Source organism: Anarhichas minor, unplaced genomic scaffold (genome assembly GCF_050575085.1).
Source record: "Anarhichas minor isolate MPS153535 unplaced genomic scaffold, ASM5057508v1 ptg000010l, whole genome shotgun sequence".
NCBI lineage: Eukaryota > Metazoa > Chordata > Actinopteri > Perciformes > Anarhichadidae > Anarhichas > Anarhichas minor.
The window spans coordinates 13,696,633-13,840,811 of NW_027466456.1; the positions used below are offsets into that span (position 1 = coordinate 13,696,633).

The window sequence follows — 144,179 nt, forward strand, 5'->3', positions numbered from 1 at the left end:
GTAAAAAAAACAAAAAAAAAACGAATGCAAAACTTTAGACACCTAAAACCGAACTTTTAACAATGCTACTTTCTGTGTAATTTTCAGTTTCATCTACTTACCCCCTTCGCAGACAAGACAACCCAGAGCCAGGAGGAAAACTGCAAATGTAAATGTGTACATAGTCCAAAGACTTTTGTCGGCTCTCGTTTTTCTTTCCTTCTCGCTCCTTTACGCCGCAGTGGTGTCGCTGTGAGGCCAACAGTCTGAATGCCAACCTGCTCATTGGAGCACCTTATATGCCTGGAGAAGGGTGACGTCATTTAGTCGGCGCATCCGTCCGTTTTTTTAATGAACAGACGCGGCTATGAATACATCGACCACATACTAGAGGAATATTTTTTCTTTCACAATCTCAACTCAAACTATGTTTCTAACTATGGTGTTTTGTGTGTTTTGGCACCAAGCTAACTTTATCGGAAACGCTTTGGCAACAAATATTGAAAGTGTCAGCTTTCATTTGTAATTTGTATTTCTTCCCATACAAACGACAAGTTGTAGAGTTTTTGATTTGCGAATGCAGCCACTTTTTAAATATTAAAGATACATTTCCCCTGAATATCTTAATTATTCAGACTACATTTCCACCAGAGGACGACTGTAATTCAAGATGATAATAAGTAATTCAAGATGATAACATGCAACAAAGGAAATATCTGACAAATGGAAATAAAGAGATTCTCTCTGAGTTGAGGTAATGTAATTAAAATGATTAAATGTACAGTATGAAACCTCAAGAGCCACGGGTCCCTGTTGGCATCAATGCCATGAGCTTTCGCCCTTATTCATTGTCTAAAATAATTATTACTTAAAATAACCGTGCTTCTTGAGAACATTTGATGACAATACTGCATGAACAAATAGACACTTTATTGAATTATAATTGTGTCAAACCCAAAGGGTCTTCTAATCAATGTGTGTCTTAAAACAAAGGTTGGAAATGACCAGCACAGTGATACAAATGGGAATATGTTACTAATATGCTTATTTTAAGCGTCACCCCTCTGTCATGTTCTCAGCAATTCACACAAAAAAAAGTGTATTCTGTCAACACAGTCAGTCTTTACGCGCCCTCACGTGGACATCATTGCGCACTGTTGCGCATTTGCAGAGGTGGAGAACTCTGGAGCCGACTGCTGAGTCAAAATCGGACACTTGAAGTTTTCCGTAACTCATTCCTGTTTGTCATGTTTTTAAAATAAACATTTCAAACTGAGAGTTATTGTTAGTCTTCTGCGTGTAGTTCGATTTTGTTAACTTGTAGTCTGGTGCTGACTGCCGTGCGCTGTTCATGTATTGAGAAGCGCCTCCTCCTTCTTCAGTCCTGCAGTGTTGGATATTCTCGAGCATGACACAATTTTCTGTATTTGCTCTACAGTTAAGGTACGTTTAAAGTTGTTGTTTTTCATTTACAGTGGATTTTTTTGTGCTGATAGGACAGCAAGTTTGGAGAGGAAGGTCAATGCCAGTAACAGTTGCGGTTTAACCAGTGTCTTTGTGAGCCTTTCACTTTACGCAGCTCAGAGGATAAGGAAACGCGCTATTGCCAACACTTACGGAGCAATACTACTTTATTAATTCGATTGGCAACAGCTTTTATTTCGCACTTAATATGGCAGACTAGAGTGAAGCGAACATCTCCATATTCATAAATATTTCTTTTTTTTGTGTTCACAACATTGCAGATTGATAGCTTACGCTATCATCCCTATTGTCTTACATTATCTGAGGCAATGCTTTCATTGCAGGTTGCAAACTCACCATCCAGCGTCTTCAGATCTGACCTTATTCTGCCTAGAATCAGGAAAAACCTGTTAATGTGGCCTCATTTTTTGGTTTTGGCGAGAGATACCTTGTCATAACTTTGCAGTGTTATATTTCTTTTGAAAAAAGCAAAGTGATTCATAAAAGTGAGTTTTTTTTTTTCTTTACTTCAACTTTTACCTTCTACATCTCACGACTACTTGTACAGTTGGATACATTACTGTATGTCTTTAACCATAATCCAAACCCAGAGGTATACTTTTTGACTCACAAGAGCTATATTCTATCACTTTTTCAACACTTTGTCAATCAATCGGTTCCTAATGACATCATTGTTTTCTGTTTCTCTTTTAATTAGTGTTTTTGTAAATACCAATGTATTGGGGTCCTGGGAGCCCCTAGTCAAAACCACCCTGTTCTGCCTATGCAATTTGCCATTGTGTACTAATTTAAAGTATCACATACGGCAGGTCAGTGGTTTTGAAGGAGACAGACAAAGATGGAGCACACACGGATTTCCTCATGTGCACTGTCTATTTTCATTTTACACAATATGCAAATGAACTGTAACATTCCTAAAAAATAATTATCTGTGCTTCTTCTTCAGATGACATTAATCAAATAACTTATAATGTTGTGAGAAGAAACAAGTTCATATTTTTGCTATGATGGTTGTTTCTTACAGTAGTTTTTGGGGTCCCGAGTCAAAAGTAAAGAACGTAACATTACGTTCAATATGTTGGTAGGATAATTTACTGTAGCTGTTTTGCATCATGGCCAATCTCTTACACTTTTTGCGTCCACATATGAAAATCTACTGTAGTGCTGTGGAAGCCTCTGGGTTAGGTTGGCACATACAGCACTCAGCAGACTGCATGCTCTCATTGTACACCGCAGAACAAGGGCAGAGTGAACTGGCACTTGCAAAAGTTGGACCACTGATGCGAACTACGTGACCAGAGCACGTAGTCTGTGTGTGAACACACAGACTACGTGACCAGAGCACGTAGTCTGTGTGTGAACACACAGACTACGTGCTCTCAGTCCCCACAGTAATGATACGCTTTGGTGAACAGCTGAGAAAAGGCTTGCTGACCTTGATATGCTATCACCAGCACCGACACTCACACATACACACCCTGTATGCAAATTTATTTTCAACATATGTATGTCTAACAATTGTAAAGAGAAATCCTCAATGTTGCTAAAACTAATAATCTCACCACTTCTTCTGTAGATGCACACCTGCCTACACATACACAGATTGTACTGTATGTTATACACACACCATCTTTGTTGATTTATATCTGTCACCTTTGGCATTAAAGTTGCATTCCTATTTACTTCCGTCTTTTTCTTTCTCTCTCTTTACATATGTATGTGGTGTACTTACAGTCACACATACATAAATAGTCGCTATTGGCCATACCTCCTATCAGGGGTTTGTGGTTCAGCACACTTCCTCTTGCCCCTGTCAAGATATTTCTGAAGCAGCTTTGGCTGTTTTAAGAGAGTATGCTCCGTCAAGAAGTTTCAGTAACATGCCTGATTGTTGATGGCGATGCAATGTTGTTGAAATCCAGTGAAACAATTTTAATGGTAATCTTGTCTGTCTGCTAAAGCTGTTCTCCTGCATTTGCACTGATAATAAACATTTTTGTTTCACCTTCCAGGTTCCAAATGCTCCAGTTCTTGTCTGAGATGTTCTCCTGAGTTAAAGTTCACATCTTGACGAAGGTTTTCCTGAGAATTACTCACCTGACAACACACAATGGCTTCCAATATAAGCGTGAGTATTGCCATGTACAGCAAAACCAAACAGAGATTCCAGTGGTTTCAATCATGGCCCAAATCACTCCATAGCAGGGCTTACCTTATTGTTTTTTTAATAGTACAGTAGAATAATTTCACTCGTATTGCTCCAAAGCAAAATCTCAACAGCAAGGCCTTTTCATGATCACAGCAGCAGGCGGCATGTGGGCTGTTTTAAGCAGCAAAGATTAGCATAAAATAATCTGTGTGATAGCTGCATTCTCAGCCCTGAATGACAATTTCACATCTGTTAAAAGTCCCACTACACTTTCTGCTTTAAAGACTTGTAAATGGGGTTGAAATCAAATAATCCCTCCTACATAAGGGTATGCAACAGTCAATCACACACAATCATCCACTTGTGTCCCTCATGAATAGTCACTCCAGTGAATACCAGATGTTAAGATTTCTTTAGAATACAGGAGAATTCTCAAAAAAAACACGTCACAAAAATCCAAAACAACTTGTTCATCCAACATGTGGGTTCACTGTGAAGGAAGGACAAAGTAACATTGTTTAGACATTAATGACCTCCAAAAGATGTCTGTATTTTAACTGAAGTATCTCTTATTTTTCAACATTTAAGATTGGCGGCATTTGCACAAACTTCGAGGTGACCTTTAAACTTTGTTTGGGAACACTTTTTAATACAGCCCACAATTTACAGTGTAATTTTATTCTATAAATCAGACACCAATAACATACTTATTTAGGTACCTACTGGTACTTAAATGGAGGTACAGTGGAGGAAAACAAGTCTATGGAGAACAACAACAATTTGGCATTTTAGAGGAAAGTACTAGTTGCCTTCCAGTTACAATGATCGGGTATAAACCTGCAGTTTGTGAAAAATATTATTGTATTTTGGAAATTATTAACTTATGTCACAATTACGATATGCTACCAAACTACGGGAGGGTGACATGAACGGGGGCTGTGGCAAAATCCCTTGGTTGCTGAAAAATATATAAAGTAAATCGATTATGTTCACAAAGTAACGACAGGTGTCAAAAAAATGGTGCTGGCGTACAGAAATGTAGTTTTGGATTAGGAAACTCTGAGAGAACGGGTACAAATCTTAATTTACTAATGAGTGACGTCCCAATTATTTACGGAGTACAGCAATATATTTGATGTACAGTTTATGTTCTTGGATTGACTACAGTGCAGGTGCTGTTCCTCATAATAAGAGATGAAATATACAACATACTTTTGCCATTTCTTCAAAGCAGTTACCAGTTAAAGCTTTATCAGGCAGCAATTCCAAAAATAGCCCTTCAGCATAATGCCATTAAAGTGAGAGAGAAAGCAGCTCCTCTTGGCTCTGTTTTTAGGCTTCAGAAAATCTAGCTCATGCCTGGAGACTTTGGCCAATCACAGGTCATCTCAGAGAGGGGGCGTTCCTATTGGCTGTTCTACAAATGCAGATGTGCGTGCACGTCCCTTCAGATTGTCAAAACCGGATTCATTACAGAAAGTCCTGCAGAAAAGTTGTTATTCCAGCATTGGCAACAACTGCCTACGCTGCAAAGCAACCCACAAAAAGGAAGATTGCAATTTCATCGCCTCAAGTTAGACCCCAAGCTTGTTGCTGCTTATGCATATGCCGTGCTCGTGTGGTCGGAGGGGCTTAGGACAGAGAAGAGAGGAGAATTGCAGGAAGAGAGCTGCATTTTTAATTCCTGGAGTTTTTTATTTTTCCTTTTACTGATAACTGCCTACCCCAGCTTAAACATTTCACAACCAGGAAATGTTGCTTTCACCTGCCAAAAACTGCCAGAACAAAGTTAATCAACTTGTTCCCTTGTATTCTCCTTAAGTACAAGAAGGCACTGGTAAGTATTTTATTGTTACCTGAACTCTATAAATCCCAAGCTTAATATTGTGAACACAGCTGGGAAGTTAACTCTGAACAGCAGATGTGATAGTCAGCCTGCCAAAACCCTAGATGTTCTCACTGATTGACACCATGAATCCTGCATCACATTTCATCACTAGATTTCGTTAATGCAGTACGGTTTATGCACCTACTGACCTGTGTGGAGGGATTCTCCCACATGAGACAGTTATCTGAACTGAATGAATGTTGCATTGCAGGTGGATCAGCAGTTTTCTCACAAATTCACAGTGACGGTGGTTCGAGCCGAGAACGTCACCAAGGGAGCGCTGGGTGACCTGTGTGAGTTTTGATACATTGCTGCCCCCATGCCTCCCCCATTTGCTTGACATTTTTTCAGAACATGTTGCATGCATGCAGTAGCTATTTTCACTGGAATTGTTTCTATGTGGTTGTGAACTTTTCACAAAAAACTATTACAAATGTACACATGATTGGGATTCTGCTATTCAGTAATACTGCTGAATTTGTGTGCAGTGGACACCCCAGATCCATATGTGGAGCTGTTCATCCCAACGGCCCCAGAGAGCAGAAAGAAGACCAAGCACATAGACAACAACATCAACCCAAAATGGAACGAGACCTTTAACTTCATATTAGATCCCAAACTGCAGAACGTCCTGAAGGTTAAGACCTGAATTTATTGTCTGCATTGCACATACTATAACCGTACGGGAGGACAAGCAGGGATGTAGTGGAGAGTTAAATGTTATCATCATAGAAATTAGTATCAGAATGACTCTTCTTGGTAGTCATTAAGGTAATCTAAGAAAAAACGAATAAATTAAGTATTTTTTTGAAAGTCTACATTGATCTTTGTGTAACTTCTTGACCAAACTGAACCGGACTTTGACACATACCAGCATGATAACTAACTATTTAACTGACAATGTTTACCCCAATCAGTTAACATTAATGGACGCCAACTATGTGATGGATGAGACGCTTGGGACTGCGACCTATGACATCACCAAGCTCAGCGTAGGCCAGACAAAGATGGAGCCTTTCCTCATCGGCAAAGTAAGAAATTCAACGGCAGCAGAGTGCTTTGGCTGTTTCATTATTATGAACTCATGTTGTGCAGGCGAGCGTTGGTAAAACTTGCAGGAGCGTCATTTAGATTCTAGTTAGGATTCCACGTTTTCCAAAGAAATGAAATATGTGAAGATGGATTACAAGGAAATGAAATGTTACATGCAATATGATGTGGCAGCAGAATAACTCTTGAGTTTTTGGGTGTTTGATTTGAACAGATTAATTAAATGATACAATTCTACACAATTATAAAGCGATTTATGACATTTCTATTTAAATAATGCAATCATTTGGTAAATGATGATTTGCAGAAAGTTAACCATTCCCGTCCCGTTCCTTTTTATTTTCTTTTTCACGTCATAGATTTTGTTTGCAGAATTACCTATTTTGCTGCTTCTTTACTGGACGATAACCACATTTTTTTGTTTTGACAGGTAACCAAAGTTTACTTAGAGATGTCACTAGAGATCTGGTATGTATTCCCTTTCGAAATCTAAAAAAATGTCTCAGTATATTAGATTAAGTTTTACAGCTATAATTGTTTTTCACAGTTCACTGATAAATCTAAAGGCACTTGTGTGAAATGGCGATACTGGTTGGATGTGAGTAAAGGCTTGTGAACAAATCCGTCACAGGTGCAAGAATACACAGGTATTCAAAAATGCAGCGGCGCAGTGTAGAAACTAAAATTAGAACTTAAAGCAGTGTGACTCAGTAACAAGAGGATACTTGTGCAAGATGATATAGGGTTAAAATGCATCATAATTCCTGTGGCATCACTACACAGGCGTAAGTGGGAGGATTTGGAACTGCCATACATATTTGAAGGGTTTATAATTATGAGCAACAGTAAAGGGTGTTGTTTATCAGTAGATGCGTGTTTCACACCAGACCATCCCAGTGGCAGATCTTATCTGACCTAAAGACCAGTTTCAACATCATCAGTAGTATCACATACACACAGAGAGAGAGATCATATCTTCTATCTGCCTCTCAGCAGGAAATGTAAAACACAGGTTATTGTTTGAATTCCCACAATCAGATTGTATTAAACCTTATTTCCGTTGTTTGTTGCTGCAGTACCAATCTGGACTTGCGGTTCAGCCTGGCCCTGTGTGACAAAGAGAAGCAGTTCAGACAGACCCGCAGAGAGAGAGTGATGCTGGGCATCAAGAAGCTGCTCGACATGGAGAAGCCTCGTTTCCTCCCCAGCGCTCCAGAGGAGGTGGGAACAGAGCAACAGTCAAGTATTAACACAGATTTAACATGGCAACTCTTTGTATTTGAAACTTAAACAGTTTTCAGTCATTTGTGTAAATCTGTGAGGTGACAGCTTAATTTATTCAAGCACTCAATTTCGACATCAGTTTGAACTTCACTACATATAATGCCTGATTATCAAAATTAATGTTTTACATGCGCCATGAAAAATAAGAGGCCGCTGTGTGCTGACATGAAGGCAGTCAATGTCCTACTGTGTTTCTTACAATTAAATTATTTTGAAGTTTTAGCAAGCACGTTTATGCTAGTTTATGCTAATTGTTTCCTGACTGTAGCTTCATATTTAGCGTACAGAGTGGCATCTCTTCTAAAGTGTATTTCCCAAAGTTTTAAACTATTCCTTTAACAAAGTCGCGATAATGAAGTGAGTCCTGTGAGCTCCAGCCCACAGCTACACTCACATTTTGTACCATTTCTGTACCATGTTGTATCTAAAATACGTTTTTCATTATGTTGTCTCTGCTGGCCTGCCGCTCACCTGAACGCTATGCTGTGAGTTGCTGCTGCTATTTTTAATCATTTTAAAAGCCCCACCTCCAAAAAATGTAGGCTCTGAATCTACTTTCCCCAAAGGGAACATTAACATCTTCACTCCCTGCTGTCTTGTGAGTCAGAGCCTATAGATGCTAAATACCTACGCTGCGCATATTTTACACTCACCGTCATAATTCATTTCACATGAGCTATGAGCTAGAACTGCTGTAGTCTCTTAACATTATACATTTATATTTAAAAAAAATGATGGGTGTGATATGCTCTCATTGAACAGATTCACTGTTATGCACTTTCTAGTTAAGATAACAAAATGTAAAAAAAGGAACAATCATGCAAATCTTTAATTAAGGTCTGCTGTTCTTAGGTAATGTAATCAGACTTGCTAAATTCAAAACTGTGATGCACTTTTTCACAAAGTGTTTTCTCAGCTTATGATAACACTACGACATTCCTCCCACTGGGAAGCAAACCATAGAGTGAGCCTCACAAAACTGCAAGTTCTGCACTCCTGCTCTGAGCTAAGCTCAGTTTCATTTTCTCGTTGGTGTGGTTTTGGCTAGATGCCCTTGGGGCTGGCTGTAATCTTCCAGCCAGGCCTGCTCATGTCCTCAACATGTGCCGGAAGCTCCATAGGAATGAGATAACCAGCTACTCTCATCCACCATGCTACAACACTTCTCCACTACCTATCCAGGATGACTCCTGTGGAAATATTCAGAACTGACCACGACATAAACACAGACTGCAGAAAGGAAGCAATGTTGCACAATTAGATTTATGAAATAGTTCAAAATCTAAAGGCACGAGTGAAAAAATGTTGCAAAGGCGTGACGCAACTGGCTCCCTCACAGTTCAGAGGAAGTTACTCAACGTGAAAGAATGAGAATGAATGTCAGACTAATGCTCTAAACGGTGTCGTATGTAATTATGCGATTAAGCATGCTTTTGTCTTCTTCTTCCTCACATTATGACTGTCTCCTTGTGTATGTGTGTGTGTGTGTGTGTGTGTGTGTGTGTCTGTGTGTGTGTGTGTGTGTGTGTGTGTGTGTGTGTGTGTGTGTGTGTGTGTGTGTGTGTGTGTGTGTGTGTGTGTGTGTTGCAGGTGCCGGTGATAGCCATAGCAGGCTCAGGAGGCGGTTTCCGTGCCATGGTTGGCTTCTCAGGTGTGATGAAAGCTCTGTTTGAGTCTGGGGTCTTAGATTGTGCAACATATGTTGCCGGACTCTCCGGATCTACATGGTCAGTTTTTATTTCTCCTCTCTTTTTTACACCTTCTCTTTCCTTGATCCCTTTAATTTCTAAAGACACGTTTTCTCTTTCTCTTTGTCATTACAGCTATGTTTCTTTTGTCCTTTTCTTCTGTCTGACTCTACTCTGTGTTCCCTCCTCCTTTCACTGACAAACTTGCCTTCCTCTGCTGGTACGAAGCTGTCACATTAAGCAAGCACCTCTGGCTTGTTTCAGTCTCCACCTATATGTTTGTAGTGACCTACTGAATTTAATTTCCTTACAAGGGAAGAACCTCATAAACCTTGTAAAAAGCAGTGATTTTTGTTAAGCATCTATTTACTGTTTTTTTATCCCTTTAGGTACATGTCCGCTCTCTACTCTCATCCAGACTTTCCAAACATAGGCCCAAAGGACATCAATGCAGAGCTGATGAAGCGAGTTAGCAGTAACCCACTGAAGCTGTTGCTGCCTCAACACATCACCAACTACATCCAGGCCCTCTGGACCAAAAAGGCTTCAGGGCAGCCCGTTACCTTTACTGATATCTTTGGTATGCTCATAGGAGAGACCCTTGTACCTGCGGTAAGAACCACCTTACAGCTGTTGTTTGTCTTAATTTTGATGGAATTACTTATTTATCCATCTCCTTATAACTTCATGTTAAATTTCCTCTTTTCTTTGAACTGACATCCCACTAATGCCTTATTTAAGCTTATTTTTTATATTTTGTACTCTGTTTCTTCCCCTCCATTTTTTCCCTTTTTTATTTGACTTCCACTTAACCGGGACAAAGACAACTCCAACTACCTGAGAGTGTTAGTGTTTATGACTCAAAGACTGTGTTCTCTCCCACTAGAGGATGGACACCAAACTGAGTGGAATCCAGGAGAAGATAAACCAGGCCCAGAGTCCTCTTCCTCTCTTCACATGTCTGCATGTCAAGCCAGATGTTTCAGAGCTCATGTTTGCAGGTAAATGTCTGTCCTTTTTGTAAATCTGCATGTGCCTTTATGTTTGTGTTGCATGCACACCACGTCCCTCAGAGAACAATTTTGCCTATATTTGTACCTTTAGATGATCAGATGGGTTTGGCCACATGCCAAACACCAAGCTCCACTAAGAGTCATGGCACCACAATGTATCATGACGAGGTAGGCTGTCAACTAATGACGGCTCTGTGGTGCTATATAGCAACTGTGCTGTATCAAGGAACTGAATAGGCCATGATCGACTCTGGGTTAGTCCCTTGTTGTACTTCCTCATTCTAAATGCAGCCTGAGCAGCAACTGTACACTACGCTCCAATTGAACAAACATCAAACATGTAATCTGAGTTTCTCTCTGTGCTATGTCTACATTGTCCATCCGGCCATGCGTCCATGTTAGTGCAGGTGAGACCCAGTTACCGCCGATAATGCCGTACAGACCCACGGCGTCATTGCGTAAGCATAACGTCCACCCTCCGTTTCCCCCTTAGGTAAACACTGTTAGCTCTGTCAGCACCTGATGTCGTTGTTTGCACTGTTCGCTAGCCAGGTTTACTGCGAGCTGCCGGCTCAGCCGTCGCCATGATGAGAGCAGTGTGAGGTAACCCCTCAATCCTATGCTCTGAAATTGGAATTGTCGTTTTTTTATGTTTAAATGCTGCTGCTACAGTATCAACGTTTCCTAATTTCATGTTCAAATAAGGACAAAGAAATGTGTTTTAAACTGTGTCTGTTTGAAACACAAAGAAAAACTCCTGAAGCAAAATAAACTGTGATAACAACACTTACAGATTAGCTAACAATGTAATTATGTCGCTGTGCTGACCAGAACAGCTGATATCAAGACTGACTGAACAATGACAGCGAGGAAATTATGAGTGAGTGAAGTGAATGGCAGAATAATGAGAAATAAACTACAGCCCTAGGCATGCAAAAGTCTTCCTGACTGAACTCACGCTGGAGCTTCATTTGGCGTAGAGAGAAATGTAGCCGGTGACTGAATAACCCCGCTTTGATCTTATTGACCTTTCTCTCTGTGATTATATTGTGCATGAATCCTGTTGTGCTTGAATCCCCGTCCGGTACGGTGCACACTGCAGACAACACAGAGCTTAGCTCATATTGACTATGACTTCTACAGACACTCTGACTATTATTGAACTATAATTACAAATTAGTTTTCACTAATTCAAATACAAATGATGTTTCTCTAATTTCCATTCAGTTGTCTTTATTCAGATTTATTCAACCTACCAGAAATGAACTGTACCGGTACATGCATTGTAATTCTAGTGTAAAAATGCACATGGACCAACGTGTTAGTCAGTGACAGGTACGTTTCTTTTACATTAACGCTGAGGCTTCAACCTGCAGACTGGGTGGAGTTCAGCCCATATGAAATTGGGATGGCAAAGTACGGCACCTTCATGACCCCCGACTTGTTTGGAAGCAAGTTCTTCTTGGGAACCGTTGTCAAGAAATACGAGGAGAACCCTCTTCATTTTCTGATGGGTGAGAAAAAAGTTTGCATTTAAAACAGTCAGAGCAGTTAACGAGAATACACCTACTAACAGTGTGTTTTCACTGTGTCAGGTGTGTGGGGCAGCGCCTTCTCCATTCTGTTCAACAGAGTGCTGGGAGTCAAAAACACAGCTGGTGGCAGCACCATGGAGGAGGAGTTAGGTAATCTTTATGTTTCTCTTTCTACGTATGCTTTGTTCTGAACTGCACTATTTTGGTGAAGTGCAAATATCTCAATGAATTATATTTATTGTTGTTCTCTACGTGACATTACATTTTGAAATTGTGGATCTTGAAACATGCCTTGAACATATTCTGAAATATGTGTTTAGTCATGGGTACTTGGTACGTGTGTAAGTGGGTATAGGTGTTTTTTTTTTCCCAGATAATGCTTGTATGGTGCACCCGTCCACTGAAACTGACATTCAGTCGTGCCTGAGATCCTATTGTTGTCTGTATTTTCTTTCTTTTCATGGCTTTGTTTTCACACACCTGTAGGTATCCTCACACCTTTAAAAATAGCCAACCTAAAAGGATCTCCCCAGATAACACCAGTGTGTTATTGTGACGTTACCACAACAGTGGGAAGGAAGCTTTCCTGTGAAAATTCCAACAGCCAACCCCATGTTTGTTGTGTTTGAATTCATTTGTTTGGGGTGACCTTTAAACTAGTTGTACAACCACCCAGTTTAAGAATGCTTTGTCGGGTGTATTGAATTTCTCTGAGGACTTATTTGACAGAGATAGACAATAGACAGGGAATTTGATAATGCCACTTAACAGAACAACAGCATTCTGTCAGGTACAGTGCTGATATATGGTATAAATAAATAAATCGTTGAGTTAAACCTGATGAGTGAAGCTGTCTTGTGTCTTACAGAGCAGATCAAACCACAGCACATTGTCGGAGAAGACAGCCTGGACAGTGAAGACGAGACACGTAAAGGTGATGTGCGCGGTTCCTACGAGGACCTCACGAACACAGACATTGTGCAGTATGATTACGTTTGTTACAGTGCAATTGATATGTCTGACTTTGAATGGTGTCAGTTACTATTTTGACACATGGGTTCGAGGGAAAGCCGACGCCTTAACACATTTTCTTAAATGTAATGCAACCACGGTTAGCGTGACTCAGCTATATCTGGAAATCTACTGTGGTTTCGGTCAGGCCAAGAAAAAATGCAGTTACATAGAAACATTATCAGTCATTTAGAGTCGTGCTTCTGACTGTATGATGAATGGAAGTCCAACATTCATTCAGTTCTGTTTTTGGTCTACTGATGGAAATTCCTGGCTCTTCATTAGCTAAATGCTAGTCAGTAGCTGTCAGTAGCAATTCTGGTGAAGTAGATTCAATTTCATTCTGGAAGGTCGACGGGTAATTTCTCTTTTTTTGTAAACTATATCTTATTTACTTGTATTACAGGTAATGCTTCATTTTCAGAGCCACATTTCAATTCTTTGCCACGACATATGATTTGACAGTATTTTCTCTGTCATTATTTTTGGTGCTCAGGTGGGACAGAGAACCAGTACGCAGAAGAGGAGTACAGTCGCACTGCTCAGGCTAGCTGGGTTCAACGAATGTTCACGTCACTCTTCAGTGACTCATCTTTATTCAACACAAGAGAGGGCCGGGCCGGGAAGGTAACTCAATATGTTCATTCCCCATGAAACCATGAAATTATGCACTTCATACAAAACACTGCATGTGCTCCAGCTGCATTCTCGTTTCACTTTTCCTGTATTCAAATTCACAATAACCTTTTTTTTCTTGAATCTCACCCGTTGCCAGGTGCATAATTTCATGCTGGGTTTGAACCTGAACACCAGCTTCCCGTTCTCTCCAGGCAATGAGATCATGTGCAACGCCACCACACCTGAAGACGAGGTGGACGCCGTCACAGGTAAGAAAGATGGTCACAAATAACTGCTTTTTCAAGGAAATGAAAAACAGGACAGGACATGATAATTTTACATGTTCTGGTTTTTATTCTTCAGTTTATTGTTAATCCTCTCTACCAATTTTTAGGAACTGTATTCAGTTGCAAAAGGAATCATATTAAAATATTTGGAAATGGATAAGAACAATGGCATAGTATCTTATTTCTTAATTTGCAAGTAGATGCATGCGAGTAATGCTTTGTTCACACTACAGCAACATTGTTCCAGTCATATTTAATGGAAGCCGTTGACATAAAGCTACAAAATTACGCCCGACACTAGTCGCTGCGTGATAGGCCTGACGCGATACCAGTTAAAGTTGACTTGGCCTGAACATTTGTCAGCGCTCCAATAACGCAGTGAAGCATCAACCAATCATTTGTTTTTGTTTCACCCCGTTCCATTCCATCTAAAGAAATGCCGTTGGCCTGTTCTCAGTGCTATTTAACAACATGAATACATCAATAAGCGCTTGAGCAACACTTCAACTGCGACTATTTACACATTTTCACAGCCTATTTACACATCTGTCTCACATAACAGATGTATAGCAGCAACATAATCATTCATTTAAAGTTGTGTCCTTTTAGCGCTGGTTTGGTCTCCACCAATTCCTGAAGGAAACATCTGGATCTTCAGCTCTTAAATGCTCCACTATGTTCATCGGCTAGTTGCTAAACTTGTCTGTCTGATGGTTGGTGCTGGGCAAGTAGCTTACAGTGGCCTTTTAGAACTTTTTTGCTGCAAATAGCTGTCTGCGATGAGAGTGACGAGAGTCAACCAAAACAGTAAGGTTGGGGGCAGAAAACTGAAACAATGACGCGAAAGATGCCTAAATGCTCCTTAGAGCTGAGGGGAACTGCAGAGTTGGGTGTTTGTTTATAACTACAAGCTACTTCTTTCACATTACATGAAGTCATTTTAGGCCATTGTTAATATAAAACATTATTTAGCAGCGTAAGGTAGCTTTGCTATTGGTACTGAAGCGCAGATGTGGTTTAAAAATGACTTCCATTGAAAATGACTTCCATTGAAAATGACGTAGATGAGTCATTACACAGTTATTTCGGTTTGATCAGTCATGTGGAATAAAATTGTCTGATTTCCAAATCATGTTTCTGCATCATTTATTTGATTTAGTATGATTTTCTCAGACCCAGATGAGTTCAATCGTATCTACGAGCCTCTAGATGTGAAGAGCAAGAAGATTCACATAGTGGACAGCGGCCTGACCTACAACCTTCCCTACCCTCTCATTCTGCGGCCGCAGCGCGGCGTCAACCTCATTATCTCCTTTGACTTTTCTGCACGACCCAGCGACACCAGCCCCCCATTTAAGGTCCGACTCAACTCTTTTTACACTCACAAATTGCTAAAAACAATCTGTCCTGACAGGGAATCATGAACATGTTTTTGTCATTTGTAAATGTATCCTACAGGAGCTCCTATTAGCAGAAAAGTGGGCTCGAATGAACAAGCTTCCATTCCCCAAAATCGACCCCAAAGTCTTTGACCGTGAGGGCCTGAAGGAATGCTACGTCTTCAAACCAGAAAGAGGCGAAAAGAACTGCCCGACTATCATCCACTTTGTCCTGGTCAACATCAACTTCAGGACATTCAAGGCACCTGGTAAGTATGTGCATAGGTGGCGGTTTCCACAGCATGTGTGAGGAGGAAAATATGCCTTTGTATTGTAATATTGCTGCTGTTTCAGCGTCATGGCACATGAGGCATCTCTTCCTCGAAATTGCACACTGTAATTTAACCATATTCAGTCTGCAGCAGACAGTTTTTTATGTTCAGCCAAAAGTTGGGCCCCTCATTTGAATGACCTTGCTCAGCGTCTGTGTGGTCTTGCGATGGAAATGGTGCGTCTGCCTTTAAGCATACGAGCAGTTTACTGAGTGTGTGTGTGTGTGTGTGTGTGTGTGTGTGTGTGTGTGTGTGTGTGTGTGTGTGTGTGTGTGTGCGCACACGCAGATGTGGACTACAGTGAGCTGCTCATTTGATTTATGGTTCCATAAGTAGCCAGGTGCTGGTAGGGAATCTCTCGCTCCAGTGGGAGTGCTCTGTGTAAACAGAACATATAACATGAGTCCTGCAAAGACATACTATCTGCACTGATGCGTCTTTACATTCAGTAAGTCATCAGCCCACATACTTCCGCTGTCCGTTTATGGACGTAACAGGCTTTTTGCACTCAAACCCAAAAGTCATCAGAAGGAAATATGCCATAAATGGACTTTCCATTTGTGGAAGTTATACAGGCCATTATGAAGTCGGTTCACTATGGAATGCATGCATTTTTTTGAATCAATTGAGAGGAATATTATGTTATATAGTTGACAAAACTAGCTCATCTCGTGGTCTAGTATTAGCATTTTTTGAGCTTTCAATTACTTCTTCTATCTTGTGAGCTTCATCCGCAGATGGGGTTTGCACAGATTTCCATTTTTCTTACCACTTAAAGGACTTTTGAATTCTTGTTGACTTAAAAGTTTCTGTTTGTTCTTTGCCTCATCGATTAAGGAGAGGTCCACAAAGTAGGAGGAAAAATTGTACGTCTGCAACTCCCCGAAAAACAGGCAAACTCCATCTGCTGATAAATATATGAAATTAGCTTCAGAAAGGCTTATCAATAGACCTTGAAGTGACCAAAAGATTAAAAAAATGTTGACAATTCAACATTTGTCCCTAATATCAGGTCTGCCAATGGGTCAGTGGACCAGATTTTGTGGATTAATTTCCTTCCTTTCTTACTTGTACTTACAGGTGTTCCCAGAGTGACAGAGCTGGAGAAGGAATTTGCTGATTTTGACATCTTTGACGATCCCGAGTCACCATTCTCCACTTTTAACTTCCAGTACTCCAACGAGGCCTTCACCCGACTCCATGACCTCATGGAGTTCAACACTCTCAACAACCTGGAGGTCAGTTTTGTCCTCATAGTTTGCAAAGGTTTTTCACATGAAACATTAGTAATGTCTGCAGCTTGGAAGACTCACGGTCATCTTTGTTAATCCACAATCATTCAGTGTTGTCATTAGGGAAGTTTTACATTTTTGTTTTGTCACTATACAAATATCTGTTTGTTGTGCAACATCAAAACTTCAAAAGTTCCAAAGGCCTTCAAGACCGGATACTACAAGTTTGGTCTAGTTCATAGTAGGTGTGTTGCCGTGAGAGGTCAGAATGACTTTCACTCACTGTACCTGAGTCACTTCCATGTGATGCAATGTACGTATTTCTTGATTTCACTGGAAGGTCAGCTCATTCAGACAGACTAATACTTACTGTCAACAGAGATGTCTCAACCCTATGAATTCTAGCACAGTTAGGCAGCAGCACTCATTACAGCTTGATATTACGTCGATCCAAATTTATGTATGAGTGAGAATAACCAGCAACACCAAAGTTTGGTTATTCTTGCAGCATTAATTAAGATGGCCACGGCACTTCAAACAAATGTGTGCATACTGATCTTTGTACGTTAGAAGCTGTGTCAATCGACATTTTTAGCCATGCTGGTGGACGGCTCCAGGGATGGTAATGTCAGTTGGTCTGCTACCTTGGTCCAGATTGGAATATCGTTGGATGACCTAAAGACCTCTTCTTACAACAAACGATATTTAATGAAACCGCCCAACTTTTGATGTATGGCTTTAAGGCAGGGTTGGTTATCTTGAGAAACTGTAGTGGTCACTAGATTTTAAATATTATCCAACAGAAAAAAACCCGCCCAGTGTTCCCAACTCTTTCCCAGTGAAAGCAGGTAGCAGCACTCTTTCCAAAAGTCGTTAAATCTAGCAAGAAAGTCGTCGAAAGATTACCAATCCTAATTCAATGGATTCGAGATAGCATATATATTTTTCATTGATGATACAATATTGATTGATACAGTTTGGCATTTTGTATTTAATCCCTGTATTTGTCCCCCGCAGGTGATTAAAGAAGCCATCAAGGATTGCGTCCTGTCCCGAAAGGAGAATCCCTTAGGCCTCTCCATTCCCTTTTCCCTCAGTGCGATCCCGAACAAGAGGTTTCTCAAAAGAGATTCTCGGGGCAAAACCGTAGAACCTTATGTGAAATGAGAACCAGTAGCCGGATCTAAGACTAGGGTATAGTGAACTTTCAGTCTTAAAGAAAAGCGTTTTCTTTTTGGAAAATGCTATCATGGTGATCTCTTTCCTGTACACTTTGAATCAAACTTTTAACTTTGTAAAGAACCATAGTGTGTACTGATTAAAGCCTTATGATTGCATTCATATACAACAACACAGTGAGAATTTTCATCTGGCTTCATTTGCACGAATGTGACTTCTGGGGAAACTGTTTGTTTGTTGAACACAAACAGCTGAATTTTTTCTGCTGGCAGTGAGAGAGACTGGATGTTGAGAATTAAACACTGCAGTGTGAATGGATTATTACAGCCAACATCTGGCTCCATCACAAACAGGAGATTGTTAATATTTACTGAAAATCCTGAACTATGTTGTCTTTTAGTTCTTTACAAGTGAAAGAAATGTCCACTTCAGATCTATGTGTTCATTCACTTCAATGCAATTTTCTATTCCAGTTGCAACATTCCCAATTCATATGGATGCCTCTTGGTTTTCATGCTGCCTAGAGCAAAGCTGCATTTGCATCTGTACTATGACTCAGCCATATCTAAATCTAGCTTGGAGCTGTGTGAATGCACTGTAGAAAGCATCATCTGGACCTGTAGCTGTTTGTCAGTTGAACTATTTCCATATTGACTGCAGAACATGCAAATCCCCATATTTTGTTTTTTTTTGTTCACTGGATGGCTCGTCTAAACATGTAATACTTTTTGAAAACATGGAAGAGGAGCTCGTAACCATTGGTTTTGTTTGATGGCAACTCCTAAACACGCCACGTGCACCCCCCCCGGATACCTCAAACATCTAAATGATGCTTACCCACCTACCGGGAAGGACCACTCCCTGCTTCCCTCTAGGGAGTGTCTCATATTAAAGCCACCATTTTGTTATAAACAAAACTTGATGCCATAGAAACGGCCCCGCTCTTTATCTACCCCTCTCTTTCTTTGCTATCTCTAGGTGTGTTTATTTTCCTGATCATGTTGTTTCAGGCTGCGTTTTAGACACAGGTTTTGTTTTTGCGGGCCATTTCCTCACCCATCAAACACAACTCGCTGCAGGACGCCTCCAACAGCCCCGTACGGTGAAGAGGAGCTCACGTCAGGCTGGGTGGAGGTGGTGAGCGCGATCACGAGACACGCTCGCAGCTGAAAACGGTGTCTCTCGCCGGCACCCAGTGGAATTTTACACACTACACCTACACCTGCAGCAGTGGAAAACAGGAATATGACACGCTACACTTATACCTGCAGGGGCCCAAAGGCTGCACACAGAGCAGGGGAATTTTACACTGAAGCACCTCCAACCCCTATGCTCATGTTTCAGCCCCGCTGGTTTGGAAGAAACTGTTCTGCAGTCCCTCTGTAGGAGTTCATGACCCAACAAACCTATGGAAAGTGCCTTTCTCCTGATATCTTTTTTCATTTGTTTTCTGCAGTCAGCTGCATTGTCTTAGGTTTTCTTTCAAGAAATAGTTTTGGGAATACATGTATTCACTTTCGTTTATTTGACACCATTTGTCTGTTACATACGAGTCAAAGTCATGACGTCACGTCTGATCTGGCTTCTGTTCTACAAGCTTCTGTTACGTTTCTAGACCCTAATTGCTAGTGGTGAGGCCGGTGTATTTTCGAGAGACCCATAAACAACATGGCTGCAGGGAAAAACTTTTAAAAAAAGAAAGAAGAACAAAGGGGGAAGGCAGCATATCTGGCCTAAGTCTCTCATCAAGGTGAAGTGATTGCACCTGAGGGGGGCGGTTCCTTTCCTTTGCTTTCTTCTCTGCCTCAGGTGTGATCATGTAATCTGATGGTATATGTTGTTTCCTTGTTTTCAATCTTTAAGCTAAATTTACCACCTGCTGGCTGTAGCCTTATATATTAAAGACAAATGAGAGTAGTACTGATCTTTACATCAATTAAGCACATTCTCACAAATGTTTAAATACTACTTTAAACTAAACTAAAGTTGTACTCAAAGCAAAAACAAAACAAGCATTAATCTTTTTGATTGACATTTTGTCAAACTCTGTGAACTATCACTTTTATTTTAGGCGTGGTCATTTTAAAAGCCCACACAACCTGTAGTAGTTTTATAATTTTCCTAATATTTGTCATATTAAATTTGTATGATTTCTGACAATGTTTACAAATGTTTAAGTTGCTAAACGATCAGTCATGTGATCATTTACTGGCAAAGCACGACATACTGTTTATGCGCATCGTAAAAAAAAGAAGGATAATAAAAGAGAATTTATCTTGTGTGCAATGTTTTCTGTTGAAATAATACCTTACAACAAAGCTCGTAAAGGGTTGTTTTATTGGAGGAAAGAAATATTCTCTCACCTGTTCCTTTGTAAGATCGTCCTGTCTTAAAGCTACAACAGATGTTTTAACTTAACTTAATGTTTTAAATTATTTTAACTCTGAAGCACATTTCAAATTAAACTGCATTACGTCATATCACACGACCCAGTACTACCCAGCATTTGAAAACGGTTGTTTAATGTCTTCTGTTGCAGAGGCAAACCCAGACGTTGTAAACTTCTCTTAACTTCTTTCACTCTCTCAGCTTCACTCATGTATTCCTGGAAAAAAAACTTCTTTATGTTCATAGTCCATAAACTAGTTATCTAGCTCATTAGCTCACTAAGGTGACAGGATTGAATGAAACAAAAACAAAAAAACACATGACAGTGTTGGCAGACCTAGATATGGTGAAATATAAGAAATCACACTGATAAGGTCTTCAAGGTTATCTTGGTTTGGGCTCGAAGACGACAATTTTACAACAAAAAGCGTGTGTTGCAAAAAGGGGTTGGATGAAGATTTAAAGATGCGGTTGTTTACCAGACAGGGTCTAACAAAAAGATGCATTTGGTTGCATTATGGGAAGTTTGTAATTTGTTTGTAACTATAAAGACTATTTTATAAATGATATTCTATTGTCAATGATTGTGTTCAAAATCTGTTCTAGCTGCCTCAAAGTCAGTCGGGAGCCTTATGATGACAGGTAATAATATTGAGTGAGTGTAGGGTACACATAAACGAAGAACACGTCTACAGATGCTGAATCAAAAAGCAAACTACTGAAGGCAAAAATCTGGCACAATGAAAGATCTACACACTGATAGTTCCCAGTTATTTTAGTTAGTGTAATAGATTTTCTTTAGGTCAAATCACCATTACAAAGCAGAGCAAGCAAACACTCATCACTCAGGTGGTTGTGATCTGCTTAATTGAGAGTCAATCTACTCTCAGACTGGACCTGTCAGGACAGAGCAGGACAACACTGTCTGATACTCGTGCACAGGGGACAAAGCAAGCCTCTATAGAATGGCCAAAAACTGATGAAAACATGAAGATAAATATTATACAGGCAAATATTAAATCCAACAACAAATCGAATGTATTGCATGAATCATATTAATCATCCACAAGAAACGATTATCATAGAAACTAGGCTATCATATAGAAGAATAGGAGGCAGTCATATTAAATTGCCTAAAATAATTCAAACAACAAAAGCAATCTGGCAGTTGGCCAGGATTTGTATTAATACCTACAACAGGAAAACTCTTGAGTGTTACGATGAAAACGTATTCATTAAGATGTCGGTAAAAGTCGAGTAGATCATATGTTTGCAAATCTTATGGTCAAAACTTACTTTGAAAACAATTTATACTTTATAAAAAGTTAGATTACTCAACATGCTCTAACTGTGTAAATTTAAAGGGTTGGTTCATCAAATTACAAAAAAATAACACATTTGTGTTACCTCGGGTGGTATCTCTCTCCATTAAAATAGTATTGGTTTTATTTAAGTTTTGAGTGTCCGTTTTAAAAAACAAAATATTGTCCCTGCTGTGAGCAATTCCATTTACCTCCACTGTATTGGGGAGGTTGCAGAAATCTCAGACACAAAATAAAACCAAAACTATCTGCATGGGTTAAAACTTGTAAAGTTAAGAGCCACGGTTTATGTGTTTTTTGTACTTTGGATTCACTGAACCTTAAAATGCACATTGAATTGTGCATTTTATGTGCTGTAAAGAATTAAATCCTAAAATTGGATATCTCCAAACGACACCAAAACTATCTGCATGGATACGTAGTACTACTGTGGTGTAGAAAGAACATTTTCTTTGTATTTTCTTTGTCAGTGATTGTGTCCAAAGTCCTTACTAGCTTCATTACATTACATTACAGTCATTTAGCAGACGCTTTTATCCAAAGTGACTTACAATAAGTGTATTCAACATCGGTATTCAAGAGAACAGCTAGTCACCAGAAGTCATAAGTGCATCTCCTTTCTTAAACAAGCATCTAAGAGCATAAACCAGAGCCAACGTACAGTGCAGAAACAAACTAATACGAATACAATAAGTGAAACAAACTAATATGAATACAATAAGTGCTCAGGGTAGTACTTCTTGAAGAGGTGAGTTTTCAGCCTGCGCCGAAAGATGGGCAGCGACTCTGCTGTCCTGACGTCAGTGGGGAGTTCATTCCACCGCTGTGGGGCCAGGACAGAGAACAGCCGTGACCGGGTCGATCGGCCGCAGGGACCTCTGAGCGACGGGGCAACCAATCGCTTCCCTCATATCTAGTCAGAAGTCGGCTGATAATGTGTTATTTAACAAATCTGAAAGCATCAGCATCACTGTTATAATGCTGCAAACATGTCCTAAGTAGCTTAATGTGATGTTACAAAACAACACACCAGAACCACCTTCGCCTCCAGAAAGCAAGAAGCCACCCACAGTCCCTCCCAGGCTGAAGACCTGCTCCAACGCAGCACCACTAATTAATTACATTCCCCAATTAAATCATCATCAAAGAGCAATATTCCCCTCATATGAAAGTACTTATTAAGTGCTTAGGATGCTTTGCAATGCTGTTAGTAATTTTCTCTGGCATGGAAGCACCTGGCCCGGCGCCCAACGGATTTGACATTGAAATCTGGGAGACCAGACAGTTTCTCGGAGGCTTTTTTAAAGTTCATCCCCTCTGCAATGCCTGTCTGTCTCAGTGCCCGCTGTACGGCAGGAAGGGCTTGTTAATTTGCACATTCACGTGAAGGTCATGTATGTGCCTGTATCCTCGCCTTTTGATGTGCTGAGTCATTCACATAGCGCAGACGGGTTGGGGCACCCCACAAAGCCCACAATGAGGACACTCATGACCAATGCACGCAAGGAAGTGTGTGTGTGTGTGTGTGTGTGTGTGCGCGCGTGCGGGAGAGAGGGAGTGGAAGGTCGATGGATAGAGAGAAGGAAAATAAATGTGTACGTTTTCATGCAGGGTATCTATTGACTGTCTACAGGAGAGCAGTGGTGGGAGGTTAAATGAGACTCCTCCGTTTCCCAATCATAATATCCTGCTTTTTCTAGTTTTACATCCACAGAGACATGTCTGGTGCAGTGAGCAACACTTTCTTACTGCCCTGGAACAGATCAGTTCCTGAGTCAGATAAGTCAGATATGGTGTGTGTGTGTGCACGTGTGTGTTGGAGGGAATGGAAGGTCCAGAATGCGTAATACATTAAGTGATGATGATGGGCGCCTGGTTATGTTGTAAAATTGGGGAGCAAGCTTTGAAAGTTACATAAATGGCGGGAGGTCTGGCGTCATTTCAATCAAATATCCTGCATTTCTACACCACCTAACCTTTTGGATTAACCCTCCACTATATCCCAAATAACAATATCGACAGGGCTAATGCAAAGTATTAATAGCCACATTCCAATTAAAAGAGACAACTCCACAAACCAAGCCAGAAATCTGGGTGTAGTTATGGAATCAGACCGCAACCTGAACAGCCTCATCAAGACAATTACAAAATCAGCCTCCTATCACCTGAAGAATATATCAAGGATTAGAGGACTTGTGTCTCAACAGGATTTGGAAAAACTTGTCCATGCATTTATCTTCAGCAGACTGGACTACTGTAACGGTGTGTTTACAGGTCTCTGTAAAAGGTCAATCAGGAAGCTGCAGCTCGAGTCCTCACTAAGACCAGGAGGGTGGATCACATCACTCCAGTTCTGAGGTCTTTGCACTGGCTTCCTGTCCAACAAATAATTGACTTTAAAATCCTGCTGTTGGTTTATAAAGCACTGACTGGTTTAGGGCCAAAATACATCTCTGATCTGCTGCTACCTTATGAACCATCCCGACCCCTTAGGTCGTCTGGGACCGGTCTACTTTCTGTTCCCAGAGTCAGAACTAAACACGGAGAAGCAGCGTTCAGTTTTTCTGCTCCACATATCTGGAACAAAGTCCCAGAAAGCTGCAGGTCTGCTGAGACCCTCAGCTCCTTTAAATCAAGATTCAAGACTTTTCCGTTTGCTGCTGCCTTTAATTCAACCAGATTCAAGGATATTAATCAATTTCCTGCATTTCTGCATTTTACTACTGTATTTTATTTCTTACACTGCTTTGTAGTGTTTTAATGACTGTTTTTAATGTTTCAATGAATGTTCTTAATTGTTTTTAAATCTCCTTTTCTTTTGCCTTACGTTTTGATGCTTCTAATGGTTTTATGTGAAGCACTTTGAATTGCCTTGTTGTTGAAATGTGCTATACAAATAAACTTGCCTTGTCTTGTCTTTTGATTTGGAACTGAAAAATCAGTTCGGCATTATGGAGACAGCTACAATCATATTTTTTAGCTGATTTGAAGTTTGGCTGGAGTCAGTGGGCCACACAGGTTAAAGTCTTTTCTTATGTTCTATTTTTAAATGGTAATATCGAAGAATTCAATTTAAATAAATCACAGAAGGAGGTGACACAATGGTGTTTGAGCCTATAATGGCCCACTGATGAAAGTACTGCAATATTTATATATTTGCAGTATCATCAAATGGGTGTCAATGCCGACATTCCCGAAAAAAAATGCTGTATTTCTCAATAGTATGGACCTACACAAAAAGACAAAACTATGCAAATAATTATGAAAACTGGAAGCGAAAGTATCAACAAAAAGCTAAACTCTAAGAACAATTCCAATGCTTTCACTCAGAAATTAATTCTTTATCAACCAGGACTGAAATCTGAAGGATTGCCACCTTAAATGTTTCTTACCTTTTTCTTACCGTCAGGCTCCTGTGTGGATTGACAGACTGTGATTGACGCCCAAAGCAACGGCTTCGACTGAACCAACTCAAAGGTCGGTCCAAAAATGTGTGATTTTTTTTATTACTTGTTTTTGTGATTTGCTGAAAATAGTAAAATGATCATTGATATAAGCTACTTAAATATAATTACCTGATTGCAAGGATTGTTTGATGTAAGTTTGTTTTTTTTAAAGACAAAAAGTTGGGAAGCAAAACATTTGCTCCCCCTATTTGAATGATGGGAATGCATTTTGCAGTACTTGCTTCATTGCTTATGCTTTTGACCCCTTGAGGCAAATGCCCAGCAGTCTAGACAGGTCAGATAAGGAAATTAAAAATTCCATTTCCAACAAAAAAAATGTATCAATAAAACGTAGGCGTATCCCACTTTCCATACTTCCCAGAAGCGGCCTGTGTGTGTCATAAACTAGTTTGTCTTGGTCAGGATCCACACATACTACTGTGTGCCTGTTACCCTTGGAAACATCACAGGACCGCCATCCAGAAGTTAACATGAGTTCATATGAGTTCGAGGATGAGAAGGTTGGAAGGCGTCACAACTTTCACCCATTTTTCTGGCAGTTTGACAAGTGGATATATCTGTTTGTGTTTACTCCAAATCGTCTCTCTGATTCAAATTAAGATGAGTGTGTGCATTAACAACATGGAAAGTGTGTCTTACTTCCTGCAAAGACAAAAATGCACTTTCACGTGACGCAGGAAAACCCTGACATCACGGAGCCGAGGCGGTGGTCTACATTAGTGGCCAACTTAAATAAATACTTGCGCCACTGACCTAGTCAGTGGGTGCAGTGACTCAGTAAACACACGCACATGCACACGCACACACACATACGTACACACACGTGCTGTTTGTGAAGATCATCTGTTTGGATTCCATCAGATAAAGCAGACTAAATCCTCATCATCATAGGGAGGAATCACACATTTACGGCACCACCGTGTGTGTGTGTGTGTGTGTGTGTGTGTGTGTGTGTGTGTGTGTGTATATGTGAGCAATATTCTTGTACACATGTTTTTCTGGAAAGGGATATCTTTATCTCAGTGAAACTAATTGTTAAAATGACTGTGCAACCAACAATATGAAAATATTGTAACATGGCTGTAACATTTGCTGCTAAAAAAATGTATATTATGTAAATGGTGAAATAGTTTCACCGACTCTGTAGATTATTAAAATTGTTAATGGTCAAACTTTTTAGTATTCTTTTGCTGAAGGCAAAACCATTTGGTGCTAAAAGTTTTATGTGAGTTTATTTTTCTTTTTTCTTTATCCACCTCCTTATGATCCAGCATCTTAAAATATTTTGGCACCCAACTTTTACAGCAATTTATTGTATACTAATAAAACGTTAAACTATCTTGGAATATATGACTATTGTTAATTGTATGCAAGTAAAATGACAATAAAGTTGAATGTAAATTAGTATATGGCCATGTTACTGTTCTTTTTGTATTCGTGTATGGGTTTGTTTGTTTTTTCCAAGGAATTTTTCATACCTGCCCACTGCCATTAGACTATAATATATCACCTCTGGCCAAATCAAACACAAGACTATAACACTGCTACACTGTTGTTGATGCTGTTGGTGATCTTGTGCACTACTGTTTTGTTAATTTTTTCCTACTTAGTTAATTTAATACGATTCTATTTAGTGTATATACTGTGCATTTTTATTACTTTATTTTCTTAAATTTATTAGGTCCTGCTCTGTTATTTTATTATATTGTATATATTGTGCATTTTCCATACTTAATATTTTTATTTTATTGTGTAACCCTGTTTGCTGCTGCCACAGACAAATTTCCCCTTGGGGATGAATAAAGTATATTTCTATTCTATTCTAAAGAAGACTCTGGAACAACACTTACTTAATTACTTCATTTACAAAAAAATTCCACAGCTAAATAAATAGAAAAATGGAAACCTTGTGGTTTTATTTTTTATATGTATTAACGTTTCTGGTGCTTTGTCAAAACAGCGGTTGGCTCATGACTTTGACTTGCAGTAAATAGATTATGTTGCCAGTGAGCTGTTTTCACCAGCGGTTATATTTCTTGTGTCTTGTCGCCCTCTATCGACCAAATATAAGAACTACAGACGATGACCTGCAGTTTCACATTTTGCCCACTAGGGGCGATGTCATATACGCGGAAGCAAAAAACAACACCCAGTGGAAAAGGGAGGAAGTCAGGAAGCTGCTCGCTTGTGACAGCCCCGTATCAAAGAAAAGCACAGTAGAGAAAAAAAAAAGGCCGGACTTGAGCTTGTACCCTTGTCCTAAAAACTCTACCGACATGTCGAAGAACACCGTGGCCGCCCGCTTCAGGCGAGTGGACGTGGACGAGTACGACGAGAACAAATTTGTGGACGAGGAGGAAGGAGGGGAGAACCAGCTGGGTCCCGACGAGGCAGAGGTGGACTCCCTCATCAGACAATATCCTTACATGATTAGCTAGCCGGTCTGTTAGCATGCGTAGGAAAACCAGACACAGCCAACAAAGTCTGCGTCTTTGGGGCTGCGATTTATCCGCATATTCCGTCTTTATGTGTCGCTTCTTGTTTGAATGGGCGTTTTAGTAAGCAGGCCAGTGTCCAGACTTGCCTGGCTGTCACATTCCAGGGATTTCTGCTCCAAGACGGAACAGGCTTCTTTTTAAAATGTATGTACATCCAAGCTAGTATGGATTTGCACAACTAACGTTAGAAGTTCACCATTTAACCTCTTAACGCTTTAATTAACCGCCGTGTTCTTTGAGTACTCGTGCGACGTCGTTGTGGTTTTGCATGTTAGCTTCGTAAGAACAAGTGTTGCAGAAACAGAAGTTTGGCTCACGTGCTAAACAAATGTATTTTCTCTTTGGTACAGCAGTCTTTGTTAGGGTACGCTTGTCTACGGAAAGGCTCGGAGGTGTTTCTGTGAAGTCTGCAGTTTCAGTCATGTAGGCCTTATAAGGCATGAAAGTGCAGCACTTCCTCATTGCAGAAGACCGTTTCCTCCCACCACATGTTACAGTACAGAAGAATGAATGTCTCACAATAACTATACTCTATATAGGAACATGAAAACCGAACTGACTGGCCTTTATTTACACTCAAGTTGATCTAAAGAGGGATATCTTCACAGCTGGTATGGAGAGGAGGAGTTATACAGTAAGTCAAAGCAATAACTCAACTTTCAATGCACGCATGAACATGTGAGTATTGTTTCAAGACAGACTTGAAAAAAAATGACATTTTCATTTGTATGCTTGTATAGAAGACAATGTTATTAAGTGTGTTTTACATTAAAATACATGTGCAAAGACCCCAAGGAACCCACAGCTATCCTAAAAACATACATCACACAGACACACACACTGATCACTGATCGTAAACCTTTGCATTTGGAAGTGGACACTGTTGTGACAGGTCTCAGGTCATCAGGCAGGATCAGGATCTGATTCTAAGTACAGTTATAAAAACACTAGTAATGGCTCATGTATCATATTTGGGCTCGTAGCTCAACATTGTGATTAGGAGGCTGTGTTGCATCCTTAACCCTCCCCGCACAGGAAATCTCATGCAGGCTTTACAAGCCGTCTTGAAGAACCCGCCAATCAACACCAAGAACCAGAACGTCAAGGTGGGTTCGGTCAATAATGGTTCTTGTTCTTCTAATGATTAACTTTGTCGGCTTTGTCTTGGTAGTGTAGCTGATGTTGCGTAGGTGTGTGTGGCCATTTAAACGTGGCGATGTCTGCTGATGGACCATTTTGAAATGCAGCTATATACGTTTTTTTCCTGAACTTTTACTGATCTGCCCTTTTTTTCTTTTCAGGATCGTGCCGAGGGTTTGGTGCTGAAGGTGCTCAGCGCCTTTAAGAGCAGCGACATTGAGAAAGGGGTGCAGTCCCTCGACAAGAACGGCGTGGACCTGCTGATGAAATACATCTACAAAGGCTTCGAGAGGCCGTCAGAAAACAGCAGCGCGGTCCTACTGCAGTGGCACGAAAAGGTAAATGTTTGCACTCCTTGGTGGGGCTCTAAAGGCCAGTTTGAGATGGATTAAACAAGATGCCACAACTCTGCATACAGGATGAGCAACCAGAAACTCAGTTTCAGATGTATAAAAATAACCTGACCATATTGTTTTTTGTCCTGTGCCTTCAGGCTCTGGCAGCTGGAGGAGTGGGCAGCATCGTCAGGGTACTAACGGCGAGGAAGACGGTCTAAAAGAGGAGCGGAGGATCTCTGACGCATACAGGAGACCATGTAATCATAACAGATGTCAGAGGGACGAAAAGGAAAAACTCATTTAACCCAATGTGATCCTGCTGCGTTCAAAGTCAAATCTGGGTCACATTAGGTTTTAAAACTTGTGTTTTTCTTCTTTCTTCCCATTCATGATCACGGCCGACTAAATCATGTTCCTCACGGGGTGCTACAGAGAGCGTCACATGTGCTGCTTCCTTCATCTAATTACAGAATCCCCCCCCCGTTCTCCCCATGTCAGTCCTACACACTGCATGCTCGGTCCACACACCAGAGTTTCCCAAACTAGAGATAAATCTTAGAAAACACAATTGAACGCAGAAAACATATTCCTGCTCCACAAAATGTCTTTATTTTTTCTCTTAGCAATGATTCCTCCATTGACTTCCACACAAACACAACAGAGGGTTCCGGGTTTGCTTCTCTCAGGAAAAAAACAACATCACAGTACTTGTTTCCCATCCTGATGGAATAAAAGCCCGAATGAGTCAGTAAATCCTCTCATTGCCTCCAACTGTTAACACTTAAGCAGTGGGAGGCTCTTAAAAAGCACAGTCACAGATGGAGTGGTGGGGGATTTGCTCACGGGGGGGGGGGGTCACCATTTACCCTGTGGAGCGTGATGAGTGTGGGGGTTGGTGTCATCCATCCTCTAACGCTGCCCCAGTTAAGGATTATTACCCACGATGCATCTCCACCACCACTCTTCTTAATCCCATTTTACTGTTCTTCACATCCCTCCCATGTGCGAGTCTCTCATGTGCAGGGAAGTATGTGGCTTTGCTTCTGTCCTTTCAGGAATGACGCGTCACCCTGAGAATCCTTTCTCAGCATTTATTTAGGTATTTAAAACAGAAAAATAATCTGGATTAAATATTTTCCTCTTGGTCTTTCTATTGTTTTATTTGCCTCAGGGCCAAATCCCAACCTGATCCAAATTAAAACCATTGCTTAAAAGGTTTGTGTGCTTGATTTGCAGGGGAACCTAAGATGAGATAATTGATATTTTGTCTCTCTTAGGCGATTTAAAAAAAAAAAAATATATATATATATATATATATATATATATATATATTGTTTGCATGATCACACTTTTGAGTATTATGTCAAGCATTTCATACTTGTCTTTTGTACATGTTGCATGTCTCTTCTGGAAACATTAAGTGATTTTTGTATTGAATCTGGGTTTAAATTAATGCTTGTTCATTTACACAGATCCTCCACACACGGTGTCGTCTAGCAGTAGGAAGTCGTATTATATTTCCATACATTTTATAATATGAGGAAAACTGGAAATGTAAAGTTTTATCTGCCTTACCCGGTAGATTACGTCTGTTGCCAAATGATTTATTCTGCTTTCATGCTTACATTGATGATTTTGTGGCCCCTGTGTATTAGAGAAGAATGTTTAAGGCAAAGCGGTGGAGTGACGGCTATAAACAGTATAAATGGACATACAAGCAAAGTGTGTTATGGTTAAAAAAAATATGCTGTTTTGAAAATATTGTGTAAACGCAGCGATCAGAGGAATTCAGTTCCAGCATAATGTTTTGTTCGTGCTCATTTCCAATCAAACACAGGATGGATGTTGCTTTTTCTAAAACACATCACAGCTGTTCTACTCAAGCTGATATTTAGACATGGGGTGTTCATGTTTGAATACTGTCATCAGTGATGATTCATCCAGATATTCGATTCCTTTTCTAATGCAGTAAAGTTTTACATGAAAACAAAAAGAACGGCCCCCAGTTCTTCTTCTGCTTCATGTATTTCTAGTCGGAGATGCTCGCCTATAGTCGAGGGAGCGTCCCTAACTGATGTACAAACTGCCTTACTCAATATCCCTTTTTTATGTTTGTGCTTTTTTGACAAAACTAATAAAGGTGTGACTGCTGATAACAACTGTTGTGACTTATCTTAAACAAAGTATGCTGAATACAAAGACAATCGGGGTTTATATGTCACTGTGAACAGTGACGTATTTTTAAAGCTACAATTAGAAAGTTTTGAGACACCCTTGTAATGTTGCAGCTTTATGTTAAATATAATTTCTTACATTTAATAATTATGGAGGCCACTGTGATCTCACCCAGATCTGTGTCCCGACACAAGCTGGTCTCAGAGCTCTGCAGGCGGTTTCTTCAACCTCGTGTCCAATCAATTGAATTGACCGCAGGTGGATCCAATCAAGGTGCAGAAACATCTCACAGATGATCAAGAGAAATGGAAGCCACCTGAGCTAAAGGTCTAAATACATGTCAATGTGATGTTTCAGGTTTCTTTCTGTTTAATAAAAGTATTGAGTGACACTGATGAGGGGGGAAATATAACAAATTGGGAAAAAAAGTAATGGTGTCTGAATACTTTCAGAAATCTGTGTAAGTTAAAGATATAAGTAAAAATCCTTCACCTTTACTTCTAAATTTAAGAATGATCTGTTCCTAAATGGCTGCTGTACAAACAACTTCTTAGATGTGTTTCAGAGTAGACTGTACTAAACGTCATTGGTCATCATGAACGATTCGTTAACTGAAGCAAAATGATAATTCAGAACAGGGTCGTTTTAGCCCATTATTTTTTGCATTTAACTTAAAGATTTGACAGGATATTACACCTTTTTTCTTTCATTTATCAGGAGTGAAAACATCAAGAATAATGTTTATATTATCTTTTTTTGCAATCACTTACACAGCTTCATATATTGAATTGTTGTACTAAATTATCCTCAAGATGTCTTTGATTTACATTGTCTACCTGCTTTTTGCTTCAATTCCAGCTAATATTAGCATTATCTCATCCGTATTGATACATTATAAATATATAACATTCTTGGAGAGATATTAGAAATTCAAACAAATAAAATTGAATCTTAAAAGTTACAAGTAGAATTTTGTTATGGCCGACAAAAGATAAATCCTCGTCTGTGATTCTCTATTGCAGAGAATACATAAATAAATGATGTGATCACTGGAGAGTTACACTGGAAGTAGTTTGATCAATTCAGACTTTTTAAAGTATGAACTGCTTAATAAGGATCAGGGCTGTTTTATGAAGTAGCGCTGCAGACATACATTATGCTTGATTTCAGTGAATATTCATTTATTTCATTTTTTATTACAAAATTGATACAATACGTACAGTATGGCAATACATTATGAGAAAAAAACATATGTACAAGTCATAAAAATAAAATACATCTCGGTATCAACTATTGGATGGAGCAGTATATGGCACATTGATGATGTAATCAGTGTAACAATTAGATAGGGTTTGTTTTTGATGCACGTGTGTGTGTATATTAGGCCGCTACCTGAGGATGTACAATATGTGACAGTCAAGTTTTCTATAGCCAAAATAAGCAACGTATCTGAACAGTCACTGCTCCACTTTGGTGACTGATGACGCAAGGGCTAAACAAAAACTGCCCATTTTTCTCGTTCAAGCACTTCCCAATAAGTTAATAATAGGTAGATGTAAATAAGAGGCTAGCTACGATTTCTTGAGTAGGAATGAAGCCTACTTTTTGAGCCTGCAGTGGACGCTTTGGCTTTGAGGAGCAAAATCTTATTGATCTTATAAATAAATCTGAAGGGGAAGGGGAAAATAACAAAATATCAATTGTTTCACTGAAAACGTCCTGACATATTGACGTGAGGAATCCAGGGATTAGAGCCAATGAATAGCCAGTTTCAACCAAGCCTCCTGTTGACCTCCAGTGGCCTGTATTGTATCCACTTTAAATCTACTTCCTTGTGTCTTCAGGGCTGTATGCACTCACTGGCCTCTCTCACACTGAACACAAAGTCTTTTCAGTTTGTTTACTGATGTGGCTGCTTTTCCAAAAACCACACCCACTCACTCATTTAGGACGCAATTCATCTCCGCACGGTTGTCTCGTGTCATTTAAAGTGCTCTCAGTAGGGGTAGGCAGAGACGGAGATATAGACGATAAAGGTAGTCTGGTACTCAATGCCTCCGTCTGCGCTGTAGGAGAGGGAACGGACCTTCATGCGGTACGTGTGGGGCTCTCGTAGCGCCCGCGTGGTGAACAGCACTCCCTTTAGGTTCTCGTCTCGCAGGGCAAACGGTAACGCGACGTCCTCGTCCACCACTAGGAACGTGGTCCTGGGGTGCATCACTCCGTCCTGTGTGTAGGCCACCAGTCTGATGAGGTCCTGGTTGGCTGCAATGCCAAAGGGAAGAGACAGCAGCTTGTACTCCAGGGCGTAAGGGCTCAGTGCACATTCCAGGTCATTTGGTGGGCAATTCTTCAGGCAAAACCTAGACGCAACATAGAGAGTTGAGTATAATGTGGGAAAAGCAGAGAAATAACTAATATTGTCTAGGATAGACAGCAAGAATCTTTACTAACCCCAAAGTCTGAGCACTAATTGTCTAAAAACCTTTGCAGATAAAACCCAAACTATCAGCATATCGCACCACAATGGATGGCTTTGTGAAGAAATTGTTGTTTTTTGGATGAACAGTGTATAGGAGTTAGTGGCAGAAATGGAATATAATATTCATAATTATGTTTTCATTCATGCTTAATCACGTGAAACTGAGAACCAGAACATCATCAGCATACAGAGTTATTTTATGACATACCTCTCCAACCCGTAAACCTAAAATAGAGAATGTCACTTTGAGGGCCAGAATGGCAAGAATTTCTGAGTATGAGAAGTGAGCTCTCTGCACATGGATGAACATGGCTCTCTACTTTAATGTGAACAGTCTGCTAGTAGATCATACTTAATTGTTTATTTAGTAGGCAGTAGGACGTACATATTGCAAGGCATTGGAACAGTCAATGCCTTTGAAGAATCCTTCCTTGACTTTAAGAAACACCCACGGAGTGGGTTCTCTTCCACGGAGTCCGCCATGTTGGACTGCCGTGTTTCTACAGTAGCCCAGAACGGACATTCAGTTGCAATCTGCAACCTCGCCGCTAGATGCCACTAAATCCTACACACGGGTCCTTTAAAGTTTGAAAATAACCGAAATATACAAACTGCTCCATAATTGCAAACCCCTTAAATTGAACAAACAATGAGTGGCTATGTTTCATCACTTTAATGGATTAATCCTAATTGTATAAGCTAATTGAGTGTATTTCTGTGAAGGTTTACCCTGTAGCTGGATCCCTCTGGTAGTTCGGTGGACAGGGTGTATCAATACATTGGTAACTTCCTCTCATGTTAAAGCACATCTGGTTTACTCCACACTGGATGTTTTGCTCCAGGCACTCGTCTACATCTGTAAATACAGCAAACAGCTTATCGTCATTACTGTACACGCTATAATAGCATTAAATGATGGTGATGGAAGGAAAGGGGAGTAGCTGGTGGTTCTCACCTTGACAGGTCTTGCCATTGGTCATGAGGCGGTAACCAGCAGGACAGAGACACCTGTGGCTTCCTGGTGTGTTCATACACTCATGCTGACAGGCATCCCTCACCTCACACTCATTGATGTCTGTTGGAGTTACACACGCAAAACACACAAACAACCATAGAATGATGAGAGGGAAAATCGTACAACATAAATTACATATTAAGACACTTTTTAAAGCTTTCAGTTCTATATTCAAGTCAAACCCACAAGCAGCAAAGCAAAGAGACAGTTCCTCTATGAACAACTTTCATCCTCTCCCTCATCTCAACCCTGCCTGTCCTCCATTGTTACCTAAGCAGGAGCCACCCCTGGACTCAAACCCCTGCTGACAAGCGAGGAAGCCCTGCTGTGAGGAATGTATGGGAGTCTCTCTGCGGCTCCGGCTCCTGTTGCGCCCCCTTGCGGTGGCCGCGTGGGAGTGGTAGCTCTGAGAGGCCAAGTTGTGGTACAGCCGCTGGTAGGAGTTGCGCTCAGGAGAGGATAGTGATGTTCGGTAGCCAAATGAGTAACTTTCATAGCTGGGCAGACGCTCCAGACCAGCACAGGATTTGCCATCCCCCAGCAGCTGGCGTCCCGGCGGGCAGGTGCACTTGAAGCTGCCAGGTGTGTTGATGCACTGGTGGGCACAGGGCTGTGGAAGCCGCTCACACTCATTTATGTCTGCCCTCAGCATAAAGAAAGACCAGCAGCAGGAATAGACAGAAAAGAAGGAGAAAAAGGTGCAAAAAGAGTACAGAAGTAACAGGAAATGTGGGTTTAGAGGGATGAAAAGAACAAACGAGGTGGTGTGGGCCATGAAAAAAGAGGAGGGAGATGAAAATGAGGGGGAAAAAGGGTATATGTCAATTACCCCACTGTACAACAATACATTTCCATGTCCCTAAGACAGAAATGTATTGAGGCTATAAATACATTTGTCTAATTTGAATGAGAGACTTATCTCTTCTCATATCAAATAAAAGTAATGCTTTGAAGATAATAACTTCAAATTCCATTTTAAATCTAGTTGACCTTTTATCTGAGTAAATAATATCAAATATAATTCACATTTGATATCAGGTACAAAATCCAATTCATGCCAGATGAATATTTCACAAAGACAGACATCAGCGTACAATGTTAATGATGTCACAGGGGGAACAGCGAATGTATGCCATTACAAAGCAACTCCAGGAAATAGCCAGATCCAACACATAAAGGTAACAGTTTAAAAGTCAGGATTGGAAGAGAGTGAAATGGACAGAGTGACCGACAGAGATGTGAAGTCATGGTGCTGGTCTTTTTATGGTTGATGTGTTGCAGAAGGACACATTTATTTTCAGTTCCCTTCCTCTGCAATCCTTCCTGACCCTTTCTCCTACTCCTATCTGACAGTGTAGGTAAGTAGACGTAGCATCAATGTAGAGCTTTAGAGGACCTGATACCATGCATTAAAGCTTTGCAGGGTCTTTAAAGTTATCATTTAGTCAGCGGTTTTAACTACAGCATTCTAGAGATGTAAGCAAGCCCTGGCAGGATATAATGAGCTATGTTGCAGATGTCAGCGGAGTTATTTTAGTTTTTCAACAGGAGTGAGTCTCTGACACAAAGAGAGAAGTATGCTGGTAGAAGCGGACAAGCTGACAGGAAGTGCAGTGCACAAATGTTTGACACGTTCATTGCGTAACATGCTGTATGCTTTGGCAAATATCCTCAGCTAAACAGAATACAAGAAAGTGGAAGTACCACCTGCCTCAATACTGAAAATGAGGAATACAATATTGGATTTATGTTTTCTAATTTTCATAAGAGACATAAAAGGATGCACGTACCGATACAGGGCCGTCCCACTCCCTGAGATCTGTAGCCACGTGGACAGGTGCAGTGGTAGCTGCCTCTGGTATTCTCACAGATCTGATTGTATCGGCACTGATGAGTGCCATCTCTGCACTCATCAATGTCTACAGCACAAAGGATACAGAAGTTAATCCTGCTGCAGAACTAAAGTCTTTCCCAGTCTGTACTTTATTAAATATTGTACTTCAGAGAAAGTTGAATTATGAATACTCACCTACACATTTGGTCCCATTGGCACCTTTAGTCATACCATTGGGGCACAGGTCAATACAGGTGTAACCACCCCGTGTGTTTTTACACTGCTGATCTGATCGACAAACCCTCTGCCTGCACTCGTTTATATCTGGGTTGATCAGAGAGAGAAGTAGAGAAGTGTTTTGTTTCAAAGAATGCAATTATATAAAAATGAATAAAAAATAGTATCCCTATGTTATGATAGTATAGATAAAGCACTATAAGGAGAGGTGAAGCTGTCTCACCTATACAGCGTCTGTTCCTGATTTGAAAGCCTGGCTCGCAGGCGCATCGGTAGCTGCCAATCGTGTTCAGACAGTGTTGATTGCACAGATTGGACTCCTTGCACTCATTCACATCTAAGCAACAAAGAGGACAGTTATAAAAAAAAAAAAGGTTCACATCAGCAACACTCACAACAAATCCTCAGTTATTCAATGCAGCTAGTTGATGTACCCGTGCAGCTGAGACCATCGGCTGTTCTCCTGAAGCCGCGCCCACAGTGCATGACACATCGGTACGAGCCAATGGTGTTCTCACAGTCCTGTCCATCGTGGCACACGTCCCCACCCAGTGAACACTCATCAATATCTACGAGAACGAAGAGCATTGAATTAGCTAAACAATGACCTGTGTGTGTGATAATAACGCTGAGAGCACTGATTAAGAAGTGATTTGTATACCCTGACAGGTCCTGCCGTCAGCTGAGATAGTGAGGCCTCTGGGACAAGAGCAGTAGTAGGTTCCCACGGCATTGTGGCAGGCATGGGAACAGGGGTTCCTTACCTCACACTCATTCTCATCTGTGGCACATAAATGATACATAAACAACAATATGGCAACAATCAGATAAGATTCAAGCATACAGTGATAAAGTTCTGCTAAGTATGTTTGGATAAGCTATTGACAATATATAAAGGCACTTTTCAAATCCACTATGTGACTTTAAAAGCACATTTTTAATAGACTTTTAACTTAACATATCACTATTATTATCTAGCGACAGACTACAATGTTGGTTAGCTGATTCTCTCTGAGATTTTGGGGTCGGAAGCGTTCTGATTTATGTTTGTAGTCTGAGTTGTATTGACCCATCACGTTTGAGCAGGTAAGCAGTCTAGGAGCGTGGAGAGCAAAAGAGACGGAACCCACCAGCAATCGTCTGACGATGATTTAGATTTTTATTGGTTTAAAATTAGCTTGTAAACCGGCTACTTGTGAAATAATCCGGTCGTACGTGTTGCCTCTCAAATCCAACTCCTGTCTTGCGTCTCAATTCGTTCATCGTTAACAACTGTAAACGATGAACAATGGCTACACCGGAACCCCAGAAATATAGCCCCTTGCCCCGAGAGGCTTATCCGTCGTCAGATCAATAGCCCGAGATTGGGAAGAGCATAATATGCATTAATAAACATTACCTGCACAGTAGGGCCCAGCAGACACCAGCGTGAATCCCTGAGGACACTGGTTACTGCGATCTCCTGGAATAATAAACATTTCATCATTCAATTTAAATTACATGCAGGGGAAAAAAAGCAAGATCAGATTTAAAAGGATGACTGGACCAAACATACAAAGGAAAAATCTATAGCCTAATATGAATTTAGCAGCCTTGTTGAATCCATCGCTCACCCAGTCAATTTATAATTCATAAATCCAGTAATTTCTTAGGACGGTATTCTCACCCTTGGCGATACTAGCTTGGATACTATACTCCAACATCTCCTCCATGGGGTGGTACTGAGCGCTGATGGCTGAGGCATGCAGCGTCTCTACGAGGTAAGGCATCTTGCCCTTGGATAGGTCGTAGGAGATGGTGTGGTTCCAGGAGTAGGGCACACTCTCCCCGTCGATGCTGAACATGCGGGTGGACAGAGCGTACAGCTGGCCTGGGCCTGTCTGGATGTAATCCTCTGTGTAGTCCTGAGTCGAAACAAAGGGAACATGTGAGGCAGCTTTAAAGTAGTTTGACATGTTATAGCTCCACACAATATGGCATCTGCAATGATGAAATGGATATGCCATTTGTAGTAAACTGGATAAAATAGAGTTGAAAATACAGCATTTGTTACGCTCACAATGTTTGGTCTTTTACTACTTTTGCCTAGATCTTATACAAGTTGCAATTTATTACTAAGTAATAAACATACCTATCAATAGGTCACAAAGTCTAATCACATGCATAGTTTATTTATTTACCTTGATGCTGATGTCAGCATGTGAGGGCAGCTGCAGGATGTGTCCGTTCACTACCATGTCCAGTAACAACACCCCATCTGAGTCCAGGCCTCTTGCAATGTGAGTCATCCTCAGGATCTCACCTACCAAGATTACCCCACAGACAGTTTGTCAAGTTCCGTTTTACCCTACTAGCATTATTCACATCCAAAATCGTCAGTCAACATTTTCACAATTGCATTAACCATGTCATATTGTAGCAATAAAAACAGACACACCAAGGCCTGTCAATTCTTACCCGTGGCAAACTCCACTTGTGTCTCTCGCCTGAAGATGCTTCCTGTTAGCGTGTTGCCATTGACAGCCTCTCCTACTTCCTGTGCAGTGGTCCAGTAGACAGGGTTCAGGATTGAGATGAGCTTTCTCATTGCAGGACCTTGAAATAAAAGCATATTTAATGTAATTTATTATTAGATTTATTGAGAACGTTCAAGAGAACAACTTAGGTGCTCTAGTTGCATGGAGGCAGGTACTATTTGGTGCATTTAAAGAAGAAGATTTAAATATATATATAACTGTTGGAAAACTGACCTAATGTCCTTGGTACATTAGTAATAGTGGCTTTAATGATCCTGCCACCAGACTTGCTGTCTGTGATGGTGGCATTGAGGATAGCGATGCCAAAATCAATATCGTTGATGTTTCCTATGATGCTTCCTCGTGCCTTCTGGGCTCCACCTGACAAAAGAAAAGAAAGTATTCAAGAACATTTTTAGTGCAATGCTCAGTTACGAACATGTACAATTTGTATTTACAAAAATGGCTCACCTGGGCAGGCGGGACTGTTACACCTGGACAGCTGAGTGGAGTCTCCTGGACACGGCCGACCACCGTTGCTAGAAGACGGATAATTACAGAAACGGACACGTGTCCTCTCTCCACCGCCACAGGAAGCGGAGCATTCTCCCCACTGCTGCCATGAGCCCCAGTTACCGTCAACTGCAATAATATACAATAAGTCACCAAAAAACAGTTCTTGCATGCCTCACAATTTAGGACCATTTTCACCCCCAACATGGTCTTAAACGTGCTGACTCACCAGGACAGTTGGCTGTGCTGCATCTCTGTATCTGTGTATCTGCACCTGCACATGCTCTTCCACCATTGGCAGGTCTGGGGTTGTCACATGTCCTGTAGCGCCTCATCTGACCCCCGTTACATGTCTTGCTGCAGCTGCCCCAGCTACTCCACGGACCCCAGTTACCACTGACTGACAGTAAGAAATTAAAATGTCAAAGATAGAAAAGGAACAAAAATAAGCCAAAAGAGCAGGTACGTTACTGGAAAGAAACCCAGAATCAAGTCACAAGACAGACATTTCTACATTTAGATGTAAAGAGTACATGATACTAGTTAGATTTTAGAAATGCAGCAAGAGTAAATAAAAGTTCATATGACTCACTGGGGCAGGGGTCGCTATTACAGAAGTCAATGTGCACATCGTTGCCTTCACACTGTCTGCCACCATGCTGAGGGACGGGGCTGGCACAGAGACGTGTACTCTGTCTTGTCCCGCCTCCACATGAAACACTGCAGGCTCCCCAGCTTACCCAGGATGACCACTTCCCATCCACTGGACAGCACAAGAAAAGAAGGAGGAGGAAGAAGCAGGTCACTTATACTGATTTTACACCATCCAGTAAAGAACAGACGTCTGAATATGGAATAAAATCTCTTTCAATTTGATTTTATCATTAAGTACAATCCCTGAGCCCTCACCAGGACAAGGTCTCTCCTTGCACACTTGTGTTTGGGTGTCTGTGCCCTCACACTGCGGCCCATCAAATGCTGGAGGAGGGCTGTTGCACAGCCGGATTCTGGACTGCATACCCTTACCACAGCTCTCACTGCATGCGCTCCATGGTAACCAAGAGCCCCAGTTACCTGCCACTGCAGGAGTATAAACACAAAGTCAATATATACAGGCCTAGAGTCATGTATTTAGACCCAGCGGTGGAAAGCAAGTACATAAGTGCAATTTTGAGGTGGTTGTACTTGACTTGTATTTCTATTTGCTGACACTTTATACTTAAGTACATTTTGTACTTTTACATATACAAGGACTATTTCTACACTGTGGTATTGCTCCTTTTACTCGAGTAGGATGTAAATAGCCCTTCCACCACTGTTAAGGCCCACAAACCGGCAAAATAAAGGAAGCTTGTTTATTGAGACCTTGTGAAAATCAAGGCAATTAATAAAATCGTGCACAAAGCCTGTCCATTGTAAATGTGTGATTTATTATAGGAAGTCACACAATTGAGATAAATAGTATTGCAACATTATTTCAGTAAAGAACTGACTTTTGTATTTAGAAGATGAGAAAAGTGTGATTTGAAACAAATATGAGATGTGAAGATGTTAAGATGAAACAAGCATTCCTGCCAGTTGAACCTCCTCATTCCAACTATTCATACAGCTGACAGCCTTCTGCTGAACTACATCTGGTCACTCACCAGGACAAGGTCTGACACTGCACATGATGACCTCCACTGCCTTGCCCTCACAAGGCTTGCCTCCATGCTGAGCTGGAGGGTTACTGCAGGTCCGGACCCTGGTTCTGTTGCCCTGACCACAGGTACGAGAACACTCCTCCCAGAGAGACCAATCGGACCAGTTACCATCCACTGTAGAGGGACAACGGTAAAGACTTTGTTACCACATGTGCCATTTGGACAGTCTCCTGTACAAGTACTGAATCCTCTGATTTATCAAATCACCCCCACCTGGACAGGGCTTTCCCTGACAACTACGCGTTTCTGTGTCAAATCCTGCACAGTGACGTCCCCCATTGGCAGGTAGAGGATTGTTACACTGTCTCAGCCTTTTTTGGGACCCAACACCACAGGACACACTGCAAGGACCCCACTCTGACCACTCGGAGTAGCCCCCATGAACTGGAAAACAAATGACTGCACGTTAGAACAACATGTCTTTTGCCATTTGGTCCATTTGGATGATTGTTTGCTGTGCTTTTAAAATGAGAGTTGGCTCAAAAATACAGCACAACGATAACAATCCCCACCATGTCCTACTCACCTCGCACAGTAAGAGTGACCCTGACCAGCACTGATCCCAGCAAGTTTCTGGCCACACATTCATATTGAGCTGTGTCCTCCTTCTGGGCACTGCTGATCCTGAGGGAACCGTTGGGCAAAGTGGAGAAGCGGTTGTTACCCAGCAGGGGTCGCCCCTGGTGAGACCACTGTATCACGGGGGTAGGCTCCCCCTCCGCCTGACAGTTGAGCACTACTGTGGTGCCAGCATCCACCACCGTCTCCACTGGCTCCACTGTGATGGTCGGCGCACCTGGAAAAGGGCAGATCTATGTGATCTAACCTTTAAAAGGGGAATTCCACCGATTTCACACATTGAAATCAGTTTGGGAGCACTAAAAAAACGATGTCACTGTTTAAGGTGCGATACAAAATCACTAAAGTACTATGTCAATGCCTTTTTTTGCATTTTATTCATGTCACAAATTTACAAGACTCTACGCTAAATAGGACAGCCACAGATAAGATAGACACTTACGCTGCAAGGTAAGTGTAACACTCCTTTCCACCACTCCAGCATCATTTGTTGCCACACACATATAGTTGCCTGCATCTTCACTCTGTATTAAAGTTAATGAAAGCACAGTTCATTATCATAATCACAAATGTGTTTTTAAAAAATGTATATATATATATACTTAAATTACTGTCTGAAAGCAAAGAAATTGTGTTTACATGAAATGTTAAACCACTTAGCCAGTAGAGCACTTTCACTTTCTATCAACTTTATTTGCAGACTATTACACATGAGAGACCTCAGTTTAATGTGTTTTCCTACCACAGTGCCATAGATGGCCAGAGAGCCGTTGTCCAGCTGACGAATGCGGTTGCTGATCTGGATGTTTATTCCACTCTTGCTCCATCGGATGGTGGGCAGGGGGTCTCCCCGAACCTCACAGTTCAGGATGGCATTACCACCCAGAGGTTCAATGCAGTTGGAGTGAAGGTCCCCATCGATGATAGGAGGCTCTGGAGACAGACGGAAGAAGTTGACATTATGGAAAGACCACTTGATTAGGATTGAGTTGTAAGTTAAATGGTAGCACTTTACTTTAAATCTCTCTACTTAGCATTTATAAGCAGCATACTTCTAATACAATATAATGTAGTTGTATGTATAGCTATAGGGACATTTTTAAGTGGTAATGTACAATATTTGTCAACAATCTCTTCTATAGTATGATATTTTATATTAATACAGCTGTGTTTTACTATATTGTCATGCATTATCTGTTCATAAACCAGCCTCCACTTATGGGTGCCTTGTGCCTACAAAGGGGGTTATAGTTGTTAAACACATTGATTAACATTAATATTTGTGGTTTCACCTTTGACATAGACAAAGCCCAGTGACTTGATGATTCCTACACTGTTTTCTGCCACGCAGCTGTAGGTGCCGGAGTCGTCTTTGTTCACTCGCTCTATCACCAGCTCACTGTGGCCGTTCATGTGGTCGTAGTGAACTAAAGCATTAACAAAAGGCAGAAAAAGACAATAAGAAAAAGACAGTCTTTATTCTAATATATCACATACAGCACAGCTACATAAAACGAGCATAGCTCTGATGGATTTTTTCGTTGATATAAAACATTTTCCTAATCAATGGGGTCTTGCTATACACCTGGGATGATGTTGTTGTTGAAGGCCCATGTGATTCTGGGAGGGGGGATGCCACTGGCTCCACAAGCCAGCAGGAGGCGCTCTCCCTTGTTGAGGGCCACATCTCCTAGCAGCTCAGTGAAGACAGGGCGAGTATGTACAGACAGGGTTGTTGTCCGACTGTCCTGTCCGACTGCATTTGTGGCAACGCAGGTATAACTGCCTACGTCGTCAGGCTGGTACAGAGGGAGGGGAGATGAGGAGAGTGGGAGCAGAAAACAATCTTTAAATGCATCTTTTTGATGCAAGACAAGCCACTTGAGCCACCTAAACTAAATTTAACACGAGCTATTTTCACTTTCCAGAAATCTACAGACATAAACAAACATGTATAGATCATTTGTTGTTTTCCTTATGTTTTTCTTACATGAGCGATGTCTATTACCAGCTCTCCAGAGGGCAGGATCGTGTACTCCCCTGTGCTTTCACTGAGAGGATTACCGTCCTTCTCCCAGGACAGGCTGGGCTGAGGGACCCCCTCTGCCACACACACCAGCTGAGCTTGACTGTTTTCCACCACCGCTACCTGCTGCTCTCCATCTTGAATGGAAGGTGGGACTGCAAAGAAGTCAATATCACATTCATTTTAAAACAGTCTAGTCAAGGTTTTAGAAAATATGCAAAGCTACTAATGCCCTCTACATTACATTTTATATTTTGAGGCAATTAACTGGATTGCTTTATTGCACATGGGAAAATGCAGTACACCAAAAATGGAAAAAGGCTTTGTTCTTCCTGCTTGCTTACACTCACAAATGCAGTTAAAGCATAAGTACATGGGTAGTTACAGCTACATCTTTGCAATGGAAAGTGGTACTTAAGATTGTATGTGAAATGTGGTTTTAAAATATTTGAAGATACCAATGTATCACATTCAGTTAGATCAGTTTCACAATATATAATGTTTGTGTGACACCACAAAAAATAATGCGCTGTGTTCATTGATGTAGTTTGAAATACTGCACTAACTGAAACTTACTCTGTACAGTGAGGCTCATCTCATGGCTGACTGTGCCGGCTGCATTGGCAGCAGTGCAAGTGTATCGTCCAGTATCACTTGGCTGGATGAAGGCGATCTGCAGGGATCCTGAGTTGAGCACCCGCTGGCGCACAGATTCACTCAGCGGCTGCCCGTCTTTATGCCATGTGACAGAAGGGGGAGGCGAGCCGTCAGCTTGGCAGTGTAGCGTCACAGAGGAGTCCACAGGTGACAGATACCTTTGAGTCACTGAGCTGATTACTGGAGGGACTGCAGGACACAGCAAATGGAAAAATATTTCGAATATTTATTGACGTAATTAGGAAATAAACAAAAACGCAACTAGGCTGATGAATATGAATTTTGGTGAGGGGCTGCAGGTTGGAATTGAAGACTCATGAATGTTACCTACAGTATCAGGATAAATGGAATATAAATTAATTAAGACAGTCAGCTCTGCGAGAATGTTTTTAAATAAGTTTGACGTTGCAGCTGAAAATTAAACCTTTCTTTTCAAAAGTAGTATTTAATGCAACGGCGCTATTGTCTCAGAACACATGATTGTAAGGTGTTCTTCTTACATCCCTGTACGCAACTAATGAATACTACATAATATGAATGTTAATCTAGTTACTTGTACTTGAGTGAGTGCCTTACCTTGTACTCTGAGTTTGGTCTTGCCCAGCGCAGTCCCTGCAGGGTTTTGAGCCACACATATGTATGTCCCAGAGTCCGACACAGAGGCCTTATTAATCTGGAGACCACCATTAGGCAGCACGGTGAAACTTCCACCTGGCATGAAGCAAGAGACATGCTGTTATGCCTGATTACTTATGATGACTGACACACACACACAGAGAGACATTAATTACCCGTGGTGGGTATATTGATGCCCTCCTTCTGCCAGGTGATGGTGGGCCTGGGCGAGCCTGTGGCCCTGCAGGGCAGAGTGATGGGGTTATTCAGGATCACATCCAGGGTGGAGGGATGAGACTGGATTACTGGGAGTTCTGAGGAGAGGGATGGGAAAAGAGTGATGCTCAGAAAGATCTCAAGAAAAACAAAGAATAAAGTGGTACAGTAAAAGCATGCAAGAGTCATATAGCAGTTAAAGTCCTCTATTAAAAAAAATGTCATCACTGAACATATATCAGTAATGAAATCATCATCAAGCGAAATTTAATTATATTTCAAAACGATGATATGGAAAGCAGTTAAGTTCAGAACCATGATTATTTTTTGCTCGTCTCCAGCAGGGAGTCTCTTGGTATATTGGTCCTCAGGATGTTCTTACCCTGCACTGTGAGCTGCACGTGGCGGTGGGTGGAGCCGGCAGCATTCTTGGCCGTGCAGGAGTAGCGTCCTGCATGACTGAGCTGAGCTGAGGGGATCTCTACTGGACCTGAGCACAGATCATAACACACCAATTCAACAAAATTGAAGAAGCTAATAAAGTAACCTGACACAGTTATCACTTGGTAAAACCTCTAATGGTGTATTAGATGACTCACAGTGGTAGCTTTTCTTCGAATATAGCAAGACCAGTGGAAGAATTAACTGAATACAATAGCATTACTAATTCTCATAAAAGAGTTGGTGATTAACGTATTTTGCTAGCAATTTAAGTATTTTGGTGTCACTTTGTAAAATCATACCAAATAAAATTTGCGTACTATTTACATTAATCCTGATTCTGACCTGTAGGCAGGATGCTGTAGCCCTGTCCCTCTTTGGTAAGCTTCATGCCATCTTTAGTCCAGTGGAGTGTGGGCACCGGGACGCCAGAGGCAGTGCAGGCGATGACCACTGGGGACAGTCTGGTTACAACGAGCTCTGTGGGTTCATCTGCTATAGACGGAGGAACTAGACGGACATAAATTAAAACAAATTAAATGTTAAAGAATATTTACAACAGAAATATAAATTCAATCAAATCATGATATAATAACAATGAACATGCTGTAATAATAATGAACAATTTCTCAACAAACGCTGTGTTACTCACCGTGGACAGTGAGGTTGATGGATCTGGAGTCTTCCCCTGCTTCATTAGAGACCACACATTCATACGCTGCTGTGTCCTCCACTGTTGGTGCTATAACTACCAGGGAGCCTGATGATAGTAATCTGGAAACAATAAAATAGACGTAGGCGCTCTATAAAAAGATGGAAAACTGAACAATATATATACATATATTTTAAACAGGGAATCTTACAAGGAAACGCTTAAGCAATAAAGCTATTAATGTCCTCTAAGATGAGAAATTATAAAATGTTCCAGTTTTGTATTTGTCAGTCTTAACTATTGAATCAGAAACTGGAGAGGGAGAAAACCTGGATCAACCTGTACAAATTCTGGTTCTGGTCAGTATTGATGGCCCGCCCGTTTTTCATCCAGCTGACGGTGGGTTTGGGTATACCGGTGGCCTCGCAGGACAGCGTGGTCTGAATGTTGACTGTAACCGTCACATTGGTGCGGCTGTCAGCGATGGAAGGAGGGACTGAAAGATAAGAACCGACGATCACACGATTACTGGGCGACTGTCTTTGTGGGTGATTGAGACAGTTTGAAGGTATTCATGTGTTTTGTTTTTGTATGCACATATTTACCACCCACCATATACTTGCAGATCCACTCTCTTGCGTTGTGTCCCAGCCTGGTTTGTTGCCATACACAGGTAGCGTCCAGTGTCGGTCACCTGAGCAGAGTGGACGTGTAATGACCCATCCTCTGCAAATGTGTACCTGCGCACATTTGTACAAACTGGATAAGGTACAGCACAGAGGAAATGCCAATAACTGAGTTGTGCTACAACATCATAATAATATATGTTTTTTAGATTGTGGAACTTGGAAAACACTAATACATAATATCAAATAGAACTACAAATGCAATTGTTTTATGATGAAAATAGTACTAATTTGCGATAGAATCTGCAAAAAGGCATCATTGTTGCATAACATGTGGCTTTACCTGGCGTTGTTTCCTGCCAATATGGCACCATGTTTTCTCCATGTGACACGAGGCGGTGGCACTCCACTTACGATACACTCAAGCACTGCTGGCTTGTTTATGTGCACTGACACTGTCAGTGAGCCTTCCTTGATAGTTGGGGCCACTGAAGGAACAGGTGACAGATTAATATTTGTTTACTCATTTGTAGCTGGGCATTGAGTTTTGCTCTGTAATTACAGAAAGAGTTGTAAAGAGAAAAAAAATTCTCCTTTTCAGCTCTATAAGAAAGGATATACAGTATATCTATATGCACGTTAGTTGTGGATAAATGATGTTACTGTACCATTTACAGCCAGGTTAAACTGCCGCGTGGTCTTGCCAGCAATGTTGCTGGCCACACAGGTATACTGAGCTGTGTCGCTGAGCTCAGCCATGTTGATCTGTAAGTAGCGGCCACCAGACACAATACGCACACGGGCAGAGGCCTACACAAAGATAGTAATTTGTGAACACGTTTCATGAGAATTAATTGCATTGTGTGGATAGTTGTTTGTTTGTTTCATTTCTGACCTGCAATGGCTGGCCATCTTTGAGCCAGGTCAGAGTTGGAGGTGGAACAGCATCTGACTTGCACTCCAGAGTCACCTGTCTGTTCTGCAGCACTGACACGTCCTGAGGTGTGCTCTCCCCAGCAATGTTAGGGGGAACTGTTACAGCAACAACACAAAGAGACTGACATGGATTTCATAGCCCAATCTCATGTCATCGTATTATGTATTTATTACAGGCATGACAGTAAAATATATTTATTACCTATGTACAGATTGACTGAATCGTCCCTTTTTGTACTATACGTTAATTACCTTTGAGTCAGAGATTGTTTCAACAATGTTATGTACAGCGCTAACAGCAATGTGTATTACACATCTGTGTTACCCACCATGCACTCGAACGAGGAACTCCTTGTCATCATCGCCTGCCGGACTGTTGGCTAAGCAGCTGTATCTGCCTGTGTCCTCCAACTGAGTACAAGAGAAAAACAGTGTGACAGACTGTTCTATTTCTATATGAATTAACAAACAGCTAAGTTATAATGGATGAAAGAAAAACTTTGTCGCCAGTGAGGATGCCAATGATTATGAAGAGACTTGAGACTGGAATATGAATATGAAAATAACTTTGAAATTGTAGGCTATAGCCCGAAATTGCAGGACTTATATTATCATATACAGTATTTGATAAAAGTATGTTTATAATTTTTTTTATAGATAAGAGAAAGAGATTCAATTAAAATTGAATATGTACCAGTCCCATGGCACTTACCTGAGCCGAGGCCACACGGAGCACCTCTCCTCCCCGGAGGAGGCGTAGACTGTCCGTCTGCGGGAGTGGGCGTCCATCCTTCAGCCAGGTCAAAGAGGGTGTCGGGATACCCGAGGCCTCACACTGAAACTCCAGCACATTATTAACCACGACAGATACTTCTGCTGGTACACCAGAGCCCTTGATGTGGGGAGGGTCTGAAAATGAAAACATAAACCAAACGATTATTTATTTTCTTATCCATGAATCGCAGCTGAAGCTGGAGAATAAGAGCTTAAATGTGCTTTTACTCACCCAGAACTTTCAAGCTGAAGTGGCGACTAGCTTGGCCAGCGGTATTGTTAGCTACACAAGTGTAGCGTCCTGTATCATTGACCTGGGCCTGGATGATTTGCACAGTGGTATTCAGATTGAGAAAATTGAGGTGGGGGTCAGGAATCAGAGTTACCCCGTCTTTGAGCCAGGACAAAGAAGGGGTCGGGGTCCCATCAGCGACACACAGCAGAGAAGCCAAGTTTCCTCTGACTACAGTCACATCCTCTGTGCTCCCTGCTCCGTCCAGGCCAGGAGGGACTGAGGAAAACAATAAAAGATACAGTTCATTACCATTTATTGCTGAACAGTTTGCTTTTGTGATGTGGCTCTCAGATTTTACAAGCAAGGAATGTTTTCAGACTCACCATGCACCTGTAGGTTATAATGTCTGTTGTCCACTCCTGCTCTGTTTGACGCGATGCAGGTATAGGTGCCACTGTCGGACACCTGACTTCGTGTAATACTGACAGATACAAAAAGTATCTTGTTACATTTGAACTCTCACTAAAGGTGTAAAATAACCAACAAACTATTTTTTTTTCTTTTATGAAGGGTGAATTTCTATACCGAATTAACAGTAGGAAAACCTGCAGGATACAGCAGGTTTTTAAAAAAATAATTAATTCATGAAAAACATAATTGCGCAAGTGAACACATAAGATTTCTTTGCAATTTTAACAGATACCAATTGCACCAATACCTTAGTCTTACCCTAATATAACACACTGCTTTGCAATAATTTCAATTTATGTGCACATACAATGCACAAGATGTTGTTGTTAATGCAGCACCATGTGCTACAAACTCTTATTGAGCCCTGTCCACTGACCTACCGGAGCACCTGTCCAGCAGAAAGAAGCCGTATGTGGGAGGACACTGGCAGAGGCAAGCCATTTCTCAGCCAGTGGAGCTGGGGCGGTGGAGAGCCTGCAGCAACACACTCAATGTTGATAGAACTGTCCAAAACCGTGGTCAACTGCTCAACTGTCTCACTGTTGCCGTCTATCAGAGGAGGCACTGAAAAAGTAAATGTGAAGCAAAGTCAGTCACATTAAAATAAACAAGACAAGTGACTCAGACTGTCTGTACTGGACAATACAAGTAGTAAAATCAATTTAACCCACCATACACGTTCAGATTGAATATCCTGTCTTCCTGTCCCGCAGTGTTGGTGGCCACACAGGTGTACTTGCCACTATCAGTGGTGTGAGCTCCAGTCACAGTGAGTGTGCTGCCATCCGGACTGATTCTACACACAAAGGCAGCATCGCATCAGCAGTAACACCACCTTTATCATTATAACATCATTTACCACTGGATTGGCCTGCTGTGAAATCTCATACATTTCCTTCTATTTTGTTATTTTCTTGCGGCAAGCATTACCTGAGCCCCTCGTCCCTCGTATTGTTGATGACTTCCCCATCTTTCAACCACTGGATGGTTGGAGTCGGAGTTCCCCAGGCTCGACAGACCAGCTGGATGCTTTCATTTAGCAGGACTCCCATTTCACTGGGCAGCTCTGATCTAGAGATACTGGGAGGGACTGAGAGAGAATAACTGGCCTTAGCACAATCCTATGAATACCATGAGAAAAAATGAAATGGTAAATACATTTATCTGTATGATAAAATATAAGCTTGACAGCATACAGTCGACACATAAAGCCAGACAAGAGTATGTCGTAATATTCTGAACTTATTTATAGTGACTGAGGCTTTGCATGTACCTTGTATGGTGAGGTGGTAGCTCTTTTGTGCCTTGCCCTCCACGTTGGAGGCCAAACACGTGTAAGTGCCGCTGTCAGAAAGCTGTGACCGTGCAATCTGCAGCTTGCTTCCTCCTGAGAAGATGTGCATCTCCAGAGACTCTGAATACTCTAAAGAATCATATCAATGAAATTACAATGAGAACCTAGTTATCTAACGTTAGCCCTTTCCCCTCATCCACCCTTACTCGTGTTTTTTTCTGTGTAAACTTGTAGAGAAACAGGTCATTTAATTTAAATGTAAGATACAGCTTAATAATGGACGACATTAACAAACTACATTTTTTTGGTGGGGGGGGGGGGGGGGGGGGGGGGGGGGTTGTGTGATTCACAAAAAAATGTAAACTTAACGAAGGCGTACCTATGCGTCGTCCATTCTTCAACCAAGCAAGGCTTGGAGGAGGGATTCCAGTAGCATCACAGGCAAAGGTGACTGGGTTACTGATGGTTTCCACAACACTCTCCTCTGCTGGCCCGTCAATACTGGGAGGTACTGAAGAGGGAGGGAGACGTTTCTTTAATACTATATTGTAAGTGTTAAGCATCGTTTGAAAATTCAATGTGTGTTTTTATGAAGTTCTTACAGATTTTTGAATAAATAAATATATCATGAGCTACCATAAATATTTAAGTGGAAGTTCTTGTCCACTTGTCCAGCAACATTGCTGGCCTTGCAAACATATTGTCCAGTATCAGACACCTGAAGAACAGAGCAGACATAAAAGGAAGATAAACAACAAAAATAATAGTCAGTTATCAATTCAAAGTAAAATGTGCCAGAAGCTCGGTAAGAACTCTTGTGGAAGTGAAGCATTCATGTCAAATGAATGTTTTTAACCCATCATCAGGCCCTGCAATGGGTATCAGGTTGGGTCCCATGACATCCTCAGGCCCTGACTTAACAGCACATTTAAGCTGCCTTTAGGTCCTACTCTCTCCAATCCAAAGAGCAGATACTTGCTCTTATATCTACACTGTATCTGCTTAGACTAAACTGCTGTGGCTGGCCCCACTGACTTGATGGGCAGTATCATCTTTATGTCATGGCCCGCTCAGTCAAGCTCGGTCAAAGTGTGGCTGCTACAAAAACTCAAGCTTTCATCAAAATAAAAACAAAGAAAAAAAGACAGATCACAGTAATGGCCATACTGTTTGACTGGACATGCAATCGCTGAAAGATGTTGAAAACGAGAACAGACACAGCATTGCATCCATTCATCTCTTACCTCTAAGCCTTTGATCTCAAGCATCTGTCGTTCCGCCAGGATGCGCAGGTTTGCAGATTCTGTCACCATCCTGCCGTTCTTGTACCAGGTGATGGTGGGAGGAGGTACAGCGTTGGACTCGCACTCCAGAGTTACTGATTTCCCAACCAGCACATTCACCACCACAGGAGAGTCCCCACTACTGTGCCGGATACTTGGAGGAACTGGAAAGGCAGAGGAGAGAGGAAAACATTGACCGTCAGTTTATGATGTAAAGTCAGGCGCTCAGTGTACAGTGCACACATTGTGGATGTGGACTGACCAAAAACAGTGAGGTAGATGTGTTTGTAAGCCTCTCCTGCTGCGTTAATGGCCACACAGCTGTACTTCCCTCCGTCAGATACTTTTGCTTTCAGAATCTGTAGTGTACGACCACCTGAAGGCACAAATGGACACAAATAAACATTCAGAACCTACTGTTATTTTTTTCAATGCAAAATGGCTTCAGTTGTCACTCACTGCTCAATGTTCATTCTTTTAAATGTGATATTTTAAGCACCTGGCATGATGAGTGCATGATTGGTGTTGGCCTGAATGGGGCCCCTATCATGTAGCCAGCTCAAGGTGGGAGGGGGGAAACCAGTAGCTTCACAAGAGAGAGATACAAAGTTGTTCACCACCACAGTCACAGTCTCAGGGCTCAGGCCGATAATGGTGGGAGGCACTGAAAGGAAAAATACGAGAAACAAACGGTAGTTTTTATCTCAGAGTGCAGTCTTTAACAGTATTCAGGTGAAATCAGTTCTTTCTACATGAGAGTAATTGTAGATGCATCTTCAACTCATCTTTTCACAATTTGATCAAATTGAGCATTTAGAATGTAAATGTGATTCACATGCGACTCACCATGAACATTAAGGTTAAAGGATTTTTCTGCACTTCCAGCCACGTTGTCAGCCGCACACACATAGCGCCCTGTGTCAGATACCTGAGCAGTCACCACCTGATGGTTGGGAAAGATGGAGACATGTAGAATCGAGTCAGAACACAGATTTTAAGATATAATATACCATATCAAGGTGATGGAGCGTTTCTATTTAATGGGACAGATATTCCCGTTGTAAATGTGTGGCTGATCTTTCCGGACCTTAGAAGGTTGTGCATAAATAAAGTATTTATTGCATTAATCTCATTTTGTACTGAATAACATTGAACAAGGGTTTCTATGTATTATATATATATATAGTAACTTTAACTTGGAATGGTTTCGAACAAAAATGAACTATGCATGAAACAGAACGTGTGCTTCCTGGTTGTTACCTGAAGTGTTCGCCCATTGGTCAGGATCCTATGTGGCCCATCTGAGCTGACTGGCTGGCTGTCCTTAAACCAGGTGATCTTGGGGGCGGGGTTTCCATCCACGTGGCACTCCAGTTGGGTAGTTCTGTTGACCAGGACTGTGACCTCATCAGGCAAATCACTGTTTGTTCCCCGTATGGTCGGGGGCACTGATGAAGGACAGAAATACACAATGAGAAACAGATCTATGTAAGAAGACTTTCACCCAGCTCTGTTAAACTGACTGATACTTGTACCACAAAGTGTTTTTACTCACATAATACTCTCACATCATATTGAATGGAGTCTTCTCCTGCTTCATTGACAGCCACACACGTGTATCTGCCTGAGTCTTCAGCCTGGGATCTGGGAATCTGTAAGACTCGCCCACCTGAGAATAAAACTGTCAGAGGTTAGTACGTATGAACTCATTCTGTCTTGCTCCAACTTTTTTTGTCTCTGTTTTTTTTGTTGTCTATCTCACCTGGCAATATCAGTATTTTGTCATTGGAGGACAGCAGTTGTCCATCTTTATACCAGGTGAGTGTTGGAGGGGGGACAGCGTTGGTCTCACAATATAGAGAGATGGGATTGTTGAGTATCACATCTCGAACATCCCCTCCAAAGCCAGGGGAAGACGTGGTATCACCGACTCCACCAGGCCTGTTGAAATGAGGTGGAACTGAATAGGGGAAAAAAGGAAAGAGTACAAATGTTTAAGTCCTTCTTTGAGCAATTTGGAAACTTAATTTTGGTTTGGAAACATAATCAAGGCAATGGCTCTACATGTATCTAAAAGGATGTTGACATTAAAATAGATGTTTTTATTGTGCAAGACTTTTGCAGTTGTTTTCCCTTTTCGATATATACTATTTTAGTATTAAAATAAAAACACATGAGAATACTCTGAGCCCATGAAATGCACAAACAGTCTCAGTTAATACATCGGCATCAGTCAACCCAGTTCACCTTGTATATTTACATCAAAGTCCTTCTCATCCTCTCCAGCTATATTAGTGGCGATGCAGGTGTAGCGGCCAGTGTCTGACACCTGAGCATGCTTGATCTGAACAATACGACCGTTGGCTGTTATGGACACATGGTCATCTGCACGCAGGATCTGTGGTACAAACAGTAGTTGTGGCTTTTACAGGTTATTTTCTTTATTTTCACCCATAATCTCCTATGGAATCAAATTAGATGTCTACCTGTCCGTCCTTGTACCACTGCAGTGCTGGTGTAGGAAAAGCCTGAGCTGCACACTCCAGGGTCAGTGTGCTGTTGACCTTTATCTTGACCTCTTTGGGGGCCAGTCCTTCCCCTGGGATATCATTCTTATTGATCTGAGGGGGAACTGGAGTCAAGAAACGTGTTTAAGATTACACTCACATGTATATAGCTATGTTTGTATGATGATCCTTCATCCATCTTCAAGAATTTACAGGTTGCAATTTCCAAGTTAAATCATTGTAAAGAATTTGATTACTGATAATTATCAGTTTACTTGTTACATGTTCATGTAAGCATATGAAATAGGCTGTGCAAGAACTGATATTTTCCACATGAAAAGCTTTGCACTGTACTCTTCATTTATTTTCTGGTAAAATAAAATAGAACATGTAAAAAAAGATGCCGGAATCTCACCATACACCTTGACCTCATAGTGCTTCAGTGTCTCTCCAGCCTCATTAGTGGCCACACAGGTATATCTCCCTGCATCCTCTTCTTTAGCATTGATAATCTGCAGGGTTCGCCCACCTGTGAAAGTATGGGTGACGAATGACAAAAGATGCACCACACTACTGTATTCTATTTAGTTCGACTCTAGCGTAATGTACGTGTGATCTCAAACCTGGAAGGACTCGGATGTGGCGACTGGACTCAAAGGGAGTGCCGTCCTTGAGCCAGGTGATGAGAGCAGGAGGGTAGGATTGGACTTCACACACCAGAGAGGTGGGGTTGCTCAGAGTTACTGTCACCTCCTCTGCAGAACCGTCAGGACCTGACCCAGCAATGGTGGGAGAAACTGGCAAAAAAAAAAAAGGAGGGAAGCGCAGAACAATCAAATCAAAGACATGATTTAATCTCAAATAGTTTGATTCATACTAGAAATGATTTAAAAGAGTTGTGTTTGTACCCAGGACATTGAGGTTGAAGTGGCGGTTGCGATGCCCCGCACTGTTAGATGCCAGGCAGCTGTACCTGCCAGTGTCTGCAACTTGGGCCCCGGAGATTTGGAGGAAACGTCCGTGAGACAAGACTTGGTGGCGTCTGTCAGGCACCAACAGCTGTCCGTCTTTCAGCCATTTAATCTCTGGTAAAGGGTTACCTGGGAGATTAATAGATCAGGTTAGGGATTAATGTATCTTTAATATAATCTACATTAAGGATCGATCAGGAGAATTTTCATCAGCAAAACATGAGATTTGGAAGTCAACGTAGAGATGTCTGTATGATGTCAATTACCTGACGCCTCACAGGTGAGCGTTATGTTGTGTTTCTCCTTGACTTTAGTATCCACCACAGTTCCCTCGGCCACAATGCTTGGTGGAACTGTCGGATTAGACTGAAAATCAATTACATGGTTCTCACTGTCTTCCAATGTATTAAAAAGGCTTTCACAGTGAGAGATACATGTTCATCACATCTCTTCAGATTGATGATAAATGAAATCAAAGGATCTTTAGACGAAAACAATTCTCACCCCATGGACTTTTAAATGGTATTTAAATCTGTATACTGAAGTTGAAATTTTTATTTAATATGATGCCGTCGAAACAGAATACTAAAGTAGGTATATAATATCATTACCGAGGATGTCGAGGTCAAAGTTCTTCCTCTCCTCTCCAGCGCTGTTAGACACAATGCAGGTGTACCTCCCAGCATCCTCTGCTGCAGCATGCATTAGACGCAGGCTCCGGCCCCCTAGAGATTTAACAGGCCAATTACTAACATGTATCTATTGTCATCATGGAATGTTTTCAAAGGCTGTGTCAGCATAAACCTGCCCCTTTTCCACAAAAGACAAACACCCTGTGGATGTGTAAACAACATTTAAGCCCGTTGAAAGTGAATCACCCCTCCTAGAAAACTGGGATCAATTACCAAAAATAATTTAGACTCTGAGGCTCACAGCTGTTAAAACATTTACAAACCAGTATAATGAGATTCAAGACGAATTGCATCTGTCTTTAAACACAACTGAACAGGGTTCATGAGAATCTCCTGTGACAAACATTGACACAAGGTAAATTCTACTTTCTACGGCTTAACAATCCAAACAATGGCATCCAATGGATCAACTTGGCAGATGCATGTTACTTCTAGTTATGCACATCTCGGTAGTTTGCTTAAGTTAAGGGGCCACAGTTTAATTTGGAAAAACCCAATACATCTGGTTAAATGTTTAAAAACACAATTCAAAGTAATTGCTACAGTTTGTCTTCTTTCCCAATTCTCTGTCTGTTGAGTTTGGCCCCAGTTGCAATAAGCCTATTACATCTATTACTGGTAATGTATTGCAACTGCTTGGCCATTGAAACCCAGCTGGGTAGCAAAATAGTTTGAGTTTTACTCTTAAATTTAAACCATCATTCATATTGTGGGTTGGCTTGCTTTCCTCGAGTCTGTTCCTTCATGGATGGGACACTAAACCAAGAAGGAATTTTATAGACGTTTGAAGACATCCAACATGACATCCAACACAGGGGGGGGTAAGAAGCTTGAAAAACAATTTCAAAGCCCAGAAAGTCAGACTGTAACTCACCCGAGAGGACGCGCACTGAGCTGGTAGCTTTGATTGGCCGACCATCCTTCAGCCACGTGATGGCAGGAAGAGGGATGCCAGAAGCCTCGCAGCTCAGAACAACTGGGTTCTTCACTACAACACTCACATTTTCCGGCAACTGCACCTGACCGATTATACTAGGTGGGACTGAACAAGAGGAGAGGGAATGAGACAAAAAGACAGAAAGAAAAGTCAATTCATTTAAATGGGTTATAATTCCCCAAACTTAGGAACAAAAAAAGATTAAAGCAAAAAAAAAAGAAAACAGCTTCATACCATGAACACTGATGTCATGCTTGCTGTCAGCCTGTCCTGCCACATTAACAGCGATACAGGTGTAGCGTCCTGTGTCTGACACCTTAGCATCTTTAATCTGCAGCAGCCTCCCCTCGTTCTGGATCATTGCACCGTGCTGGCCTGTGATAGGCCGTCCATCTTTCAGCCATGTGACGGCTGGTCGTGGCACGCCCTCTGCAGCACATTGTAGGGTCACATCACCTCCTTTTGTCACAGCAACATCATCGGTTTTGCCCTCGCTGCGTCTAATAGAAGGGCGGACTGAAGTGAAAGAAGCAAGTGAGTTGGTGCACATGCTCTATATCGATATCTTTTTTGCTGCATGATACAAACATGTATTCATAAATGTAGCGGCGTTCCGTCGGTGTTGTTCGTTATTAAGCCGCAAATGAGCTGCAGACTCAGTGACTTCATTTCCTTACGCGAATGACAGGAGATCGTTTGATTCTTTTCGTTTTGGCTTTATTTTACGCAACAAAGCGTTAACTAAATACACAAATAATATATACTGTCACACAGTAGAAAAACTATATGCTCCCGTGTCTAATGCAGCTCTTCGGGTTTTGCACCGGCTGCCATCATGACGTCATTAAATCGAGAAAAAAGGGAGTGTCAATCATTAACATAAATGCTTTTCAATATGTTTTACACATCTTTAGTTCCCGCACAATGAGCATAATTCAGAAATTAAATGGTTAATATTCCGGAAATTCCAATTAACTAATATATAAGCTTCTGGCTCTTACAATAAATTTGTACTTTTTTTGGCACACACGTACCATAAACCTGCAGGCTGTACTCCTTGGAAGTGGTGCCGGCTGTGCTGGAGGCTGTGCAGGTGTAGGAGGCTGTATCTGTCCTCTCAGCGCTGGAGATCTGCAGCTGGCGACCTCCTGACAAAACCCTGAGCCGTTGGTCTGATTTGAGCTCAGAACCTGGGATGAACACAAAATACAGTTTAGGTATAGTGTTCAAACATGCAACCCACATGAGATCAGTGCATCACCCAATGTCCATAGTATATTCCTTTTTTCTCTTGTCGTCACGTTGTGTATCTACAAACTAAGATACACTCACCGTCCTTTCTCCAGATAAGGCTGGGGGGTGGTATGCCACTGGACTCACACACCAGAGTGATGAGACTTCCTTCAATCACAGTCAGAGGAGACGCCTCCTCTGAGCCGCGGATACTGGGAGAAACTGTAATAAGAACAAGACACCTAAAGGAGGCGCTCACATCTTATTCAAGCTACATGCTGGTGCATTTCAGGTTAAAAGGGTGAAAAATGTAAAAAGGTACCCAAAGAGAATGTTAACAATTACAACAATTTCTATATAAAAACATATCAATATAATAGCACACCAACCATTAAAACTCAACATAAAACAGTGTATGTATAACTAAAGCCCAAACTATCCAAAACCATTGCCACAGTCATCAAAAACTGGCTTCAGGTCAGTTCAAACACAGTTAGATATGGTAACAGGCTCATGCAGTCTTTCATCAAGAGTGGGTTCAGCAGAATAACAAACAAATAGAGCCAAAAATGAAGTTAAACTCACCCCAGACATTGAGGTTATAGTTCTTCTCTGTTTTGCCGGCAACATTAGTGGCTTCACAGGAATACCTGCCTGAATCCTGCACCTGGGCACTATCGACCTAACAAATAAGATATACAGACAAATCATGAGATATGGTCACAATATACTGAAAAACTCTGAATTATTAAGCCAATAAACTAGATATTTATTTAGTAAAAAAAAAGAGGTGAATATTAAAAGTACAACTGTTTTGATAAGGAGGAACCACAGCACCCACACCAAACTTTGTACTTCAACTTGATTCAAAACACTCCTTACAATTACTAATTATCACTGTTTTATAATTTCTAACTCTGGCTGTACCTTGAGCACACTCCCATCCGCTGAGACTGTCAGACCAGGCTTCCTGAAGAGTGGGCGGCCATCTTTGCGCCAAGAAAGGGTGGGTGGAGGGATTGCATCGCTCTGGCAGTGCAGCTCCACTGGACGACCGAACATCACCGTGGCATTCACCTCCTCCCCTTTAATGTTTGGTGGCACTGTGGCAGACATGAAAGCAAGCTACTGAAAACATTTTTCTGACAGATTACAGAGTATCATGGATACAAAATGAGACCATAAATGAGGTACGCATACACACTATTCAGATGCTCTTTTGCGTTTCTTGAAAGTCAGCCCACTTGGCCATGCTAAATGCTGTAAGCTCTTCATATTACCTCATAAGCACAACTGAATAATTGCTTCCTGAGATGCACAGGCTCGGTTAAGTTGGGCATCTGGTGCTCTTTAAGTACTAATTCTATCTTGGGTTATGGCAGCATCATCAAACCTGTTGAGAGTAGCTTCATTTCCAAGAAGTTCATGAAACCTAATCTCCAAGGAAATTGTTAACATGCACTGAGATATATAACAACTCAGGAGAATTCCCACAAGAATGTTTCTGTTCCCCTGTGATTATCTAGGTATCATCACAATCAATGGGCGGCTGAGACCTGTTAACTAGATTTCCTACAACATTTCTGGGACCGTAATCTGAGCAACGAGGCAAACGGTGGAAAATGAAGTTAATTGACAACTTTCTGCAACAGCTTAGTATGACAATGTCTCTATTCTAACAGCAGACTGGGTTCCTTAAATATAACATCTGCGTCAAGTGGCAATTTTATTAATCTAAGCTTCTGAATGTCAGTACTTCATGAGACAGGACAGTCCCCCCCTTTTTGGGTGAATCTGTCCTGATCTAAAAAAAGGCTGCTCGCCAATTTCCCCTACATTATGGTCATTGGGGAAAGACAGAAACAGACCCTCAGCTCAGCCCAGGCCAGACACAGGAAGCTGCAGAAGAATGGTAGCAATTACCACAACAAATCTGCCTTTATTTCTCTGGACAAGCTCCTTTTGATCCTTCTGAGGAAACACACGTAATGTGGATGCTTGTATTCCACATACATATGTTGAAACAGACATACAGCAACAGACACATACAAGCACAGGCATTATATGTAAACTACTTGTCTCCTATTTGCTCGGTAACATTAGCTTTGATCAGACTTGTATAACAACTGATCTGCCATCAAGCACAGCTCTGTGTAGGGAAACTGACATGGTTTATTGAAATGCTAAACTTAATCAAATCATACTTCCTCCCCATGCAGAGACTTGCTCAAGATCTTGTTCAAATATTGTTTCAGTATTTCAATTCATGTTCCCTGCTGGAACTGATGCTCTGTTGAAAGACATACTACAGTCGGCCATAGCCATTACTCAGTAAAACAAGAAGGGAACAAGGAAAATACATTAAAGTCATGAACACAAAGTCCTAAGGAGAAGAATTGAATAATAAGTACTTTTCTTTCAACAGCACCTGCCAACAACTTGCCTAATCAAGCTAATGCTTAATAACAATTTTAATACCAAAACTTATGGGCACTTCAAAGCATCCCCAAAATACAATGCAGTGCAGCATTAGTTAAGTCTCTGTCATAATGATGATGGAAGTTATGTCATTGTTGGCTGAATCTGTGATCTAAAAGTAAACAAAAGCGAAAACCCACCACTGAAAGTCAAAACATAGGACTGAAATCTCCTGGTGCTGCAACTTCATTGCTCATTTTTCCGCCTCTTCTCAATTAAATTGTTTTGTCAGCAAAACGTCACAGAATAGTAAAAACAATCCCTGAGCTGAAGATGACATATTTAAATAGTTTTCAACACTTATGTTTGACTAACAGTCCAAAACAGATATTCAGTTTACTATCATGCAAGACATGGAAAAGATGAAAATCGTCACACTTTAGAGGCTCGTTCATCAAAATTTCTTGAAAAATGGCTAAAACAATAAATCTACTGTCAAAACTGTTACTAATTTATTGTTTTGTATGTAAACGTAAAGTATGTAGCTGTATATATATGTTATATATGTTCAGAATTGTTGCCGTGCTGATTTACTCACCATAAACTCTCAGGTCGTACTCTCTATGCTGTTCTCCTCCGGCGTTGACAGCCACGCAGGTGTACCTCCCTGTATCACTAACCAGTGCACTGGTTAGAGACAGCACTCTGCCACCAGACAACACCTGGGAGGAACACATCACCAGGTCAGACACAACACACACACAAATACATAAAAACACAGCAATCAAAAAAAAACTACAGAATAATACCATGACACGTTTCATGAAAATGTAGGCATATATTGTATATGTTTGATTTAATTCAAGATAACAATTTAAGGAGACTTTATGCCCCATTTTGCCTCCTCGTAAAAACAACAACTAAATAATCATAGTGATATGAGAATAATGTATATACACCTGTATGCCATGTGACACACTTGCCACAGGGCTGCCATCTTTGAGCCATGTGAGGCTGGGCAGAGGAACACCGGTGGCCTCACACTCTAGCCTGGCAGCTTCATTCACCACAACTGTTACGGTCCCACCTCGGCTGGAGATGACCGGAGGCACTGCAAGGAAGGAAAACGAAATGATTGCATGAATGCATGACAAACAGTCAGATAGAGAAGTTGCTGGAGTTTTAAGTAGTTTTAAGAAATTGGATAAGGTGGTTGACCGAAGAGTATCTTAACCCTGTGTAACTTAGTCGTCTCCTAGAGAAACATTGTTATGTCTACTTATCTGATTTTATAAAGAATCCGCAAATCTCAGTTTAATGTATGTACTCACCGTACACCTGTAGGCTGTGGGATATCTCAGCAACTCCAGCTAGGTTGACCGCTAGACATCTGTATATCCCAGCATCAGACAGTTGAGCTCGTTCAATCTCCAGCATCTGGCCACGCTTCAGCATAGTCAGGCCAGCTGCACTTGTCAGAGGTCGGCCATCTTTGTACCAAGTGATAGCTGAAGCACAATAGGTCATTCAAAGTGCTTTAAATAAAGCAAAAAACCCATGAAAGTCAGATTTAAAAGACATCAGAAAGAAAAAGAAAAGAATAACAGATAAAGGGATAAAGGTTGGAGTGCAGTCATCGTGCAGAAAAAAAAAAGACAAAAGAAAATGAAAAACAAAACCCTTGTTTTAGCCATGATTAGCTTTGAGTTAGATCACATCTAAGAACTTACGTTTGTTCCAGATATGTGGTGCATAGAAACTAAAAGCTGCTTCAGTATTTTTTGTTTCAACCCTCAGAAAAGTAAGCAAACACTGTCCAGGTGTGCTTAAAGGTTTCGAGAGTTCAGAACACAGAAGCAGATCAGAGACGTGATGTATTTTGACCTATTTTACCATTTAGTGCTTTGTCAAAGTAATAGAATTTATTATTTGACTATTTGTGGAAGTGAAATTTAATTTACAAACCCGATCTCTATTTTTGCTTTGGACAATGGAGCCTAAAACAGATTTATAATCAAATATTTTCACATGTAACATTTTCACAGATATCAGATTGTTGGAATGAAACACCTGCTGTAAAATGCAGACACAGCCAATGAAAGGAGGGTTCAATAACACTGGAATGTGACTGCTTATCTGTACTGAACTTGTACTCAGGAGAGAAAGTCAGTGGGAAGAGAGTAAAGCTGCCTGTAGGGAGTCATCTGAGATACATTTTCTGCCGTTCCATTAATGGTTAAAGATAAGGAAAAGAGCAGAACAGCCAATTCCAACTCAGCAGCCAGAGGAAACTTCGCCCTGGAGCCCGTGAGTGAGCACAGCAGGAAGGAGGACAAAGTTTGTGAGGCATCTTACCAGGTAATGGGCTGCCTGTGGCCTTGCACTCAAGCTCAGTGGGAAAGCCTGATAGGATGGTCTGGCTCACGATCTCTCCAGAGTGGGGGATTCTGGGCGGCTCTGAGGGACACACACAAGAACAGTCATTTATCAGATGATACTCTCCTGGCTTCACCTAGTCCCTTGACACAGAACGCAGAGAGAGGTTTATATGACAGAAACCAGGAGATGAGTGAGACAAGGGACGGAAACATGCAGAGATAGTGCTGTGTGTATCTCGAAGTTACCATGGACACTGAGCCGTATGCGCTGTTGGGCTTCACCAGCTGCATTGGTGGCCAGGCAGGTGTATTTCCCAGAATCCTCTAGTCTTGCCTCTGTGACCTTTAGCATTCTGCCCGCTGACTCCAACTGTGACAGATACAAACACATACAGCACACAGACAGTTCAGACTGGTAACTACTTTTCATCTTAACATGTGAGCATAAAAGTGACTTCAGTGCTTTGCCTGAACTAATGCTATGCTTAATTTCTGTATTCAGACATTTGCTAAAAACACATCACAGGCCAAAAGTCAAAGACTCAACTGCAATTGACTCCCATTTAGAATAAAAAAACAAAACCTAGCACAAACACTCAGCGACTTAAATTAATGTTGCTGAATATAACGGTGCCTTTCTTTCCTTCTGTGTAGCACTGCATTGATGTAAACAACCAATCAAGGCCTACCCTTAAACAAAACAGTGTGTGTTTTTTAAATTCATGTGAAATTTAGCGACCGTTGAACATTTTTGAATGACTACATTGGTGCATTTCAACAGCATAAGTCTGCATGTACTGTAGGGTTTAACTGAGGCTGTGCCTACTTCAGTGGGATTCATATTCAGCCTATCAGCGAACCAACCTTAAGGTGCCCCTGTGTTGTGTCAACTGGTCGGCCATCTTTCAGCCAGGTAATGCCGGGAGGAGGGATGCCGCTGGAGATGCACTCCAGACTGATGGGCTTGTGGAGAACCACTGAACGTTCAGCCGGCCCGGTGGTTCGAATGGATGGAGGAACTGTGGAGATGAAAAGGATACAGTTATTCTCTTGATAACACTTTACAGCAAATTTGGAAAAAAGGACATCACAAAAAAGACAAAGTAGTATTTACCCAAGGTGGGAGTGTCTCTGTGGCTTGCATTTAAAGCACAAATTACATTTATTACAATTAATGTGTATGCATAACTTTCCTCTATATTCATTTGTTGTCAGAAAAATCACGTGACAAAGCATTTTAACATTTTACCATGGACGAACACATTGAAGTCCCTCTCGTGGTCTCCTGCTTCATTAGTGGCCACACATTGAAAACGAGCCGTGTCAGAAACCTGAGCGCGGGAAACGACCAGCCGTCGACCGCTGGCTGCTACCCGCAACCCCTCACCCTGTCTGACTGGTTTTCCATCTTTATACCACCTGGAAAAGAATAGTTTTACATTGAACAAGTGTGTGTATGCATTTTTATTTAAATCTGTGTATCTGTATGCATGAGATGGAGATCTTACATAATGACAGGAGCAGGTGTTCCAGTGGCTTGACACTCCAGCTCTAAAGGGCTGCTCACTATCACTGTGCTGTCTGTCACGTCATCAGCTCCGTCAATGAAGGGAGGAACTAGGATTGAAAAAAATAAATGTCTGTGTCACTTTAAAGTAATATTTCAATGCATTTGACCCTGGAAAACCACAATAAATACCTGTGAAATAAAAAATGTATCTAATCTATTTGAAATGAATTAAAAGCTTCTTTTTTATTTATTATAAAATCTCAACTTTGGAACTAGAATTTATTCCAGTCTTTCTCTATTTCTGCTGCTGTAAGTAATAATATCAAAAAAGGTGAGTGAATATAGTATGCTTTTTGTAAAGAGTTCTCCTTAGTCAGACATGCAAAGTCACAGCAAAATAGCAGGCGGCTGGTTCCCGTGTGAAAGGCCTTAGGACAAAATAACAGTGTGAGTCACATATTGACACAAGTTGTCGTGGCCGAGTGGTTAAGGCGATGGACTAGAAATCCATTGGGGTCTCCCCGCGCAGGTTCGAATCCTGCCGACAACGGATCAATAATTTTCCACTGTGCATAGAACAAGCTGACATTGAAATGATTAGGTTTGTTCTTAGATATTAAATAGCAGAGAGAGGACCTAAAATCTGCACTGTGGATTCTTAAATGGCTGTCTGTGAAGTGAACACACTGCTGTTAATACTGTATAGTATACGGCAAGTACACTACTAGTAGTAGTATACTATTTTTTTATTTATTAACAATTTGAGCAACTAACTACTAACTAACAACTAACTAGAATTAAGACAAAAAAACAAAAAAACCTGTGCAAAGATAAGAGAGGTCCCAACAATTCTCGTTAGTTTGGGTCTAACACGACAGTGACAATAATAAAAACATTGAGACATGAGTGTGTGTGTGTGTGTGTATGTGCTGTGCATGTTGTCAGTTGGCTGTAGTGTTTCTATACCTAGAACTTTGACGTCGTATTTGACCTCCTTCTCTCCAGCGATGCTTGTAGCTACGCAGACGTAACGTCCTGAGTCTGACACCGTGGCTGAGAGGATTTCTATTTGACTCCCCTGCTCGAGAAGACGGACACTTTCACCATCACGCACAGGAACTCCATCCTTCAGCCATGTGAGGGAGGGGGGAGGGTGTCCCCCAGCCTCACACTCCAGAATCAGAGGCTTACTGAGGACCACTTTCCTCTCAGTTGGCCCGTTATCACCCCCTGCAATGGTAGGAGGCACTGGGGGGGGCATACAAGAGAAACAGAACAAAAGGAGGGATAAGCTTGGAGGACTTTTTCACTTGACTGACATCTTATTTACATCTCACACTCAAGGCTTCCAACACGTTCAATTTCTTTATGCGTAAATTCCTCCACTCTGTATCCACTTTTGTGCTCTTCAAGGATCAAGGATTTTATTGTTACATGAAATTGTTTGCGCACCATCCACAGCTGTTTCACATTATTCTTGACTGCTGCAAAGGTATTTATGCTTTGTGAGTGAAACCAAATGCCTTAAAGCTCTGATTAATACAATAATAAGCTTCAGAGCTCAGAACATATGAGAATGATTGCAAATGCAGACACACAATGGGAACTTATGTTCAGAGAGTTCCTCAGTTGAAAACCTAATTTCAATGTCCAAATGCGCTCTAGATATTTAAGAGGATTCTTTTAATGCTTTTGCTTCAAGCTGAAATACAGCAGCACAGTAAAAAAGGATAATGTGTGTAGATTATTAGGTCTCAGATGTCAGGTTCTTACAGTAGACGTCCAGTTCATAGCTCTTCTCAGCGCTCCCGGCCACACTGGTCACCTTGCAGGTGTACCGGCCAGCATCTGACGCCTGCACCCGAGGCATCTTCAGGTAGTGGCCTCGCTCGACATACTGAAGTTGTCGGTGGGACAGGATGGCCTCACCGTTTCGGTACCAGGTGATGGTGGGAAGCGGCAATCCCCGTGCCTCACACTCCAGTGTTATCAAAGTGTCCACCAGGGCTGTGACCTGTGAGGTTATGTTACCACCTTTGATGGAGGGGGGCACTGGAACAATGGCACAAAAATTACGAATCAGAAATTTGTAATTCACCTGTATTTAGTCACATTAGGTTTATCGTATAAAGAGTAGGCTTTGCAAGTAGTACCTGACTGCATAGGATCTGTCAAAATCCACACTCACCAAAGACACTGAGGTTGAAATCCTTGGACTGTTTGCCGGCTGTATTCACGACACTACACTGGTAGCGGGCCTTGTCCCCAAGTCGAGCACTTTTTATCTTCAAAACCTGACCCCTGTTTGAGACCTCTAGGTTGGGATCACCAAGAAACACCAGCCTAGAAACATAAGTTTAACCCAGTTTATTCAATTTGTTTGATAATTCTTACCATAGTAGAGACAGTAAGTACTCTCATATTAGAAGGCACTTACTTCCTGTCCTTGTACCACTGGATTGTGGGAAAGGGCACTCCTTGCACATGGCATTCTAGACTGATCTCCTGTTTGACGATGGCTGAAACATCTCGAGGAGAGCCTGACCCTACGATGGTTGGTGGGACTGGGGCAGAGAGCGAGAGTATCATTGCATATTAGCTGACTCGTCAAGAAACTGATTCATTGAGAAAGCACAAACAGTCCTACACATGTGGCTGCTTTTATGTATCAAAAGGGTTTTTCATTAATGTGGAATCAATTTCAAGTTCTGTATGTCCACATGTCTGCACACAATTCTTTCCCCCGTAATTCTTGGGAGTATCCATAGATACTGCACACTGCCCTTACTCACCCAATATGTCCAGGAAGAAGTCCTTTACTGTGCTGCCAGCGATGTTGATGGCTTTACAGCTGTAGCTTCCTGTGTCTGTTGTGGCTGCCTTCAGAAGTCTCAGGGTTTTTCCCATGTCAAGAATCTGGATGCTGTTGCTAGCAAACACCTGTCGACCAACACCAATAAACTGAATCAAATTAAAAAGCAAAAACAACAGCATAATTTAGAATTTAAGAAATACTGCTTGACAGTAATTATGGGGCTAATTGCAAGACATCATGATAAAAGGATCCACATTTTAAAAAAGCTGCAGCCTATAATTCAGGCAGAATGAAAGAGAGAGCCAACGATCCATTCAGCTGAGTAATATGATTATAAAACATGAAACGTTTTAAATTGTTGCTTAGAGCCAAGAAAATTCACAGTGCATTGTTCATTAGATTGCTCATAACTGACAGATTAAAGTAAGAGAACTGATTTTCCCATCTGTGCTTTGCAGGAATTGTAATACAGGATTACTGTTGTAAGGCAGCCAAGGTTGACAAAAAAGCAGCCAGCTAACTGGGATGTTACAGCAAAGTCTGTGCTAATTCTCCGTTCTTGCATCAATTTATCATAATTACTCTTCCATTACAGCTTTAAACCATTGCTGCCTCCATGGCTGGCCTGGCTGGTCTTTGTTACAAACACACACGCATACACACAGGATCCACTGTGGTTTCAGGTCTGTTCTCTTGGACAGTGTACCCTGTGATCAGCGCTCATTCAGTCTTTATGAGAACTTAATAAATGAAAGGAACGGTCATTATAATTTCTCAGTGATTTTATGGCAGTAAAGTTTGTAATCCAATCCTTGTACATGACCTACTCGACCACAGTATAAGTATAGGTTATGAAAATTATAAGGCAGCATGTTACCTAATCTCTCAGACTGTGTCTTTGATGGTAATGATCATGATGATGAAGATAGTGATAGTGTGTGTATTTACCTTAAAAAATAAGTAACATACGTACAAAATATTTTTTGTGTTCTAAACGTGAATGACGACTGTCAACATATTTTGTATAAAATATATGTGAACAGCATATTCTATGGGATTTCACCTACCGGGGTCCCATCCTTGTACCAGGTGACGACAGGGGTCGGACTTCCTATGACATCACACACCAAGCTGGTGGACTGGCTCAGGACCAATGACACGTTGCCAGGCGTTTCCTCGTCACGGAAAAACGGGGGCACTGCGGAGGTGTCAAAGGTGATTACCGAGCTTTAAGCATTTGTTTCCACGGAATCAAATGTATACAAAATATAAGATAGAAGATACTTTTTAAGTGACGTTCTAAAGACAGAAACATGGAGAACAGGTAAATCACCATTGACTTTGAGCTGGTACTTCCTCTCAGTGGATCCGGCATCATTGACTGCAGCACAGACATACTCTCCATTGTCCAGCGGTGACACAGCGGCCAGAATCAGCAGTGTACCGTCCTCCAGGATGGACACACCGGGCTCATTACCCGTCAGTTCTTGGCCATTACGCAACCACCGAATCACTGGCTTGGGAAAACCTGAAATGGAGAAGAAGATAGTGAAAGGATAACAAATATACTATATTTGACATAGTCATTATTACAGTGCATACTTTTATGAGAATGTTTAGAATTACTTAACTAACTTTATCTTACTTTTACGATTTGGTAGTAGTGTAGGTACATTTTGTTATCCTACAAAAAGTTAATTATGTTCCTCTTATTCCTCATAATATCAGCGGGTGGTTGGAAATGTTCCCTAACCTTTGGCAGGGCAGGGGAATGCAATACGCTGGTTTGCAACTCTCTCCTGCAGGGGCCTATTGAAGGGCGGCTCCAACACCTCGACCACAGGGGGCACTGAAAACCCACAAACACATAATTAATGACAAATACGCACTACAAAATACACGAACATACAGGACATTATGTCTTACTTTAGCATGTGTGCAATGTTTTGTGCTGCACATTTTTGTCATTTGGTTCGATCCAACTTTAACAGACATATACAACTACGAAAACATTTCAACACAGTGCAAGGGTTTGGGATAAAGACATTAACAGAGACCAACCTTGCACAAGAAGCCGTACTTGAGCCTCGTCTCTGCCTGCAGTGCTGGTGGCGGTGCAGGTGTAGGGTCCTTCGTCAGATAGCCCCACATTTCTTAGTGCCAGGCTGCCATCGGACGATACTGGGTACCTCTTACCGTCCTTTGTCCAGGTGAGGGTGGGCTCTGGGACCCCTCTCACCACACAGGGTAGCTCCACAGGGTGACCCACCTGAACCTTCATTACCCTGGGTCCCGCCTGGATACTGGGGGGCACTGCAGGACAGATGACAGAGGACCAGATTTAAAAAGCTTTAGTTCCTCCTCTGCACCTGCATGTTATTTATCACACAGGTACATCGGCCTGGAAGTTTAGATTCCATAGTATATGTACTTCTGTCATTCAGTAGTTATTCTCTGTAATCCATGATGAAAGTACGTCTAGACTGCAACTCTCTGAACTCTCATTTGGGTAATGTACGAGTATCGAATGGGCAGTTTTCAATGCTATTCAGCTATATCAGACAGAATCAATTACATGACAGCTAAGGGATGAAAATCACAAATTTCATGAATACATCCAGAAACGTTGATCCAAATGATTGTATGTTCATCGTGTGATGTTTTGATCGTACTTTAAAATGTACCTAGACACAGTACACTTAGAAAAACAGGAACCCTTACATACGGAATGAAGTCATACTGCTGCTCAGAACCCTTGATAATAGCGTAATTAAATATTTGTTTGTCTGTTTGTAATCTTTGAACTTACCCAAAACACTTAGCTCAATGGATTGTGTTAAGTTGCCAGCAATATTCAAGGCAACACACACATAAAGTCCACTGTCTGACACTCTGGTCTCCAAGATTTTCATAGAGCCGGAGGGAAGCTGAGTGTGCCTGGGAGGAATACATACACACACAAGCAGCAATACAATAAACTGTAAAGTGAAAGTCTGAGTGGAAAGTATTACGCAAGCTTCCCATTACAAAACAAGCAAAAAACACACCGATTTTTATTTCAGTCATTTCTGTCAACAGATGCTCCAGAATTCTTACTAATCACCACTATCAACCATAATTGTAGGTGCAGTGGCAGTAGGTACAACAGATCACAGGGAAGAGTAAGATTACTCAGTCATCTTATAAAACCACAAACTTTACCCTGAGGCTATGAAGGGTCCAGAGACAGAGCACAGCAATGCAGACAGCATGGAGTGTCTTTTAGAACTTTGAGCCTACAGACAGTCTAATATGATTTTATCGAATGTTTTTTTTATAGTTAATGTACAATATTATTCATAGGGGTTTACTTTAAGGCAGGTTCTGTATTTTAAGGTTTTGTATGTGTTTTACCTTGGAGAGAAAGGGGAGATGAGCTGCCTCTCCTTGGCCCAGCTTATGGTGGGAGGTGGGACACTGTGGACCTCACACGGTAAAATGGCGTCCTCACCTTCGATCACTGACATTTTCATCGGCTCAGCTGAGCCTCCGGCACCACCAACATTGGACCTAGGACGGACTGGACATACATATACACAGAAACAGTGACTCGATTCAAAGTTCTTAGACATTAATGTGACAATTTCAGACAATGTTTAACAACCTTATAAAGAAACAAACAAAGAGTAGATAAGAGAAAAATACTTTTTTTCATAAAGAGATTTTGATAAAATTGCCTCTTGTTGCAATGAGTGTTTTTCCTTCCTCCTACAACCTACAACTCCTCCATCACCACACACAACACAACATGGGGACAATTGGAGCGGTTAAGAAGAATGTGGAGACAATTACCTGCTGAGCACTTGGAGCTCTGCTCATTTTCACGCCTATATACATTTGCTATTGTAAGTGGGCCATGACTGTGACAGCATATTATAGGATTAAAAAAAAAATAAACTTCAGAAGTTTGGTCTTTATATTGGCTTTACGAATCAACAACAGTCATTGAGGACACTGGATCTGCACATGGAGAAGCTAAACTACAGATGAGTTGTATCCATTAAGCCCAAATAATGGATAGCAGATCCTGTTTTGTAGTGATCCAACAGCCAACACAGTGACATGACTTGTAATGTAGTTTGCCAGCTGGTAGAGGCTGCTAGACTTCTTGGCCATGATCACAATAATTATACTAATGAATTAATTTAGTAATAAATTGTTGACGTTAAATGCTACGTATAGCTTCTTCCTCTTTGCACTGACTTTATGCAGCCTTTAGTTGGTGATGAGGTTTACCATAGACAGTGAGCTGGACCTTCCTGGAGGCGTAGCCGGCAGCATTGGTAGCTGTGCAGATGAATTCTCCAGTCTCATTTCCAGAGGGGGAGGTGATGAGGAGGCTCCCGTCAGAATCCAGGGAGAAGGCTGGACCACCCAAGTACATCAGCTGCCCACCCTACAAAACAAATCACAACAGGGAAAGGGCAGGGGCCAGAGTCGGTTTCATTAACTCAGCTTCATTTACTTTATTTACACTTGTCATGGTGTCAGTGGTTTGACCTACTAAGCGTTCCTAAATTTATGGTTTGATCTTCTTTGCTGCTGTTGATTAAAAAGGCTGTAATAAAAATTGTATTCGTTATATATATAGTATACAATCAAATAATTCAAAACACAAAGCAAATGTTAAGTCAGTGCCTCAGGATTGTGTTGTCTCTGGACTGTCCCTGATTGATGTTATAGAGAACAGCAAAGGAATCAGCGGAAATCACATTTTAACAGCTGGTGCAAAACTTAGCAGGGTCTAGTTTCATGTGTCCCTCTAGCCCTGTTCACTTTAACAGCATCGCTTTTACAACTCAGAGAAACTAGTGTAAAAGATGGAAAAGAGGGAGGAACTGTCCACATACACACACACACTAACACACAAAAGTGCACATGTAAAGACTGAGCACACAGTACGGGCTAATGGACACGGGTAGAGCTGTTTTAATGGAGCGGCACATGATCGACATACATGTAATCTCACACAGACGTTTTCCTATCATGTGCTATCAATAGAGTAAGAATTGTACGACAACGCTGACCTTTGACACAAAACAACACAAGGACTTGTTCCCTTGTAGTTGGAAACAGTGCATCCACATCTGGACCATTTCAAGTGGAACTTATCTCTGCCCAAAACTGCACAGCCACACTACATGAACATAAATTCTTCACATTTCAAATCCAAATGAGCTGCATAAAAGCTTTAATTTAGCGCCATGTTGTGGTCTCTAATCTGGTGATATTAAGAGATAATTAAAGTCTTCAGTGGCAGGAAAGCAGGGAGAACTGGCTCTTACTTTGGCATATTTCATACTAAAACAGGTACTAAGACAGGTGATGCCAATCCATACCTTGGTCCAGGTAATGTCAGGGCTGGGTACTCCACTGGCACGGCAGGGTAGAGTGATGAGTGTGCCTTCAATTGTGCTGAACACCTGAGGGCCATACTGAATGGTAGGAATCACTGGAAACATAGGAAAAAAAGATTCGTTTTTTTGTGTATACATACATTCTTCAAGTATGTGTAAAATCTGGTTGTAAAGATGAATTTCCTCCTCTGCATCTACTGTGCATTTGGTTCGCTCTGTGTGTCTCTTATTTTCTTCTTCTCTTCCTTGTCCTTTCCCTCTCTCCTTCCTTCTCACTATTTGACTTGTTTTGTTGTTTGTTACAACTCTGGGAATCTGCAGAAAAGATCAGCCCTGGGAGGCTTGAAGCCTCTTCTTGGAAATGAAAAATGTGATTAAACTAACAAAATCACACATGGTGTACACAATACGAACCAGTATTGCATGGTGGTCTTCTATCTCGAGTCTTTGCACATACATTGCATTATGTATGCTCTATGGAAAGTATATCTCAGAGGTTATGATGGGAAATGTAACTATACACTGACCTACATAGTGTAAATGTCCAGTGCTTTGTGTATTTACAGATAGAAAGGACTGACCTAATTTCAAGAAGGGAGTCAGTGCCTTTACGGACATGCTGCGGACCATTCCTATTTAAGTTGGTAGAATCTGGCAATCACTGACTTTAATATAAATGGTGAGCGCATTTTCCCCTCTCACTGTGCTCCAAACTCTGCCATTACCCTCAGCTGCTCCTGGTTTTAATGCAACCTCAAAGATAATCCTAATCATGAGGCTAAGAGCCCTCTGCAGTGTAGAGGAGACATTTAAGCAGGGCAGTGAGAAATGGAGAAGGTAACAGAATAAAAGAAAAAGAAAAAAAACACATTTCATATCTAATATACATTTGCAATAAGCCTTTTTCACAGACGTTTTGACCTGTCATAGCAGGAAAGCCCAAGTAATAATAACATTAACCATGGCTACGTTCCATGAAGTGACCCAGTATACACAATACCAGGAACCTGGAACTACAGTGTGTTATAAACAATGTATTAAATGTTTATATACTGCTTATAAATGTAAAGTAAAGTGTCACTGTTTCAACAAGAGCATCGTCTTTGGATTATTTGTATTCTCCTTTTTAGGCACATTGCTACCGTTTACATCAAATAAATGGCACCAACTGCTGGTTTGTGAAATTGTGCGAGTAATTGATGGTCTTTTTGCCCCTTTCATTAAATAGATGTTTAATGAAACATCACACAATGTGGGTCCAGCTAGTGCTCAAAAAGTCCACAAGGATTTCCCTAATTTTTAAGCATGTGCATGTCTATTCATAGTTTGTATTTAAGTTTTGTAAACTACCATAGACGTTGACAGAGGTGGTATGGTTGGTGGCCCCAATAACGTTTTCAGCCAAACAGGTGTAGTCACCCACATCGTCCATCCGGACTCTCTCAATATGCAGACTGCCGTCCCTCCTCACTGTCCAATACTGGTCTGAGGTCACCTGAAAGATTTGTAGGTTGAAGTGGTTCAAATGAAATCATGGTTATTTAAAATAAAGACATGGAGGATATTTAAAAACTGTAAACTCTCTGTGTTCTCACCAAGCCGTAGTTGTGTAGCCACTGCCTCTCAGGCAGCGGATTCCCAGCCAATAGCACACACGGCAAAGTCACCTGCTGGTCCTCGATTACACTGAGTACAGCCGGACTCATCGCAATGACAGGCGAGACTGCAGATAGCATGCAAACAATTATACAGGGCTTATGTAATAAAAAAAAAATCAAGGAAGCTGAGAAGATGACTGGAAAGTATTCAAGAAAATGATTAAGTAGATTCATATCAGCAGGGAGCTGTAAAAATCATGTGTGATTCGATGTTGTTGAGCTGTACAATATGTGGGTAGCAGCCTCTTCTGTGCATAGAGACCAAACACACACACACACACATACACACACACACACACGCACACAGCTTTCTGTGTCTGAAAGCATACAGACAAAAATACCCCAAAAACTGCTGCCCAGAATGTCCCAGACAGTCATAAAATATAACAAATGTTTTAAATTTGGTGTGTCAACACTTAACAGAACGGACAGAAAGTGTGGTTGTATTTATTCTCGAAGGAAGCACATGTGTAAGTGTTTGTGTGTGTAATGTACGATGAATAGGGAATGCTTGTTTGCTATAAAGACACTAACAATACAGCATATGCAGTATACATTTTCCACAGCTGCTAATAGTAGCAACACTCTAACTTCCCTCATATATGCATACCTATACATACCCCCATAGATATACACACATGCACGCGTAATGGCATCACTTTTGTCTAAATGGTTTGGCTGTGTTCACTCAGACAATGCTGATGCTGTGACAGACATACAGGGTGTTGTCAAGGGGAATTTGAGGACCTGGGAACACAACCCCACACACACACACAAACACCATTTTCCAAAGAAGGTACTTTACATGTGCTTCTGCATTGGGTGTGTGTATTGGGTGTGCGTATCTCATGAGACAACGTTGTCAGTCGGGAAATGGGGCAGTGGGGCAGTAATACAGTGTATGTCTGTGGTTTCTAACCTTTGGCCCACATATAAGAGCTCAGTGTGTTTCCACTGTAAAGAAAACCGTGAAATAGTAACAGTGGTTAACAAGGCCCATGTGTTCAAACACACCCACTGAAATGTGCTAATGAACTCACACTCACGTGTAAAGACTGAAACAGAGACACACACACACACACACACACATCCACAAGGACATACAGCACATAGGCCCTCAGCGGTACTGTATGCGGTTTTAGAAGATGTACTGGACATGGAGAGTAGATATGATCTTTGAATGGACATAAATGCATAATCAGCTAAAAGTAATGTGAGCATGTGTGAGTATGTATATGTTTTTTATGACATACAGGCCTATCTAAGCACTTTTTCAGTTCAGCTACACTTCTGTATTCCTTCATTTCCAGATAACTTATTGCATGTTAGCCCATATCTAATTGCCCCCGGTGATTTTTAAGATAATTAATCAATCAAAAATAAATCAATGAGAGCCCAGATGTAAATAAAAAAGTACACAGCCTGATGTATTTCTGTGAATACTAGCTTTCAATTAAAGATTAAGAGACACTACCATTTAAGAGACAGAAAAAAAAGTCAGAAAGGCAAGACTTGCACTCACCCAGTCCAGTCACAGTGATTCTTGCCTGGGCCTGGATCCTGCCAAAGTGATTGTGAGCCTCACAGACATATACCGCCTCATCTTCCACCCACAGGTCTGAGAGAAAAAGGGATATTTATGTCGGCATAAACGCAGTGAATTTCATGCGTAATGTGTTTCCCACTCGAACACTCACTGGTGATATGAAGACCTTCCCTGCTCCTTGTAATAGTGCCATATGCGCGGCGCCTGTTGAAAATCGGAAGTCCATCCTCTCTCCTCCAGGTGACCTGTGGTTCGGGGTGACCTTGGGCAAGGCAGAGCAAGGTCCCGTTGGAGCCGATGTCCAGCGCCACATCGGATGGCTCTCGGGTGAACTTGGGTGCGGCTGGAACGATCGAGGTTGAAGATGGAAAAGGTCAAAAGGTTTGGGGGATATCCACCCATCTGTATTGCATTCTACAGACAATCAACCTGTTCATCATGTAAGCTTGGGTTGTTCACAACTGGTTTTAGGACCAGATGTACTGAACTGTGTGAATATGGAGCGCCAAATTATAGGACTCATAATAAAAATCTGTTTTCAAAAGTCTGCTTTGACTTCATAATGGCATTTTCCCTGATAACACTTGTATTTCCAGTCATCTTGGAATAAAATGTCTACAACGAAATGAAAATAATATCCAATAAAATTCAGTTATTATGAAAAGGAATGATGAAATAACATCATTTAAACAATGTCTTCAATTATTTTACAAATTGTTGGTTCATTTATATATTTTACACATTTATTTTTATATTTTGTGCATGCACAAAAGTGTAGCTGGCCCAGTTAACTACACATGGATATTAACACACTCCTGTGTAACATTGTTTAGGTTTAAACCAGACACACTGTGTCCCTGGCCGAGCAAAGGCATCGTTCATTAACTGCACCAAAGCAGCTGTGAGCCATAACACCCAATTCATTGACCGTTTAGGGTTTAAGGGTCTAAGAAGCACACCATGAAACAGACACCTGTAGCAACATTGCAACACAAGAAACAAGAAATGACTCCATCACTTCCAAACTCTGCAGTCTGCACATTGACATCTATGGTAAATTTGCACAAGTTGTAATCTTCCTATTTATTTTGTTGTTATTCAGGGTTAATTATTCAGATTAGTGCTTTTTGCAACTAAAGTTGGTGCCACTCTCACCTCCTACATCAAGAGAGATCTTTCCTGACGAGGTGCCAGCAGCATTGACAGCTACGCAGGTGTAATCTCCAGCATCGACATCCTGGGTCTCCTGGATTGCCAGTAAACCTCCAAACGCGTCCACGTCCAAGCGGGATGATGAATGCAGCTGGACATCACCTAGCAATGAGACCGAACAACAGTGGAGGGTGGTCAGCTTAATTCTTATTTGGATTGTGTGATCAACTAGTGGGAAAAACTAAACGTTTTTGAAATTCCAATGGGATGTTATTTTAGCTCAAGCTGAGCTTTTAATATTTTTTCATGGTTTTAGTTTTTTAGTTTGTCCTGAATATACAAATGTCCAAATATTGTTTTTGTTGTTGTTGTTGTTGTATTTCCTTCTTCTGCTCAGGTGTTACCTTTGTACCACCAGATCTCAGGCTGTGGGATTCCAGACGCAGAACAGGCCATCACTGTGGTTTCTCCAATGCCGATGAGAATATCCCTCAAAGCCACTGTCACCACAGGAGACTCTAGGAAAGGAGAATTGTTGAACAGACAGAACATCAGTATGATAGAGAGAGCAAATGGAAATGCAGATGTGCATATTGAAGTAAATGTCTGTTTTATTTATTTGCATTTGACTGCATGTGCTTTGTGTCATGCCATGCATTTTTTATTTTTAGGTAGGTGTGAATGTGAGCGTGAACGATTGCCTGTCTCTATGTTTGTATGTCTGTGTGATTGACTGGCGACCTGACCAGGGTGTAACCCGCCTCTCACTAAATGTCAGCTGGGATTGGCTCCAGCTCCTCGTGACCGTCTAAAGCAGGGGTCTCAAACTCATCTTCACTCCGGGCCACATCAGCATCACGGTTTCCCTCAAAGGGCCGGTTGTAAATGTAAGACTGTATAACTGTAACTACTCCTAACATATTGGTAAATAACTGTCTCTGCATTTGATTATTGTTTATTCAAGTGTAAAAATATTGTACATGCAGTTATATAAATGTAAAAATATATTTAAGCACATTTCTGTTATTATAACTTAAATCCTTTTAATTTAGGATTAAGAAACTCTATCAAAGATCAAACTTTTAAAGAAAATAGCAAAGACAAATATCAAACACAAGTTATTATAATAACTTTGTTCAACGCTTAAAATCCTTTCAAGGGTGTGTTTGCACAATCCCACGTGAAGTATTTCATCTGTTTTAAAGCCACGTTTAAAGTAGTCTTCAATGTACACACAATACATTTCCATTTCAAGTGTAGGGTAACCAGCCAAAGAGCTGCTTCTATGACTGTGTGTTTAAGTATCTCATAACTTCGACTTTCTATCTCATAATTTTGACTTTCTATCATAATTATGACTTTCTATCTCATAATTATGAGTTTCTATCTCATAATTATGACTTTCTATCATAATTATGACTTTCTATCTCATAATTATGACTTTATATCATAGTTATGACTTTCTATCATAATTATGACTTTCTATCTCATAATTTTGACTACGGGGATATTTTTATTATCAAGTCTAACTTTTAATTATTTATTTTTTTTAAACTTTTTTTTTTTTTGCTGGCGGATTCGCGGGCCACATAAAATGACGTGGCGGGCCGTATTCGGCCCGCGGGCCTTGAGTTTGAGACCCCTGGTCTAAAGGATAATATATAGCTAATGGATGGATGGATGGATGCTTTGTGGCACTCACCAATGTAAGTGAGGATGGAGGTCACCGTGTCTGTTCCAGCCTTGTTGCTTGCCAGGCAGCCATACACTCCTCCATCCTTTTTCTCCATGTTTCTTATAACTAGCGTGCCATCAGGAGTCATCCTGTGTCTGAACACGCAAAATACACAATTCAGTATTTTCATGAAATTTCCACATGATCACATGGAAGCATGACTGGAAAACTGGGAGACTCATGTGAAATCTACTCATGTGAAATCTACTCATGTGAAAGGAGATGAATTCACCTGCTTGATGCCATGATGAACATGTCATTGTGGGTCCAGACCAGACTGGGTGGAGGGTAGCCGCTGGCCGAGCATCTGATCCTCATTTCCTCTCCTGCTGTAAAGGTTTGATTCCGGGGCTCTACTGAAACCCTGGGCACCTCTGAAGGAAAAGATATAAGATAAGATAGAACTTTAATAAAGCTACAGAGAGGTACAAAGATACAAATTTGCCAGATCAAACAATTAATCAATATTCGTCTAATTCAGTCACTCACTCCACTTAGTATACTGTAATGACGATGATGTTTTGGACCTTTACATGCAAGTCAGGAACTTCTTACAGCACCCTGAATGAAATCAGGCGCAGCGAAAGATGTAACAGAGCATAAACTTTTATTGTCACTGTAGCTGGATTTCTTCAATGTTTCACAGCATATCTTTCACCCTCATTTCTTATATATTGGTAAAACAGGCAGGACTATTGAACCCAGGCCCAGGGAAGCTGGGGAATTGGAAAATATTTTTCAATTGATTCATGATGTGTAACTGTAATTCATCCCTTCAAGGCCGTGTTTCCTCTGTTCTATTCCCACTGCTAGAAATATCTCCAGTCTCTGACCTTTCCAACCAGTAGAAAATACAGGGTGAGAACTAGTGGAGAAACAGAACGCTTCCAAAACAAGAAAATAACGATCTGTGTCCATCTGAGATGCCGGAGAGGGATTTATTGTGTTATAATGTTATAACACCGGTGTGTTCTTAGTCTCAGCGCCTCAGCGCCTCAGGCTGAACTGTGATTATACGACTCGGACAAGGTCAAAAGTAAGGGCGTCAGAACAACTTTATTTACAGCCAAACCGGCCTCTCTTCTCAATTGCTTCTTCCATCTCATGAGGTGGGCGGGGTGATATCTGAGTTCAGGAACAAAGAGGTTCCTGAGAGGGAAGACGCATTGTTCTACCTTAATGTTTAAGAAAGAAGCCTGTCTTCAGCACTCTGTTCATCACCTGCTCCGTTTTCTCCTCTTCCTTCCTGCCTCGCTCATCTACATTCACTCCCGCTTACAATGCATCCTCCTCCCATTTCAACTTCCCCTGGTCTCTGACTATTTTCCTCTTATCACCAATGTGCATCCACAATCGCATTTTCAGGTTGCTTTCCTTAAGATTTCCTTCCACACTAAAACAGCAAGAAATCAGCTACGAATCCTGTTCATCCTATTTCTGTTGGCATGTGGCCATGCAGAACAAGTTCCACTGTGTTCTGTCCAAGTGTTGTAAGATGTCAGCAGACTTTACTCACTTCAAAGTGAGACTAATAACTAGGATGGGTCTGACCAGGGGGTAATTTGGAAACCCTAAGGGCTTGCTGACAGATGTTTTAGAGAGAAACAGAGATAAGGCCAAGAAAATAATCTGGAAAAATCAGTAAGAAATTGGTTAAAGAAAAGAATAAGAAAGAAAGTAGTGACAGGATGATGTGGAAAATGATGAACAGGTGAGGAGATATGAAGAGAAAAATATCCAGTTCAAACCAGGAAAAATGTTACTAACTCACTTATCAGTGAGACAAGCCAAATGACAGAGCTCCCCTCCAACCCTGTCTGCAGTACTGGTATTAAACCTGCAATTGTTCAATCTGATCTCTTAAAATCACAGGGAACTTTTCAATGTCTCAGGAAAAAGTCAGCTTAAGGTGAAGTGAAACAATTTCATTGATGTTCTTTCAGAGATGTTTTTGTTTCAAAGCATCAAGACCTGGAAGGACACATAGAAGGAGGGATTTAGGCAACAGTAAGCAGCAGATGGTTTTTGTATTAACTTCTTACTGACTGATGGTTGTATAACAAAGTCAATACTGGATGTCCATTTGGATTGGATTGTGTAAAACAAAGCTTCTTCGCTGCTCTCACTTACTTTCTTTCAACTCTCTGTACCTCCTGGATTCTTGTCAATGGGTTCTGGCTGAAATCGTCTGTTAATGGCAGGTTTTAGTTGCTTTATTACATCGGCATTTCCTGGCCAAGCTCGGGCCGATGCTCTGTGGTTCTGGCCAGATAGCCAGAGATACTCTGTGCAACAAAGTGTTCCTGATTCAGTGTCAGTGAAGTGTTAGAAACAGGACTATGAGAGCTGTCTGGAGATGGAAAACTCTACTTTAGCGCTGCCTGAGAGTCAGGCATAAATAATATTCACACGTCCCATAAAGCATTAGGGTGAATTATAGGGAGCTGGGGAGGGAAGAAAGGCGGGGGGCACTTGGGATACAATGGTGTATTTGGGAGCGGGGGATGTGTTTGCCAAGAGTTCTGTTTCCCCAGGGTGTAAATGACGAACAATAAAAGTCTGACAAGACCATGGAAGCACACGCACATACACACGGCAACAAGATGAAAGTTGTGCAACTGTGCTCTTTTAGACCCAGTTGTTGTAGGATGATGTGTATTTGTCACTTCTCACACAATTCTGATCTTTAACCACAGAATCATATCAAACACATAAACTTCTCACCTTGCACGGTGAGGTAGATTCGCTCTGTCTGCGCCCCTCCTTCATTAATAGCGATGCATTCATACCAGCCCGAGTGATCTGGGGTCACAGCGGACACCTGTAGCGAGAGGTTGGTCAACACGTGCACCTGTGGGTCCAGGCGGGCATCGTGACTTCCTCTCAGCCAGGTGAGGTTGAAGCTGACCGTGCTGACGACGTGGCAGGTGAGGACAGCGCGGGAGCCAGGAGACACGGTCACATTACCCTCGACTGTGATGGCTGGAAGCGGCTCTGCAGGATGAGGAAATAATGTGGTTGAGAGGAACTTTACATCATAAAGAAAACTAAACAGGGATCCAGAGTTGTTACTTTCTTGCTATGAGACATGTCATATTTTCCAGGTTTGAATAATTTTGGAGCTGGACCTATACTTGGGGCAGGATTTCTCTGCATCTGCTGCTTCGATCTTGACTATTTAATCTGTCAACCAACTTTATCACAATACAATAGAAAATAACTGGAGTATCCCTTTAAAAAAAAAGTAAATAAAATGTTATTTTTCACTTTAGAGGCTCTTGTCTGGGAGGAACCTTCATCCTCTGCATGAGCAGTTAAAATAATCCATATTTCATCACCAAATGCAGCATATTGATGTCTTTCTAATTCTCATATGGTGCATTGTCTAAACTACAGTGTGTGTTTAGAGGTAAGTATTTTTTTTTAGTTTGTAAATGTCATTTTTGAAACAGCCCCTATTAGAATGCTCATCTTCAGTCCTTTTCATATCCTAATTCTCTCTCTTTTCCACCGTCTCTGTCTTTCCTCTCGTCACCACATTGAAAACAATCCCATCGGTCTCAGTGCGTCTTCCATCATTTTTCTTCAAGGGTGAGCCAAAGCAATGCAGGGAAAAGGAGAGAGAAAGAGAAGATGGGGGCGCGGAGAGGTAGCAGAGGCTTTGGCACTGATACAAGGAGGATGCTGGAGATTTAAGCATAGGTCCTTTGGATTAGGATGACATAACTTTGGCAACTGAGTGGCTATTATGTGTGTTTTTCTGTGTGTTCAAATGTTAAGTATGGAGGCCTGTCATACTCTTCAGAATATCACTGACAAAGGTTGGAGTTGTGGCTGAGAAGGATTAACTTCACCCAACTTTGGAGACGTCATAAGAGGTAAGAAAGCTGGACAAACTAAGTCCCCTCTCCACCTTTGGGCTGCCAACATGGTGGGTGTGTTATAATAATGAGTTACGCTCAGACATTACACAGATCTCTGCCTGGCTCCCTCTCTCCTTCTCCTGTTTTCCAAAGCGTCTTTCAACTACCTCTCACTCTCTTTTTCTCTGCACTCCACCTTCTTCCTTTCTGCTTGGCATTCATCATGTTGATGGCGCTCCAGTGAATTTCACAAAGCAGGAAGTTTTTTTGGAAAGCAAAATGTGGATAAGGAGACATGTGGTGTCAGCTCTGGGGTAAAAAACAACCTCGCACTGCAGAGGATTTTGGAAAAGCCAAAAATTGATTTTTGTTTTTCCCAGCGGTGAAATTACAAGTATACAATCACCACGCAAGTAATTTATTACATGGATTATGAATTGCTCTGTGAGATCGTAAATTGTTACGCATTTATCATTGTGGTGCTGTTGTATTGAAAGTGTGCACCCAAGTCACAGCACAGCCACCTAAACTATAACATTGCTGTTTTTCTTGGTCCACAGCCCGGAACTTACTTACAGCTTTATATGTATGCTCACCTTACATCATATTGCTATTCTAATACTTATAAATCATACCATAAACCCCATGACATGATCGCTGTGAGGCATGGATTACAATATCATGGTAGGGTCAAATTTCCCAAAAGCTACATTCATTCTGCCAACATGCAGGTTCTCTGCATGTGATCCACAGCAAGAGACCTTGAACCCAGTGAAATCCAAGTCACATCAACTGCAGCTTGGATTCCAAAGTGGAAGTGTGTGTTTGTGTATGTGAACATGTGTTTCAACCTATCGAGCAGGACACAAACTTCTTGCTGCATCATTTCACTCAAAGTATTTTTTGCGTCTTTTTACAGCGAGTGTTGTTTTGTTAATATAACATTGGGAACGAGAGACAAAATAAACTGACTTGCGTTGTAGCCTACCTGTCATGGGCAGACAGCGTGTTGTTAATGGTATTAAAGAGGAAGGAACACATCTACGTAGACGGATACTTAATATCGGTATTCTGTTAATGCAAAATTTAAATATCTCCCTTTTTGGTTTCTGATTTCTTTTTCTTAAAGGAGAACAAAGGTTGTGTTTTACAGAGCAGATACGTATGCTGTAGCAGACAAAACAAAATGCTATTTAATTTCAGTTGGATTACAAATTGCTCACTTCCCTACACAAAACCCCATCACACACCAATTACACTTGTTGACAGTCTAACGCTTGCCAGCCCATAAGTCTTACAATCCTGGCTCATTACACGCAGTGTTGGAGAGTAGCTCACTATACACTGTTAATTAACATAAACTACAGTATAACAGTCCGTTGGCAAGAGTGAATACTGCAGTCTATGTAGCGAGTCATTCTGACATGTTGTAATAATGTCTTAATACATCATTTGTGTCATATTCTGCTAATTCATTTTAGCTCCAGTTACTTTTTGTTGATAATATGGTTACTAGTTGTCATTGTAGTACTCAACATAGTATATTTGTGCTGACAGAGAGTGTTCTGAGGACTGCATTTTGTGGCTGCTTGTAATCACATATGTTGAATAAGTTGCCTGTTATCATCCTGTGACAGGGGGATTGATTCTTGGTATGTGTGCTTACCTGATACATCTAGGAAGGTGTGAGCTCTCCCTGTCCCAGCGCTGCTGATAGCAATACACTCGTAGTAGTCCTCATCCTTCAGAGTTACCTGGGCTATCACCCATGATGCATTGTCGGACTCACTGGAATCCAAAGGAAGAACATTCAATACCTTTCTCTTCACTATTTATTAAGAATAATGTTACTAACTCATCCCTCGATCTGGTGGAAATCCAATCAGATTTAGTCACACAGGGGGGCAGAGATGGAAACAATATGCAAGTTTTAACCTCCAACAGAGTTGGAAGGTGGGAAGGAAGCACAGTTTGGATCTTTCTGCCTGCTGAAGAGTAATCTCTCGGAAGGTTTCAATAGATTTGCATGAAATGTGGTAACCATTGGCCAAAGTGATATTGTTTCTCAGCATGTAATGATGGAACAGACTATCATATCATCATCAAACTCTCAGCTGAGAGAAGAGGGGGCGAACCCTTCATCATTGTCCCAATCCAACACCATAGTGCATCTGTGGAGCTCATTTCCAGCTGGAACTTGACCGCATAGCTTTCCAAAACCTGCTAAGGTAGTAGAAGGGCGGCCCATACAGCCTACTGAACTAATACAGTTCTGACTAAACACATGTTGCAGAAATTATCTTCTGAAATGCTTCAACGGTGGCTTAGCCTTTAACAGATGTATTCCACGTCACAGCCATTATTCTTCTGACTTTAAACAGGTTGGCAGATGGGACATGGATAAAACAAACTCATGATTAAAGTACATCACATGCAACTGGCGTATATTGACAGTTACTCAGTTTTGGCAGAGGTATGCACTTTACAGCATGTTTTTTTCTTCTTGATATCTAACTTTTGGGATTTTGCTTATATTTGAGAAGAGCAACAGAGTAGGATTCCCTCATCTGTCTCATAAGAGTTAGAATAGAGGGTTTAAGTAGAGTCTGTGAACCCCCTTTTAGCAAATTTGTTATATCAGGCTATATTTCAGCCCTACTCACCTGAAAAACTGGTCCACCCCAAGTCGTCTCCCATCCCTGCTGAAGCGCAGAGTGAAGGGGATCAGGCTCTCTACCTGGCAGTCGACAGCCCCTCTCTGTAGGTAATAACCATGACTTATGGCTGGCATCAGCACCTTAGGGGCATCTAAAAGAGAGATAAAGGCAAAAAAACAATAAATATCTCAAATTACTAAATAATTCCACACAACTAAACATGGGTGACATCACTGACCAGGTATAATGCTTGAGAAGGAAACACTGGAGACTCTCTGGAACGTGTAACCGTCCCGGTCGTATCCCGTCACTCGCAGGAAGAAGGCCTCGTTGGGTGGAACAAACTCTGTGATGTTCCAGAGGCCGAATGGCTCGCGGTCAGGGTAATAACGGATTGGCAAACTTTTGATCACTTCGCCCTTGATTGACAGGAGCTCTAGCCTGTCGGCGCGAGCAGGAGGTGAAAGCCCAGTGGTGTTCAGGAGGATGTGTGTGAGAATACCTGGAAAGACGGTAGGACATACGGTATACTTTAATGTCCCAAAGCTAAAAGATAGAAGTGAGCACAACAGGTGAACTAAAGCAAACAGTTGTGGTGGTTTTAACAATTTGGTACGGTTGAACTCACTGACCTTGAACTGGCCTGCTGGAGGTCTTTTTGAAGTCCAGGGTGGGCTTTCTGGAAAACCCGACTCGGAAGTCAATGTTGCTGAGACCTGAGATACGGACTGAGTGTCTTCCTTCACTAGAGGTCTGTATTAAAGAAAGGGGACATATATATTTACAGGTATATACGTGCAGGACTCGGGTTGTATGCCAGAACTACTGGTTCGTACAATCGGTGTTTCTGGCGTCCATGATAAGATTCTGTCTTAAAATCCAGTGAAAGATCAGAATTCGTATTAAAAAAGTACAGTTTTGCGGTCATATCTTTATTATTTAAAAACTGTTTTTTGATAAGTAGTATAAGAATGTTGGTACAAATTGATTTGGGCAAAAATCCCAGTAGACACATTTTATATAACTCAAGAAAACAAAAGATAGAAGAGTTTTTTCATCAAAGGCAGAACAGAGTGGTCTAAATGACAGACACAGCACTGGGACTGTTGTGTAAAAGCCTTTTGTACTTCAACCATCCCTGCATGTAGAGACAAGCCACTCTAAGTCTTGTCTGACTGTCGAATGCCAAACACCCGAGCATATAAAACATCATCAATTCAGAGATGACCCATTCAGTCTGACATTCATACTTTAATTAAACAAACACGACCACCATAATCAAAGAGTGCATCATGTGGGGATCATCGCGTGTAGGTCCTTTGAAGCACTGAAGAAATGGAGACAGAGTAATTACAATGAAATATAGGTTGGTGAGTGGTGGGAACTCCTCATCTGTGGTAAAACACCTTGGAGGTGTCACAGACATTGACTCACAATGCTGAGTGAGGTATGCATACCTACACTGTCATTTGTAATTGCCTAAAATGGGAGAGAATGTGTGGATTTCCTGACTTAAATTCCCTGTGAAAAGAAAGGCACCAAACAGCGTAAAGCGGTGCACTTAGGCAGACACATACCAAGCTAGAGATGACATCGCTCAAACAATGAGGTAATACCAGGACAAAGGGCATCCGACAAAGCCTTAAATGCTAATGTCTGCCATCATAAAAAACAATACATGTCGTGGTCATCAAACCTGCTCTAATGGCTGCAATGGAATTACCCCGGGTCATTAGTTGGTTGTAAATGAGGCCATAATTAGGGGAGAGATCCCTTAAAGGTCACGCTCAGGACAAGAAGGGTCCCTGTCATTAAAGCTACTCATTTCCCAATTTCACACCCAACCGCACAGATTGACCAGTCTCAAATACACCCTCACACAGTTCAGTCAGCACGTGTATGGCCGGGATCAGATAAGTGATACCGATTTTTACACTTTAACACTTTCTGATGTGTTTCCTTAGAACACATGCAAAGAGAAAACTGTTGAAGTTGTCACTGTGCGTAGACACACTATTATGATCGTAGTGAAGTGATGTGATTTGAGATTCTTTAAAGGTTACGTTACATTTATCTAATGTGTTTTATGTACCATGATAATGAAGTGCTTTTCACTTGATCTGTCACTGGCAACAGCAATGCCTGCATGATATAAATTTCACTCTCAATTACACCGATGTATTCCTAGGGCTTTCAGGATTTAGCTCTATTGTATTACATTTTCACAATATGGGTGGAAAATATATCATAGCAATCTACAATCTAAGTAAAGCATTAAGACCTAATTAATAAAACATGATCTGAATCATCAAGCCGCAGGAGGGAACAGGATGGAGTTAACTTGAATATGTTTTGTAAAGTCTTTACATTGATTCATTGTCCAATTACATTTTTGCCCACCTCATTATTTATTCAGGGCAGCGCTTGCTAAACAGCCATGCTATTTTTTCCAGCACCGCCCTGATTCATGGTTGCATACATTCACACCTGGGTGGTGCCGGTACAGTTTGGAGCTCCAGTGCTGGAGACCTTTGCAATGCCAGCTGTTTATTAAGAGATGAAAGAGACGTGAGCAAGTAAGTCAGCAGAAAAAAAGTGAAATATCAATGGTTTGATGTGAAACTTTAAACTCCGGTTTTCCTGATTTGATTACTTCAAAGAAAGTCAAAAAGACAAGGCAGGCGACTCTATGCTTAATCATCCTCAAAAAGAAGTTAAATTTGGCATGAAAGACAAAAAAACTGGATTCCTTTCAAACATACTATCGATCAAAACAACAAGTCTCTCTTTGCGGGAACTGTCATCACTCCACCTCCATCTTTCCTTCGCTTTCTTTCCCTCCACCTCGTTCTCAACTCGAGGTTCTCTCTTCCAAAACAGAAAGACTCTGAAACACAGGACACCACCTCCCAAATGCAGCAAGGAAACAACATCACTGATACATAAATGAAGAAGAAGCAGAAAGACAATCCACAATGCTAAAGCATCAGCTTTTTGACAAATGAGGCGATGCGTTGGTTGTCTGATGCCAGAGCAAATCATCCACACTTCTTTCCTTCGTCTCGTTGTCAGTGATCTATTTATCCATCCAAACTCCACTGCTGGAAGAAAAATGTAATTGAAATCGGCAAGTGAGAACTATCTGAAAGATTCACTGTTGAGCATGAAGGAAAACAACATCCTGGAGGTATTTTTTCGTGATTGACTATTTGCTAAATATTCAAACTTATTGCATCTTGATAAGTACCTTCAAAGCGCCTGAAAAAGCATGGAAGATCACTGCTGCAGCAGATGCTCTGTCCTGTATTCAAGAGTAAACTAACTTCATTGTTGGGTCTATACTGCTTTACTTTATGTTTTGATTACGGGACAAATCTTTAGGCCTTTTGCATGTAAACTTGCATTGTATTTCTCATCAACAAGCTGTAGGCTGGGATGACGGGTTTGTCTTGAGTTTTGGGGTTCAGGGGATGTGAAACTCGCTCTTTGGTATAGTTCTTTAAAGTCAGATTTGTAGTTTTATTTTAAGGTATTTTAGGGCATTTCTGTATTGTCATGCAGTCAATACATCTCTGTGCTTACTGACTCAGAGATACCACACTGCCTGTGAACATGTGTATGGTGTTAATATATTATCAAGCCATTATATAGGCTACAAATTACACAGGAAAGCACTTTAAGCATTAACACTATGTGTGAAGACAAACATCGCCGTAACCTTATAATGTTCCATTAAGGATATTATTGGAGCAGTATATGCCTACTATAGAAGATGCATTGACCAAGGATAATAAATATGACAATAACATCACAACTAATTATGACTGACACAGTAGCTATAACATGCTTAAAGAAAGAATAAATAGGAATAAGTAGAGAGATAGGCAGATACACTTTGGTTGGTTAGATTGTGTGTGCTTAACAAAAGAAATATCATAATTGCAGCTTTTGCGATCGCGTTCAGCCGGACTTGGTTAAACAGACCTGCTCAGAGGCCGATTCATTTCATTCTCTCAGCCTGACTGGGAGGTGCAATTATGAGTCCTCAGCATATAGAACAATATAAAGAGATGTTACAGTGATAAATAATTAACCCTATTTTGGAGAAAAGCCCATTTTGGTGTTACTAGACATTTCAGAAGGGGTGTAGCGGACCCCAGCCGGACAATGGTGAAGCGTACTGATGTTTCCAGAGGCCTTTATTTATGCTCAACTAACTGTCATCCTTATTTTGATAAACACAAATTTACTCTGTTCTCCTTCGCAACCGATCTCCAGAAAACACCGTAAGAGCTACGAAGCAGATCAAACATAAATGAGCTCTTACGAGTATAAACATTCATTACATTAACGTTAATGCATTTGAAAAGCCTTTTTCAGGTTAATTAAGATAAAATGTCACTAAACATGGTCATAAAACACAATAAACACACAAGACCGTGTTCCCGTTCCAGCTAGGGGCTTAACCGTTCATAAAGTAACCCTTGTATTGCAGAGGAATATATTACAAACACTTTTCTTTTCGTACACACCGTCAATTATCTTACTGTTTTATGCAAAGTCAAGTTACTACTCTCTGAAGAGATTTGTATCTGCTTCCGGTTACGCCAGGACTTAAAAATAACGGAACCGAAACGTAAAAAGGCACTTTCAAAATTAAAGCTGGCAGGAAGTGATTAATCTTAGGTACCTAACAAATAAAGGTTTGTAGGAAATATTCACCTTATTAACAGAACCTCTTAAGAGTCATTTACAAGGGGAACATCTAGTTGAAACACTTTAATTAACAAGTATGTCTTTGATATTTAGTACAATCATGTTCAGGTGTGTTCAATAAAGACAATAATTTGTGTCTTTGAAGGTTGTATGTGGATTTTTTAGTTTGTTTTAGTGGTTTTGTTCCAACTGAATCAGATAAGTTTGCAAAGTTGTACAACTTATATATTAAGAGCCACACAGCTGATGTCAGCAGGTTGTTCTGAAGGTTCCATGTTCTTGTGTTCCAATGTCATGGTTCTGGAAACATGCATCACCAGAGTCAGTAAGGGACCAGCTGAGTGGATTTCATTTCAGAGCGATTTCTACACACCTTGAGTGCACACCAGAGAGAAAGAGAGATATACATCGAGTTTTCAACAGTTGTTTTCCGCATTATTTTTTTGTACAACGTATTTATTGTTTGTTTAGAACAAGTTTCAACACCCTGCAGAGGTCAAGTGGCTGCATGGTAAGTTGATTAATGTCTTGGTTTCTTTGTTATCTAGCACAAAACGGATTCAAGTCTTTTAACAGAGGTAACATTAATTATAAACTGCTGCTAACAATGTAAATAAAAACTATTTTAATGTTTACTGAAGTTAATCTCACATCTAATGTAGAACCCACTGACCTTTTAGTCTAAGAAGGAAAACAGATAAACAAACACAAGTAAGTCGATACTTATATCGATATAGTTGTCTTCCATCTCTCGCCCCTTTTTCTCAGCTTCTACATGACTGTAAAAGGTATCTATGTAGCTATTCACAGTCTGCTGAAAAAAAATATAATGTACAATGGCAGAAATGTGATCAGGTATTTAACTAAATTAAGGAAGATGCCATTTCATTTGAAATCAGTGGCAGTAACATGTCTACAAATGATTGAACTAAGTTTATTCATTCTACACATAGGTGATTTGATTAAACTAAACACATTTCATTTTAGAGTTATTTGGCTGTATGTCTTGTGTTTGGCAGTTGTTTAAGGTTAAATAAAAGATGGTCTAAACATGTATCCACAAATTCACTCTTTCAGAATCATATTGGTGACGGGGATCCTCTGATGATGGATATCACAGAGGATCCTCCTCTGATGATGGATATCACAGAGGATCCTCTTCTGATGATGGAAATCACAGAGGCCATGTCCAGACTTAGTGTAAGTGGATCCGTCCAACAGCCACTGATGATTCCAACTGAGGCCCAAAACAAGATGGCTACCCCGAAGAGGAGCCCAAGTCAAGAAAAACACTCCACCTACACCAATGGAGACTCAACCAGAGTCAAGCCGTCTCTTACGGAAGACAAAAGACTCAGGAGGACCACAGTCGTAGTGGCTCAAGGACAGCCAGATCCTTACAAGAAGGTGGATCACAGTGTGGTAAGTTGATTAATGTCTTGGTTTCTTTGTTATCTAGCACAAAACCGATTCAAGTCTTTTAACAGAGGTAACATTAATTATAAACCTCTGCTAACAATGTAAATACAAAACTATTTTAATGATTACTGAAGTTAATGTCACATCTAATGTAGAACCCACTGACCTTTTAGTCTAAGAAGGAAAACAGATAAACAAACAAGTAAGTCGATACTTATATCGATATAGTTGTCTTCCATCTCTCGCCCCTTTTTCTCAGCTTCTACATGACTGTAAAAGGTATCTATGTAGCTATACACAGTCTGCTGAAAAAAATATAATGTACAATGGCAGAAATGTGATCAGGTATTTAACTAAATTAAGGAAGATGCCATTTCATTTGAAATCAGTGGCAGTAACATGTCTACAAATGATTGAACTAAGTTTATTCATTCTACACATAGGTGATTTGATTAAACTAAACACATTTAATTTTAGAGTTATTTGGCTGTATGTCTTGTGTTTGGCAGTTGCTTAAGGTTAAATAAAAGATGGTCTAAACATGTATCCACAAATTCACTCTTTCAGAATCATATTGGTGACGGGGATCATCTGATGATGGATATCACAGAGGCCATGTCCAGACTTAGTGTAAGTGGATCCGTCCAGCAGCCACTGATGATTCCACCTGAGGCCCAAAACAAGATGGCTACCCCGAAGAGGAGCCCAAGTCAAGAAAAACACTCCACCTACACCAATGGAGACTCAACCAGAGTCAAGCCGTCTCTTATGGAAGACAAAAGACTCAGGAGGACCACAGTCGTAGTGGCTCAAGGACAGCCAGATCCTTACAAGAAGGTGGATCACAGTGTGGTAAGTTGATTAATGTGTTGGTTTCTTTGTTATCTAGCACAAAACGGATTCAAGTCTTTTAACAGAGGTAACATTAATTATAAACTGCTGCTAACAATGTAAATAAAAAATATTTTAATGTTTACTGAAGTTAATGTCACATCTAATGTAGAACCCACTGACCTTTTAGTCTAAGAAGGAAAATAGATAAACAAACACAAGTAAGTCGATCCTTATATCGATATAGTTGTCTTCCATCTCTCGCCCCTTTTTCTCAGCTTCTACATGACTGTAAAAGGTATCTATGTTGCTATTCACAGTCTGCTGAAAAAAAAAATATAATGTACAATGGCAGAAATGTGATCAGGTATTTAACTAAATTAAGGAAGATGCCATTTCATTTGAAATCAGTGGCAGTAACATGTCTACAAATGATTGAACTAAGTTTATTCATTCTACACATAGGTGATTTGATTAAACTAAACACATTTAATTTTAGTGTTATTTGGCTGTATGTCTTGTGTTTGGCAGTTGTTTAAGGTTAAATAAAAGATGGTCTAAACATGTATCCACAAATTCACTCTTTCAGAATCATATTGGTGATGGGGATCATCTGATGATGGAAATCACAGAGGCCATGTCCAGACTTAGTGTAAGTGGATCCGTCCAACAGCCACTGATGATTCCAACTGAGGCCCAAAACAAGATGGCTACCCTGAAGAGGAGCCCAAGTCAAGAAAAACACTCCACCTACACCAATGGAGACTCAACCAGAGTCAAGCCGTCTCTTACGGAAGACAAAAGACTCAGGAGGACCACAGTCGTAGTGGCTCAAGGACAGCCAGATCCTTACAAGAAGGTGGATCACAGTGTGGTAAGTTGATTAATGTCTTGGTTTCTTTGTTATCTAGCACAAAACCGATTCAAGTCTTTTAACAGAGGTAACATTAATTATAAACCTCTGCTAACAATGTAAATACAAAACTATTTTAATGTTTACTGAAGTTAATCTCACATCTAATGTAGAACCCACTGACCTTTTAGTCTAAGAAGGAAAACAGATAAACAAACAAGTAAGTCGATACTTATATCGATATAGTTGTCTTCCATCTCTCGCCCCTTTTTCTCAGCTTCTACATGACTGTAAAAGGTATCTATGTAGCTATACACAGTCTGCTGAAAAAAATATAATGTACAATGGCAGAAATGTGATCAGGTATTTAACTAAATTAAGGAAGATGCCATTTCATTTGAAATCAGTGGCAGTAACATGTCTACAAATGATTGAACTAAGTTTATTCATTCTACACATAGGTGATTTGATTAAACTAAACACATTTCATTTTAGAGTTATTTGGCTGTATGTCTTGTGTTTGGCAGTTGCTTAAGGTTAAATAAAAGATGGTCTAAACATGTATCCACAAATTCACTCTTTCAGAATCATATTGGTGACGGGGATCATCTGATGATGGATATCACAGAGGATCCTCTTCTGATGATGGAAATCACAGAGGCCATGTCCAGACTTAGTGTAAGTGGATCCATCCAACAGCCACTGATGATTCCAACTGAGGCCCAAAACAAGATGGCTACCCCGAAGAGGAGCCCAAGTCAAGAAAAACACTCCACCTACACCAATGGAGACTCAACCAGAGTCAAGCCGTCTCTTACGGAAGACAAAAGACTCAGGAGGACCACAGTCGTAGTGGCTCAAGGACAGCCAGATCCTTACAAGAAGGTGGATCACAGTGTGGTAAGTTGATTAATGTCTTGGTTTCTTTGTTATCTAGCACAAAACCGATTCAAGTCTTTTAACAGAGGTAACATTAATTATAAACCTCTGCTAACAATGTAAATACAAAACTATTTTAATGTTTACTGAAGTTAATCTCACATCTAATGTAGAACCCACTGACCTTTTAGTCTAAGAAGGAAAACAGATAAACAAACAAGTAAGTCGATACTTATATCGATATAGTTGTCTTCCATCTCTCGCCCCTTTTTCTCAGCTTCTACATGACTGTAAAAGGTATCTATGTTGCTATTCACAGTCTGCTGAAAAAAAATATAATGTACAATGGCAGAAATGTGATCAGGTATTTAACTAAATTAAGGAAGATGCCATTTCATTTGAAATCAGTGGCAGTAACATGTCTACAAATGATTGAACTAAGTTTATTCATTCTACACATAGGTGATTTGATTAAACTAAACACATTTAATTTTACTGTTATTTGGCTGTATGTCTTGTGTTTGGCAGTTGTTTAAGGTTAAATAAAAGATGGTCTAAACATGTATCCACAAATTCACTCTTTCAGAATCATATTGGTGATGGGGATCATCTGATGATGGAAATCACAGAGGCCATGTCCAGACTTAGTGTAAGTGGATCCATCCAACAGCCACTGATGATTCCACCTGAGGCCCAAAACAAGATGGCTACCCCAAAGAGGAGCCCATGTCAAGAAAATGCTCCACCTACACCAATGGAGATTCAAACAACTTTTTGTGTTATGCAAAAGGTTGGACAGCCCCGGCCCTGACAAAAAGAGGACACAAGTGAAGGTAGATCACGGTGTGAGCTTCCACCAGACCTTCCTCTGGCTTCGCCCTGTCCAGGCATAGTTCACTTTCTTTCGGGTCCTATCGCACAATCTCACGCTCCATCTCTCCGACGGTGTGGGAGAGACGGGCCGGTGGTGTGATCACGGTGTGAGCTTCCACCAGACTTTCCTCTGGCTTCGCCCTGTCCAGGCATAGTTCACTTTCTTTCGGGTCCTATCGCACAATCTCACGCTCCACCTCTCCGACGGTGCGGGCGAGACGGGCCGGTGGTGTGCCCAACGCCGCAGGGCCGGAATCCCACCTCACCCGGCACGCTGGCCCTCACTTTCATTGCGCCACAGGGTTTGCTTCACCCTCTGACTCGCGCGTGCGTTAGACTCCTTGGTCCTTGTTTCAAGACTGGTCAGGTGGGTTGCTGACATCGCCACAGACCCCTGACGCCTTTTACTTGAGCCTATCCCCGCCCGGGCGATGCGGTTGGGGCGCACTGAGGACAGTCTGCCCCGGTCGACAGTCGCGCAGGGGGCCCCGTCCCTCCCCGCAGGGAGAGAGGGCACAGCGAGCACTTAGTCCACGGTCCCGGGACGCAGTGAGGTCCTGGCGGTGAGCGCTGAAAAGCACCTTCGCCCCGAGCCTTTCCAAGCCGACCTAGAGCCGGTCACGGCGCACTGCCACTGAGGATATGCACCCCGGCGAGGGCCAGCCAGTGCCGGGGAGAGGTCCCTGTTTACCTCTCAATGGTTTCACGCCCTCTTGAACTCTCTCTTCAAAGTTCTTTTCAACTTTCCCTTAAGGTACTTGTTGACTATCGGTCTTGTGCCGGTATTTAGCCTTAGATGGAGTGTAGGCTACCACCTACTTTGGGCTGCATTCTCTAACAACCCGACTCCGAGAAGACCGGACCCCGGCACGACAGGGGCCGTTACTGGCATCACACCGTCCACGGGCTGAGCCTCGAACAGAAGGACACCGGGCAAGCGGTCTTCCATACGCCACATTTCCCCAATCCGCCCGGCGGACGGGGATTCAGCGCTGGGCTCTTCCCTCTTCGCTGTTTTTTGATGTATTCTGTTGTATTGTTGTAAATAAATATCAATTGTTGATATTCCCGAAACTAAAGTGCCGTGTTTGTGAAGTAGATCGGATGAACAGTTCCTTGCTTTATAGTGAGACGATGCTGCTGCTGCCATCCTTTGGCATAACGGCATCAAATTTGTCATGGTCACTCACACATCATATCTATATCCAACAACTGTGGTGCAATAGCACAAAGCGTTCCGGAGATGTTTTTTAGGGCCAGCTTTGGTGAAACTGTATTGAATAATCGTATTGATCAATAATAGGAAAAGAAATGTGTGTTCCCAAGATATGTGAAGAACACATTTACATGCAGACAGAAATTCCTTGCTTTATAGTGACCTTTATATGGTTTATATGGTCTCATATAAAACAAGTTTCAGCAAGCTTGTTTCTCTTTTAATTGTATTAGTTGAAGATACACACACACACACACACACACACTTGAATAGTGACCAAAGGTCAGAGGTCACCTGTCAAATTTGAAGGTGTAGCTAGAGGTGCTATGAATTGTGTGTGAGGGGAGGTGTGTGATTAGGGGGAAGTAGGAAAATATGGAAACAATATAAAAGAGATTGGATTTGAGGTGCATGGTGGGTTTTCGTTATTCAAAGCTGTGCTTAAAAAAAACTTGTTTTACTTGTTTTTTCCAAACCAGGCTTGGACACAATCACAGTCACAAGTAGTTAACACCAGTGCACTTCCAGTTTTTTATTAGTGCAGAATGCCAAAATGTGATGTAATATTGTGGAATTGGTGCATAGCTGTTGGTAACCAGACATTTAGAGCTAGCAACAAGCTCATCACTGTTAATTGTTAGTATGTTGCATTCAATCCGTTTCTCATCTGCTGTGTGTTGTCTTCCCATAACCAAATGGGTTTAGAATTTACAGACTGATGCATTGTGGGCGTTTGTTTCGTATTGTGTGAGAACAATTCAACATCAGTTTGGTCTGCAGGCGTGATGTTTATGCCAGCAACACTTCAGAAGTTTGTGGTTTGAATGTCTCTAAAGTTTCCTTTGAAGGTGTCCAACAACGAATAAAGGGCACTTGTGAATCTGGAAAGGAGCGGATGGACATGAGAGGATAAGAGAGAGAAAACAATGCTGTCCTCAAGAGATGACATTAACCCTTGAAGTGAGTCTGCCACAGATCTATTCACAATTACAAAAAGGTGCCGCCACAGAATTTGTACTTATAGGATGTTGCAAATGTTTTTTGTAGTTATATCGGTGCAATGCTGGGGAAATCTTGCCACAGCCAACAATAACTGTAGGGCAGTGATTGATACGTTGGACTCTTTATACTGGTGTCCGCTTATAGACACTGAAGCTCAATTATTATAGGAGAATTGTAGAATATGAAGGCAATCCACTGTCAAAATCCGATCGACGCGGGCGCGTGCAAATCAAACAGCCGCGCACGTATATTACTTTGGCATGATGGAGTCAATTTAAATCAATCTGTGCAACTTGACTCCAGTTTATTTACAAGAGAAACACATTTTTTATTATTGTATTTCAAAACGCTATTAACATAATTTGTATTTCGTCAGCCTCTACAGTCTGAAAAGTTTACAAAACCTGTCAGACAAATGTAGAACATTTACCTCTGAGTTGTAGTGGAGTAGTGTTTAGTGGTGGATTGAAAACCACCTCTTTACAGTCTGTCAGAGTGATATCCGGCCAATTTTGCTCGCGCAAGCAGAGATATTCTGCACAGAGCGATGTGAAAGCGCTCGCCAAAGTAAAATACCCTACACACGGATCTCATTTGCGCTTTTGACAGTGATTTTCCTTCATAGTAGAATGCATGTGTGGTTGCAGTGTGTAACGATCTCTCACTGACAGGGAGCCAAAATGGCCACCAGAGGCTGAGGTTGACTGGGGTCTGCGGCTGCCAGCGGCCCGTGACCGCACTGAGAATGAACAGCGAGGGAGGGCAACTAGGGACTGCATTAGGATACAATGGAGAAAGAACGAGAGCCCTCATGGGTCCTCGTGTTACTACTGCTCACTGACTGCAACAATAGAGGCTTCTGTCGGCGAGAAGGACGAAAGGATTCAGAGCGTTTGGTAAAGTCTTTGTTTTCTATGTATTTGGCCATTTAAAATGACTGTCCTGCCTCTTTCCCCACATTATTCAAATGATTTGATGTTTTGTTTTGTGTTCAGCAGGATACCTGGCCGCTGTCTACACACTAGACAAAAGAATATAAGAGAGAGGAGCAGAAAAGGCAGACACAAAGAACAAGAGGTGGGCAGGTTACCGGTGTGCTTTTAAAATTACAGCCTTTCCAAACTACTATTATGGGCAATAAAATGAAATTCACCTTAAATGTACTAGGTCACTGCAGCACAAAGAAGTCTCACCTGGATGACTCATATATTTAAACACATACACACACACAAAAACTAACACACAGCCACAAAGCACAAATAGAAGAGCTGTTCACTACCAATGAAGATCTTGTTTTCACATTAGAAACTGACAATAGGGTCACTGAGTGACTGGCATCTGTCTGTGCACACCTGGTATCATTTCCTCTTCGTGAGAAAAAGAAAATTACACAATTTATTGCACATTGATTACACTTATTTGCACACTGATTGCACTGAGTAACAGTTGTAGAATATACTGAATTCAGCAGAATGTGAAGTAGGCCGGTGAGGTGTAAAACTATGGGCAAAACAAAAGAAGGGGGCGGTGATACCGGGGTGAGCCCACCTTCTACACTCCACCACAATATCCAATTAAAGGCAGATTAAGATGGATCAAATTCCTTTTCACACACAATCTATGGCCTGGGGGTGTCATGGTCTATTAGCCTTACTGAAACCCGGCATGGCAGAACAGTGAAATCCCCCAAAAGTATTTAGCCACATTTCTTTCGATGTCCTCGGAAACATGGCTGCAGATGAGAGGGACATATTTTTAGCTTGCAAGCCAGAAAGAGTGGTGTGGGGGGGGCTGAGGTTGAAGTGTCCAAGTTGAGAAATGGGGGGAAAAACTGATTTATTGGGACTAAAGAAAGAGAGAACAGGAGATGCGCCTGGGCTTCTCTGAGGGAGATAATTAGAGGAGTAAATGCGTTGGCAGGGAGATGCATGAGGAAAATAAGATAAGTGACAGAGAGCGACTCATGATGTTAGATGAGACAGGGAGCAAAATGAGAGGCAAACAGGAGGATGGTAGAGCCCACCATATCTGAATAGAAAGCAAATACCCCAATCAAAGACCTCTGATATGGTGTTTAAGCTGATATTAAAGAGAGCACACAGTGATGCAGAACTTTTAATCTTTGAGCGTCATTTAACCTCAACGTTTCCATTTAACAAGTACCTCCAATAGAAAAAAAGAACAGGGCTATAAAGGCTAAAAATCCAATCCAAACAATCAATCTGAACCTGAAAAAGGGTCTGCCAGGGGAAACGCAACATACTCCGGAGTGTCTTCTAGTCTCTAAAACACAGAAGGAAAAAGACATCTACAGTAAGAAAGGTTGAGCTCCTGTGAGCAGAGAAAGGGCTTCTCACACCGGTGTTTAGAGACAGACAGACCACAGCATGAGATTAACCTGTGGGTTAAGTGCAGACACAAATGCATTCCTCATTCATGTTACTTTTTTGAGATGCTTTTACATCCCCAAAATGTAAATGCATGCGATTTAAACTTTAAACTTTTGCCCCATAATGTCATTACTGCCTACTGAGAGGGAATTCCCAAAGCATTAATTGGCTTGGCAAGAATATCAATAAGAAAGAGATATTGTAATCAGGGAATTTTCCTGCTGTACAAGCATAAACAGAGCCTAGAAGTGTAGAAGTGCCAGAACAAATCACAGGAAATCTAATCTTTAAGGCATCCTGTTCTCCTCAAAACTGCATTTTTCTTTAAAGGGAAACTCAAGAGATGACACAGTTTTCCATCTAATCTCTTCCCCTGTAAATCAAATGGGCACTAACACATAACACAGTCATGCAGAGATGAGGGAAAGTGTCCCAGGAGTCTAAAGAGAATACAGGGGCCACCGGCGCCCCTTCAACAAATCACTCAGGTAAAAATGCTTGTCATTTTACAACATCTGGCATTGACGGGTCAAATGTGTGATCTTTTTCTGCATTACCTCGTCAGCAGGGTTCCAACACCTTCAACTCTGCAAGGGGCAAACAACAGCAAGGGTGCCCCAAACACACATGTCGCGCGTTGTGTTGACAGCAGTGTCCTTGAACATACTTTATCTTCTTCTACCAGGGCTGTCTTCAAAATCATCTCAGTGCTGAAATGTGTCTTTCTGATCATCTTTTTGTTTGCTCGGAGATGCTTCCACCAGACATAGAACGTATTACTGTATCTCAGCATGCTGATATATTACTGCAGTAATTCAACTTAAGAACCTTCCTCAAGGGCACAGCTCCCTCCCGGGGTGTGAGTTGTGACCTCATTTCGAGGGTACACTACTGAACTATTTGCAGTAAGTCTTTTTAACAGACAGCTTGGCTCCGGAACCGTTAGGAGAAGCTTGTCATTTTACACACACTCCCTGAAAGAATGAATTCTTTACCTTGATAGACCACATCCCAGGCTGTGGGTCCTTGATGTTGACAACTTTTGCAGAGTTGGGAATGTGCAGCAGCTCAGTCAGGCCGTCACTCTTCCCCATGAGCTTTCCTGGAGGCCAAACATGAACACTGAGATGTTTATTCACCTGCTCTGCAGCTTTGACTGATACAACTGAATTCTTAACACTTCTTGATGCATGGCTTCAAGTTACATATCAAATATTGAACTTTAGTTGTCAACATATATAGATGCAAGATATGGTTTTAGCATTCACAGCATACTGTAGGTGAATGAAACAACAAGTGCTAAATTAGTGGACCCCAGATGATGTTGGAATCTATCCAGATTGTTTTTTGCATGTACTCTGTCTCGCTCTATCTGGTCTGTGTACTGTACTTCTACTTCTACAGTTAGCTTCATCTCCTAAAAGTAAAATGTCCTCCTCTTGTTCAAAGTCTTCTTGTATGATTGTGGAACATTAATTCAAAATAGTCTAAAAAGCTTCTCTTTGTCATTGTTTGTATCATTATATGTGACAACAACATACAATTTTACAGTGAATTTTTCTGTATTACAGTATTTTACTGCAATATTGTGGTCCTTGCTTTCACATGTGGAAAATGGCCTTCAATGACTGGACGAACTAAAATTAAAACACTACTTCCATCATGTGCAAAACACCGATATTCATAGACCTATATGCATATTTATAACATAAATCATAGCGAATATACACTATATCAGTATATAACCAATTGATGTACAATAAATACACACATTTTTGGTTAATTTATATATAGATGAGCAACAAATTTAAGGAAGACCTAACATAAAGTGGCTCACTAAGATGTCGTACCACCACGACCAGATACAACGACGTCCATGCTGCTCGTCACAGACTCCTTAAGTCTAACAGATATTTATTCCCTCTTCTGGTGGTTCCACAGTACGATGTGGTGGAGAGAGCTGTATTACAAATCTCCCATAGATGTTCAGATGGGTTGAGATCTGGAGACTGTGATGACCAGAACCAATTATTTAAATAATTTTCATGCTCATCAAACCATTCAATGAGCCCTCTTATCCTGTATTGACGTTTTTATCTTTCTATCTTATTTTTATTTCCTTGTCACCGTTCTGTATATACATATATATGACGGTAACTACATCAATCTCTGACGATGTTTTGGAATCCCACTGACAAACTGTTTAAGTATTGTAACACTTTATCATACCCTGGGGGTTTTTAATCTCAATGTTAGGGGCTGGGCCGCTGAGGGCCACAGTGACTTCCTTGAGGCTCGGGTCAAAGGGTATCTGCCAAGTGTTGCTGGCCCCACTGAAGTGATCCGTGGACAGCAGGTGGACCTTGGATGACTGCACCGCCTCCTCCACCCATTTCAGAACCTACAGCGAAGGGAACAAAGTGTGAAGAACGCAGGATTAACAAATCTTTCATAGAGATTATATCATCTACTATGGTGTACTCTATTTTAAAACCACAATGTTTAAAAGATGAAAATAACAATATTAAACAAAGAGTAAAATGATACAGCACAATCAAAGCCTCAGGGTAAAGCTGAGCGTACAAAAAAACCCGATTGATTTGACTCAAATATACTGAATGCTTTAAAAAAAATTACAATTTCTTGATTTTTTTCCTGAAAGACACAAGCTTTTTTTAGAATAAACACTGCAACCAAACCAAACCAAGGGCCAGGATATTTGAAACTATTGTTTCTCAAAATGTCATTTCTAATTTACTTCCTCGCTTCCTATGAAATCTGGCCTTGTGACAAAAGCTGTAAAAGTAGTGTTGCATTTGATCCTGCAAATCTTTTCAGTAAAAAACGACACTGCTGATGAGCAAATGTAACAGAAAGACACAGCGAGAGAGAGATCAATAAAATAGAACAATATTAAGTAGTATTTTCAAGAAGACGGACAAATAGTGAAGGACTCTCATGCAGTCTTATAGAAAATTGTTCAAGATCGCAAATCCTTTCCTCCACTAACAAGGTCTCTTATCTTACAGTAATAAAACAGCAAAGTTATTCAAACGTCAGGCTTTGACTCACTGCCCAGTCCAGTGACTGTTGATTTATGCTTCTTGGAAAGGTTAAAAAGAGCGACGGTATGCATCAATCAATTAAATGCTTCCAGCACATTTGATCTGGAGTCCAGACTTGAACATGGACAAAGCAAAATACATAAGGAGGGCTGTAAAACCTTCTACCGCCATTTGATTTACACAGCTTAAGGGCTGAACCCAAAATGATGTGAATACTGTGACCAAAGCACGTTCTTCTTGAGCAGGAGCGCAGTTTCCATTCAGGGATACTCTTACCTCATTGACTTGTTTCTTGTCTAGATGGAAGACCTGCCCTGAGCTGGTGGAGGCGATCTCCTCGTAAACCTTGTAGCCGATGTGACTCCTATCATCACAGTCTCCCGTCAGCACAAACACCACCTACACACACACACACACACATATAGAAAAATGTGACCTCTTTATCTCTAAACCTATATATATATGATATACTTTCTACTGCAGTAATATCCAAACCTGTGACTGTTTCTGCTGAATGAGCTGCAGAACTTCATGGGCCAGCTTGAAATCTTTGGAACGGGCGTCTGTGAAAACGTAAATAAAGGATCCCGGCAAGGAGATCTCCAAGGCGATCTTAATGGCCCCAATGCTCATCTCCGGACAGTCCCCGCCTCCCTGAGACAGAGAAGGTAATATATAATAAGACAGTGTTGACTCAATTTTCAAATAAAGTGTATTTGAGTGAATGCTTGGTATTTTAGCAGCGTCACTGAAAGTCCATGATGACAGACTTTCCAAGCAGCAATACATAAACAGCACCAACATTGTGTCTCTAAAAAGACTGAGTGTCTGGTGGTATCATTCTATTATATCCACCGCTACTATTATTATAGTCATTAGTCCTATTTATGTTATCATTAGAGCTGTTGTGCTATTGTTGTTGTTGATGTACATCTCTGTATGTCTCTCTCTCTCTCTCTCTAAAGGTAGAGGGCCTCCCATCTAGAGCCTGGTTCTGCCCAACGTTTCTACTCGTTCTACCTGTACCCAAGTTTTTCATTGCCATTGTCGCCCAAGTGCCAAGAATGTTGGGTCTCTATCAATGAGTACAGTCTATATGAAAAGTGTCTCAAGCAAACTTCTGTTATAATCTGACGCTGTATAAATACATTTATTGAATTGGAAGAAACACCACATCCATGAACTTTGTAGCTTTTATAGATATAGCGCTAAAAATAGTCAAAGGTGTGTAAAAACTACCTTGTCAAACCATTACTGACAGCCGCAACCAACACAGTTAAAATAAAATGTGTGATTGTATGTGTGACTATGAGCGTTCTATCCTGTCTGTCTCTCTCTCTTGTTGGTGGGGTCAAAGACTAAAATGTCCTCTGCAGCATTCCAACTGACATTTCGGTCTGTCTGAGGGGTTCAATAGCTAATATGCATCACCCCAAGAGTAACATCTGGAATGGAGTGACCCATGATTGTTGGCCAAGAGGGGGGGGTGAAGAGACAGGAATCCTCTGTCTCTCCCGAACCCCAACATCCCCCCCCTCCCCCCGCCACATTCCCCCATTTGCCCCCAACACTACGCCTGATAACGTCGCTGTGCACTTTTGTTCTTGGGCCTTACAAGTATGAAGTGTTGTCTACAACATCTTCACCGTTAAACATTTCAATTTCACGAAAAATTTCAATTCCAAAGAGTATCTTTTCCATGCACTCCGGCCAAAAACCTCTTCAGGGGCAGTGCAGGTGAAGAGGTGAGGGGAGGAAGAAACTGACTCAGGAATGAAGCAGTGAGTGAGAGGAAACTGGATCTCTTCCATTCTACACACAACACGCTCGAACACCAGATTAACTGAGGCACGTGCCAAGGATGCAGAGACACTTGCCAACATCTTTTTCTTCAAAGGACAGACCTCTGAATGCTTCTTCTCTCTGTCCGTGTCTGTCCGTCTCTCTGTCAGACATAGCCATGAAGAGTACCAGCTTTGCAGTTTTTGGAATTTGTTCAAGTAGTACACAGCAGGGTTTCTGCTCAACTTCTTTTCTTTCTCCAAGTGATTACACAAAAATGTAAACTTGGCAGAACTCTGTTTAGCTGTCTAGCCATTCTCTGTTTTTGTTTATACATTTGTTTGTAATGGTGCAGGAGGGCAAATAAACATGGGATGAAGAAGTTATTTTTGTTTAATTTGCAACAGTAAGGCCAACATATGACCAAAGCCATATCCTTTATATGAAGGATGAAACTACCACTAAAACTGGTTACAGTAATTGTAAAGTCAAGAAAAATAAACTTCTTTTATCATCTGATGTAGACTGACCAATCAGGCTTGGTCTTAATCAGCTGACCACAGTCTACTGCTTTTATCTAGGCCGGACGGCCCGATGCTGCTGCTGCTGCCGCCGCTCCTTGGTTTGATGAATGAGAACTCTGAACCCACCTGAACGTACAGCTCTCTCAGCTCATGCTGGAACTTCTTGGGGTCTGTTGTGATTGTTACGGGTCCAATCTCTGCAAAGGGACAGAAAGAAAAGACGCTCTGTGATTAATAGGGCCACGGGCTGAAGTCTGCATCAGATGAATAACTGAAGCATTTTTTGTTTCCCAAATTCTTGTCCTTAGCCAAATATTGCTTTTGGCAGATGTGTACGGATGTCCAGATTAAAATGTCACAATATGAAACGGCAGCAAGGAAAGGAGATATATTTAACTAACAGAGAAAGAAAGAGGGGAATGTGAGGAAGACACTTCGAGACTGACGGATGAGATGATAAAACACAAGAGCAATGACAAGCAAGGCTGGAAATATAGTACTAATATGTTTCTAAAGACAGATCTAATGATGAGGAAAATGTGAAGTTCTGTACTGGTAAGACATGTGAGTTCTGAAAACAGAGCAGACAAAGATGCTAATTGATTAATCGACTAATTGCAACAATCCTCCCTGATATTCCTTTTGTTATTGGCACTTCTTTGGTTGCAGACGAAAGACCTTCTCATTCAGTTATTGTAATATTATTATTTTGTCAATGTCTGCTTAGGATTTGGCCAAAGTGGGGCCTCTTCCACTGTACCATGAAAGCAGAGCACTACCTCTAGATAAGGACAACACGTCCTGTGCTCTGTACCTCTGCCAGTGTTGCTTGTCACTGCTGTTTCCTAGCTTACTTTGTTCTATCCGTTAATGAGCTGCTAAGCCTCTTCTTGAGTCAAACTGTGTGACTTCAGCCACTGCAGCTGTGCTGTGGAATGAGCCTGATGAGGGGCTGCAAAAAGCACACACACGTAGGCGCACACACACACACACACACACACACACACACACTGCAGTTTTGCACATGCAAGCACATTGGAAAACAAGGTTTCCCTTGTTGAAGAGAGGGCAATTACAAAGGAACCCTGACTTTTGAAAAAGGATACAGTTTGAACTGTTTTACAACAGTCTTAAATTGTGTCTTGAGGCCAGGGCCCAAATTTAGTGGAGTGCTGAGACTCTTTAAACATAATTATCATTGTGAACCTTCTATTCTCCCTCTGTCTCAAGCGATTTTTTTAAAAAGCAAAACATTTAAGGTTGTTGAGTTTGCGATGAGGAATCATGAGCATTTCCTTTTCTTTGCAACCAGCATCACCTTCCATTTCTTCTTGAAAGCACTCCACATGCCCTTTCAATTTATATAATAACATACACGAAGAAGCGAAAAAAAGGCTTTTTCCAAATGACCCAGATTTTGGCATCCTCGTAAATCCTCATGGTGGAGAGTGAAGGAACATTTGCGCCGATCAGAGCTTTTTAAAACTAACATGGAAATGTGTTTGGCTGCTCTGAACGGAACATAGATCCTGAGCCAAACGTTTCAGAGATGGAAAAGCTGACATTTCTCTCCCGATGGGACGAGTTCCCATGACTGTTGTTAAGTATTCTTTAGACTCTTTTGGTTGTGGTGATCCGAACCACAGCCACCGTCTTTGCACCTGGACTGTGGAAAACCACAGCTAATAATGACATATAATAATGACATTTCAACTGTGTGAGACAACATGAACCTAACTCTCCAAACTCTACTTGTGTGACAATCTTTGACTTTGACGTATCAAGACATCATCAGTATTTTCTCTTTCTTAATTACATTTAAGTCGAACAGTTAAAAACATTCATCCCTGGGAGCTTCCCTGTTCCAGCAGTCCAGTGAAACTGTCGGGGGGTGAAGTGCCTTGACAAAGAGCACCTCATGAATTGTGGGTAAGAGAAGGTAAGAGAAGGGAAATCATTACGGGTTCCTTTCAACACATTTTCCCTGCAGGTCTGGAGAGTCAAACCCATGGTTTCAACATATCAGGAACCGTTTTAGGCAAATAAAAACATGTTTGAGGACGTAGGACAGCATACATGACTACACAAATAAGGGAAATGTCAATGCTTTGTTCTGGCTTCCACAACAGGAAATTGTTTTAAATGCTTTCTCTGTGATGACAACAAGGAACACATAAGTGGCATGAACATGGCCAAGAGAATGAAGTCAGAGGGAAAGAATGCTCTATAGTCTGACAAGAAGTAACAACAAAAGAGAGAAAATGATCTGCATGTCATTCTGTTTTTCTTCATCTGTTGTGTAAATTGTTGAAGTCCTAAATGATCAAAACAAATGAACCCACCTTTATAGTCTTACAGCATTCATCCAGCTGAAAAAGCATGCATCTGCAAATCACGTGCGAGCTTAAACACTCACAGAACGTCTAATGGGATGGAACAAACTGGGGAACTTCCCAATGGCAAACTTAGTTTCACATCCACTGACACTCGGCATTAAAGTAATTAGCTGGGAATCATTGTGGAGTGAGTTTCTCTTTTCTAACATCAGCAGCGAGGAATTCCAAGAGCAATGCATCGAAAAGGTCACAGCCGTTAAAGTCTTTCAACCGAATAAATTCTGTATTCTGGCAGCGATACATAAGACAGGAGAGCTGCATAAGCTGCCACAGCACATGACAGATAACGGAACGAGGTAATGAACTAACATTTCTTCAAAGTTGTGACCATGACATGATGCGACACTTTGGGAAAGTTCTGCTCTTTAATTAAACACTTTGTGCCTCCAAGATCCTTCTGCCACAGTGGGGAGAGTTTGTATAGCAGTGGTAGTGATCACATTTACCGTTGTTCTTTTTTCATTCCTGCAGGCAAAGACCAAAATATTCCTAACTCACAATTTCTCTTTTTCAAACTGATTTAATTAGCTATGTATGCTCAGGTAAAGAAGATTCTATGCCTCCCCGTCCAACAGAATCAGACAAGTTCCACAACATGTCGCTGTTACAGCACTTAACAGCAACTGAGGCCGTAAACACACATTGCTTTTTCTGTCATTCTACTGACTCAGGGTCAAATCTGCCATCTGTCATCCCGACTGTCAGCTATGAGGCATAATTCACTTAATCAGCCCAACTGAGAAAACACATGTGAAACAGCACACGGTGCTAATAGTGTGCCCCAGTGAGGAAAATTACTTTACATACAAAGGAGTAAACATGTCTGCAGACACATATGTGAGGTCAGGCACGCAAGTCCCCATACACTCTTGACAAATAAATGAACACACAAACACAAACAAATATGCTGTGGATAAAAAGTCAACAGCAAAGTACTCTGTAATTACCTCCGTATAAGCAGCCATCACTCTTCACAGAGGGCACACATATGTTATGTCTCTCTTGGGAAGACACCACGGAAACTAAATGGGTCTGAGTACACTGCGTGCAAACAACAATGCGCAGTACTTAACTTAACTTTGTTTACTCTCTTTTTATTCCATTTATTGAACTATTAACTTTATTTAAGTTGCTGGAGTATATATTTATTCTTAATGTCTGTTCCCCGCAAAATTAGAAAAAATTCACAGCACGCAGCAAGTTCACCAAAACAGCGACCGCAGCGTTGCACACAGACCCAGATCCGGCTTTGCTGCCACCTTAGACCTGCAGTCGGAAGGTGGAGAGCTCCGTACCTGGAAGCGACAGCTCTTCCTCCGGCCAGGGGCAGAGCTTTGCCTCGCTGGTGGTCAGAAACTCCAGCGCTTTTGTCCACAGGGACTGCCGAAATCAACACAAAACGAAAGTTCCTCGTAGCTTTTACTGTAAATAATTTTATAACTTTCTGTTCCATTATTTTCTTTTTAATTCCTCTTCCCTTTTGCTTGCCTTTTTGATGAGGGATATAAATCCCTAATTGCGTTTGGTTAAATCATCCAGCTTTACTCAGACACAATGGTGAAATCAGCCCAAAAGAATTTCCCGAACAGGAAATTGCAACCTTGTGAAAAATTAGATCATGCTTTTTAACCAAGTTCATATGTATTGCCTATTCATAAAGGAAAAGCACAGTGGAGGGTAAGTGGTTATTGTCCCTCTCACGGGATAATCTCATTTATTTCTGGTGTTGACAGTGACATAACCACGTCCTCGCTCCACAACAATAACCACACTTGTAAGGGTAATGTATCAAAAATGTGCTCTTTCATCGCACTGAGCCCAACTCACACACATTTTACTATTCTTTTCCTCTCTAGCAGTACGAGGTTTGGGAAGAATTCATCAAATAAAGTATTCAAATGTAGCTGAGCTGTAAATTCATCAAAGCAGCAAGTACTGTCAGTTATATTCTCCGTAATGCATCCAAGATTGCCAATGTCCTCCTCACGGTCAACATGAAATGATCACATTTTGGCTTGATGCAATATTCAAAATCTCTCCTTTTTACTCTTTCCTCTGCATTGGATTCAAAGCTTATCACCGAGCTGCAGAATTCCTCCTCAATCCTTTATCACAGTGTCTCCCTATGTGTCCCCCTCTTTTCTTACATTACATTACAGTCATTTAGCAGACGCTTTATCCAAAGTGACTTACAATTCAGAGTCTATCACAGTTCTACACCGTAGGCACAACTACGGGAGCAATTTTTGGGGTTAAGTGTCTTGCTCAAGGACACATCGACATGCGACTAGCAGAGCCGGAGATTGAACCACCGACCCTCTGATTGAAAGGCGGCCCTGCTATCCCCTTAGCCACAGTCGCCCCTTCTTCCTCACCCTTGCTCTTTTAAACTGCATCTCTTACCCTGCCTGACTGCACCAGCTGCCATCTAATTATTGAGCTTCAGCCCGGAGCGACAGCGCTGACGACAGGCTTGATTTCAAACCACCACAAACTGAACTTGTGATGTAAACGTCTTCCCACGACCAACTGAGAACGCGGGACCACCAGGCAGCTTAACTCTCGCTGCCTCCCTTGTTTCGCTTCATTCGACCCAATTGGATCTGTCTCGGGATGATGTGCCACAAAACCACAGATCTCTAATAGTGGCACTCATGAGTTCAAATGATCACACGCACACACACACACACACACACACACACACAGCCTTTCCCACATAAACACATAGAGGGAAACCGGTGCACAAACCACACAGCATGTAATCCCTCCCAGATGCATAGCCGGATGGGGAGTGTGTTCCAGAGACAGATGACAGCTCTGAAACCTCCACCATCATCCATCTGACTTGATAACTGGAGCCAGAGATAGAACAAAGAAGGGGATGCAGCCCGAGGGTAAGTCTTAATTGAGTGCGTGCCACGTGTGTGTAAATGTATGATTGTCATTTATGCAGATGTGTGGTTCTGTGGTGTGGCCATTCGTGCAACAACGGAAACACGGCAACCTTGCAGCAAATGGAAATCTCCTGCCTGGGTTTGTATATGTTTACGTGTGTATATGCTTCCATATCAATCTGCGAGTGTATTAAAGTAATGAGACAATGAAATTATGAAAAAATAAATGCTGCTGTATTAACAATAGTAAATGTCTCGTAATGTTCTGCCTGCTATCTTTCCTGTCACTGTCCACTTTCCAGGAATGAAGAAATAAGTAATTGTATTTTCAATCAATATGTTCAATCTTTGTCATATTATGTCTGAATGCAACAAGAGAAAGATTTTGCCGTATGCTGAAACATATTTGTGATTTGTGGCTGTGTAAATAAAACTGACTTGGTCCGCATGGGTGGAGATGAGACGTGTGTTTCTCCTCTATGGTATTCAAAGAAAAGCACCACAAGGAGAAATGAGTCTTAATTTTCGGAGACCCTGGGGTTGACTTTAGACCTTTACAGATTGTCTACGATGCTGTTGAACTCTGCGAATAGGCAGAGTAATCTATACATGAATCCACCTGGAGCACAATAGTTTACATCTCTATACTGTTTCACAATTTTCTTTTACTTTTCTGAACTATTAAGTATTTTTATTTATATCATTTAGGATTTTTATTTAGTATTTGTGACAGCTATTGAAGCTAAGTTTTTGTTTCAGTTCACTGTACTTTACAGAAAACACACTGAGGGATCTGTGTGTTTGGAGCAAAGTATGCCACAGCAATTTCTCGAAAGCAGATGTTTCACATAAAAGACATCCCCAATCCAACAACCGACTTTACCGCCTCTCTGTAACTCAACTGACTTTTCTGACAATAGAAGCTTTATTGAAGCACTACACTCCAGTAGTTATAAAACATGCTACATCAGCTATTGTTCAACTTTATGAAGTACAATCAAGGTATATTCTGAGATTACTTGGAATTTACAACGTCCTCAATTAGGTTGCTTTTGTCGAACATGATCTGCGACTCAGACGTCTAAAAGCATGCCGCGGAAAAGAGTTCGGGTCTGATTTATGATTATTCTTGTCAGAGGTGTGTTAATAATTCTCGGCTCAGCACCGTGCACTTCCTTCATATCAGGCACTAATTTCTGTTCTTTTTTTTTTGGTTTCTGGGCGGGGTGACACCTTTACATCACGAAAACAACATCTCACAAAACTGACCCCCACCACTGATAGGTTGTGTTGTGCAACATCTCCCTTACCCATAATGCATCACAGCGAATAGGTCAGACAGATGCTCATTTTATTGCCTTGACAACATATTAGGGATGAGTGGGAGGGCTGGAGAAGAGGATGAAAAGGACAAAGCTGTGGCTTAAGGAGGCTTCAGGTTGTGTTAAGCCTCGAGATGCCTCTCAGTGAAAATGCAAAAAAACTGACACGGGCTGCAAACACACAAGAGAACCTAGTGGCGTATCTACATACGGTCTCCATCGTAGAAACACAGGCCAAAGCCCAGAGGCTTGGCTGATGCTGACTTTAAATTAAATGTGGCCTTTTAACTGTATTAATTTGCCTCACAAATTAAGTAGAAGGCTTTTAAATGAATGGCAACAAACTCAATATTGCAACAACAAAACTGTAAAAGCTCATGACCAACTATTTTTATGAGTGATGCTATAATTCCAGAGTGCTCAAAAGTGACTGGGTGGTGTTTTCTGTTTTGTGTGCCTCTTTTGTTTTACTGAGGAAATTCTAATTGTGCGTGCGGAGCAGAAGAGCACTGCCGACCACTGCCGACCACACACAGATGCACACTCAGAGGCAGTGGCTTCCAACCAGTGTGCCACGCGAGTGCATTCAGACCTGCCCAGGTGTGTTGTTAAAATTAAAAAATTCAAATTATGAACGGTCCTTTGAAAAAGGAGATTATTGTTGAGTTTTGTTAGCCAGTTTTCCGTGAGCTCATCAGTTTGACACAGAATACCTGGTTCATTAAAACAAGCTCGGGTTTCAGGCAGAATGATCCTGTATTTGTAGGGAATGAACAAAGATTGACATGTGTACCTTAATCCGTGTCGTTTAAGGGCTGTATGTTGTGCCCAGGTATTTTTGGAACGTATAAAGTGTGCTATGGCGTGGAAAACGTTTTAAAACACTGTTCTGGGGTGGTATTCATGATACATGAGTTCCCCCAATGCCCCTCTGAGGCAGGGGGCAGAGGGTACTGACAGCCTGTGATTCAGATTCCCAAAACACTTGTCTGCTTTAGACAACATTTGCCACAATTAAAAACCACACAGGCATGCATGTCAGTCAACCTTCTATTGCCTAGTTGTTTCATCTCTACTCTACTCTATCCCTTGTGTCTATCTTTACGTCCTGCGCTCTGGTGCAGACACATGTCACCAGTTGTGCAGCCTTTCAGTAAATGCTTCTCAAGTTTGTCTGGAGGAGAAAAACAAGAGGACAAGAAGAAGAGGAAAAGGAAAAGAATATACCTGCTAAAACCCGTGAGAAGGCTAAATGCACCAAGCACAACACACGACACACAGGTACAATGTTTTCTTGCACACCCAGAGAGCAGTTTTGACTCACTGAGAACACTGTCAGCAAGCTAAAACTGACCAGTCTTTTTTCACAGCGACCCATGAGATCATCTAGTACATACTGTCACTGAAAATGTCCCGCTCATACATGGCTGTAAACCTAAAGTCCTGGGATTAATAGGATCATAAAACTTTTACAAGATTGTCATTGCCTGCTTGGTCTTTTTCAGTGTAATAAAGCTGGCCCAGTAGACAGAATTTAACTAACGTAACAATAATTAGTGAGTGTGTTATCAAACACTTTATTATTCCCATATACAGCAGACGTGGTGTCTCTCACAGTGACGTATATAAGTCCAACATTCACACTCCTTTGACCTCTTTTATGGTCTCGACTAACTGCTGAGGGGAAATATCAAGCTCTTTAGAGCTAAATGCTTCATTATGTTCAGCAGCTAGCCCGTAACCTGCCTGCTCTGTCGAGCTGGGAAGTACAGTGAGTTTATCTGTTTATCAAAACAGTAAAAACTAAAGAAAAAGCTCACATTAAAAAGCTCAAGCTAAGGGACGCTGCAGAGTCAGGAGACAATTATTTGTGGGTTTGTCACAATGAGCGACTGAGTACATTATAATTAGATCCCCTGTCAATATGAAGCTATTGATTAGTGTGCCTTTATTGGGTTAGGGTTGACCTATCCTGCTATCCTGAACATTCACGATGTACACGACATGTGTTGGAGGATCATCCAGCTCAAATAAATGCCTGCATGTGGTGAAGACAGAATAACTAAAAAAAGGTGTCCTCTGTCTGTTTCTATGGGAAGAACCACATCACTCTGGTTTGAGAGTAAATGTCACTCTGAGCACACCAGCCAAGCTGCTAAAACCTTACATATGTTTCAACTAAAATGTACATAAACAGCTTACACACAGACAATGACGTCATGCCATACCAAACCATGGGAATGTTCAAATCTGGCACCTGATCTAGATGGACGTAAATCGAAAGTGTTCCAAATGAGTCCTCCAGACCTTGAAAGTATGACGTAAAACAATGAAATCAAATGAATCTGCCTTTAGAAAAATGCTTCCTTAAAATAATAATAATGTCTAGACTTCGATCTGTAGAGTCTAAATTGACTATAAAAACGCCGATTTGAGGAAAGCCCTCATTAAAGGACCAATAGTAAAAGTGCTGAGGTTGTTGCTTATTATTATGAGTAATAAAGCACAGAAAATGCTGACTGGCAAATACTAATATTTTACACATAGTTTACGTATGTCTGCTGGCAATCAGCAGCTGGAAACTGTCCACTTGGATTACAGGGCAGTCATTTTAAAAGACTGGTTTGGGACCCACATTTTTTTTTATAGGGGCATAAAAATGGGTCAGTATGTTATTCATCATTATATTTGACGTGTTCTGTGACTCAAGCCTTCTTGAGCCACTGGACAGCATTGGACATAACAAACTGTGAGAGCAGCATTTAACCAACAAAAGGCAAGCAGTGGCTGCTGTTATCAAAATCACCTGACTTGCCTCGGGTGTTCAGCTCTCCTTGATAAATGGACTTGGAGTGACTGGCTAGTTTTGCTGTGGACACATGGTAAGAGTTAACTATAGGTCAGGTAAACATGTCTGCCCCAGAACAGGGGAAACAAATCGTAAGACATGCAGAAAAATGTTTATGACACAGTGAACTGCCTTCATTAGACAGTTCTTTTTTTAAACTTGGGTTAGGGTTAATAACCCAAGGTATTCCAAAGGTATTCCCTCCATCATTAAATGATCCTGTCACAAAATAATCATAAAAAATCATAAATATTTACTTTCCTATTCTTCATTTCTTTCTCTTTTAAGTGGCATCTCCCTTCCAGCCATGAATCATAATGTCTTCACCCCAACAGCTTTGTGTCATCTCAAGTTTTCAGTCTGTTTTTCCACTTTTTCACTACAACATGTCCAACATTCACTCCTCCGCACTCAGACAGTTAGCCAAGAGACGCTCAAACACAAACAAAAAACAAGGAAGAAAAGGTCAAGAGGATATTAATGAGAGCCCAGACAGTGATGGCAAAGAGCCCTGAAGGGCGACCTGGGCTCAGGAACCCTCCGGACCTCAGAAGAGTTTGAAAAACAAATCCAAAGCCTGGAGGGAAACAAAACCAACATGGGGGATAGTACAAAGTAACAGAGACATTTGACACATGGGCCATTCATGTCAACCACTGCATCAAAGGGTCAACTACCTGTAAAAACCTTGGAATCTCTAAAGCTGTCATACATACATTTGTAAACAGGGAACAAAATGGACAACGTCTAAAGTGTCCGATGCAGCCCTCAGGTATGTGCTGCCTTCCAAGATGAAGGAGAGATAACCTCTGAGCACCGATTACAACGTTAAATAGAGTCGAAACATGAAACACACATTGTAGTACGCCACAGTCCTCTCTCCTCCTCTAATCCCTCAAAAACCTCCACCTCTTTCCTTTGGCATTCCTGCCTAATAGCATCGTTATTGACTCTGTCCAGCTAAACGCAAGCTCCTTGTAATCTCACACAGGCGGGGCGGTCCTGCTGCTCAGGAAAGAGGGAAACAAAGAGAAAAGGAGATGGTGGAGAAGGTCACTGGCCACCAACAAAGGGAGCTCTGAGATAAGTGCCTTTGATCATGGCAGAGGAGGCCGAAGCAATCCCGTCATCTCCTCTCATCATTTCACGCCCAGCCAGAGGTTTGCTCCATCTCCTTCTAACTAAAGTTAGCTGGCTGGAAAAGGATGGCGAGGCTGGCCATCAACTCAGCGTAACCAATCTACAGAACTCACGGCTGAAACACAAACACTAGATAACAATTAAACCGAAGCAAGAGACTGGGAAGTTAAAATCTGAGTGAGATACCGCTCAGTAACTAGCCAGTCCATGACTCAGCCTTTCTCTGTTTGGCTTGCGCTGACTTTTACACACAAACACAACAACAAAAAAAAAAAGCGCACTGGCTTCTGACCCATCTCAAACTCAGCTAATTAAACTCTCACAAAAGCACGTACGAGACACACACAAACACACCCTCTCACAGCAAGGTAGTGTTTACAAGGACGAGCACGTGTGTGTAAGGACGTCAGCAGAGTCAGGAAGGACGTAGAATCTCAGACTCTGGAAACAAATCTGTGGACACGTGCACACACACTCTATTTTATTTCACGTCAACTCCTTACCCCTGACCTCGTAGTGTATTTTTATATGGTTGATTGGAAAACTGCGCAAATTAACATAAATCTGGGATAAATGCTACATTTCCTGTCTTGGTAGAGGAGTGTTGTGAAATACAGTTTATTTGGCTGTAAACTTTCAAATAAATGTTCCATGTGTCCAGAGAGTCTGCTCGCAACACACCTTTGACTCCTCAGCCTAAGACTGGATTCCTCAATGACAGATTAGTCATCGTTCTCTGGACTGTATCTACAGAAGAGAGATGTTGATGTTTACAGCTGTTATTTGAACAGTGCAGGAAGGACATTTTACAGCGGATTTCTCTCATAAAGTGAATGTGTTTTTTCAAACGTACCACTGTTTCATTGGAGCGTTTTTAAACTGTAGCGCAGAATACACAAGCCCTGTGACTTGTGAAGTATCTTCTTGCTTTCTTTCTTTTTCTCCCCCTGCAGGATGGAGGAAAGGGGTGGGGGGGGGGGGGGGGGGGGGCTTCCTGACTGATCTTCCCACACAAGCCTGACCCCAATACCCAGGCATCCTCCTGACACTCTCGCTTCACACACACACACACACACACAGGCCGAGAGAAACACAGATACACAAACACACTGTCTAATGTTTACCGTGTCAGATTGCAGTGTAAATAAAGGGGAAGCTCCGGCCTCTGATATAAAAGGAGCCAAATCAAACAGGAGGCCCTGCGTTATCGCACCGGGTCGGATGGAAAGCGGAGAAAATGGATCGGTGTCAGAATGAAACAAACCCGAAAATAAAAGTTCTTATGAAAACAGAACTGATTCTCTCAGTGGGTCCGGGATATTTTGTCGGGGAAGGACAAAGGGTGAGGCAGTGTGTGCTGTGCTAATCATTCCTCTTTTCCCCCGGGGCTTCGGAGAACACATTCTGACATCCTTGTAAACATTTTAAGAACAAACAAACGTCACTTGAGGGTGAGGGACAGACACAAAGACAAAGAGTTGTCAACACCGAATTTCTGAATGGCGCTGTTGCTGCTTCAGTTTACTGTAAGAGGAGTATCGTATGATGACTTTCTAGTGACAGTAATTGTAACATTTGCTGTGAATCAAGCCTTGAAAGTGCACAACAGGTTGTAATCACAAGATTCTTTGAAAACTGTTGCTTTGTCCAAGACGCAATGCATCACAGCTCTCTTATCATCTGCTAATGATTTAAAATGTGGCCCTCTCCCTCCCAAGCACACACTAATGAATTCATCATTTGTTACACTTGTGTATACTGAGCATATTTCTTCCTTCAATATAATTATTATTCTGGGCACAGAATCTATGAGGAGTTGAGCTTCATAAGAATTTGTGACATGCTGAAAAAGTAGCAGAGGAGAGCAAACATCTGGAGAAGGAATCTGTCTCTTCCCCACACAGATCACCTCTGTCGATGCATCTTGTCCTTTCTCTCTGCCGTTGCGACGTGTTCTCAAGTTAAAGTATATTGTAAACACAGTGAGGGTGATCATATGTTGTGTTTTAGGGCTTTTTAGATGTGCTGGCAGGATATTATACAAATACTACATTACTGAGAGTCTGTGGTAAGATAATATTGGAGTAGGTTGTACCTAAAATGCTTAAAAGGACACTATTGAGTGTGACACGCACACTTTGATTTTTGCCGCTAGCTGTCTCTGTTGACCTTTATAAGGTTTAAGGTCTACACTCTACAGAGACACACTCGAGCATGAACCCTTTGTTTTTGCTGTTGATGGAGCATTTTTCGGAGGTGGATGTCGAACACGTCTCACCTCCAAATCAGCACAGAGACCCCCATGACATGACATCACGGCAGCCTTTGATGGTGCTTTTGCGAGCAGGTAAGTGACTTCTCCTCCCTCTCAGAAAATTGTAATTACAGGGACTTTAAAATACTAACACAAAGTCTCTTCATCACCAAAACTCTCAAACTTCAAACATAACCTTCAGTAACGTGCATGGTTATGATAGAAAGGATGAATTTTACTTGGAAAGAGCTTTAACTAAGTCACTACATCGAATGTATGCTCTTCAATCGCTTTGCTTACATTGCCATACTCCCATGCCACTCCCCAGGAGATTATTTAACACTAATCATTTGGAACGTCTCATGTTTACATGACAGTGTGCCTGCGCCTCTGACCTATAGCCAGGGTTACTGTTAAGTAGCCCAATGATATACTGTCCAGGCTATATTCGCTGTTGAGAATGAGAGAGCACCCATGGGTGATAATAATCATTGAGCTGCATTGCAAACATAAAGCCACACACTAACCCTGGCGGAATGCTAATGATAGTGACCGCCAGGCTGAACATCTGTGTGCGGAGACAAGATCCCCCAGAGTCCCTCCTCTGGAGGTGTGAGGAGCATTAGGGCGGATTGTGAGCAAACTATCACATTTCTCACTTTTCTGTGTGCTTTTGTTGTCACAGCAGAGAGTAAACTCAAAACAATCCAAAAGTGTGCAAAACAATCCCAAAAGTGTGCAGACATGTTTGCAAAAAAAAAAAAAGAGCAAAATAATAAGTTACCACAACATATTTTCACTCCTCATACTTTCATTATATTACCTGGATCGTGGAAGGGGACCAGGGCAAAGTTATACAAAGTCTTCTTCGGTCTATTGAGGGACGTTTCCAAAATCTTAGACGCGCCCTCGATGACCTGGACCAGGTCGTCGTACATGGAGCCGGTAACATCGAAGACGAATGCCAGGGTGGATGCCCCCTCCGGGATTTCCTCCGTCGTGGCCCCCGTCTCTGCGTCTTGCCCGGCGGACAACGACACCGACAGCACGAGGGACAGCCACACCAATCTGCTGCCCATTTCAGATCCAAGATGCTTCTCAGGCAAAGTTTCTTGGATGTTTCGCTCTCGCCAGTCGGAACCTTCAGGGTGAGTCTCGGAATAAAGGTAGAGACATCGGGTTCTCAAAAAATGGACTGAAACGTATGTAGAACAATTTAACAAAAGGTGCAACAACAAAGGGAATCTTGACTTTTCGTGTGCGTCTTCCTCTGCTGTGTCTGCGCGCACAAGTCGTAACCTCTCGCGTCTCTCTGTGAACAAAAAACTTCAGCGGTCCCAGCAGCTGCAGCAGTGGCTGTCGTCTGTTGTCTACGGAGTCAGGAGCCCTTGTTCAGCTCTGTCATACAAAGACCCCCTCTCAGCTGGGCAGAAGGTCTCCAAAGCGCAGGCCAACCCGTGCAGGAGGGCTGTGCTCTGATTGGACGAGATGTTTGGGTGACTTGGAGGGACCGTGTGCGCAATTGACTTCAAGGCGTTACACAAAGAGTCATTGTTTCCCGTAGTTAAAAAGAAATAGGCTGCAGTCATAAATGCGTAATGTTGTTGGATTTGCATGCCAGTAACGCACTTGTTGCAGGTCTCGTTGACTTTTTTTTTTTTAAGAATCAATAAGGAATCTGATGCGATTAGATACAAATGATTTGAAGGGCAATTAATGTGGAACTATTGTGAATAAAACAATTCAGACAGAAAGGACGCAATGGTGTGAAATGCTGAACTTGCATGAAGCAAGCTGGTTTGAGACCAGGACAATCAAAAAGCAGCTCTTTGGTGATTGTGAGCTCTGTATTGCCACCTAGTGGTTGTTGTCTGACCTCACAAGTAAGTGCCTTAATAATAATGTACTTAGCAAATGACAATATACTTGTGCTTAAAAAGTCTTGATAGGAGATATTTTGTAAGTTAAAAAAAGGTGGCAAAACATGGATACATAGAAGGGTAAATTTAACCCCAATCAAATGAGTTTACTAAGGCTTCTGTGTACTTTGTGCCCATATTTTGTATTTTAAAAGCAGTGGTGGAAGGTAATTGTGTACATTTACTCTAGTATTGTACTTAAGTACATTTTTGAGGTACTTGTACTTCACTTGAATATTTCCATTTTCCACTCCGCTGCATTTTAGAGAGGAATATTGTATTTATTCCACTACATTTATCTGAAGTTACTGGTTACTTTTAAAATTAACATTTGACATTAAAAGAACATGTGATAAGTTTACAAATAAAGCATATTAAAAATCAAAACAGTGCTTCCCAGCCTATTTGACCTGTGATGTTATTATTGGGGCTCCTTGCAATGATTCCGATGTCTCTCTGTTATGAACGGTTCCAAAGAGAATTTCCCCTCTAAACTTCTCACATGGTTTAATAGCAATAACAGCTCAAATGATCTAATATTTCACACAGACAACCCCTCGGGTTGATCTTGTGACCCTTTGGAGCACAGCTGACTGTATATAAAAGAGTTCAAATTAGTTCCCCCTCGACCAGCTACAACAGTAAAATCCTGCTGTTGTAGCTATATTTCCATAATGTTATAATAATATATATATCAGTCACATGGGACATTTTATCGTACAACCAGTACTTTTACTTTAGCAGTACATTTAGCTGATAATAATTATGTAATTGTACTTCAGCAGGATTAGGAAAGCAGGACTTTTACTTGTAATTGAGTATTTTTAGTTGTATTGGTACTTTAACCCAAGTAACGGATAGGAGTACTTCTTCCACTGTTTGAAAGACGATAAAGTGGATGCCGTTAATTCGGCAGAAATGAAACACATATCAAGTATCAGTAGCAATATTGCATGCAGACAGCAATGGGTTTGAAAGCCAGTCTTTGTACGATGAAACTTCAATTTGATCAACAGTTTTTACTGATGATTTCAGCCCTAAATTACATAAATTATCCAGCTTGTCACATCTGAGGGACTATGAGACTCATCTGTAAATTCCTGTTGATTTTTCAGTAATTGAGAGCCTTAACCATTGGCCTTTTTTCATAGCAGACATTTTGACTTGTGATAGTAGGAAAAGCACAGGTGTTTAAACACGATTAACAACAGCTCCAAGCCATTTGAAGCTATCATGCAGAATTTCGGGAGCGTAACCACTCCTCAACCGTAGGCTACCTGAGGGGGTTTGTCGTGCCCGGGTGCAACGGGGGAATCCCTGTCGAAGCTTCTACTCAATGCATTTGGCAAAGCAGATGAGCTAGTAGTTCAAACATCGCCCATCATATGTGTTTTTCTTTAATACATCTCAAAAACGCATCGGTTTATGGTGTGGTCGTTGCTACTGAATTAGATGTTCAAAGAGCTGTATTATGCATACTAAATGCTAAATGGAATGTAGCCATAATTAAAGTCAATATGTCTGCTGTGAAAAGGTCTCAACCGGCACCCTGGAACCAAAGCAGCTAAATGGAATTTAGCCATTAACGATTCTATTATTTACACCTGTGCTTTTCATGTAGTGAAATGTCAAAATAAAAAAGGCCTCTTTGGCTGAGAAGTAGTCCTTGTAATGTAACATCTTACTTCAATCAATATTTGTTAAAAGGTTAAACACCAAAGAGCTACTGCTGATGATTATCAGAAGTGTGATGGTTGTGTTAGAGTTATGATGGATGTTGATTCCGTGTTCAACTTTATTTAAGTTGCAGGGCTCTTTATAATCAAGAGTAGTCTGAGAGACTGGGCTCCTGCACATCTCTGCAAGTACAAACACATGTTTCATTTTAACAAACTTTTATCATGTGTTATTTGCCCCAACCTGTTCTGTCAAAACTGTGTACTGTGGGTACTGGGTTGGGCATGTTTATTGTTACGATCATCACTAAATAAAATACTGAATCAACATCTAACCAGTAACGTCACATCCATGTCAGACAAACCTCTGAATGAATAGGGAACACAAATAAAGAAGAATTAGAGAAAAAGTGACTGTGAATAATATCCTGGTATCCTAAAATAGATCTTTGTTTGGAACTGACAGCACTACCTGGTTATGAATTATCTGTGAGGCATTGCTTTAGTCTAAAGTAATCCAATTTAAAATCAGTTTGGAAAACAAATACAAGTGTATCTCATGAATCATAAATCACTAAAATGTCCGCACTAGCTGATTTCTCTGCAACGATTCTTTGTTCTTCACTCGTCTCAGAGAATTATTGTAAACTGCAAACAATGAGCATATTTGGGCACTAGGGAGAGCTAGTACACCACTGATATATATAAACTATATATCTGTTTAAAACTGAATAAGTGAGATCAGGGGGGGAAATACAAAAGAGGTAAAGGTAAGAGATAGCCATCAGTCTATTTCAAAATGCATGGCTCTGCAAAGGGATTAGTAAGTGAAGTGTCTATTCACATTTTCACCAGGTCACCACTGGAGGTTGTGGATGGAAAGTTTCACGGAAACATTCAAATAAGAATCCAAACCTCACAAACCAAGGCACACTCAAATGATGTAGAAAGAGAATTTTGCATGGCAAACAAATAGGGAGGCTAAAGCCTTTCGGATATGGACGAATCCAGCACGCATGGCAGTGATTACACAACACACTTAATACATAAGTCACATCCGAGGTGCATCTTGTTCCTAACAGGTTCATACAAGAACAAAATGAATAGCAACAGCAATAACGGATGGTTAAAGCAAGCAGCCACACTCATTTCACATCATTTTATTTACAAGATGTCATTCCTTTAATTGTGCAAGCTGGCAATATGATTCACTCATCCAGAGGCAATGCTGTGAATACACTTCCCCCAAAGGGAAGAGATTTATTATCAGTTGTGGGAGGTGAACACCGTTGGCGCTCAGAGGAAGGTCGTACGTTTGTTTCCACGCAACAAACCGGTTCAGCAGGCCCACATCTAAACGGACCTTCATTTGTTACTCATTAAGGCGAGAGAAGACATCAATCATTCATGACAGTACGATATTCAGTTTATTCATCCCCAATTAGAATAGAAAAATCAGTTTTCATTTTGCATGGGTTATCCTTAATAATCCCAATAATAATGATAATATATAATAATCTGACAATTTGTTGTATCTAATAGATTTTCTTTCTAATTACTACTGTAGAGCTTGAACAGTTTGTGCAAACAGGATATTTGTTCACTGGCACAAACGTTGTCCCAAAGCAACCGCCAAGGCTACCAGAGCTGTATCCAAAGACAATGAGTCAATGATTTACTTAGTTGACTACGGCATGGATCTGACTTTATCATTGCACCAGCTCCACAACTCACAATGACATCACAGATTACAGTCTTGTTTGACTGGTTTTGGTTTCCGACATAATTTGGATTCTGTATATACAGTATATACACTAGATACTGTAAATGTAATACCTTCCTTGTCTTCTTATGAATTGTACATACTTCTGCTTAGGTTTGAACAACTTAAAATAGAGAGACCTGGTCTTTGGTCATTGGCCATTGGCTGTCAATGCAGGTAGTGGTGGGAAACACTTTGTCTGCGTCTTTCTGCACTTTTCATACAAAAACAAAATGCGACATAACTGGTTGTTTTTTTTAATGTTCTGAAACAGGTTTGCTGGCTTTACAGGAATTCACTTGCCTGAGGTAGTTTCTCCAAATATTTACCAAACTTGACAAAATGAAAGAATCCAACAAACTCATCATTATAGTTGCACAACTTCCTTTTCCATTTCGCAACAAAAACCCAACCCAACTTTTACAAACTCGTATGAGACTTTCTCTCCCCATCGTCTACCGGCAGTTTGGGGATAATACAGTTGCATCAATAACTTTCTCCTGCCTGCACTGCCCTCTCTCCAAAATGAATCCTAATTTTATGGAATGTTTTGCATTTTAGGAGGAAGTGCATCTCCGTCTCAACCTCACCGGTCCCACAGTGACCACATGTTCTATTCTCTCTTGGTTGCCATGACTTTTTGTGTCGTCCTGTTTCAATCTCCAGTTTGTGGTCACTGAGCCTGTACTTGGTGAGTTTCTGTCTCTGCTTTATATCTCTGACTGTAGAGAGATACTCTGCCAATTCTCTCTCTCTCTCTCTCTCTCTCTCTCTCTCTCTCTCTCTCTCTCTCTCTCTCTCTCTCTCTCTCTCTCTCTCTCTCTCTGCCAGGTGAACCACATTAAGCCGTTTCTTTCCCCCATGTGACTGCGTGTTTCTGCCGATGTTGGTCGTTTTCTATCGCTGCCTAATTACTGGCTCATGAGTGCAGACTCACAGGACAGGCATGACGGTAGCACACAAACACCAGCCCCTCTGTCTTCCAAACATGATCCACATGACACATGGGCTCCAGCCCTCCCAGTAAACCAACCAGAAACTTGCCCTGAGGCCTGGTGCTCTGTTGCCCAACAGACCTAATCCCTGGGTTTACTGCCTGTCATCTCACTAAAAGTCACTCTTTTGTAGGGAACACAACTCATCTGGCCAATGAGGCTCACTGGTTGTGCACGTACACACCAACATATCCTTTGTAATCCCTCTCCATTCTTTCCTTTTATCTCTGTCTCCCACTCTGGGTCTCTCGCTTTCATAAACACACACTGTACAGTGTAGACATGGATAACCACACAAACACCAGCATTTGTGTGCACCAACATTTGTCCCCCATTCTCTTACTCTCTCATCCTCTCTCTCACCCACTCGGACGTCAGTCACACACAAGCAGTGATGAAAATATGTCTTTGTTCCTTGCTATTTTTATCAGGAGTTTGTTTGTAAATGACGGACAAAAGAATGAAAGAACAGAGAAGTACAGAACAGCAGATATACGGTATACAGTGTGTAGTCGGGTGATAATGGAAATAGCAGGCGAGGAAAGAAGAAGCTTCTCTCCGTCAGACTCAGATCTAACTGGACTGCACCTCTTTCTCTCACTCTCTTTAATCCGGTACCATTTGGTCGGCACATTCCTCCTTTGAAAGCTACTGTTAATGCTGATCGCATAATTAAGCGCCCATTCAGGCTTTGTTTTTCACAGACCATGAAAACAGACTCTGCGAGAACAGTGTGCGTACGTGTGTGCGCATGTGAGTGTATGGGCGTATCAGAAAGTGAAAAGAGTGATACAGAGAAAAAGGGTGAGAGAGAGATAGAGAGAGATTGAGAGAGAGAGAGAGAGAGAGTCAACTCTAAATGCTCATTCACATGTGAAGAAGTACCCGTTTGTCCCAATTCATTGTGCCTTGGTTGCCATGATCATAATTATGAAACTATTGTAAAGAGGCCATGTAAGAGACACGTATGACTAGCCCCCCCATACACACACACTCACTTATTAATGGGAACGCAACTGGGTATTCCCTTACTTTCAATGGTTAATGGTTTAACTGATTATTTAACCTAAATTAATCTGCAACTATTTTGATAAACATTTTTCAAGCAGAAAAGCTGAATATTTAATTCGTACCAGTTTCTTAATTGTAAGGATTTGCCACTTTTGAAGATACCTGGTTTCACAAAAAGCAACAGGTAAATACAGAAGTAAAATACATTTACATTAATAGCACAGCTGTGAGGAGGACATGATACTGTTCATGTTACATACTATTGCAATATTTTTGTCTGTGCAGGATAAATTTGTGCCAGTCATATGATTTTTTCTATCGCGGTAATTACAGCTTTCACTCTTTACCTCTCTGCTAAATGGACCAATCGAACTGTGCAAAGCGGCTATTGTCTATGTGCCAATCTGTCCTCAACACACAATGGACAAGAGTAGGAAGATGAGAGAAGAGAAAACTCTGCTGAATTGTCTGATATTTTCTGTTACTCTACTCTACTCTACTCCATTCATCTCTCGGCCTCCATCCCATTCCCTTCCTTGCATCCCTCTTACCCTTATTGCTGATGTCACTCCACTTTGTTCTTTCACGAACATCTCCTTTCCATGCCTTCCTTCCTGTTTTCCATCCTAGCGTGCGTGTTTGTGTAAAAGAGAGTCTCTGTGGAAATCAACGGATAAAAAAAAAGAACAGCGGGATATCAGGCAAAAACTGGCCAATAACGACAGCAATAATGGGCTGTGGCATAAATAAATACATTGGAAAAGGACGGTGGGATGGATGGATGATGGAGTGAGAGAGGATTTAAGTTGAAGAGAGTAAAGTAATAGCTTAGAGAAACGGGAGATAGAGGGTGGGAGGACATGCACTACAAATGGCTGTATTTTGCAATAAATACACTGTGTCTGTCTTCCTCAGTCTGGTTGATGAGCGCTTTGTTTCTTTCTCCCCTTTCTACATAAGCCCACGCACCTGCATGTAGGCAGCCCCCTCTCATTCACAAACACACGATACAAAACAAAAAGTAGGCACACACATGTGCACTAGAATATTATGAGAAAGCAGACTTTATCTATTCCCATACAACTGTTTTCTCAAAACATCTCCCTACCATACTACCACAATCACAGTGGATTTTCGGACAATAAAGTCTTTCACAGCCCATTAATAAGCTTTCTACTGACAGAAGGCATTTGTGTGTGTGCATCAGGCATACTGTGTATTCATATACATTTAGGTGTTTGTATGTAAGGGAACATAATGTCTCCAATTGCCACATAACAAGGAAGCGTCAGTCAGAAAATAGCTTCAGTAAGTCCCACTTCCCATGGCCTTGAGGAAGCTGACTCGTGGATGTTTATCTTACGTAAGAGAATGGACTAAAATGCTGCTGTATGTTTTAAAAGTACAGGCTTTTTACAGTTGAACAGACACGTAATAAACAAGCCTCAGCATGGAACATCTGCTCAGTCAACTGAACCAAGGGTTTCTATTACTTGTAGAAAGTCATGACATTAATTCATTGAATGTTATCAAAAATGATTTTAATCTTTACTTGGCTTGTGTTGAGCAAGGTCAACAAGCGTTCCATGATGTGTGCTATCTTTCTCTAGGTAGCATGTGAGTCCCACCACATATTTTCCTACAGCCTTTCCACAGAATTGTTGCTCTTTGCAAAGAAAATGAATATGTTCTCCAAAAAAAGAAAGACCACTATGCACAGTACAGTGCAGTTATCGACACATCCAGGGTCAAACTTACCACGAGCTGCATGACGGATAGGCCTGCAAGTCAAAATGGATAACGTTACATGCAACATAGTTTCTTCGTATGATTCAAAAAGGGAGTAAAGTATGTATCCCTGTCAGTCAAAACATTAAACATTCACAAAAGCAAATTAATGGACAGCAAGGTGAGCTAACTCATGGTCATAATAACATAATTTTTCCACATGTCCCCATATGCCAAGTGCAGAATATAACCTAAATGTTCAGTGATTGAGGAAATTGACAGCAGAGGTTTCTCAAACTAAATTCCCCTTTTGTGAGTTTTGGATCAAATCCAACCAGAACTGTGTCTATTCCAGATCATTTCCACGATTCCATCCTTTGTGTATAAACAATGTTGAGTTGACTGGCACTAATGCACATTAGTCTTGACAGGGCCATTTACCCTGTAGCTGCAGTCATCAATGCTACATTTGTCGTGCATGTCAGAGGCTAAAAAGTTCCATTTTAGCTCAACCAATGTCTGCACCAGTGTCTTGATTTTTCTCAAAGCACCAAAGTGTGATGGCTGAGTGTTATGGAAAAATAAAAACTATTAATCCTTTGCATTAACAAGGAAATAATGGCAACCCTGACAAAAACATGACAGTTCCAGCTGACCTCAAGTCAAAACCTGCAACCTGAGGACTGTTAGTGTGTCCTGATTCCAACATGAAAACAGCTTGGTGAGGCCTTTAGGAAGGCCAAAGAAAGTATTGTGAACATGTGAGCTATTGTTTTTGACCAAATCACAAGATCCAGGCCAAACTATCAACACTGTCCCTCACTGCTGGAATGTGACATTGAGAAAAATTTGAGATACACGTGGAAGCAAGCCACAATACGTGACTATTTTTAAAGATGCCTCTCCATCTGAGGCGGTTGCATTATTAATGCATCTACAAAAAAGGCTGAAAAATACATCTTAAGAAGCACCTCACGTTGCTGTCTGGCTGCTGCAATTTATCTGCTATTCTCTTTCTGATTGCTTTGTAAATACAACAACTTTACTCTCTTCAGCTCTTATTATATTTACTTGTTCCAAACAGAAATATAGATATATACAGAAATAGTTTAGACTGTACACGTAACTAAAGTGTACATTAAGTAGTGTAAAAGGTACAACCTTGAACCATAAAACCAACGAGAACATTCATCAGTGAATAAAGAAGAGCATTTCTTTAAAGCAACAAATTATATAAAATAAGTGACACCTAAACATTTTTATTTATCAAGCTTCTGTATTACTGCCCTCTAACTTAACCTTTCCCACAAGCCACATTTTCTGCAATAATTACAGCCAAAAGTGCTAATTAATGTAATGTATTATATAATGTATGTAAGATCTATTGTATAATATTTGTCATATTCATGAATATGTCATTTTCCAAAATGCAATGTTATGGTGCATTGTTGTGCCTTGTTCAATGATGTATATTCATGATGCTATATAGAGCGAAACCGCCATGGATTTGCTTTGATCCAATTTCTCAAGTAAATATTATGGTCTGCCATGGCGCAATATGCCCGCTGACATTTACAGTTGCTGCCATAACAAAACACATCACAGATAGCAATGATGAAACAGAAGCTGCTAGAATAACAGCACGAAGGTGATCTGCAAATTTTCCACAAGATAAGCACATGTTCCCGTCATCATATACTTGAATTGAATGAGCAGAGAGGCCTGCCATATGATCAAGGCTACTGGCTTTGTGTCTGTTTCGGCTGCTGAATTTATACAGGAAACATCAATGCTCAGGTCACAAACAGAATGCTACCTCTGTTTACTCGCACTATACTGTAGCTGTAAATAGCTGTGAAAGCATACTGTGGATGTATTTTTCTGGAGTGCATACAGTATACAAAAGGTAGACAGGGGACTACAACTACCACATATTTATCAACATGCTTTAACACTTCAGTCTCTCCACAACTCCACAATTGTTTCACTCTCTCCAGCCCGGACTGTAAATGTCATGGCCTCTCCTGTTACAGCACTGCTCCATTGGGGGACGTCATCGACTTTAGTTAATTCTCAATTTTAACACAAAAGACTGAAGTTGAGAAAGAAGTAGGTTAGAAGCGCTGACTGAATTTCTAAGAGGCAAACTGTCGTGAAGCGGTGAATATGATCAGGAATTCTATCTGTGAAGCATTGAAGCAAGAGTAGGCATGAAGCATGTTCAAATATTATTACAGGTATACATTTTTTTTTAAACGCATCTCCAAAATTCACAGCCACAATAAAATCTGCAACCCAAATGAACTTTGAAGAAACCAAGTCAACTGCCCAATAAATAACATGGATGCAAATGTCCAGATCTACATGTTCTGCCACTCAATTCTGAAGCTCTAACATGTGACTCTATGTCGAGCCATTTCTCCTGTTAATCAGTAGAAAATCTAAAAATGTGCAGTTTATTTTGGTGCCCTTGATTTATTCTGAGTTAAGCTTCTCGAGCCAGACAGCTGAGCTGATATGGGTGAATCTCAGATAAAACTTATACTAATGTTGTCACGTCCGAGGGGCAGATCCGAGACTCAAGCGCAGACAGACACTGGAGACGAGGTGAAGTTGAAAAATAAGGTATTTTTACTTAAAAGGGCATAAACAAAAACTGAAAGAGACTCCAACGGAGCAGGCATAAATCCAAAACAGAAAACAAAAAGGCAAAGGTACCAACCAGGAGTAAACTCTGGAACACCGAACAAACACGAGGGAGGCACGAGGGAGGCATGGTCAAGGAACAGACAGGGAACAAACAAGGACGATCTGACAACCAGAACAGGGAAAGCAGGGGAGTATATACAGTATGTGTGGGGTGATGAGGAGATTGAAGGCAGTTGGGTGGACTGGGCAGGTGAGTGGGATGAGTGTAATCAGGGGAAACACACACACACACAGACAGACACAGAGACACAGGAACACACACAGAGAGACATGAGGAAGCTAACGGGATGTTACAAATGTTCCGCTAAAGCAGTTTGATACAACTCTTGCCAGTGTATGGTAAAGATGGTAAAATGTACTTTGTATTTTCTGCAGTCATTCTGTGTAAACAACAAGGTTGTTGCTGGTTTCTGTAGAAAGTATTTGCCTTCCTGGGATTAAATGGTTAAATGTAGGTCTACTACTGCTACTGTGACGCTGGTGGTGTGAGTTGCCAATCACTCCGGCTAAAACTTGATAAATGTGACCGAGGTTAAAGTGAGCGAAGGTTTCCTTGCTGGAGGCACACTGGTTAAAAGTTAAACCGCTTCAACAGAATATCACTGATAGCCAACAGCCACTGTGTGTGTGCAGATGTGTCCCTTTTTCCACTTATTGAAGTTTGACCTATGATGTTATCCAGGTCACATTTCATGTCCACCTGTTTCAGAGTTAACCCCTCTCAGCAAGACAAACAGAAAAGTCCCATTGCAACATCAGCAGTACTGCTTGAGGCCCCCGTTGGTGACACTCGAGTCAAATGACTGAATTGAACAGGGTAAAATTCCCTTTGAACAATACTGATTGTGAACAGAATAATGTGTATCGTTGTGTATCGTTGTACTATTCCTCAAAGGGAATATTCTGCTAACTAGCTCATTATGGAAAGCCCAGTGTGTGTGATGAGCTGGCCGTTGGTACACGACTAATTAGGTATTGCTGGCAGCTTTCCTCAGCCCCCCCCCCTGTCACCATGGGTGCTAAGAGGAAAACCGTGCGATACCAGATCTCATTAAGAAAGACACAGAGGAATTAAACACGAAAGGGAAGAGTGGAGTGCATGGAGTTCAGTTCCACCTACCAGAGTGATGTTCACTGAGTTTAACATAAATAAAAAAGCAGCAAATACAGTGCTAAACTCTGATTATTTACAGCAATGCTACATTCTTTCTATCGAGGATGTTAGAGATTAAGAATAAATGGGTATATCTTTACTAAAGCGATGAGTTTACCATTCACACAACAGACTTTGTCGTTAAAAGCAGTGTAAACAAAGGAAACATCATGAGATGAAGTGAGCTTCACGGTTGAGACGGGAACTGTCGAGCCTCTTTTTTTTTTTTAAATGTCCTCTCTCCATCCAGCTACTTGTCCTGGAGGAAACACGAAGCCCTAAAGGAATCTGTTGTACATGTGGGAATACAAACATTGTAGTCCTGTGATATGGATTTTATTATGAATAATTTACATCCACAGATTAATTTCTGGTTGTCAACATGTGCTTGTTTGATGATGCATTGCGTTCGTTCCTGACTTGAGGCTTCCATGTGATGTGTTGAGCTTTTTTCGATTTAATGTTATTTCTTGTGAAACTCCCTGGATCACAGAAACACTTGCTCCTGGCGCTGTGTAATATGTATGAGGTTTTAGTTTGAGGAGTTCAGTTGAGATAATCCTACCTTAGCATTCGCGAGGAAAAGAAAAGAGTGTCTCAGTGAGAGACAGCATCTGATTTAAAAAAACGCCTCGTTATATAAAGAGTGAAAAGGATGACTGATGTTATTTTAGTGTTTCAAAAGATTGAGCCTTTCACAAATCATCAACACAAAAAGAGAGAAAGGAAGAATCATAGGCTAAAACAGAAGGATGACAAGAGATGAGACAGACAGACGGAGAAGAACGGAGGAGCAGATAGGAGCAGCCAGTGATTCGAATTATCTGAGACCAAACACACTGTCACATGCAAGTCAACAGATTTGCATGTTTTTAAACTGGTACCATCCATGGTCACCAGCATGAGCAGTACGAGAGATCATGTGTTGTCTTAATCATTTACGCAACAACAACCATTTGCACACACGCTCACATCACATTTCTACCACAACAATAACATCAATCCATCAATAAATGTGGATATTCTTTGAAGACATTGATCATTTTAAAGGGGAATTAGATAGCTTGTCAGATTTGCCTGCACGTTTCACATGTGTCTTGTCGTGGACACCCTTATGCCTTCAATGCATTGTGCATTATTGACATTGTCCTAACTTGTGAGAATTGCTAGAGATAAAGGTGTCCCTTTAACACTGTGCAAGCTATTGTTTTGTGGGGACATTATTAGTTATTCTAATTGGTTTTACATGAATTAAGTTACCTCAAACAGGTTGCACAGGCTGATGCTGTTACACACAACACAAGACCAACATACCACAGTATCATCTGAGTGTCTTAAAGGGTGTTAGTATGTTGTCCCTGGGCTTGAAATTCAGTGCAAATTTGATACACGCATGACTTTTTCTTCCTCATGTTTTCAATGCAGATGCGTTTTGTGTATTGGGTAGAAGTGGAAGTAGTTTCATGTTAGCAAAGATAATTAGAAACTGAATCTGACAGTATAGGTTCTAGCCGACCAGAGAAAGAAAAAGAGAGTGAGGCTAATTCAGTATTTTACTGTAATCAAAACACATGGATTGTTGTTTCTGAGTTAATTAGAGCCACTCGTACATTTACATGTGTGTCCTCTAGGGAGATCAATGCAATATTAAGTCAAGATAGCAGCTCAGTGTGCCTTTTATTCCCACAAAATCTAGCTTTGTGTATGCGTGTAAGCACACACGTGTGCAGTGATTGCTCAATGAACTGACCCACTTCCTTTGAAAAAAGAGAGTCTGCGACACAAAGCCAGACTCTTGTGACACTCTTGTGACTTTCCCTCCTGTGGGGACGAGAGGAGAGCCTGTCACAGATCTGTGGGAAACACTAGAGAGGGTGTTTGACGATAGTGAGCCTTTGTGGGTCTGCACGGTCACACTTATCAGTTACAGTTTAGCGATAACTTATATTATAACTGTAACTGACAGCTCACGGTGTCATCTGTTTATGCAGATGCAGTTTGGTGCCGGTTCAAATTAACAGCTCTATTTTGCCCCATTTAGGTCAAAGCACCTCTGAAAAAGCAGTCTGAAAAAATGTAGTCGTTTTAAAGAGGTGACTTTAAATCTGTTTTTAATGTGGGTTTTTTATCTAAATGTGGGAAAAATTGCTGTTTGTGCATGCACCACGTCACACCACACTATCAGTCTTATTTACACGCTCACATGGCCATCCAATTAAAAGTTATGGTTAATCACATACACACACTGTAACTCAAAGAGTGTTCGGACTGTATGTTGACTTTATTGGGGATACAATGAATTTGAAAAAGGGTTATAAGTATTGACTGAACTTTCATGAGGCACACAACTAACATGTTTGACATCTACATTGGGTGCCATTCTCCTTTCAGAGACAGGACAAAACAGAAGAGCATATATGATACGGAGGAGACCATATCTGTGTTAACAGAACATTACAGACTGGATTATCTGAGGTCGCATTAGTAGTGTCTTGTATCAGACCTCACAGACAATAAAGTAGGCCACTAAAGACATGACATTGTCTTCACCTTTGAGCTGGCCCCACTGAAAAACAACTGCCTCTCTTTAGTCAATGTCATTGGTCTGTCATGACAAGGTTAACTTAATGAGTTTCCCAGTTTATCAGTACCTTATCAGAGGACTATGTAACTCCACACTCACGTGGCGCTGTTCTATTTTTCAGAGCCCCAGGGTGAGAGGGGTCGCGAGGTGGAGATAGCAACGAACCTACAGCTACAGTTTTGCAGGCTGCTGATACGCCAAAGCAACCTGACGCCATCATGTCCACCACCACACAGGATCAAATATGATAATGCGTTAATGCAAAACGAAGCTATACACAATATGATAATAATGATAACAATATGAGAATAATACTAGTGTAAAAATAAGCCGCGCTGATGAGAATAAAGTGTGTGATATCAGTAAATGAATTCCAAAAACTGCTAAATGAAATCCTTGACACTATGCATTTAATTAATTTTGAGTAAAAAAAGAGAAGCTTTACAGTGTTACATTTTACGAAATAAAAATCAGTAAATAGCTGCAATTGCTAAGACACAAAAGCTTCTACTTGTGGCACAATTTTTTAAACCACTAACTCATGTAGCCTATCTATTGACTAAGTACGCTGAACCATAAGCACATGTTGAAGTTTACTCCAAATTTTTAATTCTAAAACAAACTTTTTGCAAAAAACAACATCTATAGGCACGCTTATCTAAGACACTCAAAACTAAAACCCTGTGTGTGCTGTTTACTTAACACACCCATTGAAATACCTACACTCAATTATCGATCGCCTGCATCCAGAATGCACATGTGAAAACAAATGAAAATGCCAAAGACTAGCAGTTTTATATACTTACATCAGTGTGCAGTTGACATGTTTCATATTTGTGTGTACAGTTGCGATGCAAAAAACACAATTTTAGAAGAGTTTATATCGTTTTCAATGATGCTGGAAGAGATGTGAGATTTTTTGTATTTTGTGCATGTTTTTGTTTTTTGTGTAAGTACGTTTTTTAACACTGCAGTGTCACTCTAAGTTCCTCACAAACCTTAAACCTCCTGCTTACATCAACACCGTCCACACGGCAGTGCAGTCACGTGTTACTGCCGGGCACAGAGACCTAAAATATTCATAGTGTCCTTGTCAGAACACATTTGTGCAGCCTCAATGAACAAATCTCTGTCGAATGAAAGAATGAGGGGGGCGTCAGAGTTTACAAGATGACTCAGCAAAATGAAGGCTTTATCCTTTGTTTTGCAATCGGACGAAGTCAACACACACATGCATAGTTTTTGTTGTTGTTGTTTCAATACTTGATCATAATTTAGAGATAAAACCCATCAGCAAAGCTAAAGTGTTTCATAAAGATGTTTACCTTCCATATGATATCTCTTGATTTTACTGTCACATATGTCTGATAAAACAGAGCCATATGTGACTATTGGGGAGTAGAAATGTTAACCATGAGGCATTAAATTGTTCAACAGCCGTGCTACAAATAATATATTTATAGTGAAACACATTGTTGGCAGGGACAGGCAGAGGAGGAAGATACAACTTAAAACCTGGGGGCTAGATTTACAGGATGATATCTCAGAATGGAAAGGTAAGCTTTCTTTCCCACTTTTTGGTCGCAATCCAATTCCTAAAAAACACCCACTTAACAAAAACTAAGTCAGGCTGCTGTCGGTTGGCTGCACTCCATCAGCTGTAATCACCACTTCCCTGTCTGAGACTCCAGCCGCTGTGCTGAGGAGATGGACTGACTGCTTGCCAGAGGTCTTCATTCACCTTTGCAAACATCAGAATGCTGCAGACAGACAAAGGAGCGTTTGCAAGCACAATACTTAAAATGATTAGTGAATGAAAGACACCTTGAGATGAAGGAAACTGTTTGACAGTTTGCACTGTGTAATTAATTTTACATTTTTATGTTTGGCAATCACTTGGAAGTTGCATAGTGATGCATCAGTGATGGCATGCACTGTATCATACTTCATTTTGTTTTGTTGAAAACATTGGTGATACGACCTTAAAGCCGGTTGGTTTCCTGGCCCGTCTGCATGCTGGCTCTCCCTCTGCAATCCAGGCACACATAGGCACGGCTTCAAAAAAAGAAATGGGGGCAAAATATGATGCAGGTGTCCATCCTTGGAAAGCAGCCATTCATTTTCATGCCCATGAGCAAGCAATAACTTCTTTCACCTTGTCAGGAATGTCACCCCCACATGGATGGAAGCCCAACGTGTCGTGGTAATAATACCAGCACAAGAGCTGTTATGAGGAGATTATGTTGTGTTGATGAACCTAATCTGCGTTGACTGGACCCCTGGCTTTGGTTGTTAACACTGTGGTTTTCAACACAATGGTCAGCGTGCTTTTAAGGCTGCGGCCAAATGCTCTGGTGATTCTGTCCCCTAGTTACATTTGGTGCCAGGCTTTCACCAACAACTTCACATGCAGACAATTAGAGACACACACATTCCCCACGCGGATAGAAAAGCTGGCTGACACATTGGTATTGAAGCGATTCTTATCCTCTAATCTAATTACTGATGTACTGAGGTAGTACTAAGCTCCATTCAGTAAAGGCAGGTGAATGGGTCCTTCCACCTCCAGATGACGTACATGTGCAGTAGTGGAGAGGGTTGAGCCCGGATGTCACCTCTTAATGGACATCAAATGACTAATGTCGCTGTGCTGTCATGACCCACAGACGCATGCAGAGGAGAATATGACATATGGGAAATAAATGTGGAAAAGGGGCAGGGTAAATTGAATGACTCATGTATTCCAAAGACAGGAGACAACAAATATAAAAGAGAGGCCTCCATACAGACACGTCAAGCAAAAGGTAAAGGAGCGATGCTTGGCCCGATTTAGCCCAAGGACCAAGTGGGCTTAACTCAGCAAGCATCCTCCTTGCTCAAGTGCCCTTAAGCATAAGCTGCTGAATCTCACCACAGCGGTGCCGGTTTCTAGCTCACCGCTCTCTGACCTCACTTGAGATCAAAGTTGGATATTCATTACTGAACATTCATTATTAAATATCCAACTAGTCAAGAAATCTACTGTACTCAAATACAAGTTTGAGGTACATGTCATAAAATATTGCTGATATTATCCATCGTCATTTCTTTCTTCCTTCCATCATTTTCTAATTTATTTCATTGAAATCTTCTTTTAAATTTCCTTCCTATCCTTCAACTTTTACATACTTTGACTGCCTTCTTGTTTGAATGCAGCACTTTTAATTCTAATGGAATGTTTTTTTACAATCTAACTTTTCTGCTACTGGTTGAACGAAAAGGCCGCATTGGTGATCACCATGAGGCAAACAATATATAACAATAACAATATATATACATAAAAAAGGATTAGGCTTACATTTTGCTTTGTTTTATAATGGATTATCAAAAAACAAATGGGTTGTATAATATCAGATGATACAGTAACATGATGGAATGTAACAAAGTACAATTTTGAGGAACTTAACTAAATTATTTGTTTGGTACTTTATACATCTACTTAAATGTTTAATTATCTCACAGCCATGGTTAGAAATTATTGCTATACTATATTGTTATTTTTACACACAACATGCACATAATAAAATATGATGCATTGTTGTGGTTTAAATTACCTAACAGTGTATAAACAACGTAAAATCGGATCCATCTTTACCAACTAGAACAAATAAAACGCTGATAACACGTGCATCAGTAAAAATAATCCAGTAATAAACTGTAGGCTACAATAACATTCACAGGGGACATACTTCAACTAAATTATGAAGTACTTTTACAACGTTGCATTCATAGAAATACTTGTATGTAGTGGATTAAATATCTTAATGTCAATGTGAACCATAAATTGTCCCTATACACTTACATGCACTGCACCCTGGATTGCATCACTTCCATAGTACACGTGGGCGTTGTAGGACCGCCCACCGTTGTCTACGCCGTAGGTGGCGAGGCGGTCGCACATTTTTGTCGGGAGCGCGCTTTCCCGTCAGCAAACCGGCCATTCTGTCAGAGCGAGTCCAGACTAGCCTGAGAGTGGACGTGCTTCTCCTACAGAGAGGGATCAGACATCTACCGCTACAGCCCAGCGAGCCGTGCCAGGAGTCGCCTTGCGTCTTTGCTTTAACCCGAAACCAACCAACTCTGAATTCGCATTAAATATGTCTAATATCGTTTGCTGTCAAACGCCTCAGGTAAGATGTTTTCTCTTTTTTTAGAAAAAGTCAAAGAGGAAATGCTTCAGTTTGACGTCTTTGTCAAGTAACGTGTCTTTTAAAACGTGGAGAACCCATTACATCTGTCACTGGTTACAGCTCATGTGCATTTTATACAAAAATGACGCTATTGGGAGATATTTATTTTGCTTTGTCTTTTCTCAGATTCTGGTGGAAACGGCTGGAAATGCCTATTATTACGTTACTGGCGCGGACAATATCGCAGCCCGCGTCGAGCACGTACTCGAGAAAACGGCCGAATAAATTCGCCACGGACCAATTTAATAAATGCAAAACTGGCATAGCTGTCTCATGGCTTCCCATCCTAGCAGCAGGTTGCCTCTAGCTAACGTGGAAGGCTAACACGCGCTAGCCTCCGAAGCGCGCCAGACCTCTCCATCTCTCGTCAGGTTGCGCGCTGCTTCGGCTCCAAACTGGGGGACTAACGTTAGCGTTTCCGCGCTTGAAAGCGTAAAGCATATCTGCATTGATAATCCGTGTGAAAGTCGAGTTAATCAGATTGTTGGGGTGGGAGAGGTGTCTCGTGCCTGACCCAATTTCTGGTGGCGGGATGTATGTACAGACTAGCTGCTCGATTTCTGGCACGTCGCCAGACATGGCCGTGGTATGTTACTCTACCAGAGGAGGAGACGGGCTTGTGAATGTCAGTGCTTTGCAGCGAATAGACGCACACGAGGTACTGGGCAAGCCAATTGTAAGACATGCCCATTTGGTGGGGGTGGTGGTAACGCAGCATGAGTACATTCTTTCCTTTGCGCGCCCTCCAATTTAGTGCCGTATTGTGACCGATGTTATGAGCCGGGACCAGTCTTGGCATAATATTGATGCGCCACTGTTTCTGTCGACGGTCTGCATGATTGGCTGTACTGTATCGATTCTCTCGTAAAAGGAAATTGTCTTTAACGTTTCAGATTTCCTAAAGCGCTTTAGCGTTAAGCGTCTCCCGGTAGCAGCGCGCCTTATGTCATGGTGGTGTTTGACCCACTGTGCTTTTTAATCTGGTTTCTGAAGCTGGCCAACCACGTGGGTGATTTACAAATTACCTACTGTAGAGTAGTGACTTTATTAAAAAGGGTGGAAAAAAACGTTTGGCGTGCTCTTTAATGCGCATCCAATAGGTCATTAATACAACATTCTGCCTGAGTGGTCATGCGCTGATATTCTCCTTTTTACTTCCTTTAGTGGTATTGAAATGAGTATTTGAATGCGGGTGTTTTCTGATTTGTATAAAAAAAATTCCTCATTTTCAATGTTGTTGCATTTAAGTTGTCATAGTTTCTCAGCTCTGCTGGTGCTTCATCGATGTTTGCATTTTACAGACACGGCCTTCATAGATTCCCCTTTTCAAGATGTGTTCAATCTAAGCCTGTAAATTTCCACACAGTTGCACTGGGCGAAGGATCCAGCGATGCGTCTCTTCACCACTGGAGGGGTGTCTAACAAGCATTGATTGTTCGCTGTCAGGCCCTGCACTTATGTGACTAATCAGATGGTAAAATGGGAAGAGAAAATACACCCTCTGTGGCAGAGTCGTGAACAAACTCACTTGTTCTCTTTGGCGCTATTGTTCTCTCTCCTGTTGTTGCCTGGTGTATATCCACATTTACAGCCTGGCTTTTTTTGACTATATACACATTCCCATATGCGCGGTGACTGACCTGATCTCGTCACTGTTATTCCCCCATTCTAACTCTAGTTTTAGGACTATAATCTTGTGTCCACATAAGTGACCAAAAGATCAACAATTTCTCTAGAAGGCAACATTTGGATATATAGACAGCGTGTAAATGCCTAACATAGCAGTTCCTGAATTGCCATTTGCCGTGGCATACGATTGTTTTTTTTTTATCAGTCTACAGAAGATTTTTATTCAATCGCAGCTGTGATTATGGCGGCGACTCTGCATTAAATAATTATCCAGAGTCCCGAGGGCGTGGCAGAGTGTTGGGTTAAGAAGTGGAGAAATGCGAGGGGCAACAGGCGAGCGTGGTGGACCCAAACATTTGGAGGAGTTGAGCTTTTGAGCCTTCACAAGAAGCCTTCTGCCAGTTATTGCATAACTACTCATAACTGGGTCAGCGTTTCCTCCGTCCACGCACACACACGGTGAATTATAGCTTTCCATGCTGTTCAGTGCAACACAAAAGACTATATTCTAGCGTTTGCCATCGTGCTTGAGCAGTTACCCATAAAATGATCTGGCACATCCAGCGGTCTTAGCTTTGCTAGTTTAACACATCCGCCTTTCACACACAGTAGTGCAGCACAGGGTGTACTTATATTCAATGTGTGTGTGTAACATTCACCCTGCTTATGATTAGCATCCTTCTCGATGGATAACTCTCAAATACAAGTCCTCTGACAGTGACTGTTAAATAGTGCGAGGTATTCCATCAGAGCAAAGCGTGTGGCTGGTGCTGTTTTCACCGTTCTGCATAGATTTTAGAAGTAGCAGACAAAAAAAATTAAGCGGCCGGTAGAAATGTCCAGTGATTTGACATTAGCAGTTGATTTAAAAATTTAAAAAAATCCTCATTTCAGACCCTGCGCCCACTGTAGTGAGAACTACCACAGAAGAGACTTTGCGTACTTTGATGCAGTCGCAAAACTTTGTGTAGTTGAGATTAAAATGCTGATTTTGAAGTGTGGGGAAGGGGTCGCTGGCCATCCCACGTCAACGCCCCCGGCCCGATATAGTGTTGCGTCTGGTGTGATCCCATCACGGTCTCTAGTTTCACAGTACCTTCGTTTTTAATTCTTCCCCTCTTTGTACATTTTGTCCTTATTGTCCCCTTGACTCTTTGTCTTGTGCTGTGTCAGGGTTGTCAAAAGGATAATGAAAGAAAACAGAGTTAAATGCGGTCTGAGGCGAAGTAATCTCATCTGAATATAATTCCTCCTGTTTTCTTTGTGATACTTGATTTATGACTTTCAAATGAACACTGTGTGCTCTTGAGATAAGTAGGTCAATGGATTTCAGTATTTGAATGATTAGGCGATCAGCCCCAGTGCTTTGTGGGTGATTTTAATACAGGATTGATGTCGGCACGGTGGTCGTTTCACATTATTGGCGTACAAATCATGGTCTTGCATAATGTTGTGTAATCTGGAAAGTGTGATATGTAAGATTAGCGTTTTGCACCTAACTGTATTGTGATTTACTTGTTCAACCAGTCGCTCGGCACCTTTTACACACATCTAGTGTGAAAAATCTTGCACAATGATTCACACGAGGCTACTGAATGTGTTCGCTGACAGCAAGCTAGAGTCACACGTACATTATATGCGCAATCGCAGCTTTTGTAAAATGAGTTTGAATGGCATGCGAATTGGAAATGCAACACTCATAAAGCTGGCCTACGCAGGAAATTCTTGTCACGTGGAGTCTGGATACAATTTCAGACTATGGGCAGCTGCTGTGGTCCGTCTAGACCTCTCTCCCCATTTGGTATAGCGGTAAAACTGTTGGGACTGCAGCGCAATTTAGGTATTGAGCTTCGGAGAGCGGTGAGGTGGTTCAGCCTTGAATTATGTCAGTTGTGTTGAATTTTTTTACTGTGAACCTCTGATTGGCACAAGGTGGAGAGAGATATGGGATGAATGGTCTCTATTGGATGTGACATGCGGGTGGGTGGGGCCTGTGGGCCAGGGTTATGTGGTATAAGGAGCGCTATAAGGAGCCAGTCAGAGGAGCTTGTCGCATAAGAGAGTTCAGAAAGAGCACGAGGCGGATTAAACGGTCTTTGCTCGGCCTGGTGGGACGCATCAGCAGGTGTGGAGATTTAAAGCGTTAAAGGGAGATTGTTGTAAGAGGGGAGGCGATGAGGATAGTGTGATCAGATGAAGTGGCCAACGTATCCTGAATCGGATCGTTTCATTCTTGAATCTTGTATGCCTGTGGGGGAAATGTAAACTCATGTCCCCCTTTTTTCCTTGTCTCCTTTTCTTCTAGGTTATAATGTATGACCAACACAGAACAAGGACAACTCTATAGCCAACGGGATCCCAAGGACTTGATTACAGTCGCTTCAAGCCTGATAGTTTGTCCGTGCGGCTGCTCCCCCTCTCCCTTCTGCTCACTCCCGTCTAGTCCACTGGCATTTCTTCTAACGACGTCCCGTCCCTCTCCTCAGGTGAAGAAGTCTCGAGTTCCACTGTGATCTCAGTCTGCTTTGCCTGTCGCCTACCTTCAGTTCTACTTTCAGCAGTGGTGCTTCCCCTGATTTGCATTGTTCTGTATTAGGTAAGGCCATGACTAATGCATAAAACACATTATAATACACAATGCACATTACAGGCACCTAATCCTAATCCCCTCTCTGGCCAACAATTAATAACACCAGCTATTACGAGCATGCAGGGTGTTGTTGCTTTACTTGACAAACATTCTTTTTTTTTTTTATTTAATTTTTTTACCTTTTCTCTGCAGGCATACCATCGATATTCACCAAGATGATTCCAAACGGTTATTTGATCTTTGAGGACGAGAGTTTCCTGGATTCCACTGTGGCCAAAATGAACGCTCTGAGAAAGAGTGGTCAGTTCTGCGATGTTAGACTGCAGGTATGGTTAATCCGCGCGCGCACACACACACACACACACACTGTGATGCACTGTCAGGGATAACATGACAAACATGTTGGAAAACAGTTTGAGATGTGCAAGATGTTAATACTACCATTGGGTCTCTGTGAATGTGTGGGTACACAGTATAGTTCACTGGGTCTGAGTGATGAATGTCTTTTCTCTCCATTCACTTATAAAAACATGATCTATAACCTGGTTCTGTGTATTTAATGATTAATGTACATTGAATTTGACAAAAAGTGTATTGGATTAGAATTAAAAGTTTGGAATTTAACAACCCTGTCCGTCAAAATGATGAACAACGAGGAAGTGCAACGCAACCACTGTTCATGCCACACTTGGAAACAAGGAAAATAGTTCGTATTTACTTTGTTCCCTGTTATGTTTCCGCTGCTCTCTTATCTCAAGTGGGAGAACCTGTTCCCACCATTTGTATAATACAGACCTCTGAGAAAGCAGCCAATCAGGAATCAACATTTCGATATCGCCATTGAGGCACGAGGGAATCAAATTGCTTTGATTTGTAGCTATTGATCATCGTCGCTTTTTATTACCTTCTCTCAATCAATATTGGGTTTATTTCTCAAGTTTCCTTTCACGCTTTAAAGTCTGAATAACGTGTTTGGAAGCCGTTTTGACAAACTCCTAGACATAACGGTTTGTCTTCTTCTTCCTCTTCATGTTTCCAGGTGTGCGGTCATGAGCTGATGGCTCACCGTGCTGTGCTGGCTTGCTGCAGTCCCTACCTGTTTGAGATCTTTAACAGTGACATCGAGCCCCACGGAGTCTCGCATGTCACCTTTGAGGACTTGGACCCGGAGGCTGTGGAGGTCTTGCTCAATTACGCCTACACTGCCCAGTTAGTAGCATTTTGTCCCTTTGCCTCTTTTCTTATCACAGCAAAAAGAAAACGTTTAAATGATGAACAACCTCCTATTCTCTTTGTCTTGTGTGTGTAACGCAGGCTAAAGGCAGACAAGGAACTGGTCAAGGAAGTTTATTCTGCAGCCAAAAGGTTCAAGATGGAGCGAGTCAAACAGGTTTGTTTTCACTCGTCCAATGCTACAGTCTTTGGTTACATATTATTATAATCATTACAGGATTAAAAATAACTTCATTTTTTGTATTATTACATTCAGATTTGTGGCGACTACCTGCTGTCTAAAATGGATTCCCAGAGCGCCATCTCTTTTCGTAACTTTGCCAGCTCTATGGGAGATGCCCGAGTTTTGGCCAAGGTGGACGCCTTCATCCAGGACCATCTGCTGGAAGTGTCTGAACAGGAGGACTTCCTCAAACTTCCCCGTCTCAAGGTACTTCCATCTGCACCTACTGTATATCGCAATGTTTTAAAAGTACTGAACTACTAAAAACAACTAGTACTAGAAGTAGTTTATTAAAGTGTTTTTGTAGTCTTTAAGTGGTCCTAG

The 144,179-nt window shown here is 41.3% G+C and overlaps 5 protein-coding genes and 1 non-coding gene across 7 annotated transcripts in view; 4 read left to right on the forward strand and 2 right to left on the reverse strand.

Annotated features, from left to right (window-relative positions):
* The window catches only part of ptgs2b (prostaglandin-endoperoxide synthase 2b), a 5,059-nt gene extending 4,792 nt beyond the window's left edge, over positions 1-267 (reverse strand). The window contains exon 1 of one of the 2 annotated variants that reach the window (XM_076088307.1): positions 102-267. In XM_076088307.1, coding sequence (XP_075944422.1) covers positions 102-162 — 61 coding nt within the window. In that variant the 5' untranslated portion in view covers positions 163-267. The other variant, XM_076088308.1, reaches the window with a different exon arrangement.
* An 853-nt stretch (positions 268-1,120) lies between these two features.
* On the forward strand, positions 1,121-21,066 carry LOC142946782 (cytosolic phospholipase A2-like). Its single transcript, XM_076088306.1, has 19 exons — positions 1,121-1,422; positions 3,477-3,592; positions 5,713-5,794; positions 5,990-6,138; positions 6,419-6,532; positions 6,982-7,019; positions 7,628-7,772; positions 9,426-9,562; positions 9,913-10,135; positions 10,410-10,524; positions 11,913-12,050; positions 12,132-12,221; positions 12,940-13,005; positions 13,579-13,709; positions 13,858-13,969; positions 15,161-15,345; positions 15,446-15,635; positions 16,779-16,936; positions 17,948-21,066. The coding sequence occupies exons 2-19, from the start codon at positions 3,575-3,577 to the stop codon at positions 18,095-18,097; spliced, it is 2,241 nt and encodes a 746-aa protein (XP_075944421.1). The 5' UTR covers positions 1,121-1,422; positions 3,477-3,574; the 3' UTR covers positions 18,098-21,066.
* A 6,362-nt stretch (positions 21,067-27,428) lies between these two features.
* arpc5b (actin related protein 2/3 complex, subunit 5B) lies at positions 27,429-31,421 on the forward strand. Its single transcript, XM_076088311.1, has 4 exons — positions 27,429-27,702; positions 28,818-28,890; positions 29,086-29,262; positions 29,418-31,421. The coding sequence occupies exons 1-4, from the start codon at positions 27,563-27,565 to the stop codon at positions 29,478-29,480; spliced, it is 453 nt and encodes a 150-aa protein (XP_075944426.1). The 5' UTR covers positions 27,429-27,562; the 3' UTR covers positions 29,481-31,421.
* Positions 31,422-33,398: 1,977 nt separating this feature from the next.
* Positions 33,399-119,493, reverse strand: hmcn1 (hemicentin 1). The gene is made up of 107 exons (XM_076088660.1): positions 119,238-119,493; positions 105,687-105,757; positions 103,750-103,908; positions 103,531-103,653; positions 102,419-102,590; positions 101,185-101,291; positions 86,643-86,763; positions 86,249-86,512; positions 86,017-86,161; positions 85,020-85,141; positions 82,215-82,484; positions 79,723-79,864; positions 79,458-79,585; positions 78,160-78,273; positions 77,759-77,917; positions 76,755-76,946; positions 76,580-76,675; positions 74,995-75,122; positions 74,750-74,894; positions 73,382-73,494; positions 72,279-72,438; positions 71,397-71,562; positions 70,813-70,940; positions 70,065-70,316; positions 69,757-69,852; positions 69,337-69,531; positions 69,071-69,201; positions 67,981-68,128; positions 67,626-67,752; positions 67,377-67,531; positions 66,962-67,240; positions 66,155-66,436; positions 65,187-65,295; positions 64,928-65,097; positions 64,543-64,697; positions 63,925-64,048; positions 63,656-63,757; positions 62,632-62,808; positions 62,260-62,411; positions 61,899-62,022; positions 59,810-59,985; positions 59,468-59,564; positions 58,982-59,104; positions 58,684-58,839; positions 57,884-58,165; positions 57,587-57,754; positions 56,632-56,745; positions 56,287-56,373; positions 55,958-56,149; positions 55,673-55,846; positions 55,465-55,578; positions 55,029-55,174; positions 54,790-54,940; positions 54,305-54,502; positions 54,098-54,211; positions 53,803-53,990; positions 53,389-53,485; positions 53,042-53,206; positions 52,805-52,918; positions 52,504-52,706; positions 51,896-51,977; positions 51,639-51,770; positions 51,239-51,388; positions 50,896-51,055; positions 50,637-50,761; positions 50,346-50,529; positions 49,878-49,975; positions 49,492-49,770; positions 49,198-49,394; positions 48,815-48,896; positions 48,445-48,581; positions 48,218-48,359; positions 47,893-48,037; positions 47,536-47,663; positions 47,263-47,419; positions 46,924-47,045; positions 46,617-46,781; positions 46,213-46,320; positions 45,791-45,928; positions 45,576-45,710; positions 44,919-45,188; positions 44,307-44,497; positions 43,902-44,115; positions 43,609-43,743; positions 43,059-43,249; positions 42,759-42,840; positions 42,264-42,533; positions 41,951-42,121; positions 41,681-41,851; positions 40,944-41,114; positions 40,627-40,797; positions 40,264-40,434; positions 39,993-40,163; positions 39,756-39,902; positions 39,463-39,600; positions 39,186-39,307; positions 38,672-38,909; positions 38,405-38,467; positions 37,667-37,786; positions 37,440-37,574; positions 37,229-37,342; positions 36,964-37,092; positions 36,725-36,853; positions 35,205-35,573; positions 34,875-34,994; positions 34,649-34,775; positions 33,399-33,800 (listed from the first exon to the last, which is right to left on the reverse strand). Exons 1-107 carry the CDS (start codon positions 119,491-119,493, stop codon positions 33,434-33,436), a joined length of 16,881 nt encoding a protein of 5,626 aa, XP_075944775.1. The 3' UTR covers positions 33,399-33,433.
* trnas-aga (transfer RNA serine (anticodon AGA)) lies at positions 65,657-65,738 on the forward strand. The gene has a single exon. It is a non-coding gene; the product is annotated as a tRNA-Ser (tRNA).
* An 18,435-nt stretch (positions 119,494-137,928) lies between the features above and the next one.
* Positions 137,929-144,179, forward strand: part of ivns1abpa (influenza virus NS1A binding protein a) — a 12,369-nt gene continuing 6,118 nt past the window's right edge. The window contains exons 1-6 of the mRNA XM_076088312.1: positions 137,929-138,120; positions 142,115-142,405; positions 142,592-142,725; positions 143,439-143,608; positions 143,714-143,789; positions 143,889-144,062. Coding sequence (XP_075944427.1) covers positions 142,615-142,725; positions 143,439-143,608; positions 143,714-143,789; positions 143,889-144,062 — 531 coding nt within the window. The 5' untranslated portion in view covers positions 137,929-138,120; positions 142,115-142,405; positions 142,592-142,614. The remainder of the gene's footprint in view (positions 138,121-142,114; positions 142,406-142,591; positions 142,726-143,438; positions 143,609-143,713; positions 143,790-143,888; positions 144,063-144,179) is intronic.

Coding starts and splice junctions, on each gene's coding strand:
- arpc5b (XM_076088311.1), top strand. CDS start 27,563: ATGTCGAAGAACACCGTGGCCGCCCGCTTCAGGCGAGTGGACGTGGAC. Junction 27,703..28,817: donor GTGGACTCCCTCATCAGACA/ATATCCTTACAT, acceptor CCCTCCCCGCAC/AGGAAATCTCATGCAGGCTT. Junction 28,891..29,085: donor CCAAGAACCAGAACGTCAAG/GTGGGTTCGGTC, acceptor TTTTCTTTTCAG/GATCGTGCCGAGGGTTTGGT.
- LOC142946782 (XM_076088306.1), top strand. Junction 5,795..5,989: donor GGGAGCGCTGGGTGACCTGT/GTGAGTTTTGAT, acceptor ATTTGTGTGCAG/TGGACACCCCAGATCCATAT. Junction 15,636..16,778: donor CAGGACATTCAAGGCACCTG/GTAAGTATGTGC, acceptor TTGTACTTACAG/GTGTTCCCAGAGTGACAGAG.
- hmcn1 (XM_076088660.1), bottom strand. CDS start 119,493: ATGGGCAGCAGATTGGTGTGGCTGTCCCTCGTGCTGTCGGTGTCGTTG. Junction 47,420..47,535: donor AGTGGATCTGCAAGTATATG/GTGGGTGGTAAA, acceptor CTTATCTTTCAG/TCCCTCCTTCCATCGCTGAC. Junction 43,250..43,608: donor GGGCTTTGTCTATGTCAAAG/GTGAAACCACAA, acceptor GTCTGTCTCCAG/AGCCTCCTATCATCGATGGG.